The sequence below is a fragment of the Pelodiscus sinensis genome, chromosome 30, assembly GCF_052426305.1.
Source record: "Pelodiscus sinensis isolate ZL-2025 chromosome 30, ASM5242630v1, whole genome shotgun sequence".
NCBI classification, from domain to species: Eukaryota; Metazoa; Chordata; order Testudines; family Trionychidae; genus Pelodiscus; species Pelodiscus sinensis.
This window is the reverse complement of record NC_143081.1, coordinates 4,022,887-4,164,186: the sequence shown is the minus strand read 5'-3', so window position 1 is coordinate 4,164,186 and position 141,300 is coordinate 4,022,887. Positions and strand designations below refer to the sequence as shown.

Genomic DNA, 141,300 nt, shown 5'->3' with positions numbered 1-141,300 from the left:
CCGCGATTTAAATAATTGTGACTTGATTTAAATTTAAATGGCTGCCCCACTCTGCCGATCAGCTGTTTGTCGGCAGAGCGGGTCAGTCTAGACGTTCCCCTGTCGACAGAAAACCCTTTTGTCGACCGTCCCGTTATGCCTCGTGGGATGAGATTTATCGGGGTGGTCGACAAACAGCTGATCGGCAGAGCGGGGCAGCCATTTAAATTTAAATGAAGCCACGATTATTTAAATCGCGGCTTCATTTCCCTCTGCCGATCTGTCTACTCTACATGCCTCCGTTGACGGAGGCATGTAGTTTAGACACACCCTATCTGTCTGTCTATCCCCATACACCCTATGGCTGCTCCTAAGGTCAAGAGGAACAACTTACCACTGTATCTATACTTATATTTACTTATACACCAGACGGCTTGTTACCCTGTACATTGCTACTGAGTCCCCCAGGCTGCAAGTATGACCAAAAGAAAACACACACACATGCACACACACACACACATACACACTCACACATGCACATACACACTCACATATTCACACACACACACTTAAGGTGATAGTTTTCTACTCCAGCACAGTCCTCAATCCCACCACGTCGATATCAAGCTAAACCGCATACTGCCCCCCTGAGCTCCCATTATCTAGCCTGTGAAATTGGGCTGTTACCGCAAAGCAGAAATGGGACGTCGTAATCTATAAGAGACGGGTGCTGTGGGAACCTTTGAGGGGTGGTTGCAGTGGGGGAGGTCTAGGTTGGATATTAAGGCAAAGGATTTCCCTAGGCGGGTGGGGAAGCACTGGGACGGGTTCTCTGAGGAGGTGGTGGAATGCCCATTGCAGAGATGTTGAAGTCCCATCTTGACAAAGCTTTTCCTGGGCTGCTTGAGTTGGGAATGGTCTTGGTTTGGGTACGGGGCTGGACTGGATGCCTCCGAAGATTTCGGCCAGCCCTGGGGTTTGATGGTTCTCTAAGGTGTGCAAAGAAACACAGACCGCCGCGATCGCTGCACTGCTTTCCATTCCGCTGACTCTTCCTCCCCCTGCAGGGATGGAGAACCAGACAGAGGTGAGCGAGTTCATCCTACTGGGTCTGACCACACTCCAGGAGCTGCGGGGTTTCTTCTTCGCCCTCTTCCTGGTGCTCTACCTGGCCAGCCTGCTGGGCAATGGTGCCATCCTGGTCGTGGTGATGGCCGAGCCCCAGCTCCACTCCCCCATGTACTTCTTCCTGGGCAACCTCTCCTGCTTGGACATCTTCTACTCAACGGTCACCATGCCCAAGTTGCTGGCTGGATTCCTCTCTGGGCACCAGACCATCTCCTTCACCAGCTGCCTGGCTCAGCTCCACTTCTTCCACTTCCTGGGCAGCAGCGAGGCCATCCTGCTGGCCGTCATGGCCTACGACCGCTACGTGGCCATCTGCAACCCGCTGCGCTACAGGCTGGTCATGAACCCGCAGGCCTGCCTGCTCCTGGCCACAGCTACCTGGGTCACTGGTTTCCTGCACGCCCTGATGCACACGGTCATGACCTCCCGGCTACACTTCTGCGGCCCCAACCATGTCCCTCACTTCTTCTGCGACATCAAACCTCTCCTCAGCTTGGCCTGCGGCAACACCCGCCTCAACCTAAGCCTCCTCAAGATCGTCACTGGAGGCATCGTGATAGGCCCCTTTCTCCTCACGGTCCTCTCCTATATCTGCATCATCTCCTTCCTTTTCCTGAAGGTGCAGTCGCGGGAGAGCAGGGTGAAGGCCTTCTCCACCCTCTCCTCCCACTTCATGGTGGTGACTTTCCAGTACGTTCCTGTCACCTTCAACTATGTGGTGCCCATTCCAGGGGACTCCCCAGAGAGGGACATGATAGCCACCCTCATGTACACCATTGTGATCTCCGTCCTGAACCCCCTGATCTACACCCTGAGGAACCAGGAGGTCAAAACTGCCCTGAGGAAAGTGCTAGGAAGAAAATTGTTCGTTGGAAGGACATGAATAAACTGAAGGTTGATCCTCTGTCTTTGGGGATGGAGGGAGGCTGTTCTCAGTGGGGGCAGGTGGCAGAACAAGGAGCAATGGTCTCACATTGCAGCAGGGGAGGTCTAGGTTGGATATTAGGAGAAACTATTTCCCTAGGCGGGTGGGGAAGCACAGGGATGGGTTCCCTAGGGAGGGGGTGGAATCTCCATCCCTAGAGGTGTTGAAGTCCTGGCTTGACAAAGCCCTGGCTGGGATGATTGAGTTGGGTTGGTCCCACTTTGGACAGGGGGTTGTCCTCAATGACTCCTGAGGTCTCTGCCAGCCTTAGGATTCTAAGATTCTACATGGTTGACAACAATATCGGGAAATGGAAAATGCATTGTCCTGTCTTACATTGAGTTGGTTGCATACTGGAAGGTGGCATTAGGCACTGGGAAATAGGTTGCAGAGAACATTCCTGAACTGAAGATCGGAGGTTAATCACAGGGAAGACTAAAGTAGGGGAATTCTGATGAGGTTCAACACAGACAAGTGTAGCGTCCTACACTTCGAATGGAAGAATCCCAAACCCTTCTCCAGGCTGGGGTCTAAATGGCTACGTAGTAGTTTGGCAGAAAAGGACTTAGGGATGACAGTGGATGAGAAGCTGGATATCAGCCAACAGGGCGCCCTTGTAGCCAAGAAGGCTGATGGTATATTGGAGTTCATTAGGAGGAGCATTGCCAGTAGAACTAGAGGAATGATTTTTCCCTGTTTATTCGGCACTAGTGGTTCCACATCTGGAGTATTTTGTCCAGTCCTGCGCCCCCCACTATAGATAGGATGTGGACACATTGGAGAGGGTCTAGCAGCGGGTAACCAAAATTATACCGGGGGTTGGAGCAAATGATGTATGAGGAGAAGCTGAGGGATTTGGGCTGATTTAGTCTGCTAAAGAGAAGGGGGGGGGGGGGAGGGTTTAGAGCAGCCTTCAACTTCCTGAAGGGAGGTTCCAAAGAGGATGGAGAGAGGCTGTTCTCAGTGGTGACAGATGGCAGAATGAGGAGCAATGGTCCCAAGTTTTGGGGTGGGGGGTGGTCTAGATTGGACATTAGGAAAAAACATTTCCCTAGGAAGGTGGGTTTCGGAAACCCACCAACCCCATTTTTCAAACTTCAAGTTACAGAAATATCACCCTTGATGTTCATTGTGCACTGGGCAGCAGAGATTTGACGGTGTAAAACGTGGGAATAAACAATACTTTGGAATTGGATGGGGAATCTTTTTAGTTTGCCACAAGAAATCGAAAATCCATTTGTCAACATTTACATGAGAACGGCCAGACGGGGTCAGACCAAAGGTCCATCCAGCCCAGCATCTTGTCTGCCAACAGTGGCCAATGCCAGGTGCCCCAGAGGGTGTGAACAGAACTGGAAATCATCACATATTCCCTCCCCTGCCATCCATCTCCACACTCGGACAAACAGAGGCTAGGGACACCATTCATGACCCATCCTGGCGAATCTCCATTGATGGACCCAACCTCCATTTTTCAACAGAAAAATGTTACGAAAATAAAGCACAAGTGTTGAGTTCCGGTACTTATCTCTGTTCACAACGGTTGTAGTAGACCATCAACCCCCGTGGGTGGCCCCAATAACCACCAAAGGGTGGCAGACTGCTACACTGTGTCATATTAATAGCTGCTAAAGTGTCTAAATCACTTGGGTGCTTTAAATCCCGTTACGGTGCCTATCTGCCTCTCAAGGCACCTAAATAACTTTGTAAATCTGGGCCGTGCGCTCTGTCCTACCTCAATTATTATCATTCCTGTTGGCCTTAGAGTATTTGGGGTTTTCAAAGAGGCCTAGGAGATTTACACCCCCATCCCAACTCCTCCTGAGAGTCATACATTTTAAAGAGATCTGAGCGTGCTTGTTTAAGGAAAATATTTGCAAGTCATTTGCTCCAGTATTTTCGCCCTCTATCTCTCCCGGGAAACCTTAGCTTGTTTGTTTTCGAGCCTGCAACACGCAAGGATGTTTTCCCAGGAGCACCGTCGGACACAAGCAAATTTTCCTGGCTGGTTGTCCACAAGGGTGTTTCATTGTGTGGGACTCATAAAAAGGAGTCGCAGATGCACAGCCCTTAAGCTTTTCCGAGGAATCAGATACTCGGAAATTTTCCTCACGGTGGCCTTTGTCCACAGTCTGGGTCGTGAGCTTCAAGAAGAATCCAAATGACTCTTGTGTGATTTGGAACCCAGGAGTTGATAACGGTCAACTCTTTTTTATCTTCAGGTAAAGACTTAGTGGGTTCCCATATTTTGAAATCACTATTATTTCTTCTGATCTTTCCTCGTTAGTTATTGTTTTCCTCTCCACTTTCAACCTCTGCATTTGGGTGTATGGAGGATTGGAAGCGACTATTTCATCTTGCAAGAGCAACTAGGCCGTGAGGCAGAGGGGCAAAGAGAGAAGACAGGCCCCCGGAAGGTGCATAGCTTGAGGTGGACTTTTGCCCCCCAACCCTTCGGCAGTCCCGCATGACTTACAAACAGACTCAAATCAGCCTCTATCAGTGAGCCATGATCTTCATTATTTAAAATTTTCCTTTCTATGCACTGAACTCTCAAATTCATTAGCCTGCTCACCAGTGGCCTCGTTTCTTTGGTGAGTTTATTGTGCTATGTGGACTTAAATTAAAAAGTGCTTTGTCCTTCAACTGAACCAGATGGCTGAAGGGAAACCTGTCTCTTTCTCAACCTGTGGAACTCCTTGCCAGAGGAGGCTGTGAAGGCTAGGACTATAATAGAGATTAAAGAGAAGCTAAATAATTTCAAGGATATTAGGTCCATAAAAGGCTATTAGCTAGGGGATAGACATGGTGTCCTGGCCTCTGTTTGTCAGAGGCTGGAGATGGATGGCAGGAGAAAAATTGCTTGAACATAGTCTTCGGTCCACCCTCTCTGGGCACTCGGTGCTGGCCACTGTCGGCAGACAGGCTACTGGGTGTTAGCCGACGGTCAGGGCAGTGTGTGTGTGTGTGTGTGTGTGTGTGTGTGTTACTGAGAAAAGGTTTAACGTTCATGTCTTTACTGCTTGGACCGAGGTCCCATCACGGAGGGCAGCCAACAGGCTAACAGATGCCCGGAGTTAATAGGAAGAGCTTATTACATCTTAGATTCCAGCTGCTAGGATACAAGATTCCTCTGCACCGGGCAGTCTAGGGAAGACTGAGAGATGCCCCAACGGATCTGTCACTTGGGAGTGACACGATCCAAACGCCCAAGCTCCTCCAATACCTGTCCCTTATGACCGGCTGAAGTTCTTTTAAATTGTGCTTGGTTCTGTTACAGCAACTGAAGGAGTCAGGTTAAAACTTAAACAGTTACAGGTTTATTAAAAAGACTTATAAAAGCATATGGTTACAATGGCTATTGCTCTCTTTCTTAACTGCTAGCAAATATAGATTTTAAAAATGGTTACTAAGAAAAGAAAGACAGAAAAGAGAAATAATGGTACCAAGTGACAGCTTAATCTTTAAAGAGCTCTAAGTCTATGTGTACACTTAAGACAAAGGACCACATTCAGATACAATTTTTACCCCTTTCTGTGCCTCTCCACTCCAGCGGATCAAGCCAGGGCCGGTCCCTCAATTCCTAGGAAAGACGAATACGAGGTGGGCGTCCCCGTGGAACCTCGGGAGATCAAACACCTAACCCGACCAGCAGATAGATGGTAGATTGACACTCAGAGAAATGCGCTGCTGGACCCATCTTTATACCCCTGGGGGCCCGTATCCTCTTTCTTATCTAAGATGCCAAATTGTACTGGTCTGTTTTTGTGGTGCCAGTTCTTACAAGGGAGTTTCAAGTTAATTTACACTTGCAAGAGAGAGAACTAAATTGTGAGTACTAGACATTTTTTTTACTGGGCGAGAGATTGCTCCCCCCGCGGACGGCTGTGTGTTCGTATCAATATGGGTTTTAATTAAGGGCACTCCTCGGCAGCCTCATGGTCAGCAATTGGCGTAGCTCTGTTTACAGCCATTCACGGTCACTGCAGCCTGCATATCCTGAGCCTCCACCTCCAAGGCTTTTACTGCTATGTGTGCCCTGTATGCTCCAGGCAAGAAAAGACGGATGTTACAGGGGAGTTCCTGTCTGGCCTACATGGGCTAGATGGACCTTTGGTCTGACCCAGTACGGTCGTTCTTATGTTCTTATGTCTCTCTCGTGGAATGCACGTTTTTGCCTCTGTTTACCTTGTCATAACAAGTATAGTCCAGGTATCCAGGGAAAAGATCCTCCCAATTAATGAATGTGTTTCCAAATGGATGTCTTAGATAAAACCAGATGGCTGTGAAGAGATATTTGCAATTGCGTGGGGAAGGAAAGAACGACCCATGGAAATGTATTTTCCACTCGTTGACAATGGTGGGTTGGAATCATTGAGAACAGACGTCGTTAGAGATGCATTTTCCTCAACAGTCACGTCAACTGAGAACCATAATGGAGAGTCTATCGGCCATTGGGAAAGCAGAACACCAGGGGAAATGCAGCTTGGCAAAGGATTCCCCCCTTCCACATTTGCCCTCAGCAAGCAAAGAGGGTTGGAAACAGAGCTCGGGTTAGAACACAGCCAGTATTCCCACGGGGATGGAGATAGGGACCAAAACACCTGCTGTTCACTGACTATATGGGATAGCAACATGTCCGTGCTTTCTGAATTCTGCAAGAGCAGTATTAATCTTTGTTAAACAGTCATATTGTGACTAATGTCATTTAGGCCTGTTATTTGACAACCTTGATTCATTATGGAAGGATCTATCTATCTATCCATCTATCTATCCCCACACACCCCCTCTATCCATCCATCTATCCATCTATCCATCCATCTATCCCCACACACCCCCTCTATCCATCCATCCATCCATCCATCTATCCATCCATCTATCCCCACACACCCCCTCTATCTATCTATCCATCCATCCATCTATCCATCCATCTATCCCCACACACCCCCTCTATCCATCCATCCATCCATCCATCCATCTATCCCCACACACCCCCTCTATCCATCCATCCATCCATCCATCCATCCATCCCCACACCCCCCCTCTATCTATCCATCCATCTATCTATCTATCTATCCCCACACACCCCCTCCATCCATCCATCCCCATACACCCTATGGCTGCTCCTCAGGCCAAGAGGAGCAACTTAGCACTGTATCTATACTTATATTTACTTATACACCAGACGGCTTATTCTCCTATACATTGCTACTGAGTCCCCCAGGCTGTAACTATGACCAAAAGAAAACACACACACATGCACATACACACTCACATGTTCACACATAGTCACTTAGGGTGATAGTTTTCTACTCTAGCACAGTCCTCAATCCCACCACGTCGATATCAAGCTAAACCGCATACTGCCCCCCTGAGCTCCCATTATCTAGCCTGTGAAATTGGGCTGTTACCGCAAAGCAGAAATGGGACGTCATAATCTATAAGAGACGGGTGCTGCGGGAACGTTTGAGGGATGGTTGCAGTGGGGGAGGTCTAGGTTGGATATTAAGACAAAGGATTTCCCTAGGCGGGTGGGGAAGCACTGGGATGGGTTCCCTAAAGAGGTGGTGGAATCCCCATCGCAGAGGTGTTGAAGTCCCATCTTGACAAAGCTTTTCCTGGGATGGTTGAGTTGGGTCTTGGTTTGGGTAGGGGGCTGGACTCGATGCCTCCCAAGATCTCGGCCAGCCCTGGGGTTCAATGGTTCACTGAGGTGTGCTGAGAAACACAGGCCTCCGCGATCGCTGCATTGCTTTACATTCCGCCGTCTCTTCCTCCCTCTGCAGGGATGGAGAACCAGACGGAGGTGAGCGAGTTCATCCTACTGGGTCTGACCACAGTCCAGGAGCTGCGGGGTTTCCTCTTCGCCCTCTTCCTGGTGCTTTACCTGACCAGCCTGCTGGGCAATGGTGCCATCCTGGTCGTGGTGATGGCCGAGCCCCAGCTCCACTCCCCCATGTACTTCTTCCTGGGTAACCTCTCCTGCTTGGACATCTTCTACTCAACGGTCACCTTGCCCAAGTTGCTGGCTGGATTCCTCTCTGGGCACCAGACCATCTCCTACACCAGCTGCCTGGCCCAGCTCCACTTCTTCCACTTCCTGGGCAGCAGCGTGGGCATCCTGCTGTCCGTCATGGCCTATGACCGCTACGTGGCCATCTGCAACCCTCTGCGCTACAGGCTGGTCATGAACCCACAGGCCTGTCTGCTCCTGGCTACAGCCACCTGGGTCACTGGCTTCCTGCACGCCCTGATGCACACGGTCATGACCTCCCGGCTACACTTCTGTGGCTCCAACCGCATCCCCCACTTCTTCTGTGACATCAAACCTCTCCTCAACTTGGCCTGTGGCAACACCCACCTCAACCTGAGCCTCCTCAATATCGTCACCGGAGGCATCGTGATAGGCCCCTTCATCCTCACGCTCCTCTCCTACCTCTACATCATCTCCTTCCTTTTCCTGAAGGTGCAGTCACGGGAGAGCAGGGTGAAGGCCTTCTCCACCCTCTCCTCCCACTTCATGGTGGTGACTTTCCAGTACGTTCCTACCACCTTCAACTATGTGATTCCTATTCTAGGGGACTCCCCAGAGAGGGACATGGTACCCACCCTCATGTACAACACCGTCACCTCCGTCCTGAACCCCCTGATCTACACCCTGAGGAACCAGGAGGTCAAAACTGCCCTGAGGAAAGTGCTAGGAAGGAAATTGCTCTTTGGAAGGACATGAAAAAACTGAAGGTTGATCGTTTTTGTCTAGAGAGAGGCTGTTCTCAGTGGGGGCAGGTGGCAGAACGAGGAGCAACGGGCTCACATTGCAGTGGGGGAAGTCTAGGTTGGATATTAATAAAAACGATTTCCCTAGGCGGGCAGTGAAGCACTGGGATGGGTTCCCTAGGGAGGGGGTGGAATCTCCATCTCTAGAGGTGTTTTAATCCCAGCTTGACAAAGCCCTGGCTGGGAAGATTGAGTTGGGGTTGGTCCTGCTTTGGGAAGGTGGCTGGAGTCAATGGCTCCTGAGGTCTCTTTCAGCTCTAGGATACTGTGATTCTATGATTTATGGACTTCAAGGTCAGAACTGACCATTGGGGTCAACTGGTCTGACCTCCTGCATGTTGAAGGGTCACAAACCCTCATTCCTGTAATCGATTTCCAACCTCTGGTGGAGTTTCAGAAACCCACCAGCCACGTTTTAAAAACATTAAGTTACAGAGAATTCACCCTGGATGTGTGTTGTGCACTGGGCAGCAGAGATTTGACGGTAGAGTGTAAAACGTGGGAATAAACAGTACTTTGAAATTGGATGGGGAATCTGTTTAGTTTGCCAAAAGAATTTGAAAATCCATTTGGCAACATTTACATGAGAATGGCCAGACCACAGGCCCATCCAGCCCAGCATCTTGTCTGCCAACAGTGACCAATGCCAGGTGCCCTAGAGGGAGTGAACAAAATTGGGAATTCATTACATAATCCTTCCCCTAAATTAGTGGAGATTGCCTATCTCCTAGAACTGGAAGGGACCTTGAAAGGCTATTGAGTTCAGTCCCCTGCCTTCACAGCAGGACCAAGTACCATCCCTGACAATTTTTGCCCCAAATGGGACCCTCAAGGATTGAGCTCACAACTCTGGCTTTAGCAGGCCAATGCTCAAACCACTGAGCTATCCCTCCCCTGCCAACCATCACCACACTTTGACCAACAGACGCTAGGTACACCATTCCTACCTATCCTGGTGAATAGCCGTTGATGGACCTAACCTCCATTTTTCAACAGAAAAATGCTGATAGTTCATGGGAGAAATGAAAACTGCCAACACTGAAAAATGAATACACTCAAGGGTTGTTTTTTTCCCCGTTTCTTGGCTGTTGGTTTCCCAATGGAAAGTTAATTTCCTATTAAGAAAAACAGACCGTTGGCATGTTCATTTTAGTTTTGTCCAAAAAAATATTCCTCAGAAAGGCTTTGACGCTCATTCCGAAGCCCCTACCCTTATCCATTCCAACCTGTTGGTGGAATCTGGGATTTTTCAAAGGTGTCTGGTGAAGCTCAAGATGGGTGTGTCTAGACTACAGGGCTTTGTCGACAAAAGTGGACTTTTGTCGACAAAACTATACCTGCGTCCACACTGCCTTTGAGTTTTGTCGACGTATGTAAACCTCATTCTACGAGGAATAACGCCTTTTGTCGACAGAGTTCTGTCGATAGAAGGCATTATTGCATCTACACTGTCCTTTGCATCCACTCTGTTATGTCAACAAAGCGGTTTGCTTTCTCAACAGAACTGGCTGTAGTCTAGACGCTCTTTGTCAACAGAAGCTTTGTCGACAGTATCTGTGGACAAAACTTCTGTCGACAAAACCCTGTGGTCTAGACATACCCTATGGGTCAAAATGTGATACTGTTGCCAAAAAAAATATCAAAGATGATGCATTAACAGAAGTGTTGTAAGTAAGATAGGAGAAGTCATTCTCTATGCTGATTAGATATCTGTTGAGGCATTGTATTCAGTTCCGGGCACCACATTTCAAGAAAGATATGGGCATGTTGGAGAAGGTCCAGAAAAGAGCAACAAAAAGGATGAAAGGTTTAGGAAACATTACGTATGAGAGGAGAGTGACCCAGTTGGGTTTCTTTAGTTGAGTCATCAAATTTAAAGCGATCGGAGCACGTTGGCTTAATGAAAATATTTGCACCTCATTTGCTCTTCTTGCTCCAATTTTTTCGCCCTTCATCTCTCCCGGGAAAACTTAGCTCATTTGAACTTCCAATACGCAAGGGGATGAAGGAGTTTGTCCCAGAAGCACTGAAGGATGAAAGCAAATTATCCTTGACGGTTGTCAACAAGACTGTTCCACAGTGTGTGACTCTGATAAAAAGGAGTCTCCGATGTAGAGTTCTCAAGCTTTTCAGAGGAACCAGATGCTCTGAAATTTTCCTCAAATTTGTCCGCGATCTGGGTCATGAGAGTGAAGCTTTGGGAAGAATCCAAATGACTCTTCTGTGATTTGGAGCCAGGAGCTGATAAAAATCCACTCTTTTATCTTCAGGTAACCTCATGTAACCTATCAGTTTTAATGTCCCAAACTGCTGGATCTGTAGATCTTATTTTGGTGGATGGATCATTTTTGTGTGTAAAGTTGGAGATATGGGGTAGGGAATGATTTCTGGGTTTAAATGTGCACAGGAACGCCATTAACGCTGTTTCCCTCAAGGTCTAGGTGATCACCTGTAAACAGCTTCCTTTGTTTTTCAGTCTAAGCAGTAGTTGATCTTAGGAAGGCATGGGACCACCCCAACTGGTAGGGTCTGACCAGGGAATTTCCCATAGAAGGTGGGGGAGAGAACATGAAGTTCCCAGCCAAAGTGGAATCTATAAAACATTGGGAAGCCACTACCCCTTTTTCTATGTCACTCCCAAGAGAATGAACCCGACACCCCGGGAAAAAAAGGATCTACCTTGGCTTTGGTGACATAACAATTTTGGGGTGACTTTGCAAGAAGCTTCGCTGTGTTAGAACCAGCTGTGTGTTTTCTGTTATTGTAAATCTGTCATCTAGTTTGCTCTGCCTGGATCCACTTGCAACCACTTCATCCCTTCCACTGGTACTTAATCAAACCGCTTGTATTGATTCTCAAGCCCAGCGTGAATAAATGTTACCCGGGAGAGCAATCGGTGTATACATCCTCCTGTCATTGTTAAAAGGGGTTTACCTAAATAATTCATTGGGGGGTCGGATCCCACTTGGGGAGCAGGGATTCCAGGAAGCAAGCTTGCAAGTCTAGACACAACCATTGAGAAAGGTGGGTTTGACTCATTGAGAACAGACGTGGTTAGAGATGCATTTTCCCCACCGGTCAGGTCAACCGAGAACTATAAAGGAAAGTCTTGGGGGAAATAATGACCCAATGAAACGTATTTTTAACTCATTGAGAACGGTGGTTCTCGATGAGTTCTGAATGACGGCTCCTCGTAATATTGTCCTCGTGAGATGTTTGTTTTACTCGCCAGTCAGGTAAATGGAGCGCCATAAAGGAAAGGCAATTGGGGAAAGAGGACACATGGTCAAATCAAGCCTTCTCCATGGGAAAGGATTTTGTTTTTATTGGAAAGGGAGTTTTGTTGTTTCGCCTTCTCTAAAAGCAGAGGGTTGGAAATTTAGCTTGGAAAACTGCATTCCAATGGGACCGAAAAGACAGGGCTGGGAGAGACTTCAGGAGTCATCGAGTTCTGCCCCTGCCCTAAGCAGGATCAATCCCAACTCAGTCATCCCAGCCAGGGCTCCTGAGATCCCTTCCAACCCTATGACTCTATGATTCGATGATCATCACAGATGAGGAACCTGAGGAATTGAACAGTCAGTTAAATGGATCAATGCCTCAGAGGGCATAAGAACATAACATAAGGGTGGCCTTACTGGGTCAGACCAAAGGTCCATCTAGCCCAGGAGCCTGTCTTCCAGATGCCCCAGAGAGAGTAAACAGAACAAGGAATCATCAAGTGATCCCTCTTCTGTCACCCCTTTCCAGACAGAGGTTAGGAACACCATCCCTACCCATCCTGGCTAGTAAGTATTGATGGACTTCACCTCTCTGAATTTATCTAGTTCTCTTTTTTGAACCCTGTTCAAGTCCTGGTCTTCACCACATCCTCTGGCAAGGAGTTCCACAGGTTGACTATGTGTGGTGTGAAGAAAAATGTCCTTTCGTTTGTTTTAAATCTGCCACCTATTCATTTCATTTGGTAACTCCTCGTTCTTGTGTGATGGGAACAAGTAAATCACGTTTCCTTCTTCACTTTCTCCACACCGGTCATGATTTTATAGACCTTTATAAAAACTAGAAGAATTAAGAATACACCTCAGGAAAATGGATTCCTAATCTAGTGCATATTCTCTGAACCTTACTTCTTATTACCTTGCTCTTACGACATGGTAATTCCTTTTCCTCTTTCTGATGAATGTTGTTAGCACTGTTCTCGATTTGCCACATCGTAGTTGGGGGGTCTGATTTTTTTTGTCATTTCCCACAAGCAAGAAGATTCCCATGGATGTCTTGAGGCATTTCAAAATAGCTGATACTTTTTTCTGACCCCCTGCTGTGGACTGAGTATGCGTCTTCAGTGTCCAGGCCTGACTGGTAGCAGGTAGGTGAAGCAGTGGAAATATGTACAAATAGTTCCAAGGCACACAAACCGCTTCCTGTCGGAAACATGGGATCTTCTCTGCCCTTGTGAAGTCTCTGATTCCCTGCAGCGACTGTGCCCACTCATAGAATCATAGAATCATAGAATAATAGGACTGGAAGGGACCTCAAGAGGTCATCGAGTCCAGCCCCCTGCCCTCAAGGCAGGATCAAGCTTCGTCTACACCATCCCTGACAGATGTCTATCCAACCTGTTCTTAAATATCTCCAGAGAGGGAGATTCCACCACCTCCCTTGGCAATTTATTCCAATATTTGACCACCCTGACAGTTAGGAATTTTTTCCTAATGTCCAATCTAAACCTCCCCTGCTGCACTTTAAGCCCATTACTCCTTGTCCTGTCCTCAGAAACCAAGAGGAACACATTTTCTCCTTCCTCCTTGTGACACCCTCTTAGATATTTGAAAACCGCTATCATGTCCCCCCTTAATCTTCTTTTTTCCAAACTAAACAAGCCCAGTTCATGAAGCCTGGCTTCATAGGTCATGTTCTCTAGACCTTTAATCATTCTTGTCGCTCTTCTCTGTACCCTTTCCAATTTCTCCACATCTTTCTTGAAATGTGGTGCCCAGAACTGGACACAGTACTCCAGCTGAGGCCTAACTAGTGCAGAGTAGAGCGGCAGAATGACTTCACGAGTTTTGCTTACAACACACCTGTTGATACAACCTAGAATCATATTTGCTTTTTTTGCAACAGCATCACACTGTTGACTCATATTCAACTTGTGGTCCACTATGACCCCTAGATCCCTTTCCGCCATGCTCCTTCCTAGACAGTCGCTTCCCATCTTGTATGTATGGAACTGATTGTTCCTTCCTAAGTGGAGCACTTTGCATTTCTCTTTATTAAACCTCATCCTGTTTACCTCTGACCATTTCTCTAACTTGCTAAGGTCATTTTGAATTATGTCCCTATCCTCCAAAGAAGTTGCAACCCCACCCAGTTGCAACCCCACCACTCAAAACAATGTGAATTATTTTCAAATGTTCCAAAGGACGTGGGGGTATATCTACACTACCACCCTAGTTCGAACTAGGGTGGTTAATGTAGGCAACCGAAGTTGCAAATGAAGCCCGGGATTTGAATTTCCCGGGCTTCATTTGCATCTTGCCGGGCGCCGCCATTTTTAAATCCCCGCTAGTTCGGACTCCGTGCCCGCAGCTATACGTGGCACGGAGTAGGTAGTTCGGATTAGGCTTCCTATTCCAAACTACCGTTACTCCTCGTGGAACAAGGTGTACCGGTAGTTCGGAATAGGAAGCCTAATTCTACCTACCTACTCCGTGCCGCGTGTAGCCGCGTTCACGGTGTCCGAACTAGCGGGGATTTAAAAATGGCGGCACCCGGCAAGATGCAAATGAAGCCCGGGAAATTCAAATCCCGGGCTTCATTTGCAACTTCGGTTGCCTACATTAACCACCCTAGTTCGAACTAGGGTGGTAGTGTAGACATACCCTATGAGAGGAAGGATGGTTCATTTGGGCTAGGCAGGGACCTGAGAGATGCAGGATACATTTCTGCTTTTCCATTGCCTCTCTGTGCCTAAATCACTTAGGTTCCCTTATGAATTCCACTGGGAGCCTCTTTACATAGAATCCTAGAACACTAGAATGGGAATGGACCTCGGAAGGTCATTGAGTCCAGTCCCCTGCCCTCTAACATCTGTTGGCATCTCAAGTAACTTTGAACATCAGTTCATCTCTCCATTCTCCAGCTATAAAATGGACACTTTAATAGCAATGTTGTGAGGATAACTATGCAAGTGCTCTGGTACGCCAGGGAAAGTAGCCGCACAAGGACCGTCGATAGAAGTTGAAACAATTTTGATTAGGACTTGACCTCCCAAATCCCTTAGGTGTTTTTGCAAAATATCTCCCGATCTAGCTTTGAGCTAATGGTTGAGTTGGTAGAGTACTACTGAATGGGATCTTCTCTGGAAGCAAATCGGTGTAGGACCGGCAGTCATCATCTGCAAATTTGGAACCTCGTTCCCCAAATGAGGAGGGGTTACAGACCTGAGGGGCGGGGCCAAATAATAAGGAATATCTAAGGGAGGTAGTGACAAACTTCATGAAAATGGGCACAAGTGACTTCAACCATTTCTTTTTTTTCTAATTCTGCAGGTCAACAAGGCCCCATGGAGAACGGCACCAATGTTCAGGAATTCATCCTGCTGGGATTCCCGGCCATCCTGGAGCTCCAAGGGTTGCTCTTTGTGGTCTTCCTGGTGGCGTATGTGCTGACCCTACTGGAGAACATGGTTATCATTGGCTTGATCCGGACAAACTCTCACCTTCGCAAGCCCATGTATTTCTTCCTCAGCCACCTCTCCTTCCTGGAAGCCTGGTACATTTCCGTCACCATCCCCAAACTGCTGGTGAACTTCCTGGTGGAGGACAAAAGAATCTCCTTTGTGGGCTGCATGACCCAACTCTACTTCTTCAGCTCCCTGTTATGCACCGAGTGCGTCCTCCTGGCATCCATGGCCTACGACCGCTACGTGGCCATTTGTAGACCCTTGCGTTACCCAGCCATCATGACCCACCGCTTCTGCCTGCAGTTGGTGGCAGTCTCCTGGGTGAGTGGTTTCTCCATCTCCTTGGTCAAGGTGTCCTTCATCTCACGCCTGACCTTCTGCGGCCCAGGGTATGTCTACACTACCCTCCTAGTTCGAACTAGGAGGGTAATGTATGCATACCGCACTTGCTAATGAAGCCCGGGATTTGAATTTCCCGGGCTTCATTAGCATAAGCGGGGAGCCGCCATTTTTAAATCCCCGCTGCTTCGAACCCCGTGTAGCGCGGCTACACGGGGCTCGAACTAGGTAGTTCGGACTAGGGTGCCTATTCCGAACTACCGGTACACCTCGTTTCACGAGGAGTAACGGTAGTTCGGAATAGGACCCTAGTCCAAACTACCTAGTTCGAGCCCCGTGTAGCCGCGCTACACGGGGTTCGAAGCAGCGGGGATTTAAAAATGGCGGCTCCCCGCTTATGCTAATGAAGCCCGGGAAATTCAAATCCCGGGCTTCATTAGCAAGTGCGGTATGCATACATTACCCCGCTAGTTCGAACTAGCGGGGTAGTGTAGACATACCCCCCGGGATCATCAATCACTTCTTCTGCGACATCTCCCCGGTGCTGAACCTGGCTTGCACCGACATGTCAGTGGCAGAGACTGTAGACTTTGTGTTGGCCTTGATCATCCTGCTGGTCCCTCTGTTCGTGACAGTCGTCTCCTACCTCTGTATCATTGCTGCAATTATGCGCATCCCCACTGTCCAGGGGAGGAAGAAAGCCTTCTCCACCTGCGCTTCCCACCTCACTGTGGTCATCATCTTCTTCTCCACCTCCCTCTTCATGTACGCCCGGCCCAAGAAGATTTACCCTTTCGATTTGAATAAGCTGGTGTCTGTCGTGTACACGGTTCTCACACCCATGCTCAACCCCTTCATCTACTGCCTGAGGAACCAAGAGGTGAAGGGGGCACTCAAAAAAGCTTTATCTGGGCTGAGTAGTGTCCATAAGGTCCCTGTGATGGACACGGCCCACCAAAGGGACAGAAAGATCCATGCCGGTGAAACGTGAGCCGCGTCGTGCTCAGGGAATGTCACACCAGGATGTAGTTCAACCTGTTTTATAGACACAAGCTGAAATCTGAAAAGACAGAACCGTATGGTCATTCTCTCTCCAGAAGCCTGACTAACGAGTCTCCTTTCTGTCCTGTGCATCCAATCTCTGTCTGTTCTCTGCCAAGAGGGAACTCTAGAGAGACGGAGGCAAAGTCATGGCAGAAGTGGAACATTTCAATAAGGTTTGGAAGGTCCCTGAAATCCAGGAGGTGTCCGGACTTGGGAGTTGCAATTCCAGGGAGTTTCTGGCACCTCACAACAGGGGACTTTAGGAAACTGGAATACAGACTAATCCATCAGTTCCCCTAAGGAATGATGGGAGGCCCCTCTCCTGCCACAGGTCTAGTCTCAGTGTGGGAACACCCCACAGGGACAATGGTTCTTTATTCACTGCAGAAAAAGAAACTCACGGAGCTGAAAGTTCTTTTCCCTTTCCTGTGGAAGAGGGAGCCGGGGCTGGGGCCTTCTGCTTCCTGCTGCCATTGAGAAGCCGAGTACAGCAGGATGGCACAGGGGGTTGGGGTGGATTGGAACAGGCTTCAGGGCCACACCGGCTCCTGCATTCTGTGGGGTGTGTATGTGTGGGGGTGACCCCCGATGCTGCCGTCCTACACCAGGCCCATCCACAGGATGGCTGAGGCGTTCACTGCGGGGCCTCCCAAAATGCAGGGGCTGAGGTGGCCGTCCTGAACCGTTCGACGGCCGGGAAGGCTTTTGGCTCCCTGCCCCCCTGGAATGTGTGGGAACGAAGAACCTGACCCCCAGGGACTTTCCTTACAAATGGGGTCCTGTTCTCCCTCACGTTTCAGTGAAAATCCCACTCTAAGGAATCACCACGTTGCTTCCGGCCCACAAAAGATTCTGCCCAAGCACATGTGTGGGTCCCTACAGGCCACGGGTCTCCTCATTGCGTTTGCTGGAGCAGACGAACACGGCTGCTGCGCTAAGGCCTCGACTCGAGTGAATAACTCTTTCCCCAGGGGCCGGCCGCCAACAGGGGCGAGCACAGGGGCAGTTGCCCATGGAGCGTGGCAATTCAGAGGCCCAGTCACCACTTCTATGATGGTAGTCAAGGAAGCCAGTGCCCCAGGCCCTATAAATCACACCAGAGCAGTTCTGAGGGATTGGCAGGTAGTCCTGAGAGCTGCCCAAGGCCTGGCCCCTTCTGGGGGCAAGGAGCCGGCCCCACACACCTTGTCTGGGCACCCACAGAAGCTTTCAGTCCCCCAGCCCATGGGGCAAATCCTTCAACTCTTGCTCAAGAGGTCTACTTGCCTCTGTAAGCACTACTGAGCAAGAACGAGCATTTCCTTAGTACACATGGTTGGTTTCTTCAGGGCTGTGTCTACACTGGCAAGTTATTCCAGAAAATCAGCTGCTTTTCCGGAAAAACTTGCCAGCTGTCTACACTGGCCACTTGAATTTCCGGAAAAGTACTGATGATCTCATGTAAAATCATCAGTGCTTTTCAGGAAAATCTATGCTGCTCCCGTTCGGGCAAAAGTCTTTTTCCGGAAAACTGTTCCGGAAAAGGGCCAGTGTCGACATCACAGTAGTGTTTTCTGCAAAAAAGCCCCGATCGCGAAAATGACGATCGGGGCTTTTTTGCGGAAAAGCATGTCTAGATTGGCCACGGATGCTTTTCCAGAAAAAGTGCTTTTCCAGAAAAGTATCCTGCCAATCTAGACACACTTTTCCAAAAATGCTTTTAACGGAAAACTTTTCCGTTAAATGCATTTCCGGAAAATCATGCCAGTGTAGACGTAGCCCAGGTGTGTTCACTGGTGGAAGATCCTATGGAAAGATACTCAAGGCAAGAGATCCAAATATTTGTGCCTGTATTCCCACAACAAAACACCACAAAACATTTTACTAACAGGACACTTGTGGTCTTCCCGCTTGAAGTTCTGAGCCTAATGGGGCACCCAGGGATAAAGTCCCAAAGGTCTGAATGAGGCACAAATATTCATCCACAGATCCAGTGTTCATTGTTCATACGCACATCAGAACGACCAGGTTAGCTCATACCAAAGTTCCACCTAGCTCTGTAATCTGTCTGCCGACAGTGGCCAATGCCAGAGGTTGGTAGTGTCAACTGGTGTGTACGTGTCTTCTCTCTGAATGCTGTCCCAGTCTTATGCTGTTAGTTGGTTCGGCCGACTTCGATAGTGCTACCAAGAAAGACGACAGCCTTGGTTCGGTGGCGAAGGCACTCGGCCAGGTTTATTCTTGAAGAAGGACACACCAAGCACCGTGGTAACAGGTAACAGGTACATTAAGAATTCTGCTGACCGCAATGGTGACAGTCGAGTCGACATTAGGAGTCTCTGCGGCTCCCTTGGGCTAGACAAAATTCTCACCATCCCAAGATTTCCCTTTTATACGTTGATATGAAGAAGTTGCGTTAGGCACTTCTGACTACATGGATCACCAACCCGACGCATTGGGCCTGTAGGTTCAAATATAACGGGTGTTCATCATTCTGTCCTCTCAACCTCGTTTTACTTGGGACTGGTACATTCGAGGGGTTGTGTTTGTGCTGTGATGTGAGAACTTGATATGGTGGGGGGGGGGGGGAGGACTGTGTTAGACATGTACTCAGCGTGTAGAGTTATAGACTCGTAGAACACTAGAACTGGATAGGACCTCGAGAGGCCATCAAGACCAGTCTTCTGTCCTCGCTTTCCGTAGTATGACTTACACGTGGCTGGGTTCTAGTACATTAGCCTGACCTTTCCCAAGTTCATGGAGCTGCAGGACTCTCCTTAGGGTGTGTCTAGACTACCTAGTTTTGTCGACAAAAGTGGACTTTTGTTGACAAAACAATACCAGCGTCTACACTACCGCGGAGTTCTGTCGACATAACGTCGACAGAACTCCGCGGTTTTGTCGATGCTGGTATACCTCATTTTACGAGGCATAACACTTTCTGTCAACAGAACTCTGTCGACAGAAGGTGTTATTGCCTGTAACACTGCGTCCAGACTACGGAGTTCTGTCGACAAAGCGGCTTGCTTTGTCGACAGAACTCCATGTGTCTCAGTATCTGTCGACAAAACTTCCGTCGACAAAACGCGGTAGTCTAGACGTACCTTTAGAGTTTATGGGGCCCTGTGCACTACTATTAAAATGCTGCCCCTGTGCCTGATGGCAGACCAATGTGCCCGATGTGATTTGAGAGCCTTCTGCAGCACACCAATGAAATATTGTAATGCAGAATTACAGCTAAGATCCTCAAATAGTCTGGTAGCACTTTAAAGACTCACAAAACATATAGCTGGTATCATGAGCTTTTATGGGCACAGCCCACTTCTTTAGATGCCAGAGTGTTGGATATCCAGAACTAAAATAAATAGGGGAGAAGAGACAGGAGGGCATGAAAACCATGGATAACAGGAATGTAATCTATGCCACCAAATGCCAGCAATGCCCCACTGCAATATATATTGGACCAACGTCCTACGGGAAAGAATTAATGGACACAAATCAGATATCTGTAAAGGGAACATACAAAAACCTGTTGGGGAACACTTCCGTCTGCCTGGGCATTCATTAGCACGTGGCTGTTTTGTTACAGACCAATTCCACAAGCCAAATACACAGGGAAGGACTGGAACTACAATTCATTCACAAGTTTGATACTCATGCTAAAAGTTTAAATAAAACCTGTTCTTTGTGGCTGTGTCTAGACTGGCAAGTTTTTCGGCAAAAGCAGGTGCTTTTGCGGGAAAACATGCCAGCTGTCTACACTGGCCACTTGACTTTCCGCAAGAACACCGACGATCTCATGAAAGAAATCAGTGCTTCTTGAGGAAATACTATGCTGCTCAAGTTCGGGAAAAAGTCCTTTTGCGCAAAAGCGCGTCTAGATTGGCAAAGATGCTTTTCCACAAAAAGTGCTTTTGTGGAAAAGCGTCCGTGTCAATCTAGACGCTCTTTTCTTCAAATGCTTTTAACGGAAAAACTTTTCCGTTAAAAGCATTTGCGGAAAATCATGCCAGTCTAGATGTAGCCTGTCTGTATAGTATCTGGTGTTAGTTCTCTTCCTCTCTGAGGGTATGTCTACGCTACAGCACTAATTCGAACTAACTTAATTCGAATTAGTTAATTCAAACTCAGCTAATTCAAATTAGTGCATCTAGACCTAAAAACTAATTCGGATTAGCATTTTGCTCATTCAAAATGGCATGTCCACATTGAGTGGACCCTGAACCGAAGTTAAGGCTGTCTGGAACCAGTGCCGGCAGGGCATCAGGTTAGGACTTAGGCTATGTCTAGACTGCAAGCCTCTTTCGAAAGGGAGCGTCTAGACTGCACGCGGAACTTTCGAAAGAGCAAGCCGCTTTTTCGAAAGAAAGCACCCAATGAGTCTGGATGCTCTCTTTCGAAGAAGCCCTATTTACATTCAAGAACGCCTTCTTTCGAAAGAAGCACTTTCGAAAGAAGGCGTTCTTCCTCGTGAAATGAGGTTTACCGCCGTCGAAAGAAAAGCCGCGTTTTCGATTTAATTTCAAAAGAACGCGGCTGCAGTCTAGACGCAGGTGAAGTTTTTTCGGAAAAAGGCTACTTTTCCCGAAAAAACCCCTGAGTCTGGACACAGCCTTAGAGCATGGAGCTGCTGTCACAGGCTAGCCGAGGGCTGTGCTTAAAGGGACCCGACCCCCATCCCGGACAGACAGTTCTCAGGGTTTCCCGCTTGCTTGTCTAACTTGATGAGGGACAGCAAAGCAGTCCTGGCTTGGAGTGCCCTGAGTGCCCGCACTCGGTACATCACAGCACTCGGCCATCAGCCCGGCTGCACTTGCTGCAGGCTGACATCCGGGGGGGGTCAATCGGGGGGCTGTCAGGATCCAGGAGGTCCTGCAGGAGAGCTTCCACCCCGAGGAGCCCACAGAGCCACCCCAGTCCTCCCCATTGGGGGCTCGTACCCCATTCCTCCCTCACCTCCTTCCACTTACCCCTCCCTAGCCCCCCTTCCTGATGTAAAAAATAAAGGACACGTGTGTTCAAAAACAGAAACTCTCTTTATTTAACAAAACTGGGTTGGGAGGAATTAACCTCTGGGGAGAATGGGAAAAGGAGGTGGGAGGGGGGAAGAGAAAGGTTGGGAGAGGGAAGGGGGAAACCTGGGAGGAGGGAGCTGGAAGGGGGAAGCCAGGGGAAGAAGGAGGAGGGGAAGTGTCAAACTATGGTACACCATATCTTCAGTACTGTGTACAGATGTGGTCTCCTCACCTCAAAAAAGATATTTTGGCCTTGGAAAGGATTCAGAAAAGGGCAACTAAAATGATCAGGGGTTTGGAACGGGTCCCATATGAGGAGAGGTTAAAGCGACTGGGACTTTTCAGCTTAGAAAAGAAGAGACTGAGGGGGGATATGATAGAGGTCTATAAAATCATGAGTGGCGTGGAGAGGGCGAATAAAGAAAAGTTCTTCATTAGTTCCCATAATAGAAGGACTAGAGGAGACCAGATGAAATGAATGGACCAGATGAAATGAATGGTTTAAAACTAATAAGCGAAAGTTCTTCTTCACACAGCACATAGTCAACCTGTGGAACTCCTTGCCACAGGAGGCTGTGAAGGCTAGAACTATAACAGAGTTTAAAGAGAAGTTAGATAAAGTCATGGAGGTTGGGTCCATGGAGTGCTATTAGCCAGGGGGTAGGAACAGTGTCTCTGGCCTCTGTTTGTGGAAGGCTGGAGATGGATGGCAAGAGACAAATGGTTTGGTCATTGTCTTTGGTCCATCCCATCCGGGGTACCTGGTGTTGGCCACTGTCAGCAGACAGGCTATTGGGCTAGATGGACCTTTGGTCTGTCCCAGTATGGCCGTTCTTATGTTCTAAGCTCAGGGCTCAGGTTTGGGGGTCTCACTGGACCACCTTGATTTTCATGCAAACCTGCTCCTGGGTTAGCATGTGACTTTTGGTGGCCAGGCCGGCAGCTAGATGCCCTAGATGGCCGCATTCCTGTGCCTAGTGCGGAGGTCGTGGACATTGGAGGCCTCCCCCCAAACCTCAAGGAGGCCCACGCTCTCTGCACTAGACCAGGCGGGTGCCTGCCTCTTGCGGCCCCGGGCAGGCTCCTGGGAGCCGCCAGCCTGGTCCTGGGACGAGGCAGAGGGCTGGGTGGCAGCAGGTGATTAGCTCATGCAGTGCCAGGTGCAGGGTCTGCTGGCTGGGTGTTGGCAGGCTTGCACCTGGCACGAACATCGTAGCCAGACCGTGCCCCTTTAAGGGCTCCGGGGCCGGGAGGGGGGCAGAAAAAAGTCCCTGGTTTGGCCCAGAGTGGCCACCAGGGCAAGCTGGGAAGGGCAAGCCTCCAACTAGTTCGAATTAAGTGGCTACACAGCCCTTAATTCGACCTACTTAATTCGAACTAGGCATTACTCCCCATAGAATGAGGTTTATCTAGTTCAAATTAAGCGCTCCGCTAGTTCGATTTAAGTTTGAACTAGCGGTTTGCATGTATAGACGCTATGTAAGTTAATTCGAATTAACGGCTGTATGTCTAGACTACAGGGTTTTGTAGACAAAAGTGGACTTTTGTCACCAAAACTATACCTGCATCCACACTGCCACTGAGTTCTGTCGAGATAACGTCGACAGAACTCAGCAGTTTTGTCGATGGCTGTAAACCTCATTCTATGAAGAATAACGCCTTTTGTCGACAGAGTTCTGTCAATAGAAGGCGTTATTGCAGCTACACTGTCCTTTGAGTCTACACTGTCATGTCAACAAAGCGGCTTGCTTTGTCGCCAGAACTGGATGAAGTCTAGACTCTCTTTGTCGACAGAAGCTTTGTCGACAATATCTGTCAACAAAACTTCTGTCAAGAAAAGCCTGTAGTCTAAACGTACCCTAATTGCCTATTAATGGTTCTTATCTGCCTCTTTTGACTATCCAGTCTTTAGGTGCATATTTGTTTTTCCTGTTACATTCCAGCTCTGCCATCTGAAGAAGTGGGTAGTGTCCATGAAAGCTCATGATACCATCTACATGTTTTGTTAGTCTATAAAGCGCTACCAGTCCATTTGTTGTTTTTTAAGTTTAACCCGTACAGACTAACTCGGCTACCCCTCTGAAACTAAGATCCTGTTTGCTGACACAGTCAATTCGGAAAGGGGATGTATATTCCCAGGGTTGGCCATGCAATTCCCTTTTGATAGGTGAGGTTGGTCGTGCTACCTTTCTGAAGGTTGCCCAACAGTTCCCACTATAAGGGTATGTCTAGACTACAGGGTTTTGTCGACAGAAGTTTTGTCGACAAATACTGTCGACAAAGCTTCTGTCGACAAAGAGCGTCTAGATTACATGCAGTTCTGTCGACAAAGCAAGCCGCTTTGTCGACATAACAGTGTGGATGCAACGGACAGCGTAGATGCAAGAATGCCTTCTATCGACAGAACTCTGTCGATAAAAGGCGTTACTCATTGTAGAATGAAGTTTACGTACGTCGACAAAACTGCTGAGTTTTGTCGATGTTATGTCGACATAACTCAAAGGCAGTGTGGACACAGGTATAGTTTTGTTGACAAAAGTCCACTTTTGTCGACAAAACCCTGCAGTCTAGGCACACCCCTCGAAACTCATTTTGTTCCTTTATAATGGCCCAACGCCGTCCATTAATCGGCCGTCCATTAATTTGGCTGGTTTATAACTTCTGATGGCCTCTTCTTTGTGACACTCTAATATCTCCAGCTTTACGACTTAAAATTGGGCACGGAGGTCGCCTTCGAGCCCGAGAGGCACCTTTTGCCAACGCATAAAAATCAGCCTAAACATACAACGTTTAAAATGAGCTGTTCGCACATCCATAGTAGTGACTTCGTTATAGAAGCTAAATTTCCCCAGAGGTTCTGTGCACGCTGAGCAAGCCCCAGTAAGGGGTGGAAGGGGACAATCCCTAGGATGGTAGATCTGGGGTTGCTATGGGATGTGGGAGGCCTGGGGACTGGGCAGCCAAAAGTAGATGAGGGGGGTCTATCTTTCTTGAGCTCTAAAGTGTCTGACTGGCGGCATAGAGAAAGAAGGTGCTTGATGCAGATGCAGAGGAGAGAATGGCCCGACCGGGGTAGGGACAGAGGGAGTTGAGGGGACGAAGGACCCTGGAGGGAAAGACAAGGAGTGGAAGACGGAGGTGGGGATGGGGAAAGGCCACTGGGTACTAGGGAAAAGTGTAGACTAGAAGAGGATGGCCAAGAAAAATGTGACTGGGAACAGAGACGACTCGGGCAAGAGGACTCAGAGGGGCAGAGAGGCCAGTTACCGAGGGGGAGAGGGAGCTCAGGTGAGCTGCGGAGGATACCTGGATGGGTGGAGAAGGAATCAGTCAGATGGGGAGGAGGGAACGTGTGGGGATGGGAGGCCAAGTTGGTGAGGAGTGGGGGGACGGAGCAGAACGGCAGCTGAAAGTGGGCAGGAGAGGAGCTGTTCGGGGACACACGGAGCCAGGGGGAGGAGCCGGGGAAGGCCGGTGAGTTGGAACCTGGCAGGGAAGGGAAGGAAAGGGAAGGAGGAGGTAGGGGCGGGGTGGACACCATGAGAGAACTGGATGAGGTTAAAACTGAGGGGTTGTGCATGGAGAGTAGGGGAGGGAAGGTTCGGAGGAAGACGGAGACCCCGGAGGGGTGAGCCTAGGCTGGGCTGGGCATGGAGCCGGGGAGGAGAAGTCAGAAGTGAGGAAACTGGCCAGGTGAGGAGGCTGGGGCTGGGACAAGAACCCGGGGTGGAGGGCAGAGAGAAAAGAGACCTGACCCATGGACAGGTGGATGGGATGGGGCCGTAGGATTCAGGCTGTGGGGGAACGGGTAGAATACTCTGTGCCTGGTAGAGGGTCCCCCATCCAGCACCTGGAACACAAAATGGCTGGGGCCCATCGCTTCTCTGCATTCAGCCTTTCCCTTTGAAGTCCCCACAAAAGGGTCCCACCCCTCGATAGTACTGCTCCCCAGAGACACCAACAACCATGTGAGCAGCACCGTTATGACCACAACGTTTCACATGGGCCCCCGTCCCTACTGACCTCACACTGGTCACACCTCACTCTGGGAGAACAAGGTGGTCCCAGATCTTACTGTTTAAGAGAGGTTCCTGAGAAAATGGACTCACAGAGGAATGGATGGACTCACAGAGGAATGGATGGACTCACAGGCAGACAGAGGCACCAACTGTCTTAATACATATATAGTTTTCACCTTTACTCTGCCCTTCTGTGGTTCTAATGAGATCAGTCCATATATATAGACATGAAAAGGTTTTTAGCATCAAAAAGCTCATTTGGTTTCATAGGTAAAGTTCTAACAGGGCATAGATACATCACACAAATAACACTTAGCACCAACCTATGCTTTCTTATTTTTTTATCACAAATGAATGGGTTTAGGCTTGCTAGTCTAAGTCGGCTCTTTGAAATTAACGTACCTGTGAATTGTCCTGAGACAGTGGTAAAGCCCCTTGTGAAATTATTCTGGGTCTTACACAGGTGGGCTGGTCAGTCAGGAAGCCCAAATTCCACCCTCGTGCATCATTACGATTCGAGAACTGGGGTACATTTCTGCTTTACTGTAGAAAGATCAACATTCCTACAGACGTTCTCAAGGTACATGTCACTAGTTTTCCAAGGGTTCGACCGCTTTAATCAAAACCAGTAGAAGCCTTGTGCTTGACTTCAGTGGGATCAATCCAAGCACCCTTGTAGCCTGCTGTGATCTATCTAACATCTGCGGTTTGTCTTTAATTCTTATCTCCTCACCTTTCCAAAGGGGATGTCGGCAGCGGAGCCAGGGAGAGATGGGAACCACACTGTGGTGATGGAATTCCTCTTGCTGGGCTTTGGAAGAGGTACGGGGCTCCAGCTAGTCCCTTTTGTGACGTTCCTGGTGATTTACACGATAACGGTGCTGGGGAACGCCGTCCTGGTCCTCACCATTGCCACTGACGCTCGCCTCCACACCCCCATGTACTTCTTCCTCTTGAACTTGTCTTTCATAGACTTCTGCTACTCCTCCGTCATTGCCCCAAGAGCCATGGTGAGCTTCCTTTCACAGAGCAAAACGATTTCCTATAGTGGATGTGCCACCCAATTGGTCTTCTTTGCTTTCTTTATCACCACTGAGGCATTCATCCTATCAGCCATGGCGTACGACCGTTACGCCGCCATCTGCAACCCGCTCCTGTATCCCATCACCATGTCCAAGTCCGTCTGCATTCAGCTGGTGGTGGGGTCCTATATCTGCGGCAGTGTGAACTGCGTAGTGCAAACTGGCTTCACCTTTACTCTGCCCTTCTGTGGTCCGAATAAGATTGATCATTTCTTCTGTGATTTTCCACCCCTGCTAAACCTCTCGTGCACTGACACCTACATCAATCAAATGGTGCTATTTGCCTTCTCTAGCCTCATCATAGTCATCACTTCCTTGATCATTCTTGTCTCCTATGTCTATATCATCTTGTCTGTCCTGCACATACGCTCGGCCACCGGCCGGCAGAAGACCTTCTCCACCTGCTCCTCCCACCTGGTGGCTGTGAGTATATTTTATGGGACCGTTACCTTCATGTACGCCCAGCCAAGTTCCCTCTCCTCCCCGGAGCAGAGCAAAGTGGTGTCCGTGTTTTACACACTGGTCATCCCCATGTTGAATCCCTTCATCTACAGCCTGAGGAACAAAGACGTGAAAAACGGTTTGAGAAGAACAATTGGTTGGATCGTGGTCTGGAAATGAACCTTCGCTATGAATATATAGCTATATAATCCTTTGGGATATTGGAAGGACTGGTAGAGAAATTTCTCTCTCTCGCTTTCTCTTACTCTTCTCTCTTTTTCAATGTATCTCCCTCATTAGCCACCTAGCTACTTAGCCACCTGTCTAGCAATATAGCTCACAATCTATCTATCTGTTTGTCTGTCTCTTAAACACCCCTCCCCATCTATCTATGGGTGCATCTATACTGCATTGTTATTTCAAGATAACTAATGTTATTTCGAAATATCAACATGAGCGTCTACACAGCCATTGCATTATCTGAAAAAAATTGGAAACAAGGAGCCACTTATTCGGAAATCTGTAAAGCTCATTCTACGAGGAATAATGCCTCTTCCGAAAGAAGGCATGTGTAGATGCTCCACTGCTGCTATTTCAAAATAGCCCTTCCCCAGGGCTATTCTAAATTATTTGTCCCCAGTGCCTCCTGGGCCTAAAAGGCGAGATAGCACATCTACACTAGGGGAGACTGCCTCTGACTTATTTTGAGGCTTCCCTGCAGTGTAGACAAGCTATTTCGAAATCAGCTATTTGGCTGTGTCTAGACTGCATCCCTTTTCCGTAAAAGGAATGCAAATTAGATACATCGCAATTGCAAATGAAGCTGGGATTTAAATCACCCCGCTTCATTTGCATAAACATGGCTGCCGTTTTTTTCCGGCTTGGAGCTTTGCCGGAAAAAAGCGCCAGTGTAGACGCAGGTCTTTCGGAAAATAAAGCCTTTTCCGAAAGATCCCTTATTCCTCTTAAAATAAGGAATAAGGGATCTTTCGGAAAAGGCTTTATTTTCTGAAAGATCCGCGTCTAGACTGGCGCTTTTTTCCGGCAAAGCTCCGAGCCGGAAAAAAAGCAGCAGCCATGTTTATGCAAATGAAGCAGGGGGGATTTAAATCCCCGCTTCATTTGCAATTGTGATGTGTCTAATTTGCATCTGTTTTATGGAAAAGGGATGCTGTCTAGACACAGCCTTTCAGAATAACTATTCCAGAATAGCTTATTTTAAATTAGCTGTGCAGTGTAGTCTTAGTTTATCTATCCCCATACACCTACCTATCTATCTATCTATCGCACTCCCAATACTGTGATATAACACTAGGAGTATGAATTAAAAATGTAATAAATCAATCCTCTGTGTGTTTATGTTACTTTCTACATCTGGTCATGAAATCTGATAAATAATGGACCCCATCGTTAGCTTTGCAGTGTAGCGGTGTGAGTGTGTTCGTATCCATCTTCCTGGCTGGCCCCAGTTGCTAATCCCCCCCGTGATTGTCCAAAGGGGAGATGGCTGGATTTTTCCAGGCTACTCAATGCTGCAGTCAGTGGGCATTGCACATTCGACTTCTCTGGGGGCCAACTGAGGCACAAAACAAGCACCTCTAAAAGATCATCCTTGTGCTTTGGGCTCAGATTGCAGGGCTCCTTGCTGTGGGGTGGCCATATGCAAAGTGACCTTCAAAAATTAAGGGACGCAAGTTCCTTCCTTTCTTGCTTTCAGATGGGTTCCAAATTTCCTTTCTCGATGTTTGTGGTGCATCCAGTCACCCCGATCCCCTTGGGACTGTCACTGGATGTGCTGAAATACCCCTGAGCCCAGCAACCTGCCCTTTGGGAACCTCTTCCCCCCTTCCCCAGTCTCTGTGAGTCTGGCCATCTGGGCCTTCTCCAGCGTTGGCATCATAACCCACCGCAGGATAACACAGACTCTGAGAGCAGCTCACGTCGGCGAAGGCTGACTCAAAGGGACATGCCCTAACACCGAAGCACACAGCCCCAGTGGGACCAGAACCCTAGCTAAATCCGTCTTCCACGGTATAAAGTTTTATACAGAGCAAGGTCCCCAACTCAAGAGAGATGCGCAGTTGTTTTGCGTCCCAGGTAACAATTATTTACCCTGTGTTTAGTAATAAACCTACATGATTTTATGAATAGAAAAAGTAGAATTGACATGATTGTGGGTGATAGAAGACAGATCAAAGGAAGTTACTAAAGCAAAATGAAACAAACATAAAGCAAGCGAGACCTCATGTACTGAGAGAATTGGTTACAAATCATCATCTCTCATACTACTACTTATTTCAGGTAAAGTCCTTTCCAAACCAGAGATGTCCATTCCGAGCTGGGTTCAGAAGTTCTCCTCCAATACAATCCTTTTGTTTCCAGGGGTGTTCAATAATCACGGCTTCATTTAAATTTAAATGGCTGCCATGCTGAGCCAACAAACAGCTGATCAGCTGTTTGTCGGCTCAGTGCGCTAGTCTGGACGCTCCCGCACAAACCTGAAAGCCCTTTATCGACCTCCCCGTTATGCCTCAAAGGATGAGGTTTACCGGGGAGGTCAATAAAGGGCTTTCATGTCGGCAGGGGAGCATCCAGACTAGTGTGCTGAGCTGACAAACAGCTGATCAGCTGTTTGTCGGCTCAGCGCGGCACCCATTTAAATTTAAATGAAGCCGCGATTATTTAAATCGCAGCTTCATTTCCTTTTGCAGAACAAACAAATCTACATGGCTCTGTCAACGGGGACATGTAGTTTAGACATACTCCAGGTGTTCTCATGAAGGTGTTGCTCTGGGTAAAGCCAACTGAAGACCATCAATGTTGACTCCTCATTCCTCTGAGGAAAAATACAAAATTCAAGATGGATTCCAGCATGAGCTGACAAGGTCCCATGTCTCTGTAGCACCCTAGAATCCATGACTCTGTAGCAACGTAGCAAATCTGAAAGAAGACAGTTCATCCCCACTCCGTTTTTCTCTTGCTAACAAGCCATTATCTCTGTGTCCGGCTCCTTCATTGTTGTTCCTAACGAGGTGGCAATTGGCTTTTCCCCACATGAACACATTGATAACACATCTACAGTCAATGTTCCTAATTTCAGATCAGAAATGGTGCGTACAAATGAAGAGGATATACACATTCAGTATATCCCCAATGTTGCAAGACAAGAATTATTTTGCATGCATCATTGTCCAGTTATGCATATTCATGTCTGGAAGCACATTTCCATAAAGCACAGGGAAGACCCTTTCACAATAGTCATGATCTTTGTTCACGGTTTTCAGGTCCAACTAATTTCTGATTTACATATTCTCATTAGAGACACCTGTGATTATCTAGTCTGTAAAACACAAGGCATAGAATTCCCCCAAAGAAATCTTAGATCAGATCTACATGAAACCCAGCAACTTGGCTTAAGTTACACAACTCCAGCTAGGTATTCTACATAAAATACGCAGCCGGAGTTGCCTTACCTTAAGCCGAGCTTGGTAGTTTCCTGACAACAGGAGGAACACTCCAATGGACTTCCCTCACTCCTCACAAAAGGAGGAGTACTGGGCACCCTCTGAGTTTGATTTAGTAAGTCTTAATTAAAACGAAATCTGGAAGCTCAGTCAGTGTAGACACATCCTGAGAGTACGGCTACACTAGCTCGTTAGTTCGAGCTAGGTAGGGTAATGAGGGCAAGCGGAGTTGCAAATGAAGCCTGGGATTTAAATATCCTGGGCTTCATGTGCATGTTCCCGGGCGCCACCATTTTAAAATCCCCTTTAGTCCGAACTCCATGCCCGCGGCTACACGCGGCACGGACTAGGTAGTTCGAATTGAAGATCCTAATTTGAACTTCTATTACTCCTGATGGAATGAGGATATTGAAGGCCAGGACATTAACATGGTTCAAAAAAGAGCTAGATAAATTCATGAAGGTTAGGTGCATGAATGGCTATTGGCCAGGCTGGGTAGGAAAGGGGTCCCTGTTCTCTAGGGCACCTGGCATTGACCACTCTGGGCAGACAGGACACTGTCTGACTCAGTGTGCCCTTTTGAGGCTCAGGGTGTGGGGCAAAAATAAGCAAGCGTAGACATACACACTTGGGCTGGAGAAGTCTGTAGAATGGGAAGTTCCTTGGAGCCTGTTCTCCAACCCAATGGGTTACAGCTACCCTGCAACTTTTGTTTCCTGAAACTCAAGCTCCTCGAATCCTAGTTAATTGTCTGAGGCTGCGCCCCTTGGTGCTACAAGGTTTTCTTTACAATGTAGACATAACCACTGTGTGCCCACCTAATGCTGTATTGCAAATATTACACGCCACATCCCTGGACTACTTTTTTTTAATTCATTTTTTCCCGGGGAGAAGCGTTCTCCTTAGCGCTTTCCTCAGGGCAGATTTCACCTCCTCGTTCCTCAGGGTGTAGATCAGGGGGTTCAGCGTGGGGGTGACGATGGTGTACATGAGGGTGACGGCCATCTCCCTCTCGGCGGAGCCTCCCACGGAGCGTGGCACGTAATTGGAGAGGACGGGCACGTAGAATAAAGTCACCACGGTGAGGTGGGAGGAGAGGGTGGAGAAGGCCTTTCTCCTGCCGGCCCACGACTGGACCTTCAGGAAGAGGAAGGAGGTGATGTAGAGGTAGGAGAGGAGCGTGAGGAGGAAAGGACACAAAGCAACGGTTCCCGTGACGACGCTGAGGAGGCTCAGGTTGAGGCGGGTGTTGCCGCAGGCCAAGCTGAGGAGAGGTTTGATGTCACAGAAGAAGTGGGGCACATGGTTGGGGCCACAGAAGTGCAGCCGGGAGGTCATGACCGTGTGCATCAGGGCATGCAGGAAACCAGTGGACCAGGTGGCTGTGGCCAGGAGCAGACAGGCCTGTGGGTTCATGACCAGCCTGTAGCGTAGCGGGTTGCAGATGGCCACGTAACGGTCGTAGGCCATGACGGCCAGCAGGATGGCCTCGCTGCTGCCCAGGAAGTGGAAGAAGTGGAGTTGAGCCAGGCAGCTGGCGAAGGAGATGGCCTGTTGGCCGGAGAGGAATCCAGCCAGCATCTTGGGCGCGGTGACCGTTGAGTAGAAGATGTCCAAGCAGGAGAGGTTGCCCAGGAAGAAGTACATGGGGGTGTGGAGCTGGTACTCAGCCATCACCACGACCACGATGGCCCCATTTCCCAGGACGCTGGCCATGTAGAGCAGCAGGAAGAAGGCGAAGAGGAAACCTTGCAGCTCCTGGAGGTCGGTCAGGCCCAGAAGGATGAACTCGCTCACCTCCGTCTCGTTCTCCATCGCGAAGAACGACAAGGAAAGGAGAGAGAAAAGCTGTGAAGAGCAGAGCATTTTTACTTTTGTAATTTAAAAAAATTGTTGCGTGAATGATTTCAAGAAAATAAAACGAATTCTATTAACATTTCCAAAGATTTCTATTTTTTCCAGAGAGGTGTTATTCCATCCTTTCCTTTGGTTCATAGAGACATAGATTTGTAGGATTGGAAGGGACCTCTGTAGATCGCAAACCACGCATCACATTGTTGTAGAATGCCCAACACGAAAATTCACTGGCTCATTGGAAGATGTGCACAATCTAACCAGTGATGCTGTTCACTGGCTGGAGAGCTTGGATGTCCAACTTTGATGAAGAAATATAGGGTTGAACATGACATTCAAAGGAAGATCTAGTACACTTCCTTGCCTAGAGGAAGGTCCAAGTATTATGGAACCGTAGAACACTAGAACTGGAAGGGACCTCGAGAGCTCATTGAGTCCAGTCCCCTGCCCTCATGGCAGGACCAAGCACCATCTAGGTCATCCCTGACAGGTGTCTGTCTAGCTCTTATCGGACTGGGGGTTGTCTAACTTCTTAAAAATCTCCAATGATGTCTATTGGCCAGGGGACATGATAGAACTTTTCAAGTATCTAAAAGGGTGGCACAAGGAGAGGGAGAAAAATTGTTCTCCTTGGCCTCTGAGGATAGGACGAGAAGCAATGGGTTAAAATTGCAGCGAGGAAGGCTTAGGTTGGACATTAGGAAAAACTTCCTACCTGTCAGGGTGGTTAAACACTGGAATAAATTGCCCAGGGAGGTTATGGAATCTCCATCTCTGGAGATATTTAAGAGCAGGATAAACTGATACCTGTCAGGGATGGTCCAGATGGTGCTTGGTCCTGCTGTGAGGGCAGGGGACTAGACTCGATGGCCTCTCGAGGTGCCTTCCACTTCTAGTGTTCTGTGATTTTATTAATTTCTTCCAGTGCTTAACTACCCTGACCGAGCGCGTAGTCAACCCGTGGAACTCCTTGCCAGAGGATGTGGTGAAGACCAAGACTTTAACAGGGTTCAAAAAATAACTTGATCATTCCTGTAACCCTTATTTTATGACATCATCAAAACCCAAAATAAGCTTTTTCGACTAAAGCTACCCAATTGACGTCAATTGTGTAGCTTATTTCGGATTTTGCCCTGTTGTGTAGACGGGCCCTAAGTAGTCTAAATACCACAATACATGACAGGGAACCACACACAGCAGGTGCATGGGTTACATATACACAAACAAACCCCCCGTACATCTTAAAGTTGGGCTGGTTTGAAAAGGAATCGCTTAACACTTATTTCATTTTTTCTGATTTTTTTAAAATTTCTCCTTCCTTCCCTCTGTGTTCCCGTCTCTCCTCTGATAACATTTTGACTGAAAAAGAGGAGCAGGAAGTAAAAGAGGGGTAAAATGAAAGTAGACATTTTTAAAAGTTTGAAATATTTAACAAAAGTTAAAAAAAAACAGATACGTATTTTTGGCACGCAAATTTCCATTTATTGAAATTACAGGAGATCCTCCAAGAACAAACACCAGAGCTATGATGAAGAGAGATTAAAAAGACTTGGACCTTTCCGCTTAGAAAAAAAGGAGACTAAGGGGGGGATAGGATCAGTGCTGGCCCACTACATTTTGGCACCTGAAGCGGGGAGTTCAAACCGTGCCTCTATGTCCCCTCACTTGGGCCAAAACTTGGAGAGGTCTCAATTCTGCCTCCTACCTGTTCTACTCCTCTCATGGTACTGCTCTGCTACTTACATATGCACCAGCAGCTGATGCAATTTTCTACACTCTGGGTCCTAGTGGCACCCGCTCCCTCCTCACTGTCTGGCACTTGAGGCGTCTGCCTCAGTTTGCCTCATGGCCTATGAAATCGTGAGTGGTATGAAAAAAGCGAATAAGCAAAAGTTATTTACTTGTTCCTACACTATAAGAACTAGGGCCGTGTCCAGACTCAGGGGTTTTTTCAGGAAAAGTAACCTTTTCCCGAAAAAACTTCCCCTGCGTCCAGACTCAAGCCGCGTTCTTTCGAAATTATTTCGAAAGAACGCGGCTTTTCTTTCGATGGCGGTAAACCTCATTTCACGAGGAAGAACACCTTCTTTCGAAAGTTCTTCTTTCGAAAGAAGGCGTTCTTCAATGTAAAGAGGCCGTCTTCGAAAGAGAGCATCCAGACTTGCTGGGTGCTCTCTTTCGAAAAAGCGGATTTCTCTTTCGAAAGATCCGCCTGCAGTCTAGACGCGATCTTTTGAAAGAGGCTCTTTCGAAAGATGCTTTCGAAAGAGCCTCTTTCGAAAGAAGTCTGCAGTCTAGACATAGCCTTAGGGTCACCACATGCAGGTAGCAGGTTTAAAACAAACAAAAGGAAGTTTTTCTTTATGCAGTGCACAGTCAACCTGTGGAACTCCTTGCCAGAGGATTTGGTAAAGGCTAGGAATTTAACAGGGTTCAAAAAAGTGCAAGATAGATTCCTGGAGGTTAACTCCATCAATGGCTATTAGCCAGGCAGGATAGCAATGGTATCCTTAGCCTCTGTTTCTCTGGAGTTGGGTGATCAGGGAGGGATCACATGAGGATTACCTGTTTTGTCCCTACTTTTGGAATTGGCTACTGTGGGCAGACAGCACACTGGCCTAGATCAACCTTTAGTCTGACCCAGTGTGGCCATTCTTATGTTTTTTTGTAAGTGAGCGCCCAACCACACTCCTCATTTGTAACAGGAAAAACCCAATCTGGCAGCAGCAGAGACAAAAAATCGTAGGCAAAAACAGGACAGCACTGTGTTAAACAGAAACAAATAAAACTAAAGGGAAAGCAGGATTTGTCTTCTGGGTCCTGAAGTTTGCAAGCCAATGCTGAGCAGCAAACTTTTGACAGGGCAGCCATGAGGTTTTGGTCGGCGTTATGGACATTTCAGAGTTAGGAAACACCTCCATTCCCGAGATGTTCGTAATTCTGCGGTTCCACCGTAGCTCTTCTGTGTGTGAAAATGTTTCTCTCCAGAATCCTTGCTGTCCCTCTCATCTCTCACCGTTCCTCCTAGATCGATATTTTCCATCGTGCTATGGGGAAGCACGTACCAAACTCCCAGCGGCATGGCATGGGTGCCCCTTTTTATTACAAAACCCTAACGCTAGCCTCAATGTTTGGGCCATTGCTTCAACCAAAAGTCTTCAGTCCATACACTGCATCAGTCCCTTTTCAGTACAGAAGCAACCCCACAAACAAAAGACCTATCTGAGACTTATCCAGGTCCCATATGAGGAGAGGTTAAAGCGACTGGGACTTTTCAGTTTAGAAAAGAGGAGACTGAGGGGGGATATGAGAGAGGTCTATAAAATCATGAGTGGTGTGGAGAAGGCCGATAAAGAAAAGTTATTTATTAGTTCCCTAGATAGAAGAGCTAGAGGACACCAAATGAAATGAATGGGTAGCAGGTTTAAAACTAATAAAAGAAAGTTCTTCAACACACAGCGTGTAGTCAACCTGTGGAACTCCTTGCCAGAGGAGGCTGTGAAGGCTAGGACTATAATAGAGTTTAAAGAGAAGCTAGATAATTTCGTGGAGGTTAGGTCCATAAAAGGCTATTAGCCAGGGGATAAAATGGTGTCCTTGGCCTCTGTTTGTCAAAGGCTGGAGAGAGATGGCAGGAGACAAATGGCTTGATCATTGTCTTCGGTCCACCCTCTCTGGGGCACCTGGTGTTGGCCACTGTCGGCAGACAGAATACTGGGCTAGAAGGACCTTTGGTCTGACCCAGTACGGCCGTTCTTATGTTCTTATTCAAAGTTTACCATCTGCAAACATCTGGGAGATAATAAGATGATAGGTAGCAGCCAACATTTGCAAAGAACAAATCACGTCAAACCAATCTGATAACTTTCTTTGATAGGATAACAAGTTTTGTGGATAAGGGAGAAGCAGTGGAAGTGGGGTATCAAGACTTTAGTAAGGCGTTTGACATTGTCTTGCATGACTTTCTCATCAATAAACTAGGGAAATACAGCTTAGATGAGGCTATTACAAGGTGGGTGTATAACTGGCAGAATAACCATTCTCAGAGAATTGTTATTAACAGTTCACAGTCCTGCTGGAAGGGCGGAACAAGTTGAACTGCTCAGGGGTTTGTTTTGGGACCGGTTCTATTCCATATCTTCATCAACGATTTCGATATCGGCATAGAGAGGACACGTATTACGTTTGGCGATGATACCAAACTGGGAGGCATTGAAACTGCTTTAGAGGATAGGGTCATAATTCAAAATGATCTGGACAAATGGGAGAAATGGTCTGAGGTGAATAGGATGAAGTTTAATAAGGACAAATGCAAACTGCTCCACTAAGGAAGGAACAATCCGTGTTACACAGGCAGAACGGGAAGCGATGGTCTAGGAAGGAGTCCTGCAGAAAGGGATCTAGGGGTTATAGTGGATGCCAAGTTAAACATGAGTCAACAGTGTGACACTATTGCAAAAAAAAAAAAAAAAAAAGCAAACGCGATTCTGGGATGTATCAATAGGAGTGTTGAGAGCAAGACACGAGATGTCATTCTTCCGCTCTACACTGCGCTGATTAGGCCTCCGTTGGAGGATTGTGTCCAGTTCTGGGCACCGCATTTCAAGAAAGATGTGGAGAAATTGGAGAAGTTCAAGAGAAGAGCAACAAAAATGATGAAAGGTCTAGAGAACATGAGCTACAAGGGAAGACTGAAAGACTTGGGCTTGTTTAACTGAGAAAAGAGAAGACTGAGAGGGGACATGATAGCAGCTTTCAGGTATCTTATAGGGTGTCAGAAAGAGGAGAGAGAAAAATTGTTCTCCTGGGCCTCTGAGGGCAGGACAAGGAGCAATGGGCTTATACTGCAGCAAGGAAGGTTGAGGTTGGACATTAGGAAAATCTTCCTAATTGGTTAAACACTGGAATAAATTGCCTAGGGAGGTTGTGGAATCTCCATCCTTGGAGATATTTAAGAGCAGATTAGACAGACACCTGTCAGGGATGATCTAGATCAGCTGTTCCCAACCTTTTTCAGTCCCTGTACCTCCTTGGCTTTTAGTAAACCTTCCCGAACCCCCTATTCAATATGAAAGGAAATAAATTCTAGACTCTAGAATCCACAACTTTTGTCACTAACACTACTACTTTGGGAATAGTTCAATTAGGATAATCTAGTTATTTACCAAATATTCCCCATACCCTCTTGACAAGCTTCTCATACCCCCTGGGGTACACATACCCCAGGTTGGGAACCCCTGATCTAGACAGTGCTGGGTCCTGCCATGAGGGCAGGGGACTGGACTCAATGACCTCTCGAAGTCCCTTCCACTTCTATGATTCTATGATTGTAAGTAAGTCTCATAATCTTCTCCTTGGGACAGTGGCTTGGCTTTTGTCCAGAGCATAACACATGGTTCATAGCTCCCATGTATTACCTCAAGACAAAGAAAGAACGAACGAACGAATGAAAGGCCAAACAGAACGAAAGAACGAACAAATGAAAGGCCAAACAGAACAAAAGAATGAAAGAAAGAACGAACGAACGAAAGGCCAAACAGAACGAAAGAACGAAAGAACGAAAGAAAGGCCAAACAGAACAAAAGAACGAACGAACGAACAAACGAAAGGCCAAACAGAACAAAAGAAGGCATGAAAGAATGAAAGAACTAAAGAATGAAAGGCCAAACATCAGGAGCATGCTCATATTCATGGATTTAGAAGATTAAGGCGATCTCTCGTATTTCCTTCCAGCACCTACCTGGGTAAAATGGTCTCTTTACCTGAGTTGTTTGCACAGTGACTGCAGACAAAAGCCTTTTACAGGGAAATCGTAGGAATTTCCGTGGAGTTCAAACCATGAGGGAGGAGTGCACCCGGGTTGCTCTGAAAACCTTTGATGACTAAGTGGGTCAGAAGTGTTTTTATCGTGTTCACATTCCATGCAGTACTCATCATCAGGGAAAAAAATTCTGCTCAGTGGATTAATCCATTGGGATGGGGTCCATGTGACACTGGAGAGTCACTGCATGAACAAACAAGACAAAAGTTCCTTCAAGATGCTGAGGTCAGCTCCGGTGAGCTGGTTGAGCAGTACGAAGCAAACAACACCAAACAGATGGTCACCAGGTTCCCTCCTGCATTGGAGTCAGTTGGGTCTAGGTAGAACGCCAAACACACCCTCAAGTTCTGACTTATGCAGAACCACTTCAGTCTTTGTTACTCCACTCTTCGGGTGCGTCTACATTGCTCCCTCAACTCAAAATCAGATATGCAAAAGAGCTTATTTTGAAATTTGGCATGGCTACACAGTGCGAAATTTCGAAATAAGACGTTATTTTGAGACATCCCTTAACCATCATTGCACAAGGATTACCGGGATGCTGAAATAGCGCTCCCGTTATTTCGAAAAAAATCTCAAAATAACAGGCGGCTTGTTAAGATGCAGGGTAGCTATTTCAGGATACCTCCTATATCCTGCAATTGCCATGCAATGTAGACGTACCCTTGTGAGCTCAAAAGCAGATCTCAGTGTTGTAACATTAGATAATGTCGGGATCCAACAGATGGGGGTGCGCACTTCCTCTTTGAAGGTGGCTGACATAGTAATGCCTATGAGTGTCCAGTGAATGGAGTTGGATGTGGCAGTTTGAGGACTCTGAGGATGGAATGAGGCCTGCAGAGAGATGGTGAGGTCTGCAGAGACTGGGGTCAGGTCTACACTATGGCTGAAAGTCAAACTAAGATACGTAATTCTAACTACGTGAATAGCCAGAATTGACATATCTTAGTTTGATTTATCGCAGCAGCCCCACTATGTGAGGTCGATGGGAGAAACTCTCCCATCCACTTCCCTTACTCCTCATGACATGGTGGAGTATCAGAGTTGATAGGCCATGATCAGCAGTTGATTGAGTGGGGCTTTACTAGTCCTGCTAAATCAAACCCCGAGACATTGATCTCCACAGTTTCAATCTCCCAGTAAGTGGAGACCGGCCATGCAAGATAAAGGATAATTGTTTTCCTAGAGCTAACACACCAGTCATAGACCAGCTTGCTCCATGCTCATGGCAAGGCATCTCACAACTTTGAGTACACCAGGAAGTGCCACACACAAACATCATCCGGAGTCGAGGATTAGTTTGTTGAGGTGCCCCATTATCTATTGTACATTTGAGAAAGTTTGTCTGTCTATGTCTCTGTATGTGTGTCCATGGGACCTCGAGAGATGATCAAGTCCAGTCTCCTGCCCTCACGGCAGGACCAAGCACCATCTAGAGTCTCCAGATCATCCCGGACAGGTGTCTGTCCAATCTGCTCTTAAATATCTCCAGGGATTGAGATTCCGCAACATCCCTAGGAAATTTATTCCAGTGTTTCACCACCCAGACAGGCAGAAAGTTTTTCCTAATGTCCAACTTCAACCTCTCTTGTTGCAATTTCAGCCCATTGCGTCTCTCCTATCCTCAGAGGCCAAGGAAATCATTTTCCCCCTCCTCCTTGTGACACCCTTTAAGATACCTGAAAACCATTATCATGTCCCCTCTCGGTCTTCTCCTTTCCGAACTAAACAAGCCCAGTTCTTTCAGTTTTCCCTCATAGCTCATTTTTGTAGACGTTTCATCGTTTTTGTTGCTCTTCTCTGGACCTTCTCCAATTTCTCCACTTCTTTCTCGAAGTGTGGTGCCCAGAACGGATAAGGGATCTTTCGGAAAAGGCTTTATTTTCCGAAAGATCCGCATCTAGACTGGCGCTTTTTTCCGGCAAAGCTCCGAGCTGGAAAAAAGTGGCAGCCATTTTTATGCTAATGAAGCGGGGGAGATTTAAATCCCCGCTTCATTAGCAATTGCGATATGTCTAATTTGCATCCCTTTTACGAAAAAGGGATGCAGTCTAGACGTAGCCTCTGTGTGGGCAGCTACAGTGGACGTGGAGAGGTGCGGGGCTGGAGGGGACCTTTGGAGTCTGGATAGAGGTGAGGTGTGTGTGGGGTCCAGATGTTTGGTAGGAATTGACTTCTGCACAGAGAGGGAATATTTGAATGTGACTTCCAGTTTCCCAATTTTCATTAATGTCCAATGGGAGACTAAGGGGGGATAAGATAGAGGTCTAGAAAATTGGGAAAGGTATGGAGAAAGTGACTACAGAAAAGTTATTTACTTGTTCCCGTAACACAAGAACAAAAGGGCACCAAATGAAATTAATTGGAAGCAGGTTTAGAACAAACAAAAGGAAGTTTTTTTCTTTACTCAGCGCACAGTCAACCTGGGGAACTCCTTGCCAGAGGATATTATGAAGGCTAGAGCTTTAACAGGGTTTAAAAAAGAACTACATACATTCATGGAGGACAGGTCCATCAATACTTACTAGCCAGGCTGAGCAGCAATGGTGTCCCTAGCCTCTGTTTCTCAAGCACTGGAAAAGGGTGAAAGGGGAGAGGATCACTTGATGATTTCCTGTTCTATTCACTCCCTGTGAGGCACCTGACACTGGCCACTATCAGAAGACAGGACACTGGGCTAGCTGCACCTTTGGTCTGACCTAGTCTGGCCGTTCTTATGTTCATATACATTTTTTGTTTGTTGTCAATTTTCATTTCTCCCATGAACAATTAACATTTTTCTGCCAAAAATGTTGGCAAACATTTTTTTCTATTTCTTTTTGCCAAGCTGAACGATTTCCCCATCCATTTCCAGCGTAGGGTTATTCCCACTTCTTACACCCTACCCTCACATTTCTACTGACCTCCGCACAACCACATCAATTCCCTGTCACTTGAAGTCTATAAAACATGACAAATCTAGGACAGGAGTGTGTGAATGTGGGTTTGTGGCCTTCAACATTCAGGAGGTCAGGCCAGTAGACCACAATCACCCCCTTCTGCCCTTTCAGTCAATGAGTCGTTGAACTATTTCTTATGATTAAACTTCACACCAAAGGAAATAAATAGGCAACAGGTTTAAAACAAACACAAGGAAGGTTTTCATTCACTCAGCACACAGCCAACACCGGTGGAACTCCTTGCCAGAGGATGCGGTGAAGGCTAGGACTTTAACAGGGTTCAAAAAAGAACCAGATAGATTCATGGAGATTAGGTCCAGCAATGGCTATTAGCCAGGACAGGTAGCAATGGTGTCCCTCACCTATGTTTCTGTGGAGGTGGGTGAAAGCAAAGGGGTCATTTGAGGATTACCTGTTGTATTCCTCCTTCTGAGGCATTTGACATTGACCACCAATAGAAGACAGGATACTGGGCTAGATGGACCTTGGGTCTGACCCAGGCTGACCATTCTTAAATTCTTAATCTCCAGTTCAGGAACCTTATCTACAACCTATTTCTCCGTGCCTAATGCAAAGTGCTTCCTTGCACACGAATACCCGCTCCCAGTATGCACCTGACTCAATGACAAACAGCAGATTGCATTTTCCATTTTCCATTATTTTTCTCAACCCTATAGACAGAGAAACAACCTTCAGCCGATTCACGACCTTCCGGGACACAGTTTTCTCCCTAGCATTTTCCTCAGGGCAGTTTTGACCTCCCGGTTCCTCAGGGTGTAGATCAGGGGGTTCAGGACGGAGGTGACGATGCTGTACATGAGGGTGGCTACCATGTCCCGCTCCGGGTTGTCCTCTGGAGAGGGGAGCACATAGTTGAAGATGACCGGCACGTAGAGTAAACTCACCACCATGAGGTGGGAGGAGCAGGTGGAAAAGGCCTTCGCCCTGCTTTCCCGTGACTGCACCTTCAGAAGGAGGAAGGAGATGATGTAGAGGTAGGAGAGGAGCGTGAGGATGAAGGGGCCTATCACGATGCCTCCGGTGACGATATTGAGGAGGCTCAGGTTGAGGTGGGTGTTGCCGCAGGCCAAGCTGAGGAGAGGTTTGATGTCACAGAAGAAGTGGGGGACATGGTTGGGACCACAGAAGTGCAGCCGGGAGGTCATGACCGTGTGCATCAGGGCGTGCAGGAAACCACTGGACCAGGTGGCCGTGGCCAGGAGCAGACAGGCGTGCGGGTTCATGACCAGCCTGTAGCGCAGCGGGTTGCAGATGGCCACGTAGCGGTCGTAGGCCATGACGGCCAGGAGGATGGCCTCGCTGCTGCCCAGGAAGTGGAAGAAGTGGAGCTGGGCCAGGCAGCCGGTGAAGGAGATGGTCTGATGCCCGGAGAGGAAACCAGCCAGCAACTTGGGCATGGTGACCGTTGAGTAGAAGATGTCCAAGCAGGAGAGGTTGCCCAGGAAGAAGTACATGGGGGTGTGGAGATGGGGCTCAGCCATCACCATGACCAGGATGGCACCATTGCCCAGAACGCTGGCCACATAGAGCAGCAGGAAGAGGGTGAAGAGGAAACCCCAAATCTCCTGGAGACTGGTCAGACCTAGTAGGATGAACTCGCTCACCTCCGTCTGGTTCTCCATCGCTGCAGGGGGAGGAAGAGATGGCGGAATGGAAAGAAATGCAGCGATCGTGGCGGCCTGTGTTTCTCTACACATCTCAGAGAACCATTGAACCCCAGGTCGGGCAGAGACCTCAAGAATCATGAAGTCCAGCCCCTGGTCCAAAGCATGACCAACCTCAACTCAATCATCCCAGCCAGGCTTTGGTCCAGCCGGCCCTTCAACACCTCAAGGGATGGAGATTCCACCCCCTCCCTAGGGAACCCATCCGAGTGCTTCCCCACCCACCTAGGGAAATAATTTTTCCTAATATCCAACCTAGACTTCCCCACTGCCACCTCCCCTCGAAGGTTCCCACAGCGCCCATCTCTTATAGATTACCATGTCCCATTGCTGCTCTGGGGTAGCACCCCAATGTCACAGGGTAAATCATGGGGGCCCAGTAGGGCAGGATGGGGTTTACATTTACATTTCCGTGGTAGGATTGAGGACTGTGCTAGAGTTGCAAGATGTCACCTTAAGTGTGTGTGAGAGCGTGTGTGTCTGTGAGTGTGCGGGTGTGTTAGTTTGTATGTGTGTGTATGTGCATGTGCGTGTGCGTGTTTTCTCTGGGTCATGCTTACAGCCTGGGGGACTCGGGAGCAATGTATAGGAGAACAAGACCTCCTGCGTATGAAAGAGTTAGGTTAGAAAAGTGGATGGAGTCTTGCACATCTTGTCCTTAACAGCAGCCTGGTTTTTCTCTCTCTGGTTTTTGGATTCTTTCATGCCGGCAGTCTATGCTGCGAGAGGGAGCTATCTAAGGAGGTCGCTGGTCATTTAATATGGATTTTCCGTAGCCTTCCGTACACCCGGGCAGTTCCAGAGAACAGAAAGAAACCTCCCTCTTCTAGTGCAGTCTCTTTCAGTCTGACACTGTTTCCAGGCGTGGAATGGCAGATACACGGTTAGATTAATCAATATGTAAAGAAGGATAGCACAATTAATTCCAATCCACACGGGTTTATCTAAGGGTATGTCTAGACTACATGGCTCCGTTGACGGAGCCATGTAGATGAGTTTACTAGACATAGGAAAATGAAGCAGCAATTTAAATAATCACCACTTCTTTTACATCAAAATGGCCGCCGCTCTGTGCCAATCAACTGTTTGGCAGCACAGCACGGCAGTCTGGATGTTCCGCAGTCGACAACGGAAGCCTTTGTCAACCGCTCCGGTAAACCTCATTCCATGAGGCATAACAGAGCAGTCGACAAAGGTTTCTGTTGTCGACCGCGGAGCATCCAGACTGCCCCGCTGTGCCGCCAAACAGCTGATCAGCACAGCGCAGCGGCCATTTTGATGTAAACGAAGCGGCAATTATTTAAATTGCCGCTTCATTGTCCTATGTCTAGTAAACTCATCTACATGGCTCTGTCGATGGAGCCATGTACTATAGACATAATCTAAGAGGGTATGTCTACACTACCCTCCTAGTTCGAACTACCTAGTGTAGTTCCACGAGGTGTACCGGTAGTTCGGAATCCTAGTCCGAACTACCTAGTTCGAGCCCCGTGTAGCCGCGCTGCATGGGATTCGAACCAGCGGGGTTTTAAAAATGGCGGCTCCCCGCTTATGCAAATGAAGCCCGGGAAATTCAAATCCCGGGCTTCATTTGCAAGTGCAGTATGCCTACATTACCCCGCTAGTTCGAACTAGCGGGGTAGTGTAGACATACCCAGAGAGAGAGAGAGAGAGAGAGTAAAGAAGGACAGCACAATTAATTCCAGTACACATGGGTTTATGATAGATAGATAGATAGATAGATAGATAGATAGATAGATAGATAGATAGATATGGGAACTAGAGCTAGGAAGACTCAGGCCCTCCCCTCGAGTTGGGGTGACTGGGACCTTACAATCTCAGCCCCCCTTCCTAGCCCCTACTTCCCCGGATTCCCAGATAGATAGATATGGGAACTAGAGCTAGGAAGACTCAGGCCCTCCCCTTGAGTTGGGGTGACTGGGACCTTACAATCTCAGCCCCCCTCCCTAGCCCCTACTTCCCCGGATTCCCAGACAGCAGCTAACTTGAAATGAAATTAATGGGCAACAGGTTTAAAACTAATAAAAGAAAGTTCTTCTCACAGCGTGTAGTCAACCTGTGGAACTCCTTGCCAGAGGAGGCTGTGAAGGCTAGGACTATAACAGAGTTTAAAGAGAAGCTAGATAATTTCATGGAGGCTAGGTCCATAAAAGTCTATCAGCCAGGGGATAGAAATGGTGTCCCCGGCCTCTGTTTGTCAGAGGTTGGAGAAGGATGGCAGAAGACAAATCGCTTGATCATTGTCTTCGGTCCACCTTCTCTGGGGCACCTGGTGTTGGCCGCTGTTGGCAGACAGGCTACTGGGCTAGATGGACCTTTGGTCTGACCCAGTATGGCTGTTCTTATGTTCTTAACTCTCCTCCACCCCAGACCCTTTCCTATTGTTTCCCTGCCTGCCTCAACTGGTCAGGCAGGTTCAGGAACCTTTGCCTAATTGACTCCCTGGCTATCCTGCTGGGCTGTGTCACAAACAGCTGCCAGTAGGTGTCACCCTCAGCCCACCACCTAGCATAGCAACCGGCAAGGTACCAACACTACATCACACAAGGTCCTTCACCAAAGGCCCTTAAGTAAACTAAGTTGTCTTGAGATAAGAGGGAAGGTCCTTTCATGGACTGAGAACTGGTTAAAAGGCAGGAAACAAAGGGTAGGTATCAATGGTCAGTTTTCCGAAGGCATCTAGTGGGGTCCCCCAAGGGTCTGTCCTGGGACCCATCCTATTCAACCTATTTATAAATGATCTAGAGAAAGGGGTAAACAGTGAGGTGGCAACATTTGCAGATGATACCAAATTGCTCAAGATAGTTAAGACCAAAACAGACTGTGAAGAGCTTCAAACAGATCTCCTCAAACTAAGTGATTGGGCAACAAAATGGTGAATGAAATTTAATGTTGGTAAATGTAAAAGAATGCACGTTGGAAAAAATAATCCCAATTATACATACAATAGGATGGGAACTAATTTGGCTACAACGACTCAAGAGAGAGATCTTGGAGTCATTGTGGCTAGTTCTCTGAAAACATCCACTCCGTGTGTAGCGGCAGTCAGAACAGCGAACAGAATGTGAGGAATCCTTTAAAAAGGGTGTCCCCCACAGCCCACCACCCAGCATAGCAACTGGCAAGTTGTGGTGGGAGAGGTCCAGGTTGGATATTAGGAAAAACTATTTCACTAGGAGGGTGGTGAAGCCCTGGAATGGGTTACCTAGGGAAGTAGTGGAGTCTCCATCCCTAGGGGTGTTTAAGTCTTAGCTTGACAAAGCCCTGGCCGGGTTGATTTAGATGAGATTGGTCCTGCCTAGAGCAGGAGGCTGGACTTGATGACTCCTGAGGTCTCTTCCAGCTCTATGATTCTATGGTAAGGGGATGGGTTGATGAGATAATATGATCTTGGTAACTAATTGACCATTCATTTTCAGTGGGAAATAGGTCAATGGAGGGATGATAGGAGTTACTATACAGAAGTTCTGGGTGCCTGGCTGGTGAGTCTTCCCACATGCTCAGGGTTTAGCTGATCACCATATTTGGGGTTGGGAAGGAATTTTCCTCCAGGGTAGATTGGCAGAGACCATGGAGGTTTTTCACCTTCCTCTGTAGCATGAGGCGCAGATCACAGCTGGAGGATTCTCTGCATCTTGGGGCCTTCAAAGTATTTGAAGGCTTCAATATCGGCGATAAAGGTGAGAGGATTGTTCTGAGAGGGGTGGGTGGGATTCTGTGGCCTGCACTGTGCAGGGGGTCAGACTAGATGATCATAATGGTCCCTTCTGACCTTAAAGTCTATGAGTCTATAAGGGATGGAGAATAAGACAGAAAATATCTTATTGCCTCTCCGTAAAACCATGGTACGCTCACATCTTGAATACTGCATACAGATGTGGTCACCTCCTCTCAAAAAAGATCTCTTGGCATTGGGAAAGGTTCAGACAAAGGCAACAGAAATGATGAGGGGTTTGTAACAGGCCCCATTTGAAGAGAGATTAACAAGACTAGGACTTTTCAGCTTAGAAAAGAGGAGACTAAAAGGAGGATAGGATAGAGGTCTATAAAATCATGAGGGGTGTGGAAAAACTGAATATGGAAAAGTTATTTACTTATCCTCACAATTTAAAAACTAGCGGTCTCCAAATGAATAGGCAGCCGGTTTAAAACAAACAAAGGAAGTTTTTCTTCACTTTGCTCACAGTCAACCTGTGGAACTCCTTGCCAGAGGATGTGGTAAAGGTTAGGATTTTACCAGGGTTAAAAAAAGAGCTAGATAGATTCATGGAGGTTAGGTCCATCCATGGCTATTAGGAAGGCTGGGTAGGAATGGTGTCCCTAGCCACTTTTTCTCTGGAGGTGGGTGACAGGGGAGGGATCGCATGAGGATTACCTCTTGTGTCCCCTCCCAAAGGGGCATCTGGCATTGGCCACTGTCGGCAGACAGGACACTGGGCTAGATGGACCTTTGGTCTGACCCAGTATGACTGTTCTTACATTCTTATATTCTGTTCTGTGCAATACAAATGCAATAATTCACCTTCTGCATAATCGCAGGGTTTATCCCCAAAGCTACACAATGCCTTAATACTTAAACCACACAACAAACTGTATCACAACTAGAGTGCTAGTTGGAAGATGGTCCAGGGGAGACCAACGTGTCTTCTTCTCGCTTTGCCCCTCCACCTCCCAATCTGGTTGCTCCCAAAGATTCTAGCACCATGTGCATCATGGCTGTTTCCGAGATGAAAATACTGCTGCCTATCTTCTAGGCACCAGCCAATTGACCAAAAGTGAGAAAATAAAGCGATTAACAAGGGAGAGAAAAACATAAAATAGAGAGGAAAGAGTTCAGACTCTGGGCACATTCTGAGACTTTACCTGGAGATAAAACAGTGGATTGTTATCAGCCCCTGGGTTCCGAATCATGGAAGACTCATTTGGATTCTTCTGGATGCTCGACTTTTGGGACCCAGACTGTGGACAAAGGTCGCTGTGAGGAAAATTTCCAAGCATCCAGTTCCTCTGAAAAGCCTGACATCGGTGCAAGAGAAAAGTCCTTTTATCTGAGTCCCACTCTGTGAAACACCCTTGTGGACAGCCGGTATAGAAAATTTCCTTTCGTCCAACAGTGCTCGTGGGATAAAATCCTTCAACCCCTTGTGTATTGGAGGCTCGAAAACAAACAAGCTAAATTTTCCCAGAAGAGAGGGAGGGTAAAAATACTGGAGCAAGAGACTTGCAAATATTTTCGCTCATCAAACATGCTCAGGTCACTTTTAAAATTGAAGACTCGACTAAACAAACCCAGCACTTTCCCTCAGAAGGTGTGTCTTGACTACAGGTTTTTTTCAAAAAAACCTTCACCTGACTTTAGACTGCAGCTTCGTTCTTTCGAAAGTAAAGCAAACGAATGCGGCAGTTTTTTCGATCGCGGTAAACCTCATTTTATGAGGAATAATGCCTGTTTTTTAAAGTACACTTTCGAATAAAGATACTATTGAATGCAAACTGTGCTTTTTCGAAAGAGAGAGTCTAGACTCTCTATCAAAAAAGCCTCTTTCGAAAGAAGCTTGTAGTCTAGACATAGTCTCAAAGTTCATGTTTTCTAGACCTTTAATCTTTTGTGTGGCTCTTCTCTGGATCTTCTCCAATTTCTCCACAGCTTTCTTGAAACGTGGTGCCGAGAACGGGACACAATACTGCAATTGAGGCCTAATCAGCTCAGAGTAGTGCGGAAGAATGACTTTGTAGCCCAGGAATTGTAATTTTGTAACTAAGAAGTCAGTTATAATAAATGTATGTTAGAGCAAAAGTTTGGATTAAACTTAAATACAGTTCTGGGCCCCGCACTACAAAAAGGATGTGGACGCCTTGGAGAGGATCCAGCGGAGGGCAACCAAAATGATTAGGGGGCTGGAGCATATGACCTATGAGGAGCGGCTGAGGGAGTTGGGTCTGTTTAGTCTGTAGAAGTGAAGAGTGAGGGAGGGTTTGATAGCAGCCTTCAACTTCCTGAAGGGAGGTTCCAAAGAGGATGGAGAAAGGCTGTTCTCAGTAGAAACAGATGGCAGAACAAGGAGCAATGGTCTCAAGTTGTGGAGGGAGAAGTCCAGGTTGGATATTAGGAAAAACTATTTCACTAGGAGGGTGGTGAAGCACTGGGATGGGTTACCTAGGGAAGTAGTGGAGTCTCCATCCCTAGAGGTGTTTAAGTCTCACCTTGACAAAGCCCTGGCTGGGTTGATTGAGTTGGGATTGGTCCTGCCTAAAGCAAAGGGCTGGACTTGATGACCTTCTGAGGTCTCTTCCAGTTCTATGGTTCTATGATTCTATGATTCTGTGTAGGCCTCACACAAGGCCAGGTAGTTTTCTTATCTTATCTCCAGCTCTGTTTGATGATAACATGGTAAAGTGAAGGGATGGAATATTGTAATACATAGTGATGTTCGTGGTTGAAAAGGCCTTGAAGTAGATAGAAAGACGTTTAATGTTGAAAGACTGTGTAACTTTGACTAGAAGTACCCCTTTGTTCCATGCTGCAGTTCTGAATTGTTTGTGTGAATAAGAGAAAGAATGTTTGGGAAAAGATAAGTGTGAAGGTTATTACATGCCCAAACCCGGAGAGTCAGTTAGACACCAAGAAAGTCATCAATTAAGTTGAACACTTTGAAGATGGAAATTGGGCCAGGGTAGAATTGACAAACCCTGAAGTTAGTGGCAAGCACCCCTTGATAGGGAACCGATAACAACTTTCACAGGAAGGGCAACACCCCCAAGGGGCCGTCCATATATGACTGTAAGAACAACTTCTTCCCCCGAGTAGTCATCAGCATATGGATATCATATGTCATAGGAAGATTGATTGTGATGCTTAGTGACTGATTAAGGTCTGACGAGGCAAAATACATAGACTTACATGGAGGAAAAGTCCTATAAAGGGATGGGCTGTCTTGTATAATGCTTCGAGTTCTGTCCTGATAAGCAAGACCATGAGGAGAATCAGTCCGGACTGACACGGACCCGGTTCCTTCCTCGCACCTGACCTATCTGGCCAATAGGTTGGGCCAAGCAACAGACTGGTTACTATTCCATCAGCAGGGTGTGTGTGTGTGTGTGTGTGTGTGTGTGTGTGTGTGTGTGTGTGTGTGTGTGTGTGTGTGTGTGTGTGTGTGTAAATGGATATGCTACTTTGTTATATTATCAATAAATGCGGTATATTGCCTTAGCCCCCTGAAAAAGATCCCGTGTGCTTCTTATAAGATTAAGACCTTATCGTGTCTTGCTCACAACACTCCTGTTAATGGATCCCAGAATCATGTTTGGGTTTTTTTCAACAGCATCACACTGTTGACTCTTATTTAGCGTGCGGTCCACTCTGATCCCTTTCTGCAGGACTCCTTCTAGACAGTCGCTTCCCATTCCGTGTGTGAGAAACGGATTGTTCCTTCCTTAGTGGAGCACTTTGCATTTGTCCTTGGTCTTCCTCTTGCTTCTAATATATTTATAGAATGTCTTCTTGCAACCCTTGCATACTTACATTGTTTCCTTCTATTTATCCTTTGTCATTTGACCTAGTTTCCACTTTTTTATATGACTCCTTTTTGTTTTTTGGTCGCGCAAGATCTCCTGGTTAAGCCAAGGTGGTCTCCCGCTTTCTATCTTTCCTACATAGAGGAATAGTTTTCTTTTGGGCCCTTAATAATTTCCCATTGAAAAACTGTCAACACTCTTCATTTGTTTTTCCCCTTAGTCTTGCTTCCCATGGGACCTTACCTACCAGCTCTTTGAGTACACGAAAATCTGCCTTCCTGAAATCCACTGTCTCTATTTTGCTGTTCTCCCTTCTACCCTTCCTTAATATCATGAACTCTATAAATCCCTGATCACTGTCACCCAAGTTGCCTTCCACTTTCAAATTTTCAACCAGTTCCTCCCTATTTGTTAAAATCAAATCTAGAACAGCTTCCCCCAGTAACTCTCTCAACCTTCTGAAATAAAAAATCATCTCCAATGCAGTCCAGGAACTTATTGGAGAATCTGTGCCCTGCTGTGTTCGTTTCCCAATATATGTCTGGATATGGCCAGGCTCAGAGGGACCGGGGTCGGGGGGTTCCCAAAGGGCAGGTAGCTGGGCTCAGGGGTATTATAGCACATCCAGTGACAGTCCCAAGGGGATCGAGGTGACTGAAACCCCCACAAATACCCCAAAAGGAAATTGGGAACCCATCTGAAAGCAAGCAAGGCATCAAAATAAGATACGCAGAGTAATACAGTCTCTGAAAGCAGCTCACCTCGGGGAAGGCTCATAGAATCATAGAACCATAGAGCTGGAAGAGACCTCAGGAGGTCAGCAAGTCCAGCCCCTTCCTCTAGGCAGGACCAATCCCAACTCAATCAACCCAGCCAGGGCTTTGTCAAGCCGAGACTTAAACACCTCTAGGGATGGAGACTCCACTACTTCCCTAGGCAACCCATTCCAGTGCTTCACCACCCTCCTAGTGAAATAGTTTTTCCTAATATCCAACCTGGACCTCTCCCACCACAACTTGAGACCATTGCTCCTTGTTCTGCCATCTGTCACTACTGAGAACAGCCTCTCTCCATCCTCTTTGGAACCTCCTTTGAGGAAGTTGAAGGCTGCTATCAAATCCCCCCTCACTCTTCGCTTCTGCAGACTAAACAGACCCAACTCCCTCAGCCTCTCCTCATAGGTCATATGCTCCACCCCCCTAATCATTTTGGTCGCCCTCTGCTGGACCCTCTCCAATGCGCCCACATCCTTTTTGTAGTGGGGGGCCCAGAAGTGGACACAATACTCCAGATTTGGCCTCACCAAAACCGAATAAAGGGGAACAATGACATCTCTGGATCTGCTGGCAATACTCCTCTTAATGCAGCCTAATATGCCATTCGCCTTCTTGGCTTCAAGGGCACACTGTTGTCTCATATCCAGCTTCTCATCCACTGTAAACCCCAGGTCCTTTTCTGCAGAACTACTACTTAACTGGTTGTTCCCCAACTTGTAACTATGGACAAGCTCTAATTTTTAACTGCCTTAACCTGCCTTAACACCCAGGCACACAGTTCCAGTGGGACCAGAACCCTAGCTAAATCCATCTTCCATGGTATAAAGCTTCCGTGCAAGCTCATAAAATGTTCACCCCCTTCATTAACAAAAGAGAGATGCACAGTTGTTTTGCCTGCCAAGTAACCATTATTTACTCTGCCTTTATTAATAAACCAACCTATTTTTATTAAGTATAAAAAGCAGAATTTAAGGGGTTGGAAGGCATAGGAGAGAGGTCAAACGAAGAAAGCCAGAAGTGGACGGCAGAAAGCGGCTGCAGCATGCAAGCCGGCCATCCCCCTGTGTGCTTGGAGAAGAAAAAGGAGAAAACCCAAGTGGACAGAGAAGGCCTGGGATCCTGGCTCTGAGAGAAGGGTTTGCCTTGACGTTGAGAGAAGTTGAGAGAAGAAAGCCTGTTGGAATCGAAGAAGGAAGGAGCCCAAAGATTGTGCAGAGCTTCTCTGTTCCTGGAAGGATCCCTGGACTAGAACTGGGAGTAGAGGGCAGGACCAGGTTTCCCTACCATCTACGGGGCACCAAGAAGCTGGACGAATGGATGCCTAACATAATGAATGCTAGTGGAAATGGAGTAGGTTTAGAAGTTAAAATAAAAGTAGAACAAGTTAAAAATTACTTACAAACGTTAGGTGTCTGCAAGTCACCAGGGCCTGGTGAAATGCATCCTAGAATACTCAAGGAGCTGATAGAGAAGGTATCTGAGCCTCTAGCTATCATCTTTGGAAAATCATGGAAGTTGGGAGAGATTCCAGAAGACTGGAAAAGGGCAAATCTAGTGCCCATGGATAAAAAGGGAAATATGAACAACCAAGGAAACTACAGACCAGTCAATATAACCTCCGTGGAAGGGAAGATAATGGAGCAATTTATTAAATAATTCATCTGCAAACATCTGGAAGATAAGAAGGTGATAGGGAACAGCCCACATGGATTTGTAAAGGACCAATCATGTCAAATCAGTCTGATCACTTTCTTGGATAGGATAATAAGTCTTGTGGCTAAGGGAGAAGTGGTGGATGTGGTATACCTAGACTTTAGTAAGGCATTTGACATGCTCTCGCATGATCTTCTTCTCAATAAATTAGGGAAATACAAACTAGATGGACCTACTATAAGGTGGGTGCATAACTGCCTGGATAATCATTCTCAGAGAGTAGTTATTAATGCGTCACAGTCCTGCTGGAAAGGTATAATAAGTGGAGTTCCGCAGGGGTCTGTTTGGGGACCGACTCTTTTCAATATCTTAAGTTTGCAGATGATACCAAACTGGGTGGGGTTGCAACTTCTTTGGAGGATAGGGACATAATTCAAAATGACCTTAGCAAGTTAGAGAAATGGTCAGAGGTAAACAGGATGAGGTTTAATAAAGAGAAATGCAAAGTGCTCCACTTAGGAAGGAACAATCAGTTCCATACATACAAGATGGGAAGCGACTGTCTAGGAAGGAGCATGGCGGAAAGGGATCTAGGGGTCATAGTGGACCACAAGTTGAATATGAGTCAACAGTGTGATGCTGTTGCAAGAAAAGCAAATATGATTCTAGGTTGTATCAACAGGTGTGTTGTAAGCAAAACTCGTGAAGTCATTCTGCCGCTCTACTCTGCACTAGTTAGGCCTCAGCTGGAGTACTGTGTCCAGTTCTGGGCGCCACATTTCAAGAAAGATGTGGAGAAATTGGAAAGGGTACAGAGAAGAGCGACAAGAATGATTAAAGGTTTAGAGAACATGACCTATGAAGCCAGGATTCATGAACTGGGCTTGTTTAGTTTGGAAAAAAGAAGATTAAGGGGGGACATGATAGCGGTTTTCAAATATCTAAAAGGGTGTCACAAGGAGGAAGGAGAAAATTTGTTCCTCTTGGTTTCTGAGGACAGGACAAGGAGTAATGGGCTTAAAGTGCAGCAGGGGAGGTTTAGATTGGACATTAGGAAAAAATTCCTAACTGTCAGGGTGGTCAAATATTGGAATAAATTGCCAAGGGAGGTGGTGGAATCTCCCTCTCTGGAGATATTTAAGAACAGGTTAGATAGACATCTGTCAGGGATGGTGTAGACGGAGCTTGATCCTGCCTTGAGGGCGGGGGGCTGGACTCGATGACCTCTTGAGGTCCCTTCCAGTCCTATGATTCTATGATTCATCAACGATTTAGATATTGGCATAGAGAGGACGCTTCTTAAGTTTGCACATGATACCAAACTCGGCGGGGTTGCAAGTGCTTTGGAGGATCATAATTCAAAATGACCTAGACAAACTGGAGAAATGGTCTGAGGTAAACAGGATGAAGTTGAATAAGGACAAATGGAAAGTACTCGACTGAGGAAGGACTAATCCGTTTCACACACACAGAATGGGAAGTGACTGTCTAGGAAGGAGTCCTGCAGAAAGAGATCTAGGGGTCAGAGTGGACCAGAAGCTAAGTAGAAGTCAACAGTGTAACTCTGTTGCAAAGAACGCAAACATGATTCTGGGATGCATTAACAAGAATGTTATAAGCAAGACACGAGAAGTCATTCTTCTACTCTACTCTGTGCTGATTCGGCCTGACCTGAAGTATTGTGTGTAGTTCTGGGCACCACATTTCAAGAAAACTGTGGAGAAACTGGAGACTATCCAGAGAACAACAACAAAAAAGATAAGGTGTAGAAAACATGAGCTTTGTGTGATGAGTGAAAGTATTGGGTTTGTTCAGTTGAGTCATCAATTTTAAAAGTGATCTGAGTGAGTTTGCTCAGTGAAAATATTTGCAAGTCCTTTGCTTTTCTTGCTCCAATATTTTCACCCTCCCTCTCTTCCGGGAAAACTTATCTTGTTTGTTTTCGAGCCGCCAATACACAAGGGCTGAAGGATTTTGTCCCAAGAGCACTGTTGGACGAAAGCTAATTTTCCATGCTGGCTGTTGACAAGAGTGTTTCATAGGGTGGGACTCTGATAAAAGGACGTCTCTCTTGCACAGCCGTCAAGTTTTTCAGAGGAACTGGATGCTCGGAAATTTTCCTCTCAGCAACCTTTGTCCACAGTCTGGGTCACAAGAGCTGAGCACCAGGAAGAATCCAAATGAGGCTTCCGTGATTTGAAACCCACGGGCTGATAATGATCCTCTCTTTTATCGCCAGGTAAAAACTCAATGTGCCCAGAGTCTGAACTCTTTCCTCTTTACTTACATTTTTCTTTGTTTTCAATCTCTCAATTTTCTCTCTTTTGGTCAAGTAACTGGTACCTAGCACAAAGGCAGCAGTAATTTCATCTCGGAAGCAACAATGATGCATAAGATGCTAGAATCCTTTGGAGCAACCAGAATGGGAGATAGAGGGGAAAGCGAGAAGACATGTTGCTGTCCCCTGGATCATCTTCCAACTAGCAGTCTTGTGACATAATTTTCTGTGTGATTTAAGTAGTAAGACACTATGTTGTAGAGCGCAAGTTTTGGGGCTAAATCCTGTGATGACACAGAAGGCGAATTATTGCATTTCTATTGCACAGAAGAACAGAATAGAAGAATGTAAGAACAGGCAGACTGGATCAGACCAAAGATCCATCCAGCTCAATGTCCTGTCTGCTGACAGTGGCCGATGATAGATGCTCCTGAGGCAGGGGACACAACAGGACATCCTCACATGATCCCTCCCTTGTCACCCACCTCCGGGCAAACAGAGGCTAGGGACACCATTCCTATCTAACCTGGCTAATAGCTATTGATGGACCTAACTTCCATGACTGTCTAGCTCTTTTTTGAACCCTGTTAATGTCCTAGCCATCACCACCTCCTGTGGCAAGGAGTTCCACAGGTTGACTGTGCATTGAGTGAAGAAAAACATCCTTTTGTTTGTTTTAAACCTGATGCCAATTCATTTCATTTGGTGACCCCCTATTTCTTATATGGTGGGGAAAGGAAATAACTTTTCCTTATTCACTTTTTCCACACCAGTCATGATTTTATAGACCTCTCTTATATCCCCCCTTAGTTTCCTCTTTTCTAAGCTGAAAAGTCCAAATCTTTTTATTCTCTCTTCATAGGGCACCCGTTCCAAACCCCTAATCATTTTTGTTTCTCTCTTCTGAATCTTTTCCAGCGCCAATATACCTTTTCTGAGATGAGGCGACCGCTTCTGTACCCAGTATTCAAGAGGTGGGCATCCCAGGGGTTTATACAGAGGCAAAAAGATATTCTCTGTCTTATTCTCAACCTCTTTTTAATGACTCCTAATAGTCTGTTTTCAGTTTTGACTGCTGGTGCAAATTGAGTGGATGTTCTCAGAGAACTATCTACAATGACTCCGGATCTTTCTCTTGAGTAGTTGTAGCTAAATTTGTTCCCATCAAATTGTATGTACCATTGGGATTATTTTTTCCAATGTGCATTCCTCTACATTCATCAACATTACATTTCATTTGTCATTTTGTTGCCAAATCACTTAGTTTGGGGAGATTTTCTGAAGCTCTTCACAGTCTGCTTTGGTCTCATTTATCTTGAGCAGCTTGGTATCATCTTCAAATTTTGCCTCCTTTCTTTTTACCCTTTTCTCTAGATCACTTATAAATAAGTTGAATAGGATGGGTCCAAGGACAGAACCTCTATTTACCTCTCTCCACTCTGAAAACTGACCATTTATTCCTACCCTTTGTTTCCTGTCTTTAAACCAGTTCTCAGTCCATGAAAGGATCTTCCCTCTTATCCCATGACAACTGACTTTGCTTAAGAAGCTTTGGTGAGGGACTTTGTCAAAAGCTTTCTGAGAATCTAAGTCCACTAGATTGTTCACATGTTTGTTGATCCCTGCAAAGAACTCTCATAGATTAGTAAGACATGATTTCACTTTAGAGAAACCATGTTGACTTCCCCCAACCAATTATGTTCATCCATGTGTCTGACAATTGTGTTCAACATCACTGAAGTTGCGAAGTCAAACATAACACTCGGCAGGTGGGAAACGCCCGGGGGGACAGTTCCTACCCAACCTTAATTCCATCCCTGTAGACCTTGCATTAGGCCAAGTCCTGTTGATGCTCGATTCCTCGGCTGTTTCTTTCCACGACTGAGCTGTCTTCTTTGGGGCACTGGATGGAGGAGCAAGGGACGTATTGATGGCTGCCTGGGCAACAGTGTATCATCCGGCCAGACTCGGCAGCTCAAACATGCTTCCAGTTTCAGGGCTGAGGACACATTGGCTGGGGATGGGGAGATGGCTCGGGGTCCACTAGAAGGTTCCGGGTTTTAGGTGGACATTTGCCCCCACTCGAAATCCCTTTGCCAGCTCACCGGCGGCCTCATTTCTTTGGCAAGTCTATTGTCCTGTGTGGATTTAAACAAAAATGTGCTTTGTCCTGCAACTGAACCAGATAGCTGAAGGGAACACGGCCTCTCTCATGGAATGTGCATATCCCTTTTAGTCTCTGTTTACCCTGTCGTGACTAGTGTTCTCCAGGTGTCTAGGGAAAAGACTCCCCCTCAGTTAATGAAAGTGTCTTCAAATGGGTGCCTTAGAGAAACCAGACAGATGTGAAGGGATATTTGCAATTGCGTGGGGGAGGAAATAACGACCCATGGAAATGTATTTTCAACTCATTGAAAACAGTGGGCTTGACTGATTGAGAACAGACCTGCTTAGAGATGCATTTTCTCCATCAGTCAGGTCAACTGAGACCCATAACGGAAAGTCTATCAGCCACTGGGAAAGCAGAACGAGGGGAAATTGAGCTTGGGAAAGGATTCTACCCCGCTCCCTAACAAAAGGAGTTTCTTTATCACATGCCCTGTGAAAGCAAAGAGGGTTGGAAATGGAGCTTGGGTTAGAACACGGCCAGCGTTCCTATGAGATAAGGACCAAGACCCCTGCTCTTCACTGTCTACATGGGATAGCAAAACGTCCGTGCTTTCTGAATTCTGCGCAGAATGGTAGGAATCATTCATAAATAGTCTTCTTGTGAATAATGCTATGTAGGCCTGTTATTAGAAAATATTGACTCATTATGGAAGGATCTATCTATCTATCCCCACCCCCCTCTCCCTATCCGCATCCAACCCATCTATCTATCTATTCCCATACAACCCCTCTATCTAGCTAGCTAGCTATCTTCCATAAATCCATATGAATTGGAATTAATTGTGCTATCCTCCTTCACTTATTAATTAATCAAATCTTGTATCAGCTGTTCCATGCCTAGAAACAATGTCAGCCTAAAAAAAACCCAAACTACATGAGGGAGGTTCCTTTCCTTCTTCTGGGACTTCTGGAGTGTTAGAAAAGTTAAGGAAGATCCCTATTAAACTCCCAGCGAGCTCCGTAACCAACTCTTTCCAGTTGCAATGTAACAATATCGAAAGAATCGAAAAATCAGAGAGAGGAAAACCCGCCTGCTCCTAAGGCCAAGAGGTGGAAGTTGTCCTACCCTTTTCTAACCTAACTCTTTTATACACAGGACCTATCGTTCTCCTATACATTGCAACCGAGTCCCCCAGGCTATGTCTAGACTGCATCCCTCTGTTGATGGAGGGATGCAAATCAAGCACATCGAAATTGCTAATGAAGCACAGATTTAAATATCCCGCATTTCATTAGCATAAACATGACCGCTGCTCTTTTTTTTTAAACGGAGTATTTTTGAAAAAAAAAAAAAACAACAGGAGTCTAGACACGGATCTATCAACAGTAAACCCTTTTTCGACAGATCCTGTATTCCCCTGCAGCGATGGAGAACCAGACGGAGGTGAGCGAGTTCATCCTACTGAGTCTGACTAGTCTCCAGGAGCTTTGGGGTTTCCTCTTCACTCTCTTCCTGCTGCTCTACCTGGCCAGCGTACTGGGGAACGGCACCATCCTGGTCTTGGTGATGGCCGATCCTCATCTCCACACCCCCATGTACTTCTTCCTGGGCAACCTCTCCTGTCTGGACATCTTCTACTCCACCGTCACCGTGCCCAAGTTGCTGGCTGGTTTCCTCTCCAGGCACCAGGCCATCTCCTTCACCGGCTGCCTGTCCCAACTCCACTTCTTCCACTTCCTGGGCAGCAGCGAGGCCATCCTCCTGGCCGTCATGGCCTACGACCGCTACGTGGCCATCTGCAACCCGCTGCGCTACAGGCTGGTCATGAACCCGCACGCCTGTCTGCTCCTGGCCACAGCCACCTGGTCCAGTGGTTTCCTGCATGCCCTGATGCACACGGTCATGACCTCCCGGCTGCACTTCTGTGGTCCCAACCATGTCCCCCACTTCTTCTGTGACATCAAACCTCTCCTCAGCTTGGCCTGCGGCAACACCCACCTCAACCTGAGCCTCCTCAATATCGTCACCGGAGGCATCGTGATAGGCCCCTTCATCCTTACGCTCCTCTCCTACCTCTACATCATCTCCTTCCTCCTTCTGAAGGTGCAGTCGCGGGACAGCAGGGTGAAGGCCTTTTCCACCTGCTCCTCCCACCTCACGGTGGTGACTTTATTCTACGTGCCGGTGATCTGCAACTATGTGCTCCCCTCTCCGGAGGACAACCCGGAGCGGGACATGGTAGCCACCCTCATGTACAACATTGTCACCTCCGTCCTGAACCCCCTGATCTACACCCTGAGGAACCGGGAGGTCAAAACTGCCCTGAGGAAAATGCTAGGGAGAAAACTGTTTCCTGGAAGGTCGTGAATTGGCTGAAGGTTGTTTCTCTGTCTATAGGGTTGAGAAAAATAATGGGGAATGGAAAATGCAATCTGCTGTTTGTCATTGAGTCAGGTGTGTACTGGAAGCAGGGATTAGTATGTGAGGAAACACTTTTCATTGGCACAGGGAAATAGGTTGTAGATAAGGTTCCTGAACGGGAGATTAAGAATTTAAGAATGGCCAGCCTGGGTCAGACCAACGGTCCATCTAGCCCAGAATCCTGTCTGCTGACAGTGGCCAATGCCAGATACCCTAGAGGGAGGGAACATAACAGGGAATCCTCACGTGATCCCTATCCTGTCACCCATCTCCAGACACACAGAGGCTAGGGACACCAATCCTACTCATCCTGGCTAATAGCCATCGATGGACCTAACCTCCATGAATCTCTCTAGCTCTTTTTTGAACCCTGTTAAAGTTCTAGCTTTCACCACATCATCTGGCAAGGAGTTCCACAGTTTTGCTGTGCGCTGAGTGAATGAAAATCTTCCTTGTGTTTGTTTTAATCCTGCTCCCTCTTCATTTCCTTTGATGTGACGGTTAATCATAGGGGGCAGCTCAAAGACTCATTGACTTAAAGGGAAGAAGGGGGTGATTGTGGTCTACTGGCCTGACCTCCTGCATGTTGAAGGACACAAACCCATATTCACACATTTCTGTACTAGCTTTGTCATGTTTTAAAGACTTCAAGTCACAGAGAATTTATGCCATTACGCGGAGGGCAGTAGAAATCTGACAGTATGGTGTAAGAAGTGGGAATAAACCCTACTCTGGAAATGGATAGTGTCCACGAGGAGTAACGGTAGTTCGAACTAGGAAGCCTAGTTCGAACTACCTAGTTCGTGCCGCGTGTAGCCACACGGCACGGGGTTCAAACGAGCGGGGATTTGAAAATGGCGGCGCCCCGCTTATGCAAATGAAGCCCGGGAAATTCAAATCCCGGGCTTCATTTGCAAGTGCGGTATGCCTACATTACCCCGCTAGTTCGAACTAGCGGGGTAGTGTAGACATACCCAAATTGGTTAAGGGGGTGACCCCTCCTGCCACCCAGCCCCTGGTAATCCCCCAGCTTATATCACATGGGGGGAAGAGGCAAGGGGTGGCACAGGGGCAGGACAGGGTGTTGTGGGGCAAAGAAGGGGTGGGGTTGGGGAAGAGGTTGAGTCAGGACAGGGTGGGGCCTGTGGGGTGGTTGTCTGGGGCCTGTGCTTAGGGCACTGGTGGAAGTTACCCGAGGCCCTATGACTCCAACGATGGTCCTACCAAGATCCCAGATGTGGTCCCCACTGGGCACTGTATGGAGAATAGCCAGTCCTGGCTCTCAGCCCCAATTACTGCCCATTCTAGGTCAGGGAAGGGTTCCTGGCGAGCAGTCACACCAGGGCTATGTCTACACTGGCGCGATCTTGCGCCAGAAGTATGCAAATGAGGCTATGCGTGGACTATCGCCGAGCCTCGTTTTTATATCTAATGAGCTGCCATTTTTGCGGAAGAGGCTTTTGCACTAGATGGAGCATCTACACTGCCCCTTCTTGGGCAAGAAAAACCCTCTTGCGCAAGGCCATTATGCTGATGACATCTGGGATCTTGGCAGGACCATCGTTGGAGGCACAGGGCCTTGGGTAACTTCCACCAGTGCCCTAAGCACAGGCCCCAGACAAACACCCCACAGACCCCACCCTGTCCTGACTCCCCTCCTTCCCCAACTCCACCCCTGCTCTGCCCCACAACACCCTGTCCTGTGCACTTTTTGCAGAAAAGCAACCGTGCCAATCTAGATGCGGTTTTGTGCAAGAAAGCCCCAATCACCATTTTCGCCATCGGGGCTTTTTAGCACAAAAAGTTTTTAGCTGTCTACACTGGCCCTCTTGCGCAAACACATTTCTGGAAAAGGGCTTTTGCCCGAACGGGAATGTCAAAGCATTTGCGCAAGAAGCACTGATTTCGGACAGTAGAACGCCAGTGCTTTTGCACAAAACCAAGCGGCCAGTGTAGACAGCTGGCAAGATTCTGCGCAAAAGCAGCTGCTCTTGCGGAAACACTTGCCAGTCTAGACACAGCCCTAGACTTTAAGGTCAGAAGGGACCATTTTGATCACCTAGTCTGACCTTCACAATGCAGGCCACAGAATCTCACCCACCCCGTCCTAGAATAGTCCTCTCACCTATATCTCAGATATTGAAGTCCTCAAATGATGGTTTGAAGACCCCAAGATGCAGAGAATCCTGCAGCAAGCGAGGATCTATCTATCTCAGAAAATTAGAAGTGGAAAGGACCTTGAAAGGTCATTGAGTCCAGTTCTCTGCCCTCAAGGCAAGAACCATCCCTTGCTCTAGAAGTTACAATCTGCGGTTCAGCAGGCCAATGTTCAAACCACTGAGCTATCCCTTTACCCAGCTAGCTAGCCTTACACACCCCCATCTATCTATCCCCCCACACCCCCTCTATCTATCCCCACACACCCCCATCTATCTATCTTTCTATCCATCTATCCCCGCACACCCCCTCTATCTATCTATCTATCCCCGCACACCCCCTCTATCTATCTATCTATCCCCGCACACCCCCTCTATCTATCTATCTATCTATCTAATCTAATCTAATCTAATCTCCTTGGACTTTTACATAAGGTGTATCTGGTGAGGCCACATCTGGAGTATTGTGGGCAGTTCTGGGGCTCCCACTACAGGAAGGTTGTGGATGGATTGGAGAGGGTCAAGCAGGGGGGCAGCCAAAATGATTGGGGGGCTGGAGCACATGACCTATGAAGAGAAGCTGAGGGATTTGGGCTTGTTCAGTCTGCAGAAGCGAAGAGTGAGGGGGGATTTGAGAGCTGCCTTCAACTCCCTGCACGGGGGTTCCAAAGAGGATGGAGAGAAGCTGTTCTCAGTGGGGGCAGAACGAGGAGCAATGGGCTCACATTGCCGTGGGGGAGGTCTAGGTTGGAGTTTAGGACAAACGATTTCCCTAGGAGGCTGGGGAAGTTCTGGGATGGGTTCCCTAGGGAGGGGGTGGAATCTCCCACAGCATGAGTAGGAGTCGCTGGCTTTGAATGAGATCTAAGTGAGCTATGAACAATATTATCAACCAGCCCCGAGTGGCTGCTTTATGAGCCAGTTAAAAATGGTACCAGCCGTCACTCATTCTTTGGTCACAGACCTAGGCGCGGAGAGGGCAGGGAGTTCCAGGCACGCAGGTATTTCAATGCTGTGTTTTCCTCATGCAGGTCAATCGCATCCAGCAGCTCAGAGTTCCATCAGGTACGTTTCCTACCATGTCACCAAACATGATTCTGACCTGAGCACCAGCAATTGTGAACCTGGAGAGTATTTCTCCAGGGAGATCCAGATCTCTCTTTGTGCCGATTTTCTTTTTGGGGGATAAAATGGCATGATGCATGTTGATATCCTGTGCCATCAGATTCAGGAGGATGGGGTTGCCTTTGGTAAAAGTCCAAGGAGATTAGATAGAGGGGGTGTGTGGGGGGGAGGGAGGGGGGGAGAGAGAGAGGGGGGGTGGGGATAGATAGATAGAGATAGATAGAGATAGATAGATAGATAGATAGATAGAGGGGGTGTGTGGGGATAGATAGATAGAGATAGATAGATAGATAGAGGGGGTGTGTGGGGATAGATAGATAGATAGATAGATAGATAGATAGATAGATAGATAGATAGATAGATAGATAGATAGATAGATAGATAGATAGATAGATAGATAGAGGGGGTGTGTGGGGATAGACAGACAGATAGATGGGGGGTGGGGATAGATAGACAGATAGATGGGGGAGTGGGGATAGATTGATTGATAGATAGATATTTACTTTGTGTATTTCAGTGTGAGGATGTTGATTTATATTTTAATGGTTGTAAATTGAATTGCTTGATTCTCAGCATCATCACAGAAATATTTTCTGTCACCCCACTGTAGGGCACCCTACCAATAGCCTCATACCACCGCAAAAATTTAAATAATTTAAGGGCAATGAAAATGTTGCCATGGGGAATATTTACATTGATATTAAAATGTTTGAAAATGAACATTGTATACCTTCATGAGATAAAACCATGGGAATATTCGTACATCAAATTATAAGGATTCCGCTTGGTATAATGGGGGGCTATAATTTGAACCCCCCCAATCAATCACCTGTGGATGTAAATTGACCCACATTCAGAAAAAAAAATGTACAGAAGCACAGAACATAATTGAATCGGTTTCTCTAGCTCTAAATGAGGCTGAGTCCTTGGGAAGATCAAATAGTTTGGGGGAAATTGCAAGCCACGCTAAGACATAGCAGGAACATATACATCGACAAAATGCATCTGAAGAATGTTTCCTTGGGAATCATGTATCAGTCTGCCTTTCTCCTTGGTGCTGAATGGCCTTAAAGAAGAAGGAAATCCTTCCCACTAGTCCAAGAGTGACCAGAATTATTTCTGCAGAAGAACAAACAGGTATGTTATCTTCTTTCGTTCTTTTCTACCCTCACCCTGACTTTTATCTTCACATTTCCCTCAACAGAGCAGGAAATGCCCAACCAAAGCACGGTGACTGAGTTTCTTCTCCTGGGCTTCTCTGACGTGCGGGAGCTGCAGATTTTGCACTTTGTGGTGTTCTTGGTGATTTACCTGGTTGCCCTGGTGGGGAACCTTCTCATCATCTCAGCCATCGTCCTCGACCACCGTCTTCACACCCCCATGTACTTCTTACTGGGCAACTTGTCCATCCTGGACATCTGCTACATCTCCGTCGCAGTCCCCAAGTCCATGGCCAACTCCTGGAACAACACCCAGCGGATCTCTTTCCCCGGCTGCGTCGCCCAAGTCTACTTCGGCCTCCACTTTGCTTCTGCAGAGTTATGTCTCCTCATGGCCATGGCCTATGACCGCTACGTAGCCATCTGCCATCCTTTGCGGTATAGGCTTATCATGACCGGAGGGGCTTGTGCCCAGATGGCTGCCGGTTCCTGGATTGCCAGCTCCATCTATTCCTTGCTGCACACGGCCAACACTTTTCGATTACCTTTCTGCGGATCCAATGCCATCAGCCAATTCTTCTGTGACATGCCCCTGCTCCTGAAACTCGCTTGCGCTGATACGCACGCGAATGAAATTGTGGTTATTCTCTGCAGTGCTTTTGGGGGGCTAATTTTCTTCATTTCAATACTGGTGTCCTACATTCACATCTTTTTGGCTGTGCTGAGGATCCCCACTTCCCAGGGCAGGTATAAGGCCTTCTCCACCTGCCTGCCCCACCTAGTTGTGTTTTGGTTGTTTATCAGCACCGGCATCTATACGTACCTACAGACCAGATCGGCGACTTCCCAATCTGAGGGCATGCTGGCCGCTGTGTTGTATACCATCGTCTCTCCAGTACTTAATCCTCTCATTTACAGCCTGCGGAACAAGGAGATAAAAGATGCTCTGGGCAGGATTTTAATCAAGATGATTTTCACCAAGAGCACTTTTACGTAAGGGGCAAATAGTTTAATATTCCCTCCCCCGTTCTCTAGTGAAGAAATGCTCGTTAACGCATGGCAGGACAGCTGTAACGTCCTGTGGTCATGGTTGACGTATGAAAAGTCATGCACTATTCTGGGAGGTCCAGTCAGTTATAAGTTTCGAAGCAGCCATGTCTTTGGATAACCCTGTTTGGAAGATACTTATTTAAATGTCTTTGGATTCTAGGCTAATGAAGATAATCTTGTGTTTTCTTTGCACGTGTCCCAGTTAGGGAAGAGGTAGGTTGTGAACAATGGGAAAACGGGTGAGTTTCAAAGGCCTCTAGTGAATAATGAGCCCAACAAGAATGGACGTTGGGGCCAACATAAGAACACGAGACCAGCCCTACTGGGTCAGACCAAAGGTCCATCTAGCCCAGTGTCCTGTCTCCCAAGAGCGGCCAGTGCCAGGTGCCCCAGAAGGAGTGAACAGAATCATCCAGTAATCCACCCCTGTCATCCATTCCTAGCCCAAGACAAATAGAGGCTAGAGACACCATCCCCACCCATCTGGACTAATAAGTACGGATGAACCTATCCGCCATGAATTTATCTAGCTCTTTTTTGAACCCTGTTAAAGTCCTGGTCTTTGCAACATCCTGTGGCGAGCAGTTCCACTGGTTGACTGGGGGGGCTGCATGAAGAAAAACTTCCTTTTGTTTGTTTTAAACCTGCTGCCTATTCATTTCATTGGGTGACCTCTACTTCTTATGTTATGGGAACAAGTAAATTAGTTTTCCTTATTCACTTTCTCCACGCCTGTCATGATTTTATAAACCTCTATCACATTCCCCCCGTAGTCGAAGCCTCTCTTCTAAGCTGAAAAAGCCCAGTCTTTTTAATCTCTCTTGATATGGCACCCATTCCAAACCCCTAATCATTGCTGAACCTTTTCCAATGCCAAAAGTTCTTTTTTTGAAATGAGACGACCACATCTGTACGCAGTAATCAAGATGTGGGCGTCTCATAGATTTATACAGAGGCAAGACGATATTCTCTGTCTTATTCTCTATCCCCTTTTTAATGATTCCTAATGCTCTGTTTGCTTTATGGATTGTTGCAGCAAATTGAGTGGACATTTTCACAGAACTATCCACACGATTTGCACTCTTGCGTGGTTAGAGCTAAATTAGTCCCCATCATTTTGTACTTATAATTGGGATTATTTTTTCCAATGTGCGCTACTTTGCATTTATAATATTAAAATTCATTTGCCATTTTGTTGCCACATCATGTCGTTTGGTGAGATCCTTTCGAAGCTCTTCACAGCATCAAATGTCTTGCCAAGATGATATCCAGGGACACGATATTGTTAATTCCTATCAGCAGGAAGGAAGAAACCTAGCCTTTTGAAGCTACACCCGAAAAGGCAAAATAATGCACATTGGAAGTTGCGATCTCAACTGACCATGTACAAAGTTGGAGTCTGAGGGTATGTCTAGACTACAGGGTTTTGTCGACAGAAGTTTTGTTGACACATAGGGTGTGTCTAGACTACAGGGTTTTGTCAACAAAAGTGGACTTTTGTCGACAAAACTAAACCTGCGTCTACACTACCACTGAGTTATGTCGACATAACGTCAACAGAAGTCAGCAGTTTTGTTGACGCTGGTAAACCTCATTTTACGAGGAATAACGCCTTTTTTTGACAGAGTTCTGTTGATAGAAGGCATTACTGCCTCTAAACTGTCCTTTGCGTCCACACTGTTATGTCGACAAAGCAGCTTGCTTTGTCGACAGAACTGAATGTAGTCTAGACACTCTTTGTCGACAGAAGCTTTGTCGACAGTATCTGTTGACAAAACTTCTGTCGACAAAAGCCTGTAGTCTAGACGTACCCATACTGTCGATGAAGGTTCTGTCAACAAAGAGCGTCTAGACTACATCCAGTTCTGTCGACAAAACAAGCCGCTTTGTCGACATAATGTGGACGCAAAGGACAGTGTAGATGCAATAATGCCGTCTATTGACAGAATTCAATCGATAAAAGGCGTTATTCCTCGTAGAATGAGGTTTACGTACGTCGACAAAACTGCTGAGTTTTGTCAACATTATGTCGACATAACTCAAAGGCAGTGTGGACGCAGGTATAGTTTTGTCGACAAAAGTCCACTTTTGTCGACAAAACCCTGTAGTCTAGACACACCCTGAATTATTTGTTCCCACTCAAGAGAGAGATCTTGGCGTCACTGCAGATAGTTTTCGGACAACCTCCACTCAACTTCCCATGGTAGTCAAAAAAGCAAACAAAATGTGGAGAACCATTAAGGAAGAAATAGATACAATGACAGAATCATATTGCCTCTGTATACATCCACGGTGTGATACAAGGACCCATATTCTTCACAGAGATATTACAATAAGACCATGGTGTAATTCTTACGTATTTTATCAAGAAAGGTCAGGTGAGATATCGTTGGAGAGGTTGCGGTTGACTGAATTGGATCCTCCTATTTGTATGCATGAATCATTTTTCTATCGGAAGTCAGGCATGTTGACTGTATATGTGCATTACAAATGTGTTTACCCCAAGGGAATGCCCTCTAGGCAAAAGACTCAACAGAGGTCCTCACCCAAAAAAATTTGGTGGCCTCAGGAAACTCACAGGCTCCGTCTAGACTGCATGCCTTTTTCGACGGAGGCTTTGTCGACAGGCTCTGTCGACAAAGCCGCTTTCGAAAAAGAGCATCTAGATTACATTATGCGGCTCGAAAAAATCAATCTGCTTTGTCGAAAAAGAGCGTCCAGACTGCCGGACGCTCTGTCGACAAAAGAAAGCACCTGAAAGTGCTTCTGGCAGGACATGGGGGCAGCCTTTATTACCAGGAGCTGCTGCATGCCCTTTGCTGAGATGCGTGCTTATAGGGATCCTCCTGGACAGCCGCTGCCCTGCTCCTGCTTCTGGCTTGCCTACCTCCTAGAGGGAAAGCAAAGCTGCCACAGTGCTTGCTCTAGTTGCCCTGCTTCCTCGGACACCACAGCAGTTTATTTTTCGGGTTTTTTTTTCCTGCTTTTCATCTTTTATTTGACTATGGAGCCTGAACTGCCCCGGGGCAGGCGATGGTCCCACGCTGCCATACTGCAGCTTCTGCTGCATCTGCATGACTCTGTCATGAATCTCCTGCCCCATATGGACCCGGACCAAACCGAGGAGACCCTCCTCCGGGATGCAGGAGCTCTTCCCTTGCCCCCAAACTTTTTGGGGGACAGGCAGGTTGGGAGGCATGAGACGAATTTGGACTGGTGGGACCGAATCATCATGCAGCTCTAGGATGACGACCAGTGGCTCCGTAACTTCCGGATGCGGAAGGCCACGTTCCTGGAGCTGTGTGCCTGGCTCGCCTCTGCTCTGAAACACCAGGTCACCCACCTGCGGCCCGCCATCCCCCTGCAGAAGAGGGTCGCAATCGCCCTGTGGAAGCTGGCCACCGTGGGACACCAGTCTGGAGTGGGGAGATCTACCGTCAGGGCCATTTTGATGGAGGTAAGTCATTTTTAGGGGACAGGCCCTGTGAGTGGGGGGGTTGAGAAAGGGAAAGAGGGAGTGGGGGGATGGAGTGGCACTTGGAGGCACTGATAAGGAGGAAGGAGGCATCCTGACAAGGGGAGGATGGTAGGGGGGAAGGGTCCCCCCCAAGCGCTTAGGTAACCTATCCAACTTCCTGATTTCTGTCTATTTGTCTCAGCGCTGCAGGTGGTGAGGGCCATCAATGCAGAGCTGCTGAAGAGACTCGTCCGTCTCGGGGACCTGGATAACATCATTGCTGGATTTGCAGCCCTTGGCTTCCTGAACTGCGGAAGAGCCCTCGATGGGGGACACACCGCAATCCACGCACTGTCCCATCGAGCAGCCCAGTTTATAAACTATTCCATGGTGCTGCAGGCCCTGGTCGACCACCGTGGACACTTTACGGACATTTGTGTTGGGTGGTCGGGGCGGGCACATGATGCCCGCATATTCCGTAACTCCTGCCTGTACCGCAGGTGGCAGGCAGGAATGTTTTTCCGCCAGAGGCACCTCGCACTCGGGGACGTGCAGATGCCGGTGTGCATCGTGGCCGACGTAGCCTACCTGCTGATGCCGTGGCTCATGAAGACCTACAGCGGCCACCTGGATGCGAGCAAGGAGCTTTTCAACACGCATCTTAGCCAGGCTCGCATCCAGGTGGAATGCGCCTTCGGACGGCTGAAAGGGAGGTTCCGTTGCCTCCTAACACACCTAGAGATGGGCAAACGCCACATCCCGGAGGCAGTGGCCGCATGTTGCGTCCTCCTTAACCTGGTGGAGAGGAAAGGGGAGGCCTTCCTACCGGGGTGGGGGGCAGGTGCTGATGGCGAGGAGAGGCTATTTCAGCAGCCCCGGATGGCTGCCATCCGCCAGGCTCACCAGGCTGGTGTCCGAATCCAAGAGACCCTGAGGGAGAGATTCTCAGAAGGAACCCACTGACTCTCCCCAGGGCCTCCCCCATGGGGTGTTGGCCTGGTTCATCCCTACCTGTCCCTCCACAACCCTCACTCTCTTCCCATTCAGAACACAGAGAAGACCCACTTCTCTTTGTACACGGAAATGTCCTTTATTAGCAACACTAGCGGTAAAGAAAATGCCTGAACTGTTGAACAAAAGTGTCTCTTAACTGTTCACCAGTTGATCCACAAAGGATAAATCCGTCTGTCAACAATAAAGATTGTGTAACATAACTGAAATGTCCTTTAACTGGGATGGTAGGGGGATGAACACCTGGAGGAGGGATGGGGGCTGAAAACCTGGGGGAGCGAGCTCAAGAAGGCCGCTGCTTCCCTGATCACAGGGTCCTGCCTTCCTCTGCCCTGGCATCGCCACGATCTTGGGATCGGGTGGAGCGAGACCTAGTCCTGGTCTGAGCAGGAGGGGAGGGTAGCTGTTGGGCCTGTGAGGGCTCGGGAGCAGTAGAGGCTGGGGGGAAAAGAGGGAGCTGGAGGGGCTTGGGGAAAGGGGGGGCTGGAGGAGTAGGGGGAGCAGTGCCTGTGACAGGGGCAGGCAAAGCGAGGAGCTCCCGCATTGTGGCACGGATCTCCGTGCGCTGCTGGACCGGCTCTTCCAGCAGCTTGGTGCGCCACTCGGCCTCTGCCAAGGTCCTGTTCAGGTCCTGCCGGGCCACTACATGCTCCCTCAGCAGGTCCGTGTAGACCCGCCAGTGCCTGTGGGTGCCATGGGTCTGGGATGGTGGTGGGGCAGGCCGCTCTTGGATGGAGGGTCTGGCTGGACGGAAAAGAGGAGGAGACAATCAATGATTGTGGGCACCCCCCCCCCCCCGTCCCCAAGGGCACGCCGTGGCTGTCAAGGGCTCTCCTTTGGACAGGAGACTCAAGGGTGTTCCACATGACACCGCGTGTGAGTTGGGCAGTGGCCGGAAAGCCTCCCAGGGACCCACAGTGGCAATGGGGCGGGTAACCAGACTCTGGGCTTCTCCACCGCCCAGGTTCTGCTCCATCTCCTCATAGTAAGGGGCAGGTCTCGGGAGCTGCCCCGGGGTGGGAGCTCTGGTCTCAGGCCCTGGCATATCCCTGCTTTGTGCCATGGTGTGGGGGTGATGCCCTTTGGTGGCCAGTCCCTGATCCAGGCACTCGTAAGTGTACACATTCCTGTGGCATGTTTGCAAGGCCTGCAGGGTTTCTTCCTGGGACCAGAGCGCCAGGAGGTTTTGGATTTCTGGCCCTGACCAAGCTGGTGCCCGCCTTTCAGTGCCCCTGGGTGGATCCTCGTCTCTGTCCCAAGAAAGGCCGGGGGGCCTTGACACTGGGCTATGGCTGTCATGGATGTCACGGGAGCTCAAGCGAACTGCCGGACAGCAAGACTTGTCTGGGAGCCTGTGTCTTTAAGAGGCTGTGGCCAGGAACCATAGAGGTGCTGTACCTGTAAAGGCTAGACCGTCCACCACCGTTTCTTCCTGGAGGCCTTTTTTGTAGACAGAACTGGCCCCCTGCATCCACACACACCTTGGCTGCGTCTAGTCTGGCATGATTTTCCGGAAATGCTTTTAACGGAAACGTTTTCCGTTAAAAGCATTTTCAGAACAGAGCATCTAGATTGGCACGGATGCTTTTCCGCAAAAGCATTTTTTGTGGAAAAGCGTCCGTGCCAAACTAGATGCGCTTTTCCGCAAAAAAGCCCCCATCGCCATTTTCGCGATCGGGGTTTTTTGGCATGAAACAAATCTGAGCTGTCTACACTGGCCCTTTTGCGCAAAAGCTTTACACCTAGGTCTCAACAAAGATGCTAATTATCTTACCCGTTACAAAGATAGCTTCCCCGATTATCACCTCTAATATCATTAGCTCACAGACATTTAACACCCTCCCCCACCATCCCTCCTCTATTCTGAAATTTGATTTGTACTTTTCATATGTGTTCATTTTTTCGATTGTATCCTTTGGTATATATGGTCATGCCAATTTTCTTCCACTATTTGATCTGAGGAAGTGGGTCTGGCCCACAAAAGCTCATCACCTAATAAACCATCTTGTTAGTCTTTAAAGTGCTACATAGTCCTGTTCTTCATTTCAGCAAGACCAGACTAACATGGCTGCATCTCTATTACTTTTCACAGCAGTTTCCTCATCCCTGGCTGCCGAGGGCACAGATTTCAACTCCGGATGGAGAGGAAAGTGGGGAAACATTGGGGACCAGGCTGAGGGTGAGGGAACTAGAGGAGGCCATGGGGACCAGAGGAATCGAGAGGCTATAGGAGGCAGCGGGGGCCGGCTGTGGTAGGAGGGCGTGAGCCGGGTGTGGATGCTCAAAGCTGTGACCTGTGAACACCACAGGACAAAAATCTAGGACCAAAGCAAACACCAGCGTTGTTGTTCTTTTGAGGGAGGTGACCCTGGGATGAAAGCAACCACCACCCACGACAGTATCCAGGGATCCATGGATGGAGGAAACATGGGAGGCCAGGTGAGATGGGGGAGTGGTAAGGCTGGGGTCAGAACCTGCCATTGCATAGCCAGATCCCAAAGCTCCATTGTCCGCCACCCGCCACCCCAGGGCTGAAGCCAGAAACCCAAGCCCCATTGCTGGCAGAAAGGTGGGGAACTCACACCGCCTGCCTGCTCCGCCGGCATTTCTGGCTCCGGGGGAGGACTAGGTCCAATCCGTAGGAAGGGGATGCTGCTTCATTCCAATTCACCACCTAGAAGGTTGTGGCCACAAGAAAGGCCCCCTGGTGGCCCCGTTGGAGAAACACTGGTTTAGCGTCATCCATAGCGTTGTTGTGGGGACAGGTAGGGCCCGTCTACACAGCAGGGCAAATGTCCAATTAAGCGACACCACTTGAGCAAAGCCAGTTGCGTAGCTGAAGTCGAAATAACTTAATTGGGCTTTTGGCACTGTCTACGGAGCAGGAAGTCGAAGGAAGAACGCTCTTCCTTCCACGTCCCTTACGTCTCATAGAATAATAGAATCAGAGAATCCGAGGGCTGGAAGAAATCTCAGGAGGTCAAGTCCAGCCCCCTGCCCAAAGCAGGACCAATCCCAACTCAATCATCCCAGCCAGGGCTTGGTCAAGCTGAGACTTAAAAACCTCAGGGGATGGAGATTCCACTACCTCCGGAGAGAACCCATCCCAGTGCTTCTTGTCCTATCCGCAGAGGCCAAGGAGAACAATTTTTCTTCTTCCTCCTTGTAACATCCTTTTAGATACTCGGAATCTCTATATACATTCATAAATTGCATTGGAATAAATGCAATTGTCTCTTCACCGTATTCAACAACGATTATTTGGTAAATCGTCTGCTTTGCTCTGTTTGCCAGCCCTTAGAATCATTCGCACATGTATTTATTTATACCAACTTATTTATACCAATAAACTTAGTGTGCATTATCGGCTTTCTTGAATATGTTTTACACTGAATCAAAATGATAAGCTACTTACTCTACAAGTGATCACGTCAAGGCACATTGGTTGTGGTTAAACTCCAATCAAGTTTATCAGAATATAAGAATGGCGAGGAGTTCCATGAGTTTATTTCTTAGAATATAGAACAATAGCTCACGGAATCCCCAAACTTGATTGACACAAAGCAGGCTGTTCCCTCTAGCATAAGTCACCTCACCCTGCTCTTAGTTGGCTCTGTGCAGAGTAACTCCTTTTCCTAGATTGCTTGCTTCCTTACAGAGCAAAGCCCATGGGAACGATAGACCCCTTATGCACTTGGAATGATAGCTTGTGATTTTCATACAGTTTTCAATACCCCACATGGAGCATTGAGGGACCACCAGTCCATCCTCTTGATTCCAGTAGAACTAACATTACGTATGGTACGTTTCAATGGGATGATGTTCACAAAGGACCGACATGAGTGAGGGATTGCGGGGTCAACCTTCGAGTTCAGCTCCCAAGAGTTATATCGCATGTTCTCGGATTCAATTTGGTCTCACAAAGTTCTTGAATTCTCTGCACCCAAGTTTCCTGACCAGTTTGCTCAGGGCCTCCTGGACATCTTTGTTCCTCAGGCTGTAAATGAGGGGATTGACCAGGGGGGTGAAGATGGTGTAGAAGACAGAGAAGACTTTGGACATGCCTCCCAATGTGCTGGTGTCAGGGAGCAAGTAGACCATGACCAGGCTCCCATAGTAAATGGCCACCACCAGGAGGTGGGAGGAGCAGGTGGAAAAGGCCTTTTGCCTCCCCGAGGTGGAAGGGATCCTCAAGATGGTGGTGATGATAGTCACGTAGGAAGTCATGGTGAGTAGAAATGGTGGTAGCATGAATAAGGAAGACAACAGGAAGGCCATGATCACTAAGCTGTGTGTGTCACTGCAGGAGAGTTTTATCACTACGTTGAACTCACACATAAAATGATCGATTCCATTAGGGCCGCAGAACGTTGACATAGACAGCCTAGGAATGATGATGGACGCTGCCACCAATCCACTCATCCAAGACCCAGCCGCTAGCTGGAGGCAGAACCTGCCACTCGTGAGGGACACATAGTGGAAGGGTTTACATATTGCTAAATACCGATCGAAAGACATCACCATCAGGAGATTGCACTCTGCACAGGCCAGGACACCAAAACAATATAGCTGGAGGAAGCAGCCCTTCCAAGAGATGGTCCTGTCCCCCGTCAGGAGACTGGCGAGAAGCCGGGGCAGGATGGTGGAGCTGTAGCAGGTCTCCAAGCAGGACAAGTTCCCCAGGAAGAAGTACATGGGGGTGTGAAGGTGCCGATCGGCCACCACTAGCAACACAATGAGGAGATTCCCAGCCATGGTCACCAGGTAGACCACCAAAAACAGCAGGAAGAGAGGAACCTGCAATGTAGGCAGGTTCCCGAATCCCAGAAGGAAAAATTCCACGATGGACGTTTGATTCCTGCCTTCCTGGGTGCCCGGGAGACTATGCATAGGGACAGGAGAAGAGAATGCTGTCATGATGAAGAAGAGACATTTGTTTTTGTGGTACAACGCCAACAGGACCAGGTTGTTCGCAACGACTCCTTGGATGATTCTCAGCCCTCGTCTTGCTTGAAAAAAACAAGTGGAGTGAGGAGTTAGTACAAGGGGAGACATCTAAGCATTTCCCTCAACAATGTCACTTGTATGTTGCCCTTGCCACACAATTCATTCCGCAATTCAAACATTGTAGGACAGGGTGGAGGTTAGGAGAATCTGGAGTCTTGCTACCAATTTTGAGGTACAGTGTTTGGGTCAGTAGCGTCATCTCTCAACGAAAACACTGTGATAGAACCGTAGCACACTAGAACCGAAACGGACCATGAGACGTCATCGAGTCCAATCCCCTGGCAACACAGCAGGACCAAGCATCTTCTCAACCCTGACAGGCGCCTGTCCAACCTGCTCTTCAATATCTCCAGAGATGGAGATTCCACAACCTCCCTGGGTAATTTATTCCAGTGTTTCACCACCCTGACAGGTAGGAACTTTTTCCTAATGTCCAACCTCAACCTCCCTTGCTGCAGTTTAAGCCCATTGCTTCTTGTCCTATCCTCAGAAGTCAAGGAGAACAATTTTTCTCCCTTCTCCTCGTGACACCCTTTTAGGTATTTGAAAGCTTCTATCATGTCCCCTCTCACTCTATTTTCTGCCTTTAGGAATGTAATTAGAAACAACTTCCTCTCTCCATCATATCTGCTAGTTATAGTTATGCACATCAGTGTAGAATTCATACAGCCATTTAGTTCTGATCCCCCCTCATGGAAGGCAGACACATGAATGTGTTGATTTCTATACACTGGACTTTTCAGCAGCCATATCACATTGTAATCACACATTTTATTTTTAGTATTTTCCCATCTCCCCCTTGAGTCCAAATGGCATAAAGACTTGAAGTCAATGCAATGATTATAATGTGGTAATTTAAGCACGTGGGCAAAATGTTGTGGGTTCAGGGGCATAATTGAGTAAGCAAAGTGATTCCACATTGATGTATTTAGCTACCTAGTTAGACAGACAGACAGAGGGGGTGTGTGGGGATGGACAGACGGACAGACAGACAGATAGAGGGGGTGTATGGGGATAGATAGATAGATAGGGTGTAAGCTCGTCTTACTTGAAAAAAAAGTGGAGAGAGGTGTTAGTACAAGGATAGGTATCAAAGCCTTCCCCTCACCAATGTCGCTTGTATGTTGTCCTTTGCACACAATTCATTCCAGGGGTGGCACCTCCAAGCACTGTAGGACAGGGTGGAGGTTAGGAGATCTAGGGCCTTACTACCAAATTTGAGGTACAGGGTTTGGGTCAGTAGAGTCACCACTCAATGAAAATACTGTGAGAACAATTCTTTCCCTCCTCCTTGGAACCCCCTTTTAGACACTAGAGCTACTGCTGAAGGTTAGACAACAGAAGCTACAGCTTTTCGGGCATATCTGCAGAATGAACGACAAGTGAAAAGTCAAGACCTTGATATTCGGCATAATGGATGGTCTGAATAGGAGAGGCAGACCCCACAGAGAATGGGTAGATGATACAGTAGTATGGAGCTAGTCTACAGAAACTAAGCCACTCCGCTCTGGACAGGGAAAGATGGAAGGAAATAGTGAGGGAGGCATTGGACACCAACGAGTGTTGAGCCCATGGTTGATGATGATGGCGATGATGATGTTGATAGTCTACATGGCTATTTTATATGCCGTAACATGATCCCCACAAACCCAAGTTCTATGGATTAGGGCTTTGAGAGTTGCAGATATAGGGTTTTGTTGTTTAAGGATGTAGCCTTTGATATGGCCTTTCCGTCAGACTTTCACCCACCTTATGTTAATTTGATCACATTTCCCTGGTCTGCTTATGAGAAATTAATGGAGGACTGCATCAAAACCTTCCCAAAAATCAAGAGCTATCACTTCTGTTGCTTCTCCCCATCCACTAAGCCAGTTTACATCCACGTGACCATCAAAAAAGCAATGTTCACAAACATGGGATCGTAATGACAAAAACCGGAATTACACCCACCAGCATAATTCTGTTCACATTTATACACAAGGATGTGGAAACTTACAAATGGAAACACGGGTATTTATTCATATAAAAATATGCCCCATAAATATAGACAATGAGAAATCTTGTGGCACTTTATAGACTTATTGGATAAACGTAAAAAACAATAAATGGTCTGGTAGCACTTTATAGACTAACAAAACATGTAGGTGGTATCACGAGCTTTCGTGGGCACAGCCCACTTCTTCAGATGACCCATTGATAAAGTGGGTCGTTACTCACGAAACCTTATGCTTCCATTCATCTGTTAGTCTGTAAGGTGCCACAGGACTTCTGGTTGTTTATGCAGATTCAGACTAATGGGGCTACCCCTCTGATACCTGTCACAAGTATAGAAACATTTTGAACACATTAGCTACAATTTATTGAGCCATGTTTTTTTCCTGGAACGTTGAGTGGAAATTTAAGGCTTTCACATGGCACAAATTAAAAAAAAAAATTTGGGGGTCTTGGTTGAAGAGGAGTTATTGCGTTTTATCACCATTGTGGAAAATTCCAATGCTTCGTTGTAAAAAGAACAAATCACCCACTGTACTTTTTTGGGGGGGTACTTTTTCAACCCATCTCCCCTCAATCTGAAAAGGAGTCTGTTTTCGGGGAGGGGGTGTTCCTTAAAGGCAAATTAAAAAGTATCTAAAAAAGCAGATTTTCCAAGTACCCCAAAACTCTAAACCGGGATTTTTCATTTTCAGAATAGTGGCTGGGCAGTTTCCAGCCGTCTCTCTCTAACTTACCTGCAGGGCGACAAATTGCATCGGCTGTAGCATCATTCTCCAGAAGACACACTGCACCCACTTATACCCATGGTGGTGCTCACCAGGGAGGTATCCTGAAAAAATAATCTGCTCTGATGTTGCTAGGCAGCAAGATTTGCCCGTAGTTACCCGAGATGAAGGGCTGAAGTTTCCAAATTGACACAGCGGGCTCCATTGGACCCTGGGAGCCACTGAAAAAAACGAGCATCTTTGAGGCTTACGTTCTGGGCTTGGGAGTTGATGAGTTGGTTGGTTGGACCCGAGCTGTGACAGATGTCCTGCTGTGCTCCTGGACTTTACATTGCTGTGATTGTGACCACAGCACCACCATGAAACGCTGCTGCCACTTAGACTAGATGCTGTCCCTCCAGCGGCCTCTCTTCTGTGACCCTTGAGGAGCAATCGGTGCTTCTCCGTGGAAACGGATCATGAATTCATCTTTTACTCCCACTAGAGAAATCCTCAGGGGTTAGACGTCTTAGAAAGTCATGGAATCAGGGGCTGGAAGAGACCTCGGGAGTCATCAAGGTCCTGCTCAAAGAAGGACCAATCCCACCTCAATCATTCCAGCCTGGGCTTGGTGAAGCCAGGACTTAAGCACCTATAGGGATGGAGATTCCACCCCCGTCCTAGGGAACCCAGCCCAGTGCTTCCCCACCCGCCTAGAGAAATAGTTTTTCCTCATCTCCAACCTAGACCTCCCCCACGGCAATGTGAGCCCATTGCTCTTGTTCTGCCACCTGTCCCCCCGAGACCAGCCTCTCTCCATCCTCGTTGAAACCCCCTTTCAGGGAGTTGCAGGCTGCTCTCAAATCCCCCCTCACTCTTCTCTTCTGCAGAACGAACAAGCCCGAATCCCTCAGCCTCTTGTCGTAGGTCATGTGCTCCAGCCCCCGAATCTCTTTTGTTGACTTTTGCTGGACTTTCTCCAATGCCCCCACATCCTTTCTGCAGCGGGGGGGGGGGGGGGGGGCAGAACTGGACTTAACACTCCAGATGGAAGAAAGACGCGCTCTCAAAGGAAGACTCCAGCAGAAGGGAGTGGGACAAGTCTGTTCCACGAGGAGTACAGGTAGTTCAGAATAGGAAGCCTAATCCGAACTACCTAGTCCGTGCGGCGTATAGCCGCGGGCACGGAGTCCGCACTAGCTGGTATTTAAAAATGGTGGCGCTCGTCAACATGCAAATGAAGCCCAGGAAATTCAAATCCCAGGCTTCATTTGCAACTCCGGTTGCCTACATTAACCACCCTACTTTGAACTAGGGTGGTAGTGTAGACATACCCTCTGTGAGTTGTTCTGCCCCTGCTCGTAGAAGAGCCTACTACAGATGTTTCTTGCTCGTGAGACATTTTCTGTCCATTTTCTGACCACGCCTAGAATTAACCCAAACCTAAGATCACACCTTGGGGAAATTTACCCTGGCGAATTTCCTCTCAGAAGACAAGAGCATTTCCTACCTGGGCTTTGTTGCCCAGATGTTCTTCCTGCTCTTCCTTGGGATCTCCAAGTGCTTCCTTCTGGCTGCCATGGCGTACGACCGCTACTTGGCCATATGCCGCCCATTGAGGTACAGCCTCATCATGAACAGGAGGGTCTGCCTGGCCTTGACGGTTCTCTCTGCGTTCTGTGGTAATGTGGTGTCCCTAGTACAGACAGCCTGGGTTTTCACCTTACCCTTCTGTGGGTCCAACCAGATCAATTATTTCTTCTGTGACATTCCCCCGTTGATTAAGCTTTCTTACATCGACCTCCCTCTGTATGAAATGCAGTTGTTTATGGCTGCTGTGCTGATGATTTTCATTCCATTTACTCTCATCCTTGCATCGTACACCTGTATTATCTCCACCATCTTAAAGATGGCCTCTGCTGAAGGCCAAGAGAAGGCCTTCTCCACCTGCTCCTCCCACCTCATTGTGGTGATGTTGTACTATGGGAGCTGTAGCCTTATCTATTTAAGACCCAAGTCCATCCACTTACTCAATATCAACAAAGTCCTCTCTCTGATATACACGACCATTACCCCCATCTTGAACCCCCTTCATCTACAGCCTGAGGAACAAGGAGGCCATAGGGGCTCTGAGGAGGTTGTTGAAAGGCAGGATGAAGGGGAAAATATTTGCTCACTGAAAATAACGTGGGCATAGCTCTTGTTGTGCTATCACGTTTGCAACTCTACAAAAGTCGAGTTGTTCCCTTCAAGCCAATGATGTTCAACGTCACTGTTGAACTTGGGTCCAAAAATGGCAGAATGAAAGACAGGAAAATGCTGTGAACATTTTGTCAACTTTGTCTATGTTGAAATAAGAAATGCTGGCCAAGAATGTAATCACATTTCAGAAATGACTAAATAAGCCCAAATCCCCCAGCCTTTTCTCTTAAGTCGTGTGCTCCAGCCTCTTCATCATTTTGAACCTCCGCTGGATGTTCGCCAATGCGTCCACATCCTTCCTTTACCGGGGGGCCCAGAATTGGATGCAATACTCCAAATACATCCACCGCCTTCCCCATATCCACCGAGCCAGGGTGCATCGACACTGCACCGTTATTTCGAGATAACAAGCGCTATTTCATAATAACCAAGCGAGGATCAACACAGTCATTCCAGTATTGCAAAATGATTTCAAAATAACAGGCAGCTTATTCCAAAATCTGTAAACCTCATTCTACGAGGAATAATGCCTCTTCCGAAAGAGCTATTTCAAAATAAGGCGTGTATAGATGCTCCACTGCTGCTGTTTCGAACTAGCCCCTCACCAGGGCTATTCTAAGTTCTTCCTCCCCAGTGCCTCCTGGGGCTCTAAATCGAGATAGCACATCTACTTTAGGGGAGCTGGCTTTAGACTCATTTTGAGGCTTCCCTACTGTGTAGACGGGCTATTTCAAAAGAAGCTATTTCAGAATCATAAGGCCAAACCTGGACCTCTCTCTGTTTCTGTTCTGGAGGTGTTCAATCTGCTTTCATGCAGCCTTATTTTAGTTTGGCCATAGGTTTAGCTGAAGAGGCTATTCTTAACCTCAAATATCATAGAATCATAGAATAATAGGACTGGAAGGGACCTCGAGACGTCATCGAGTCCAGCCCCCCGCCCTCAAGGCAGGACCGAGCTCTGTCTACACCATCCCTGACAGATGTCTATCTAATCTGTTCTTAAATATCTCCAGAGAGGGAGATTCCACCACCTCCCTTGGCAATTTATTCCAATATTTGACTACCCTGACAGTTAGGAATTTTTTCCTAATGTCCAATCTAAACCTCCCCTGCTGCACTTTAAGCCCATTACTCCTTGTCCTGTCCTCAGAAACCAAGAGGAACAAATTTTCGCCTTCCTCCTTGTGACACCCTTTTAGATATTTGAAAACCGCTATCATGTCCCCCCTTAATCTTCTTTTTTCCAAACTAAACAAGCCCAGTTCATGAAGCCTGGCTTCATAGGTCATGTTCTCTAAACCTTTAATCATTCTTGTCGCTCTTCTCTGTACCCTTTCCAATTTCTCCACATCTTTCTTGAAATGTGGCACCCAGAACTGGACACAGTACTCCAGCTGAGGCCTAACTAGTGCAGAGTAGAGCGGCAGAATGACTTCACGAGTTTTGCTTACAACACACCTGTTGATACAACCTAGAATCATATTTGCTTTTTTTGCAACAGCATCACACTGTTGACTCATATTCAACTTGTGGTCCACTATGACCCCTAGATCCCTTTCCGCCATGCTCCTTCCTAGACAGTCACTTCCCATCTTGTATGTATGGAACTGATTGTTCCTTCCTAAGTGGAGCACTTTGCATTTCTCTTTATTAAACCTCATCCTGTTTACCTCTGACCATTTCTCTAACTTGCTAAGGTCATTTTGAATTATGTCCCTATCCTCCAAAGAAGTCGCAACCCCACCCAGTTTGGTATCATCTGCAAACTTAATAAGCGTACTCTCTATCCCAATATCTACATCATTGATGAAGATATTGAACAGTACGGGTCCCAAAACAGACCCTTGAGGAACTCCACTTGTTATCCCATTTCAGCATAATCTTTCATGGTTCCTTCCTCACTCTGGCATGATAAATTCAGAAGTGGGGGCCAGCAAGTGTACCCCAAAGCCTTATCTACCAGGCTTTGGTATAAAACTTTCCCCAAAATCTTAAAAACCTAGATTTTGGGAATAAAACTTCCGCTGCCACCACCCAAATATTAATAACGAGATTAGGGGAAAGATCATTTGGGAAATCTCACCCCAATTATAAAAAAATCAGGACACACAAGTAACCAATGCCAGGTTAATAAAAAGCCAAGAGAAAACTTTTATTACAACAATATTCCTGTTGCAAGCATAAGGATCAGATGGAAAGGTAACAAAATATACTCATGGAGGAGTTACACCATGGGCTAGAACTTAGTTAAAAGGAAAGGCCAAACATCTCTTAAGCAGGGCCAGATAGCAGATCCCATACCCAACCCTTAAAACAATAAAGCCTAACGAAACTACCTAAACTTTACCCTACTTACAGAAAGTGAAGAATTGTTTCTTGGAAAGAGAGAGACATGCTTGTCCCTCCCTGTAACTGTAGAAGACTCTCACAGGGAGACAAAAGGAGAAAGGAAAAAAACCAAATTCCTTTGTCCCAGTTTGAAAGTCCCACCTACATTTCTACTGGTCACTCCACCTGTCTAGGTGTAGTTAACTCCTTAATACCCAGGCTGCTGGCTAACCCTCATAATCATGACAAGCCTATGCCCCAATTTTAGGGAAGAAATGTCTAATGTTCAACCAATGTCATGTTCTTGTGTGGCCAAGGCCATAGCTTGGAGCAATATTCAAAGGACAAGTACAGTGCTCACGGTGGCCTCTGTCTAATCCCACTGAGGTGGGATTCCTGGTAAACAAGGGAAACCAAGCTGGAACTGAAGCTGTGTGGATATCTGTTTGCATAGCAATTGGAGATGTTCCCTTTAATCAAAGAGTTCAGGGTGGAGAAGTCAAAACCCAGAACCACCTGCCTCCCAAATATCAGCCATTGAAATCAGCCCTAGGGCTGGAGATTCCACCCTCTCCCTCAGCAACCCGTTCCAGCACTTCGCCACCCTCATAGGGAAATCGTTTTTCCTAATCTCCAACCTAGACCTCCCCCGCTGTAACTTGAGTCCATTGTTCCTTGTTCTGCCACCTGCCTCCACTGAGAACAGCCTCTCTCCATCCTCTTGGGAACCCCCCTTCAGGAAGTTGCAGGCTGCTCTGAAATCCTCCCTCTCTCTTCTCTTCTGCAGACTAAACAAACCCAAATCCCTCAGTCTCTCCTCATAGGTCACACGCTCCAGCCCCCGAATCATTTTGGTCGCCTTCCGCTGCACCCTCTCCAATGTGTCCACCTCCTTTCTGTAGTGGGGAGCCCAGAATTGGATGCAATACTCGAGATATGGCCTCCGCAGAGCTGCAAAAAGGAGAAAAAGGACATGAACATTCACTTCAAGGTGCTGGGATATAAATAAAGCCATGTGACCTGGCCTTAATGTGATTGAAAATTAGACCCCGGTACCCATAAGAGAATAAAGACAGAAGGTTTCATCCACAATCATGCTACAGACGTTTGCCACCCAATCAGGGAGAGACAATGAGGAGCCACTGGGATTCCCAGGTGTGTGGGGTGCCCAGAGCTGGTAGCTTAATCCCATCCCTAGAAACACGTGAAGGACTTAAATAGTCCCTCCTAGAAACTAGCACATTCGTCCTCCAGAACGCTGAGGAGAAGGAGCTGAAGGTAGGAGGAACTTGTTTTGGCTCCAGTAACTTTCCAGGTGGTATTCATGCTGGCCCGTGTTGAAAACATACGGGAGAGCGTGTTGGTTTTGCTCTTGTGACTTAAACGATGTGTGCAGCATCATAGACTCCTAGGGTTGGAGGAGACCTCAGGAGTCATCGCGTCCAGCCCCAAGCAGGACCAACCCCAACTCAAACATCCTGCATATAGACAGGTCAGCCCTTAGATTTTACAGAGCCCTACATGCTACTATTTAACGCGATACTCAATTTAACTGGGGTCAATGACCTCTCGAGGTCCCTTCCAGTCCGAGTATTCTATGACTGGTTAACGGGTGCCCCTGTGCCTGGTGATGATTTCATAGAGAGGTGATTTTATAATCTCAGCAACGCACCAATGAAATGGTTTTAGAATAAATTGGAAACGTAGGCCCGGTCAGATACCATGTAACTGGCACAAGAGGGATTGGAACCCAGGACTTCAGGGTAGGACCTACTACAGCTTAAGCTATAAAACCAGCTGCCTTTTAACTACAGAGCTCTCTTGTTCTTATCTCTGGTTGTAAGTGGTCTAAATGCCACTCCATGGAAGAATGACCCACACTAGGTGTGTGGGTTACAAACGCAGTACATTCAGAAATAGGCAGTCTACACCTGCGGTGGGCAAACACCTATAAAATGGTTTCGTTACCACCTGAATGGATCTTTCCCAGGTTAGATGTTCTCCTAATTGCTCTGTCCAGCTTTTCCACTTTCACGTTAACCATATCCTCGCCAGAGAAAGCCGAGCCTTAGAACATGGATCGGAAGAGGCGGGTGGGTGGACATTAAGACTCAGCGGTGCCCCAAATTTTCAGGTGCCCCCACACAGCTGTGGATTCTGCATGTGGGTAAGGATAGAAAGCCAGGACGCTTCGAAAAGATAGCAGAAAATAGAAGGACCAACACATGGACCTAAAGGACACTCGGATCCATGACACAGCACTGGGACATAGACAGAGCCGTGTGATCTGGGCTTCATGAGGTTGCCAATTAGGAGCCCATAAGAGAAAAAACCAAAAGGATCCGCTCTGAAGAAATTCTAAACTTGTATTCAATGGTTGCCCATCTTTGGAAATTCTTGCCCTTAGCCACCTCCGGTGAGCAAAGGAAAATCTTCCAAAAGACAGATTGGGAAACAATAGAATTAGATTAGAAATGCAATGTCTTTGCTACTTTGGTGGTTTTTTGTCCAGAGCATTGCAAACGGTGTTCCTGATCAAGGCAAATAAGGAAAGAAAAGGTGTTCAAGACACAATGCAACCCAGCAGGGAGCAAAATCAAACAGGCTTGCTTCATTCCATATGAGGCAGGATCGTTTTTCCTAATCACCTACCTAGTCCTTCCCCACTGCAACGTGAGACCGATGCTCCTCGTTCTACTGTCTGCCCCCCTCCGAGAACAGCCTCTCCATCCTCTGTGGAACCCCCCTTCAGGGAGTTGAAGGCTGCTCTCAAAACCCCCCTCACTCTTCTCTTCTTCAGACTGAACAAGCCCCAATCCCTCCGCCTCTCCTTATAGGTTATATGCCCTGAATAATTTTTTGTCGCCCTCCGTTGGAGTTTCTCCAATGCGCCCACATCCTTTCTGTTATGGGGGGCCCAGAACTGGATGCAATTCTCCAGATGTGGTCTCCCCAGTGCCAAATAAAGGGGAACTATGACTTTTCTAGATCTGCGCATAATGCTCTTCCTAATGCACCCCGATATGCCATTAGTCTGCTTGTCTACAAATACCTGTACAAAATTTAAATGATTTGGAGGGCTGGAGCCCATGACCTACGAGGAGAGGCTGAGGGATTCGGGCTTGTTCAGTCTGCAGAAGAGAAGAGTGGAATCAGAGGAAGGAAGTGGGGGAAGAGCTCTGGGTAGGGGGTTGAGATGTGGTAGGTACAGGAGTGCAGGAGTCAGGACAGGGGGTTGGGAGGTATAGGACAGCTTAGGAGAGGCGGTGGAGGAGCAGGCGGCAGGGCAAAGAGATGTGGGGTGGGCTAAGGTCAGGACATTCATCAGTTGGAGAGCTTCGGGCAGGAGGTTGTGGTGTATGGGGGGAGCTCAGGCCTGGGGGTGCAGCCACCGTGCTGGCCGGCTGCCCAAGTACCGAGGTTGCCTGAGATGAGGACGATGTTGCCTGGCCACCAGGACCACGTTGCTTGGCAACCAGGACCACGTTGCTTGGTCACCAGATCCCCAGGGTTGGCTGAGGAGGCAGGGACCCTGCTACATGGATGCATGAAAACCAACACTGCCCGAGCCCCCAGTCAACACATCTGAGCCGTGTGTCCCATCAGGGCATGCCGGCTTCTTTTAAGTGCCACCCTGGATGAAAATCACCCCTCATTTTCGCTCTCTCCATTTCTTCATCTGCAGAAGTAGGGTAAATACCAGCCTACCTCAGCCTGAGATGGACAGAACTGACAGGATCTTTAGAAAGATTTTTAGGTGCACGGTGCTGTATAAATGATAGGAGAGAGAGTGTGGAAACGTCCAATCTAATGAGGACATCTTACCTAAACGATCGCTTTTGTATCTGCAGAACTGCTCATGGGACAATTTGAAATTGAACCATTCCGGGCTCAAACAAGCACCGAGTTCTTGGCCATTATTACAATTGCAATTAAGAATCAAAACCATCCCTCCCAGCCTTTGCCGATGTGTTCTGAACATTTCTCATGAGCAATTCCCAGATTTCAAAATTTTGGTTTCATCCCCAATCAGGTCTGCAAGTTAAAATTTCCATTTTCCCCCTCGTGAAATAAAAGATTTTCAGATGTTGCATTTCCATAAGGAAAAGGTGTTGTTGAGTTTTTTCCTAATAAGGCTTAAACATTTCATTTTGGCTGAATTATTTTTCTTGTCGATTTCCTATTGAAAATGTCGACAAAATAGGAACATTACAGCTAAATATTTAGACTCTCTCACATCTGCATTTTTTTGTTGCAAACATTCCTCTAAAATTTTTCACCCAGGTCTGTTTTTATTAGTTTTCTTCTGCTTTTCTAAACACAAGTTGGTACTTTTCCTTCGAGTCTTATCCAGGACACTGGACATTTCTTCAGACTTTAGATCTTTAAATTCCCTTCCCCCAAAAAACCAAATCAGACTGTTTACCTCTCTTTTGTACTCTCTCAAGTTTTCTATTAGCCTGTTCTTTACAAAGGAAATAAAAAAATCACAGACTCAAAATGGGCTTTGATCCATATGTGATTATACCATAATCAATACCATTTGATTTGAATGGTCAAAAGGTATTTTGGAAGGTCTTTCATTCCACGAAAAAAATGTCATTTTGAATGGTCCATTGCAGGAACTCGATGAGTACTGTAACTATTTCTGGAATTAGCTTCACAGCTCTGCTGAGTGATCAGTAAAAATCAAGATCCCTTTTTAGAGCTGGAGAGATAGTCAAAAAATGAGAAACACCGTATTATCGTCTACAGCTGTTTTGTGCATTAAAATTCCATCTGTCATGTGGAAAGAGGAGCTTGATTTTTTTCAGGATCTCTGTCCTATCCTTCCTTATTCTCCGAGAGAGGCAGGAAATATTCCTTTTACAAATCAGTTTCGTTCAGTTTACTTCAAGGCAGCTTTGCTGATCTGCGCCCCCTGGGATGGGGGAGGGATGTCTCAGCAGGATGCCAATTAGAAGATCCTGGAGTCAATGTCTCATGAAAAACTCAACAATCAAGCTCCTGGATGTAGCAGGAGAAAAGGTGGGAGGTTGAAAGGAATGGGAAAGAGGATAAAATTGAAAACATTTTATGAAATAAAGCCACCAACGCATTGATCTGTTGGTCAATCTACCTACTGGCTTATCTGTCTTTCCACTGGTCTGCGTGCGAGTTGTCCGTGTTTCAGTTGGTCTGCCCTCGAGGCTTTCTGTCTGTTCCACACAATCCAGAAATTTACAGTGAGAAGAATCAACTTTGGAGAGTGATTTTCCCCCGTCAGACAGAGAATAGAGGCCAGTCAACACAGGTTGGGGGTTTGGAGGGAACCTAGTCAGTCTCACACATACAGAATGAGAGGTGACTGTTTAGGAAGGAGTCCTGCGGAGCGGAATCTAGGGGTCATAGTAGACCACAATCTAAACACAAGTCAACAGTGTGACACTGCCGTAAAAAAAGGAAACTTGATTCTGGAATGCATTAATGAGAGTGTTGTGAGCAAGACACGAGAAGTCATTCTTCCGCTCTACTCTATCCTGATTAGGCCTCAGTACAAGTATTGTGTCCAGTTCAGAGCACCACATTTCAAGAAAGATGTGGAGAAATTGGAGAAAGTCTAGAGAAGAGCAAGAAGAATGATGAAAGGTCTAGAACACATGAGCTATGAGGGAAGGCTGAAAGAAATGGGCTTGTTTAGTTTGGAAAAGAGGAGACAGAGGGGACAGGATAGTGGTTTTCAAGAATCTAAAAGGGTGTCACAAAGAGGAGGGAGAAAAATTGTTCATCTTGGCCTCTCATGATAGGACAAGAAGCAATGGGCTTAAACAGCAGCAAGGGAGGTTTCAGTTGGATATTAGGTGAAAATTCCTACCTGTCAGGGTGGTCAAACACTGGAATAAGTTTCCTTGGGGGGTTGTGAAATCTCCATCACTGGAAATATTTAAGAACAGATTATATAGACACCGGTCAGGGATTGTCTAGATGGTGCTGGGTCTTGCCGGGAGGGCAGGGGTCTGTACTCTATGACCTCTAGAAGTCCCTTCCAGTTCTCGTGTTCTATGAATCTGTGATTCTAAGGGTGATTCGCAAGGTAAAGGAAGAATTTGCCCCTCTTGGCTTTGGGTGAGCCTTTGGAAAGGTATTACATGGAAGGACAAAGAGAGAGCAAGGGGTTGTTTTTTAGCCAAGCTCTCAATTTCTTAGGGTATGTCTACACTACCACCCTAGTTCGAACTAGGGTGGTTAATGTAGGCAACTGGAGTTGCAAATGAAGCCCGGGATTTCAATTTCCCAGGCTTCATTTGCATGTTGCCGGGCACCACCATTTTTAAATGTCCGCTAGTGCGGACTCCGTGCCCGCAGCTACACGCGGCACGAACTAGGTAGTTCGGATTAGGCTTCCTAGTCCGAATTACCTGTACTCCTCGTTCCACAAAAAAAGGCCAAACTGGTTCAGACCAAAGGTCTATCCAGCCCAGTGTCCTGTCTGCCAACAGTGGCCAATGCCAGGTGCTCCAGAGAAAATGAAAAGAACAGGGAGTTATCAAGTACTGAGCAAGGCACGGTGGTGTCCTTATCACCCATGTACAGACAAACAGAGGTTAGGGACACCATCCCTACCAAACCTGGTGAATAAGTGTTGATGGGTCTAACCTCCATGCATTTATTCACTTATCTTTTAAACCTTGTTAAAGTCCTCGCCTTTAAACCATCCTTTGGCAAGGAGTTCCACAGGTTGGCTCTGTGCAGCATGCTTCTTTTTGTCAGTTTAAAACCTGCTGCCTATTAACTTGGTGACCCCTAGACTATATTTATTGTTTCCCACAGATGCAATATGTGCCAGAAGTAAGAAAGGGGAACGTCACCACGGTGACGGAATTCATTCTACTGGGATTGCCCAACCACCAGGAGCTGGAAGTGCCTCTCTTCTTCATTTATCTGGTTTTTTATATTGTTACCGTGATGGGGAACATCCTCATCATCCTTATCACCATGGACCCAGCTCTCCACACCCCCATGTACTTCTTTCTCCGGGTCTTATCCTTCCTGGAGATTGGATACATCTCGGTCACCGTCCCCCGGATGCTGGTGAACTTTCTCTCAAAGGACCGAACCATTTCCTACACGGGGTGCGCAGCCCAAATGTTCTTCCTGCTCTTCCTTGGGATCTCCGAGTGCTTCCTTCTGGCCTCCATGGCCTACGACCGCTATGCGGCCATATGCCACCCGCTGAGGTACCACCTCATCATGAACAAAAGGGTCTGCCTGGCCTTGACCGTTGTCTCCTGGTTCGGTGGTAACGTGCTGTCACTCATACAGACCATCTGGGTTTTCACCTTGCCCTTCTGTGGGTCCAACCAGATCAATTATTTCTTCTGTGACATCCCCCCATTGATTAAGCTGGCTTGCACCGACACCTCCTTGTACGAACTGCAATTGTTTACGATTACCATGCTGTGTAACTTCACTCCATTTTGTCTCATCCTTGTCTCCTACATTGTTATCATCTCCACCATTTTAAAGATGGCCTCGGCTGAAGGCCGACAAAAGGCCTTCTCCACCTGCTCCTCCCACCTCATTGTGGTGACGTTGTACTACGGCAGCAGTTGCCTGATCTACTTAAGACCCAAGTCCATGACCTCTCTGGAAAGCAACAAAGTACTCGCTCTAGTGTACACGACCTTCACCCCCATTCTCAACCCCGTCATCTACAGCCTGAGGAACAAGGAGGTGAAAGGGGCGCTGTGGAGACTTTTCGGGGGTGGGCTGAGAAGATAATCTACTCTCTCACAGAAAACAATCAGGGTCTGGGTCTTGTTGTCAGATGAGATGTCCAGCAGTCGAAATCCAGAGTAGGTCCTGTGACATCAACAGAATTCCGAGATGCGGGTGAAGGTGTGTCCCAAAAGGGCAAAACGAAACATACCAAACTGTATACATACAAAAGAATGGGGACTAATTTGGCTACATCTACTCAAGAGAGATCTTGGAGTCATGGTGGAGAGTTCTCTGAAAACAACCACTCGGTGTGCAGTGGCGGTCAAAAAGCAAAACAGTGAACAGAATGTTAGGAGTTAATAAAAAAGGGATAGCGAATAAGACAGAGAATATCTTATTGCCTCTGTATAAAACCCTGCTATACCCACATCTTCAATACTGCATACGGTTGTGGTCACCTCATCTCAAAAAAGATATATTGGCATTGGAAATGGTTCAGAAAACGGGAACAAAAATGATGAGGGGTTTGGAATGGTTCCCATTTGAAGAGAGATTAAAAAGATTGGGACTTTTCAGCTTAGAAAAGAGGGGTATGTCTACACTACCCCGCTAGTTCGAACTAGCAGGGTAATGTATGCATACCGAACGTGCAAATGAAGCCCGGGATTTGAATTTCCCGGGCTTCATTTGCATAAGCCGGCCGGCGCCATTTTTAAATGCCGGCTTGTTCGAACCCCGTGCCGCGCGGCTACACGCGGCATGGGCTAGATAGTTCGAACTAGCAAGCCATTCCGAACTATCTGTACGCCTCGTGGAACTAGCAGGGTAGTGTAGACATACCCGAGGAGAGGAAGGGGGATATGCGAGAGGTCTATAAACTCTTGACTGGTGTGGAAAAAGTGAATAAGAAAAAGGTATTTACTTATTCCCACAATATAAGAATGAACCAAATGAAATGAATAGGCAGCGGGTTTAAAACAAACAAAAGGAAGTTTTTCTTCACTCAGCGCACAGTCAACCTGTGGAACTCCTTGCCAGAGGAGGTGGTGAAGACTGGGCTTTTCACAGGGTTCAGAAAAGAGCTAGATAGATGCATGGAGGTTAGGTGTGTCAATGGCTATTAGCCAGGACGGGTAGGAATGGTGTCCCTAACCTCTGTTTGTCTGAAAATGGGTGACAGAGAGGGATCACATGAGGTTTACCTGTTGTGTTCCCTCCCTCTAGGGCACCTGGAATTGGCCACTGTTGGCAGACAGGATACTAGGGTAGAAGGACCTTTGGTTTGACCCAGTCTGGCTGTTCTTATGTTCTTATATTGGAAATGTTTTGTCAGTTTTTGGTTGGGTGGAAATTAGAAATGTGGCCAAAAAAAGGCCTTCAAACTTTCAGCAAAATGCAGGGCAATGTAGCACTTTAAAGACTAACAAGATGGTTTATTAGATGATGAGCTTTCGTGGGCCAGACCCACTTCCCACGAAAGCTCATCATCTAATAAACCATCTTGTTAGTCTTTAAAGTGCTACATTGTCCTGCATTTTGCTTCAGCTACCCCAGACTAACACGGCTACATTTCTATCACTATTCAAACTTTCAGAAATATTGCCCCAAAAAGGCTGCTGCTTTGAACACAGAGAAAAAAATCCCAAATCTCAGCATGGAATTTTTTTTCATTACAGCTCAAAATGGCAATGAAATTGTTTAAAAAGAAAAAGCTCCTGATGGGTGGGTGGGTGGGTGGGTGGGTGGGTGGGTGGATGGATGGATGGATGGATGACAGACAGACAGACAGACAGACAGACAGACAGACAGACAGACAGACAGACAGAGTGTGTGTGTGTGTGTGTGTGTGTGTGTGTGTGTGTGTGTGTGTAAGCCAATCATTTGGAGAATGGTTTTGAATAAAATATCACTGAAAATTAAAGAAAATGAAGACGAATACTCTATGTTTTAGAAAATGCATCTGTCCATCTGTGAGTCCCCCCATCCGTCTGTGGGTTCATTTGCTCAAGAAGTCCTCCGAAATGGTAACAGACAGGACCACCCAACTTGGTAGGCAGCTCCCTCTGATTGTAACTTCAAAGCAAGGGCAGGGTTTGGTTGTGCCAGGACAATGGGATGGGCCCGGAATGCGACTGGTTTCCATAATAAGTAAAGTGAGGGGGCTGAGAGCCGGGACAGTCGTGCTCCATAATGACCACGGGGAGGTGACTTGCGAACGGGACCATTATACTGCAGACTACAATGGGGCAGCCACACCAGTAAGAGAGTCTCCAGCAGGGGTAAAGGCTCTCCATGTTGCAAGCCACCAGCCACAGGTATGTGGCCCTGCTGCCCCAAAACCTCTGGCCAAACTCATCTTCCCCGGCCCCCTGCTAGAGCTGAACGCTGGTGCCCACTGGAGGAGCTCTTGGAAGCTCCCCACAACTACCCAGCTCCCTGCCCTGTGCCCCCCACACCCTGGACATCAGAACAGCCTAACAGGGTCAGACCAATGGTCCATCCATCCCAGTGTCCTGTCGGCCGACAGCGGCCAATACCAGGTGCCCCAGAGGGAGGGAACACAGCTGGTAATCCCCATGTGATCCCTCCCTGTCACCCTGCCCTGATTCCTGAACCCCCTGCCCAAAGCCCCCCACTTTCATTGTCTCTGACAGGGCTCCTGTACCCCACCTGCTACCATGATTCCCCCACACCCAACCCCTACCCTCACTGCTTCACCCCTGCCCTAAGTCCTGCACCCACATCCCTGCCCCTCATACCTCCCAGCCCCCTGCTCTCACTCCACCCACCGTCCTGAGCACAAACACATCTCCCAGCCCCCGCCTGACTCCTGCATCCCCGCCCCTACTCTGAGTGTGCTCACCCTTCCCCCTGGCTAGATCCAACCACTGCCTTCCCTGTCTCCTGAGACTCACCCCCTGCCCTGATCTCCCTCACCCCTTTCCTGAGTCTTCGCCCCTCCACTCCCTGCCTTTACTCCTGCACCTCCTAACTCTTGCCCTAGGTCCCCTAAACCTCCCATCCCCCTACCCTGATGCCTGCTACCCCACCCTCTACCTGGAGTTCCACCAAACCCAACCCCATCCCCCGTATGGGCAGTCCCCGACTTATGCACGGGTTACATTCCCAACACCTGGTCGTAACTCCATTTGGTCGTAAGTTGGAAATACCCTTAAACGCGCTGCCCACGCTGTTCGAAGAACTTGACGTACATGGTGCTCAGCTAGACATGGTGCTCAACTTTTTTTAAGTATGTTTTTTTCAGAAAATGGCAGAAAATATCAATAATAGATGATAAAGCACAGAACAATTTTCTCTAAAAATGAAAAGATTGGGAGCAGCTGAAGATAATAAATGACACTAACTTTCATTTTGGGGCTTTTCCCCCACCATTTTTATGAAAGAGAGAGCAGAAAACAAAAAGGAGAAAAAGAGAGTCCATTAGTAGCCAGGTGATATTCACGGAACCTTCAGAAAAGCACTGGCAATGTCATTCCAAACACAAAATCCCCCCAGATATTTTTCTCAGTGTCACATTCACAGCTTGGTTCTTCAGGGTGTACTAACAGCTGGTTTACAATGGGAGGAGGGGGAATTCCACATTGAGCTTTAAGATTGTGTAGCCTGCCTCAAGTCGATGACTCTGTAGCTGGCACTTAAAGATACTTTTTTGAGGCTGTGTTACACCTCCATTGACTTGACACCAGGTTTGTGTGTTTCCTGATGGTCCACACCTGCCCATGTCTTGCTGCTCATAAAACTTATTCTGCACCTGGATGGAAAAAATCTGAACAGGGATGGAAAAGAGAAGAGAGAGCATTGATACATGCCGCTGTCATGTCAGCTGTGTCTACACTTGGGCTGTGTCTAGACTGGCCAGGTTTTCTGGAAAAATCAGCCACTTTTCCGGAAAAAGTTGCCAACTCTCTACACTGGCTGCTTGAATTTCCGCAAGAGCACTGACTTCCTACTGTAAGAAATCAGTCCTTTTTGTGGAAATACTATGCTGCTCCCGTTTGGGCGAAGGTCCCTTTTGCGCAAAACTTTTGCGCCAAAGGGCCAGTGTAGACAGATGAGATTTGTTTTCCGCAAAAAAGAACCAGTCACGAAAATGGTGATCGGGGCTTTTTTGCACAAAAGTCTGCTACCAAATCCACCCTCACTCTTCTCTTGGGCTTTTTTAGTCTCCACAAATCCCTCAGCCTCTACTCATAGGTCATGTGTTCCAGCCAACTCATCCTTTTGGTTGCCCTCTGCTGGACCCTCTCCAATGTGTCTACATCCTTTCTGTAGTGCGGGGCCCAGAACTGGACACAGTCCTCCCGATGTGGCCTCACCAGTGCCACAAAGGAGAAAAATGACATCAACATGTACTTCAAGGTGCTGGGATATAAACAAAGCCATGTGACCTGGCCTTAATGGGATTGAAAATTAGGCCCCGATACCCATAAGAGAATAAAGACAGAAGGTTTCATCCACAATCATGCTACAGACGTTTGTGACCCAATCAGAGAGAGACAATGAGGAGCCACTGGGATTCCCAGGTGTGCGGAGTGCCCAGAGCTGGTAGCTTAATCCCATCCTTAGAAACACGTGAAGGACTTAAATAGTCCCTCTTAGAAACCAGCACATTCGTCCTCCAGAACGCTGAGACAAAGGAGCTGAAGGTAGGAGGAACTTGTTTTCGCTCCAGTACGGTAACTTTCCTGGTGCCGTTAAAAGTTTCCTGGCCCGAGGTTAAAACATACAGAAGAGCATTTTGGTTTTGCTCTTGTTACTTCAATGATCATAGACTCCTAGGGTTGGAGGAGACCTCAGGAGTCATCACATCCACCACCATACCCAAAGTAGGACCTACCCCAACACAGTCATCCTGCCTATAGATAGGGTAGCCCTTAGATTTTACAGGGCCCTAAATGCCAGATGATTTTATAATCTTCAGCACTTCACCAATGAAACATTTTTAGAACAAATTAGAAATGTAGGTCCTATCAAATACTATATAACTTACACAGGGTGGATTTGAACTAGGACGTGTGGAACTGAGAGTAGGCGCTACTACAGCATGAGCTATAAAGCCAGCCGGTTCTCAAATTCGGCTGTAGCGTTCCCTTGCTCTTATCTCTTGCTGTAAGTGGTCTAAATGCCACTCCATGGAACAGTCACCTACAGTAGGTGTGTGGGTTACAATCGCAGTACTTTCAGAAACAGGCAGTCTACACCTGGGTTGGGGAAACATCCGTAAATTGGCTTCCTTACCACCTGAATGGCTCTTTCCCAGAATAGATGATAGAATCATAGAACACGAGGACTGGAAGGGACCACGAGAGGTCATCGAGTCCAGTCCTCTGCCCCTGTGGCAGGACCCAGGACCATCTAGACCATCCCTGATAAACATTTATCTAACCTGCTCTTAAATATCTCCAGAGATGGAGATTCCACAACCTCCCTAGGCAACTTATTTCAGTGTTTAAACACCCTGTCAGGAACTTTTTCCTAATGTCCAATCTAATTGCTCTGGCCGGCTTTCCCACTTTGACGTTAACCAGATCCTCTCTAGAGAAAGCTGAGCCACAGAATGGGGATAGGAAGAGACGGGTGGGTGGACATTTAAACCCAGCGGTGCCCCAAATTTTCTGGTGCCCCTACGCAGCTGTGGATTCTGCAACTGGGTAAGGATAGAAACCCAGAACAGCTTACAAAAGATAGCAGAAAATGGAAGGATCTACACAGGGACATAGAGGACACTCAGATCCATGACACGGCAGTGGGATATAGACAGAGCCGTGTGATCCGGGCTTCATGTGATTGTAAATTTGGTCCAGGAGCCCTTAGGAGAAAAAAAACAAAAGGATCCGCCCTGAAGAAATTCTAAGCGTGTATTCAATGGTTGCCCGTCCTTGCAAATTCTTGCCCTTAGCCACCTCCGGTGAGCAAAGGAAAATCTTCCAAAAGACAGATTGCATTTCTAATCTAGTTCTACTGTTTCCCAATGTCTTTGCTACTTTGGTCTTTTTTGTCCAGAGCATTGCAAAATGTGTTCCTGATCAAGGCAAATAAGGAAAGAAAAAGTGTCCAAGCAGCAATGCAACTCAGCAGGGAGCAAAATCAAACAGGCTTCATTCCATATGAGCTCGGGTCTGGGGGTATAGCCACCATGCTGGCCGCCAGCTCAAGTATCTCGCTTGACTGAGATAACCAGGACCATGTTGCCTGGCTACCAGGACCATGTTGCTTGGTCACCAGATCCCCAGGGTTGGCTGAGCAGGCAGGGACCCTGCTACATGGATGCTTGAAAACCAACACTGCCCGAGCCCCCAGTCAACACATCTGAGCCGTGTCCCCCACCAGGGCATGCCGGCTTCCTTTAAGAGCCACCTTAGACAAGAATCACCCTTCTTTTTTCTCTCTCTTAGTTTCTTCATCTGCAGAAGTAGGGTAACCAACCTACCACAGTCTGATATGGACATAACTGACAGGATCTTTAGAAAGATCTTTAGGTGCACGGTGCTGTATAAATGATAGGGGAGAGAGTGTGGCAATGTCCACTCAAATGGGGCCAACCTCCATCACGGATCGCTTTTGTATCTGCAAAAGAGCTCATGGGAGAATTTGAATTTGAACCATTCCAGGCTCAAACAAGCACAGAGTTCTTGGCCATTATTACAATTGCAATTAAGAATCAAAACCATCCCTCGCAGTGTTTTCCAAAGTGTTCTGAACATTTCCCACAAGTAATACCCAGATTTCAAAATTTTGGTTTTATCCCCAATCGGGTCTGAATGTTAAAACTTCCATTTTTCCCCTCCTGAAATAAAAGATTCTCAGATGTTTCATTTCTATAAAGGTGTTGTTGAGTTTTTTCCTAAGAAGGCTTAAACATTTCATTTTGGCTTTCTTGTTTTCCTTATCAATTTCCTATTGAAATTTTAGACAAAATAGGAACATTCCACCTAAATATTTAGACTTTCTCACATACACATTTTTGATGCAAACATTCCTCTAAAAATTTTCACCCAAGTCTATTTTTATTAGCTTTCCTCGACTTGTCTAAACACAGTTGGTACATTTCTTTATTATCTTGTCCAGGACACTGGACATTTCTTCAGACTTTAGATCTTTAAATTCCCTTCCCCCCAAAAACCAAATCAGACTGTTTACCTCTCTTTTGTCCTCTCTCAAGTTTTCTATTAGCCTGTTCTTTACAAAGGAAATAAAAAACCACAAAGACTCAAAATGGGCTTTGAGCTGTCTGTGATTATACCATGATCAATTCCTTTTGAATTGAATGGTCAGCAGTTACTTTGGGAGGTCTTTCATTCAATGATAAAAATGTCCCTTTGAATGCTCAGTTGCAGGAACTCAACGAGTACTGTAACTATTGCTGAAATTAGCTTCACAGCTCTACTGATTGATAAGTAAAAATAAATATCCATTTTTATAGCTGGAGACACAGTCAAAAAGATGAGAAACACTGTTCCCATCCGCCTGGAATTATCACCTACAGCTGTTAGGTGCATTAAAATTCCATCTGTCATGTAAATAGGGTAACTTGATTTTTTTCAGGCTCTCCATCCTATCCTTTCTCATTCTCTGAGAGAGGCAGGAAATATTCCTTGTGCAAATCACTTTATTTCCATCTACTTCAAAGCAGCTTTGCTGATCTGCGCCCCCGGGGTTGGGGAGGGATGTCTCAGCGGGATGCCAATTTGAAGACCCTGGAGTCAATTTCTTATGAATAGTCAACAATCAAGGCTCTTCGATATAGCAGGAGAAAAGGCGGGAGTTGGAAAGGAATGAAAAAGAGGATAAAATTGAAAACATTTTATGAAATAGAGCCAGCATCGCATTGATCTGTTGGTCAATCTACCTACTGGCTTATCTGTCTTTCCATTGGTCCGTTTGTGTGTTCTCTGTGTTTCTGTTGGTCTGCCCTTGAGCCTTTCTCTCTGTTCCACACAATCTGGATTTTGGGGAGTGATTCCCTCCCACCCCATGAGACAGAGAATACAGAGAGGCCAGCCAATTCAGGTGGGGTTTTGGAAGTAACCTAATCAGTCCCACACACAGAGAATGGGTAGTATAGTAGTAGAAATGTAGCCGTGTTAGTCTGGTGTAGCTGAAACAAAAAACAGGACTATGTAGCAGACTGTCGAGTGACTGTCTAGGAAGGAGTACAGCAGAAAGAGATCTAGGGGTTATCGTGGACCACAAGCTAAATAGGAGTCAACAGTGTGACGCTGTTGCAAAAAAAGAAAATTTGATTCTGGAGTGCATTAATGGGAGTGTTGTGAGCAAGACACGAGAAGTCATTCTTCCGCTCCTCTCTGCGCTCCTTAGACCTCATACAGAGGACTGTATCCGGCTCTGGGCATCACATTTCAAGAAAGATTTGGGGAAATTGGACAAGGTCCAGAAAAAAGCAACAAGAATGATTAAAGGTCTAGAGAACATGAGCGAGGAGGGAAGACAAAGAATGGGACTTTGTAGCCAGACAGGAACCCCCTTGTAACATCCATTTTTGCTTGCCTGGAGCATGCAGGGCACACAGAGCAGAAGGCCCAGGCTGCTTTGACCGTGAATGGCTGTAAACAGAGATACGCCAATTGCTGACCAAGAGGCTGCCGAGGAGTGCCCTGGACTAAAACCCATATTGATACGAACACACAGCCGTCCGCAGGGGGAGGAATCTCTCGCCCAGTAAAAAAATGTCCAATACTCACAATTTAGTTCTCTCTCTTGCAAGTGTAAATTAAGTTGAAACTCCCTTGTAAGAACTGGCGCCACAAAACGGACCAGTACAATTTAGCATCTTAGATAAGAAAGAGGATACGGGCCCCCAGAGGTATATAGATGGGTCCAGCAGCACATTTACTCGGAGTGTCAATCTACCATCTATCTGCTGGTCGGGTTAGGTGTTTGACCTCCCAAGGTTCCATGGGGACGCCCATCTCGTATTCGTCTTTCCTAGGAGTTGAGGGACTGGCCCTGGCTTGACCCACTGGAGTCGAGAGGCACAGAAGGGGGTATAAAATGTACCTGGATATGGTCCTTTGTCTTAAGTGTACACATAGATTTAGAGCTCTTTAAAGATTAAGCTGTCACTTGGTACCATTATTTCTATTTTCTATCTTTCTTTTCTTTGTAACCATTTTTAAGATCTATATTTGCTAGCAGTTAAGAAAGAGAGCAATAGCCATTGTAACTATATGCTTTTATAAGTTTTTTTTTTTAAATAAACCTGTAACTGTTGAAGCTTTAACCTGACACCTTCAGTTGCTGTAACAGAACCAAGCACAATTTAAAAGAACTTCAGCCGGTCATAAGGGACAGGTATAGGAGGAGCTTGGGCGTTTGGATCGTGTCACTCCAAGGTGACAGATCCGTTGGGGCATCTCTCAGTCTTCCCTAGACTGCCCGCTGCGAAGGGATCCTGTATCCTAGCAGCTAAAATCTGAGATGTAATAAGCTCTTCCTATAAACAGGGGCATCTGTCAGCCTGCTGGCCACCCTCTGTGACGGGACCCCAGTCCTAGCAGTAAAGTCACAGACGTTAAACCTTTTCTCAGCACACACACACACACACACACACACACACACACACACACACACACACTGCCCTGACTGTCGGCTGACAGACTTGTTTAGTTTCCAAAGGAGAAGACTGAGAGAGGATGTGACAGCGGTTTTCAAGTATCTAAAAGGGTTTCACAAGGAGGAGGGAGAAAAATTGTTCTCCTTGGCCTCTGAGGATAGAGCAAGAAGCAATGGGCTTAAACTGCCAGAAGGGAGATTTTGGTTGGACATTAGGAAAATCTTCCTAATTGTCCGGGTCGTTAAACACTGGAATAAATTGCCTAAGGAGGTTGTGGTATCTCCATCACTTGAGATACTGAAGAGCAGGTTGGCTAGACTTCTATCAGGGATGCTCTAGATGGTGCTTGGTCCATGAGGGCAGGGGACTGGACTTGACCTCTCGTGGTCTCTTCCAGTTCTAGGATTCTATGAACCTATGATTTAGTGTATCTTATACTTCCCTCCCTAGACCTCACTCTTCCCAACTACCTGTTTGGCCTTGTCTGAGGAAAGTACTTTACTTTCCGCATATCAAGGTCTCACTCTACCCAACAATATTTTAACCCGTTCCTTGTCTTTTCTAACTGTGCAGTAGCCACACCGCGAGTAGGCCAAAGCAGCCCACGGTGTTTTCGTCCATCGTTTGCACATGGTAGGAAGACACAGCCATTTGGGTTTTATAGATGTTGAAACAAAAAAGGGAAAAAACAAAACAAAAATCTATTCCCAGGCAAATAAACGGGCTGCAAAGTTACATCATTATCAATTCCGAAGGCCACATTAGAACGTATAAGAACGTAAGGGTAGTCAGACTGGCTCAGATCAAAGGTTCATCCAGCCCAGTGTCCTGTCTGCCCACAGTGGCCTGTCTGCCCACAGTGGCCAATGCCAGATGCCCCAGAGGGAATGAATAGAGTTAAGAATCCTTATGTGATCTCTCATCTGTTGCCCATCTCCAGACAAACAAAGGCTAGAGACACCATCCCTACCCATCCTGGCTAATAAGCATTGATGGACCTAACCTCCATGCATTTATTTAGTTCTGTTTTGAACCCTATGAAAGTCTTGGACTTCCCAACATCCTGTGGCAAGGAGTTCCACAGATTGGTTCTGCACTGCGTGAAGAAATATTCTTTTTGTTTGTTTAAAACCTGCTGCCTATTAATTTTCCCTAGTCTATATTTATTGTCTCCCACAGATGAAATATGTTTCAGAAGTAAGAGAGGGGAACCTCACTACGGTGACGGAGTTCATTCTACAGGGATTACCCAACCATCCGGAGCTGGAAGTGCCTCTCTTCTTCATCTATCTGGTCATTTATATCCTTACGGTGCTGGGGAATATCCTCATCATTCTCATCACTATGGACCCAGCTCTCCACACCCCCATGTATTTCTTTCTCCGGGTCTTATCCTTCCTGGAGATCTGGTACATCTCGGTCACCATCCCCCAGATGCTGGTGAACTTCCTTTCAGAAGTCAAGAGCATTTCCTACATAGGATGCGCAGCCCAACTATTCTTCCTGTTCTTCTTTGGGATCTCCGAGTGCTTCCTTCTGGCCTGTATGGCCTGCGACCGCTACGTGGCCATATGCCACCCGCTGAGGTACCACCACATCATGAACAGGAGGGTGTGCTTGGCCTTAACTGTTCTCTCCTGGATCTATGGTACCATCGTGTCCCTCGTACAGACAATCTGGGTTTTCACCTTCCCCTTTTGTGGGTCCAACCAGATCAATTATTTCTTCTGTGACGTCACCCCGTTGATTACGCTGGCTTGCACGGATACCTCCTTATTCGAACTGCAGTTGTTTACGATTACCATGCTGTGCAACTTCATTCCATTTTGTCTCATTCTTCTTTCCTACATTGTTATTATCTCAACCATTTTCAAAATGGCCTCGGCTGAAGGCCGGCAGAAGGCCTTCTCTACCTGCTCCTCCCACCTCATTGTGGTGATGCTGTATTATGGCGCCAGTGGCCTGATCTATTTACGACCCAAGTCCACGACCTCTCTGGAGAGCAACAAAGTGATTGCTCTGCTGTACACAACTGTCACCCCCATTCTCAACCCCATCATCTACAGCCTGAGGAACAAGGAGGTGAAAGGGGCGCTGTGGAGATTTTTTGGGGGTGGGCTGAAAAGAAACACTATTCTTTCCCAAAAAACAATCGGAGTCCAGATCTTGTTGTCAGATCAGTTGTCCAGCAGTCGAAATCCAGAGTAGGTCCTGTGACATCAACAGAATGCCGAGATGCGGGTGAAGATGTGTCCCAAAAGTGCAAAATGAAATGCACCAAACTGTATACATACAATAGGATGGGGACTAATTTGGCTACAACTACTCAAGAGAGAGAGATCTTGAAGTCATGGTGGAGAGTTCTCGGAAAACATCCACTCCGTATGAAGCAGCAGTCCAAAAAGCCAACTGAATGTTTGGAATTAGTAAAAGATGGATAAAAAGTAAGACAGAAAATATTTTATTGTTTCTGTATAAAATGATGGTACATCCACATCTTGATGTGGTTGCCTCAAAAAAGATCTCTTGGCATTAGAAAAGGTTCGAAAAAAGGGAACAAAAATGATGAGGTGTTTGGAATGGGTCCCATATGAGGAGAGATTAAAAAGATTGGGACTTTTCAGCTTAGAAACGAGGAGACGAAGGGGGGTATGAGAGAGGTCTATAAAATCATAACTGGTGTGGAAAAAGTGAATAAGGAAAAGTTATTTACTTTTTCCCACAATATAAGAATGAACCAAATGAAATGAATAGGCAGCAGGTTTAAAACAAAGAAAAGGAAGGTTTTATCCATGCAGCACACAGTCAACCTGTGGAACTCCTTGCCAGAGGAGGTGGTGAAGACTGGCATTTTCACAGGGTTCAGAAAAGAGCTAGATATATTCCTGGAGGTTAGGTCCATCAATGGCTATTAGTCAGGCTGGGTAGGAATAGTGTCCCTAGCCTCTGTTTCTCAGGAAATGGATTACGGGGAGGGATTACGTGAGGATTCTTTATTGTGTTCCCTCCTTCTTGTGCACTTGGCATTGGCCACTGTCAGCAGACAGTATACTGGGCTGGATGGACCTTTGGTCTGACCGTTGTTGCATTGAAAATGTTTGGTCCATTTTCAGTGAGGTGGAAATTAGAAATGAGGGCCAAAAGGCCCCTCAAACTTTCAGAAGTATTGCTCCAAAAAGTATGCAACTTTAAGTCCTTTAAGATGAACTTGCAATTGATTTTGTTTGTTCATTGCTACCCAAAATGGCATTGAGATTGTTAAAAAAAGGACGCTCCTTTTGGGAACGATGTCTGGAGGCCGTTAGCCCATCATCTGGAGAATGGTTTTGAATAAAATGTCACTGAAAATGGTAGAAAATGAAGGTTTTTTTAAATAAATGCATCGGTTCGTCTACGAGTCCACCCTTCTGTCTGTGAGTCCATTTGTTCAAGAACTCCTTCGCAATGGTAAGACACACCCAATTCAGTAGGCAGCACAGTCTGATCATAACTGAAAACCAAAAGCAGGGTTTGGTTGTGCCAGGACAATGGGATGGGCCCAGAATGCGACTAGTTTCCATAATAAGTAAAGGGAGGGGACTGAGAGTAGGGACAGTAGTGTTCCATAATGACCAAACTTTCCTGATTTGTCGTAGCCAGATTAGCCCCCATCATACTGTACATATAGTTGGTGTTATTTTTCCCGATGTGCATTACTTTACATTTATCCACAATAAATTTCATTTGCCATTTTGTTGCCCAATCACTCAGTTTGGTGAGATCTTCGAGTCCCTCACAGTCTGCTTCTGTCTTGACTATCCTAAACAGTTTTGTATCATCCGCAAACTTTACCACCTCACTGCTTACCCCTTTATCCAGATCATTTATGAATAAGTTGAAAAGGATTGGTCCCAGGACTGACCCTTGGGGTACACCACTAGTTACCCCTCTCCAATCTGAAAATTTACCATTTATTCCTACCCTTTGTTTCCTGTCTTTTAACCAATTCTCAATCCAAGAAAGGACCTTCCCTCTGATCCCATGGCCATGTAATTTACACAAGAGCCTTTGGTGAGGGACCTTGTCAAAGGCTTTCTGAAAATCCAAGTATACTATATCTACTGGATCCCCCTTGTCTGCATGTTTGTTAACCCCTTCAAAGAACTCTAACAGATTAGTAAAACATGATTTCCCTTTACAGAAACCATGTTGACTTTTGTCCAATAAATTATGCTCTTCTACATGCTTCACAATTTTATTCTTTACTATTTTTTCGACTAATTTGCCCGGTACTGAAGTTAGACTTACTGGTCTGTAATTGCCAGGATCGCCTCTAGAGCCCTTTTTAAATATTGGTGTCACGTTGGCTACCTTCCAGTCATTAGGTATGGAAGCTGATTTAAAGGATAGGTTACAAACTACAGATAATAGCTCAGCAATTTCCCATTTTAGTTCTTTTAGAACCCTTGGATGAATGCCATCCGGTCCCGGAGATTTGTTAACATTAAGTTTTTCTATTTGTTCCAAAACCTCCTCTAATGACACTTCAATCCCGGACAGTTCCTCAGATTCATCACCCACAAAGGACGGTGCAGATTCAGGAATCTCCCCAACGTCCTCAGCCGTGAAGACTGAAGCAAAGAAATCATTTAGTTTCTCCGCAATGGCTTTATCGTCCTTGATTGCTCCTTTTATAGCTCGATCATCTAGGGGACCCACAGGCTTTTCAGCAGGCTTCCTGCTTCTAATGTACTTACAAAACATTTTGTTATTTCTTTTTGAGTTTTTGGCTAACTGTTCCTCAAAATCTTTTTTTGCTTTTCTTATTACATTTTTACACTTGATTTGACAGTGTTTATGTTCCTTTCTATTTATCTCACTAGGATTGGACTTCCACTTCTTAAAAGATACCTTTTTGTCCCTCACTGCTTCTTTTACATGGTGGTTAAGCCACCATGACTCTTTTTTAGGTCTCTTGCTATGTTTTTTAATTTGGGGTATACATTTAAGTTGGGCCTCTATTATGGTGTCTTTAACAAGTTTCCATGCAGCTTTCAGGGATTTGGCTCTAGTCACTGTGCCTTTTAATTTCTGTTTAACAAACCTCCTCATTTTTGTGTAATTCCCCTTTTTGAAATTAAATGCCAGGGTGCTGGACTGCTAAGGTGTTCTTCCCACCACAGGAATGTTGAATGTTATTATATTATGGTCACTATTGCCAAGCGGTCCGGTAACGGTTATATCCTGGACCTGATCCTGCACTCCACTCAGGACTAAATTGAGAATTGCCTCTCCCCTTGTGGGTTCCTGCACCAGCTGCTCCAAGAAGCAGTCATTTAAGCCACTGAGAAATTTTATCTCCGCTTCTCTTCCTGAGGTGACATGTATCCAGTCAATATGGGGGTAATTAAAATCCCCCATTATTATAGAGTTCTTTATTTTGGTAGCCTCTCTAATCTCCCTCAGCATTTCAATGTCAGTATCGCTGTCCTGGTCAGGTGGTCGGTAATATATCCCTACTGCTAATTTCTTATTATTGGAGCATGGAATTACTATCCATAGCGATTCTATTGAACATGTTGATTCACTTAATATTTTTATTTCCTTTGATTCTACATTATCTTTCACATACAATGCCACTCCGCCACCCACCCGGCCTGCTCTGTCCTTTCTATATATTTTATATCCCGGGATGATTGTGTCCCACAGATTTTCCTCATTCCACCAGGTTTCACTGATGCCTATTACATCAATCTCCTCATTTAATACGAGGTACTCTAGTTCACCCATCTTATTAGTCAGACTCCTAGCATTTGTGTACAAGCACTTTAGAAATTTGCCACTGCTTATTTGTCTGCCCTTCCCTGATGCATTGGATTCCTTTGTATGCGGTTGTTTGTCTGCTCTGGCCCATGGTTTGCCCTCTCCCCTCCTCTCTTTCTGACTACAGCTTAGAGATTCTCTATCAATGGATTCTCCTCTAAGAGAAGTCTCCCTCCGATTTACGTGCATCTCCGCACCAATCGGCTTTCCCCCATCTTTTAGTTTAAAAACTGCTCTACGGCCTTATTAATGTTTAGTGCCAGCTGTCTGGTTCCACCCTGGTTTAGGTGGAGCCCATCCTTCCTGTATAGGCTCCCCCTCTCCCAAAAGTGTCCCCAGTTCCTAATAAAGCCAAACCCCTCTTCCCTACACCATCGTCTCATCCACGCATTGAGACTCTGAAGCTCTGCCTGCCTACCTGGCCCTGCGCGTGGAACTGGAAGCATTTCCGAGAATGCCACCATAGGGCGTGTCTAGACTACCTAGTTTTGTCGACAAAAGTGGACTTTTGTCGACAAAACTATACCAGCGTCTACACTACCGCTGAGTTCTGTCGACATAACGTCGACAGAACTCAGCAGTTTTGTCGACGCTGGTAAACCTCATTTTACGAGGCATAACGCCTTCTGTCGACAGAGTTCTGTCGACAAAAGGGTAGTCTGGACGCAGGGGTTTCTTTTGTCGACAGAAGGAGACCTCCAGGGAAGCCCCCTGCTGGAGAGTCCTTCTTCAGGAAAAACCTCTTCTTGGTCCTGTCTGTAGCCATGTTTTAAAGGCACAGACATCCCTGGCAGGCATTGTGGCAGGAAGCTGGCCACAGAGAGATCCTGTCAGCTCAGAGCTCTCCCAGCGTCACCTGCACGTGGCCATGTGTGCAGCTCCAGCGCCACGAGGCCCCCAAGGACCTTCGAGGAAGCCAGCCCTGGTGACCACAGGCGACAAAAGGAGAGCCCCAGCCTGGTCAGGGACAGAGGTCCTGACCCTGCTTGAACTGTGGGGGGAGGAAGAAGTGGTCCAGGCTCTGCACACCCGGCGCAGGAACGCCAACATCTACAGCCGCATGGCTCAGGGGCTGGCCGATAAAGGGCACCACCCACGGACACTACAGCAAGTCCGTGCAAAAGTTAAGGAACTTCGCCAGGGATAGATGAAGGCGCAAGAGCAGAGCTCGGCGTCAGGTGCAGCCCCAGTGCACTGCACCTACTATTAAGAACTGGACCGCATCCTGGGAGGCCAGGAATAAATGTCTGCATCGGTGCAGCATAGCCAGCAGGAGGTCCCCATGGAAGATGTTGAGGAGGAGGCGGCACAGGAGCAGACGGAGGACACCCTGACCCTGAGTCTGCAGCCTGTCCCAGATTCAGGGGAAGCCTCGCAGGCACCGTCCGACGCTGAAGAAGGAACATCAGGTGAGTGCAGACACAGAACAGGGGAGGTGGGAGCAGAGAGGATGCAGAGCAGTGTTCACATCTTGGTCCTCCCTCCTGGACAGCTTGCATCTCTCTGTGCATGTACAAGCAGGCGGGCAGGTGGTAGGTATGTGGGTGGGGGGCATGGGAGACCCAAGGTGCAGCAGGCCCCTGTCCTACTTTGGCTGCACACTGATCTGGCCTGGACAGCCACAGTGGAGGGCGGGAGGATCCAGGGGGTGGAGGTGGACATTGTCCTAGCCACAATGGGTCCAGACGTGGCCTACCAGTAACAACATTCCCATCCCTTGTTGTATGGACTTGTGTGTGAATTGCTAACACTGATCGGTTCTCCCTCTTCTTCTCCACAGCCGGACCTGCTGCTGCTGTCCGCCGCTCAACCCCTGTGCCACCACCCACCCGGTCCCACAGCACCCGCAGGCATTGGAGGACCTACAATGACCTCCTAAAGCGGCATGTGGAGGCCATGGAAAAAATGGAAAGGACCGTGGCCAGCATGCACGACACCATGGCAGAAAGAGCGAGGGAGGAGGCTCGGTGGCATACTTGCCTGCTGCAGGACTTCCTCCCAGAGTGGCGGAGTATGTGTGCCACCGTCAGGGAGTCCCTGGCTGTGCCAGGTCCTCTCCCCCTGGGGACTCCTCCTGCCCATCCAGCTCCAGCCCCCTCTGACCCCCGTCCTCCTCCCAAGCCCCCTCTGATCCCCCTTCTTCTCCCTCCGCCCCTGCCACCCCTTCCTCTCCCTCAGCCCCTGCCACCCCTCCAGCCCTGCCCCTCCCCCCCACTGCTAGGGAAGAGTCATTATCAGCCCCCACTCGAGCCCGAGGATGACTGGGTCCACGGACCAGGGATGGCAAAGCCTTGTGGCCCGGGCAAGGCCGCCATTACTCTTAAGGTGTCTGCCCTCCCTCCCTCCATGTTGGAAATCCATCCTCCCTCCCTCCAGGTTGAAATCCCCCCTACTACCTCAGTAATAAACACATGTTATTAGTTAAAAAAAGAACTTTATTTTTCACTGTTGTCGAAGAATTCTATTTTGTATTACAGATATAAATTTCTACCATTACTCGTTTATAAACATATTTTTGAAGTTTAACATGGTGTGTGCGCCTTAACTTTTCAGAGGCTGATGCAGGGATGGATTGTGGGAGGGAAGGTTTTGTGATGGGGGGGGGGAAGGCCCACAGACCCCATTGGGGATACCTTGGGGAGTCATAGGGCTCCAGCTGAGAAGCGCTCATGCAGAGCCTCCCGGATGCGAACCCCCGCCGGATGGGCTTGGCCAACGGCAGCTGTCCGAGGCTGCGCAAACCACCTGCCCTCCACTTCAGCCATTGGCCCCCAACCTGGGAGGAAGGCCTCCCCTTTGCTCTCCACCAGGTTGTGGAGGATGCAACATGCTGCCACCACCTCTGGGATATTGTGTTCCCCCATGTCAAGGCGAGTTAGCAGACACCTAAACCTTCCCTTCAACCGGCCAAATGCGCATTCTACCTGTAAACGGGCGCGTGTCAGGTGCGCATTGAACACTTCCTTGCTCGGGGTCAGATGCCCTGTGTATGGCTTCATAAGCCAGGGCATGAGGGGGTACGCCGCATCACCCACAATGCAGACCGGCATCCCTACGTCCCCAATAGCAGAGGTTCGCTGGGGGAAGAAGGTTCCTGTCTGCAGCCTTTCGTACAGGTGTGAATTGCGGAAGATCCGAGCATCATGTGCCCGGCCCGACCACCCCACACACAGGTCCGTAAATAGTCCACGGTGGTCAACCAGGGCCTGCAGCACCATGGAAAAGTACCCTTTCCTGTTGATAAACCGGGCGGCTCGATGGGGTGGGGCACGGATGGGAATGTGCGTTCTATCGGGCGCTCCTCCGCAGTTTGGGAATCCCAGCCCTGCAAAACCAGCCATGATCGTGTCTAGGTCTCCGAGGCGGACAATCCGATTCAGCAGCTCTGAGTTGATGACCCTCACCACCTGCAAAAATAGACACACACAAACAAACACAGAGTATGAAGTAAGAGGGGTTGCCTAAGTCCTTTGCCGACCCCCCCCCCCCCAGTGATTGCTCCTAGTAGTATGATGGTGTAAGGCACAGGAGCCCTCCACCACCTCCCCTCCATTGCCCCCCACCCACCCTTTTTGGTTACAGTCCCCTTACGGACTGCCCTCCCCCCATCCCCAAGGGACTTACCTCCATCAACACAGCACCAACAATTGATCTCCCCACACCAAACTGGTGTCCCACTGACCGGTAGCTATCAGGAGTGGCCAGCTTCCAGAGGGCAATAGCAACCCTCTTCTCCAGCGGGATGGCAGGGCGCAGGTGGGTGTCCTCTCGTTGCAGCGTGGGGGCAAGCCAGTTGCAAAGCTCCAGGAAGGTGGACTTCCGCATCCTAAAGTTTTGGAGCCAAGCCTGATCATCCCACTGCTCCATTACGAGCCGGTCCCACCCGTCCGTACTTGTTTCCCTCCTCCAACATCGCCTGTCCGGGAAAAAGTTCGGAGGCAGGAACTTTTTCTAGCCGGGAGCGGGCCTGGACTCCTGTGCAAGGAGGTGGAGGGCGGTTCTCGGGCACCCACCCAGCCCGGGACTGGGGGAGAGGGGGAAGATCTCGAGGAAGAAGCAGACACCCCTCCCCCCCACCACCACCAGCTCAACGCGGTGGTTGACGGGAGGTTGGGGGGAGTGGTGTAGGCTGCTGCATCCTGAAGGAGCGGCTCCCGTCTGGGCTCAGGTTCCGGACCAGGCATTAACAGCATGATCATCTCATGCAGCTGCAGCAGCATTTGAAGCACCGTGGAGTGGGGCCAGCGCCTGGCCAGGGGAAGCTCTCGCTCCATGGTAAACGAAGGTTAGGAAAAACTTTCCAACAAAAAAACCCCACACAGCTGTGCTGTGCCAGGAAGCAGGGCACTCCACACAGGCACTGCAGAACCTTTGCTATCCCTCTAGGCAGCTGCAGCAGCAGAGCAAGGGCTAGTCGGGGGGGTGTTCCTTTTAGCAAAGTGCAGGCAGCAGCACCAGGAAGTACATGCTGCCCCTGTGACCTGGCAAAGGAGTTCCGGGTACTTTCTTCTGTCGACAGAGCATCCTGGACGCGCTCTGTCGACAAAGCAAAAAGTTTTGTCTATAGCTTCCGTAGTCTGGACGCGCTTTGTCGACAGAAGTTTTGGCGACAGATACTGTCGACAAAACGCGGTCGTCTAGACGTACCCATAGAGGTCCTGGATTTCAGTCTCTTTCCTAGCAGCCTAAATTTGGCCTCCAGGACATCTCTCCTACCCTTCCCTACGTCATTGCTACCTACATGTACCACGACCACCGGCTCCTCCCCAGCACTACACATAAGTCTATCTAGATGCCTGGAGAGATCCGCAACCTTCGCACCAGGCAGGCAAGTGACCATACGGTTCTCCCGGTCATCACAAACCCAGCTATCTGTGTTTCTAACGATCGAATCACCCACTACTAACACCTGCCTCTTCCTAACTGGTATTCCCTCCCCCTCAAAGGTATCCTCAGTGCGAGAGGATACCGCAACATCCTCTGGGAGGAGGGTCCCAACTACGGGATGGTTTCCCTCTGCTCCCATTAAATGCTCTGTTCCCTTGAGACTTTCATCCTCCTTAAGAGCACTGGGGCTCTCAGACTGGAGGTGGGACAGTACTACAGTGTCCCGGAAAGTCTCATCAACATAGCTCTCTACCTCCCTTAGCTCCTCCAGTTCAGCCACCCTGACCTCCAAAGCCCGAACTCGGTCTCTGAGGGTCAGGAGCTCCTTGCAACGGGTGCACACATACGCCACCCGCCCACAGGGCAGGTAATCATACATGTTACACTCGACACAATAAACAGGATAGCCCCCACTCTGCTGCTGGGCTTCTGTCTCCATTTTTTTAATGAATAAATTAAAGTGTAAACTGGGATTCTGTTTAAACCTCTGGAATATAGATTGTCAGAATTATGTTTTGAAGAAGGTCACAAGTGCCCTCTAAACTCCCTCTCCAAAATCTCCTGTTAGCTGTTCCTGGTCGCACTCTTCCTGGCCACTGAGTGACAGGCTTATATAGCTCTGGTAGCCCCTCCCCCTGACAGAGGCTCAGCCAATTAACAGAGGCTTCTAGATTTCAAAACTTTTAGAAGCTCCTTCAAACAGACAAACCAACCAACCAACCACCCACAAGCTCAGCACACTACAAATAACTCCCCCATACACAAACACACACTCCAGACAGCCACTTACCACAAGGGTCCCATTTTTACTCCTCTTTTACCTGGAGAACTCCCTCTCCAAACTCTCCTGTTAGCTGTTCCTGGTCGCGCAATCCTAGCTACCGTTATAATCAATTGTAATTTTTTTATAAGCATTTATTGTAAATCGCAATCACATGTGTATAACGGACACTTCACATAATAAAGTCACAGCTCAGGTAGGTGTGCTTAATTATTCATGCTGTTCTATTGCTTTTATAGTGATAGAGATGTAGCCGAGTTAGTTCTGACTTTTGTTTCAGTAAGACCAGACTATGTGGCACTTTAAAGACTAACAAGATGGTTTATTAGGTGATGAGTTTTCGTGGGCCGGACCCACCTTCTCAGATCAAATTATGGAAAAAAATTGGCATGACCGTATATACCAGAAGGGTACGATCAACCCTTTCAACCAGTGTAGACATTGTCTCAACAAGCTTACTACCTGCATCCTGCTTCAAAGAGGCTTTAACACACTACAAAGGGAAGCCTCTGAATTGTTATTCATGCCTAAATTTGACACTTTACGAATGGGCCTTAACAAAGATGCTAATTATCTCACCCATTACAAAGATAGCTTCCTCAGTTATCACCCCAATATTATTATCGCATAGACATTAACCTCCCCCCTCATCATCCCTCTGTTCTAAAATCTGATTTGTCTATATCATACGTGTGCACTTTTTTTTTAATGTATCCTTTTGGTATATATGGTTGTGCCAATTTTCTTCCGCAAGTGGATTTGAGGAAGGTGGGTCTGGCATCTTGCGGCTCCGGGGTTTCCTGGGGCTGCCCCGCGCACTACAGGCAGCTCCCCGATGTCTCCTCCCTCGGCCTGGACACGGATCCTTCTCGTGTCCAGAAACTGACCCGGCTCCCCCTGCTCCGCGTCTCCTCCCGCCCCGCTGCAAGAGAGAGTGGAAGTGTGTGTGTGTGTGGGAGGGAGGGGGCGTGTCCCGGGGAGATGCGATATGACTGACGGAGAAACTCGGACCCTGGTGCTGACAGGCGGGGCCTCAGCCGTCAGTCCACGTCAGGCTGACACACATCACACAAAGTTTTAGACAGACATACGACTCATTTTTTCCATGCGCAGTCTATGTGTCTGACTAAGCACTCTTTGGATCGACAAAATAGTCTACAGCTAGGACACCTCAGCGGCACGCCCACGCTGTCTGAGCACGCTCCGCTCAAGCAGAGGCGGCAACTATACCTGCAAGAGTGGTCGTGACTGTACACGGTGTGGCAAAACACACAATCATTTTTCGCTCCGAACAACTTTTTCGCATCCAGAACCCCATAGTAATGCTCATCGTGCAACAGGATAAAATAAGTCTTGGGGTACACCGGACCCCCCCGGTTTAAAAAAGCCCCAGCTGCCTTTCGCCGTATACAGCACCACCTGTATGTTAACTCCTAAATGCTGTTCAAACCTTGATACGTCGCTAAGCAGAACCTTTTTTTCCATCTGACCACCCCAGTTTCTCGTGAAGCTTTCTCGCCCCCTCTAACAATTCGGCATCTGTAGGTTTACGATCGGACAGGACGGCCAAGAGCCCGCCCGCAAAACAGACTGGTACGGGTGTAAGCCAGGTCTACTAAACATGGTCTCTTTTATGAATAATTTAAATACTAAGGATAAAGTTTTAAATTCTACGAGCACCTCCCACCCCTGTTTTTTACAACTGTCACAACGAGGCGCAATGTTCCATTGAGGTGCAACTCTCTATTTCTCTGGAACAGCTTTGAGGTCTGGCTTAAAAAACCCTCAGCAGTCAGCTCGTCCCTAGACCTTCTGACCGAAAACAAAGGGTTAGTTAAATTACGGCTCTCTAAACGTAACTGAACATAATCATCAGGGCCTACCCTACCATTAACGTCATCTAGAACTAACCGTATTCCCCTACGTGTGGCTTCAATACCCTGTTCAGCTGAATTTATTTGCTCAAGATTGACAAAACGAAATTCCTCGCAATACACTTACCCCACAAATCTAGGTACTTCACGTTGCCAACTTCTCGCTCTCTCCACATACAACTCTGGATTTTCACAGGCACTTGAGGGTTCCTCTTCGGGCCCATCAGGGGCATCTTCTACCTCAGATGCTATTTCAGAGTCAGAGCGGTCTCTGTGCAAGTCATCAGGACTAGCCAAGGACCCGTATACAGACTCACCACCCCGCAGGTCAGATAAGCCATTTTGTGAGCCTCCAGCAGGGGCATCTCTTTTTGGTATTTTTTCCTCATCACCTTTTTAGCCCTTTTTAAAAATTTTGCAGTGATCTTGGCCTGGAACTTTTTGGAGGCCACCCGTTTATCCGCCAAATCATGTCCCCCCCTCTTTCTTTTAGGCCCCCTGAGGATACAGAGTTCCTCAGTTTTCTGAATGAAGCATCAAACTCTTCCCCCATATTAGAATATGGGGGAGCTGCGATGAGCTTATGGTTTTGGGAGAATGGTTTGTCAGTCCTTGGTTTTTTATTCACAACCCCTAGAGCGCGTGCTCCGGGTTTGTGAATGTGTTTGGTTTTGCGCACGTTCAGAACCCCTAGAGCGCGTGCTCCGGGTTTGTGAATGTGGGCATTTTTGCTCACAGTTCTCAGGGCTTGGTGTGGCAGTAGCCACTGAGGAACTGGAGTTGTGTTTGTGTGGCTGCAATACCTCGGCATTGCAGGAGTTTTCAGTCCTTGGTTTTTTATTCACAACCCCTAGAGCGCGTGCTCCGGGTTTGTGAATGTGGGCGTTTTTGCTCACAGTTCTCAGGGCTTGGTGTGGCAGTAGCCACTGAGGAACTGGAGTTGTGTTTGTGTGGCTGCAATACCTCGGCATTACAGGAGTTTTCACTCCTTGGTTTTTTATTCACAACCCCTAGAGCACGTGCTCCTGGTTTGTGAATGTGTGTGGTTTTGCGCACGTTCAGAACCCCTAGAGAGCCTGCTCCAGGTTTGTGAATGTGGGCGTTTTTGCTCACAGTTCTCAGGGCATGGTGTGGCGGTGACCGCTGAGGAACTGGAGTTATGGTTGCATGGTTGTTTCTTACCTGAGTCTTTTGTTCTCTCCGTGGGTTTGACGTATCTGAGTTTCGGACCGCCCGGATGCTTCATCTGCACTCTTGTGCCGTTTTGCGTTGTTAAGTGTCTCAAAGCAGATTCCTGGTTCTTCGGCGGTTCTGGAAGAGGTGTCCTTGTAGCTCTGACTACAGCATTGCTCACAGTTCTCAGGGCTTGGTGAGGCAGTAGCCACTGAGGAACTGGAGTTGTGTTTGTGTGGCTGCAATACCTCAGCATTACAGGAGTTTTCAGTCCTTGGTGTTTTATTCACAACCCCTAGAGCGCGTGCTCCTGGTTTGTGAATGTGTGTGGTTTTGCGCACGTTCAGAACCCCTAGAGCGCGTGCTCCGGGTTTGTGAATGTGGGCGTTTTCACACAGTTTCCTCAGGGCTTGGTGTGGCAGTGGCCGCTGAGGAACTGGAGTTGTGTTTGTGTGGCTGCAATACCTCGGCATTACAGGAGTTTTCACTCCTTGGTTTTTTATTCACAACCCCTAGAGCACGTGCTCCGGGTTTGTGAATGTGTGTGGTTTTGCCCACGTTCAGAACCCCTAGAGCGCCTGCTCCGGGTTTGTGAATGTGGGCGTTTTTGCTCACAGTTTCCTCAGGGCTTGGTGTGGCAGTGGCCGCTGAGGAACTGGAGTTGTGTTTGTGTGGCTGCAATACCTCGGCATTACAGGAGTTTTCAGTCCTTGGTGTTTTATTCACAACCCCTAGAGCGCGTGCTCCTGGTTTGTGAATGTGTGTGGTTTTGCGCACGTTCAGAACCCCTAGAGCGCGTGCTCCGGGTTTGTGAATGTGTGTGGTTTTGCGCACGTTCAGAACCCCTAGAGCGCGTGCTCCGGGTTTGTGAATGTGGGCGTTTTCACTCACAGTTTCCTCAGGGCTTGGTGTGGCAGTGGCCGCTGAGGAACTGGAGTTGTGTTTGTGTGGCTGCAATACCTCGGCATTACAGGAGTTTTCACTCCTTGGTTTTTTATTCACAACCCCTAGAGCGCGTGCTCCGGGTTTGTGAATGTGTGGTTTTGCGCACGTTCAGAACCCCTAGAGCGCCTGCTCCGGGTTTGTGAATGTGGGCGTTTTTGCTCACAGTTTCCTCAGGGCTTGGTGTGGCGGAGACCGCTGAGGAACTGGAGTTGTGGTTGCATGGTTGTTTCTTACCAGAGTCTTTTGTTTTGTCCTTGGGTTTGACGTATGTGAGGTTCGGACCACCCGGATGCTTCATCTGCACTCTTGTGCCGTTTTGCGTTGTTAAGTGTGTCAAAGCAGATTCCTGGTTCTTTGGCGGTTCTGGAGGAGGTGTCCTTGTAGCTCTGACTACAGCATTGTCAGAAAAGTTGTCCATGCCTGTGAGGTGGGGGAAAAACATTTTTTTTTGTAAAAACACAACAACACATCTGAACTTTACTATCTCTCTCACCCACACCTGTGTATTTACTTAAAACCTCAGAACAACCAAACCGACAAGCAAAATATATTTACTGGGCTTCATCGATCCGTCGGTCACTGATGCTGGTGAATTTTCCTTTTCAGCTGTCTCTCTCCTTTTTCTTTTGAGCTCGTTTTCCCTCTGGTTTAAGGACCTCTCACGTTTTGACTGTACTGTGGAGCAAACAACATTATTATAAAACACATGAAACCCTCTTGTAAACTTTAAAATCATTAGCGTGTTTTTCTATTTAAAAAGTTATCGCTTTAAAAACAAAATAACCCATTTCAGGCTGTACAACAAACACCAGTTTTGAGTTTATTTCTACCACTTAAAAAAAAAACCCCACGAAATTTTTTTAAATACCTCTCATCTTGCAGAATAAAAGCCAAAACTGCTTTTAAAACTCCTTGTTAGTTTCAACAAACCAAGTACTGTAAAAAACCCTACACTTATGCCTTGCACAGTCCCTTCCCCCTCCCTCCACACACACTAAACAGCAGCTTTATAACACACACTAAATCAAGTTGGCAGCCATATACTTTTCAAAACCCACATGCATTTAACACATCACATTTTGCACAGAAAAAGCAACCCACCAAACACTCTATTCCAGCAGTTTGCCAATGTCAGGGACTTTACCCCGGACGGCCTCCGTTCGTTGCATGAGATTTCCTTCCATAGAGCCATAGAACTCTAGGGCAGGAAGAGACCTTAGAAGGTCACCGAGTCCAGCCCCATGCCCAAAGCAGGACCAAACTTAACAGAATCCTCTCCCTGTTGGGGGTGGAAGCGGGGCGCATGTGCACACACATAGCAGTGAGCATCACAGGTCCAGCCATTTCTGCATCCCATCTCCCACAGGGGCTAGTCTCGGATGCTCCTGGCCCACATTCCAAAGGGCTGTGGAGCCCTGTTCAGGTGGGTCCAGCACTGGCCAGATTGGGGAGAAGAGTCTAGAACGATGCATGAGAATCCTGAGGAAACTACAATAGATCTTTCTGGACAGGGATGGGGCTAGGATGGATGTTTGGGAAACTAGAAGAAAGTAGAAAAGATCCCGATGGAATGTGATGGATCTAGAATGGATGTGTGGTGTTCTAGAGTAAACTAGAATAGATCTCTATTGACGTGGATAGATCTACAATGGATGTGTGGGGATCTAAAGGAAATTCAATGTCCTGTGGTCTGGTCACATGCTCTCGTGTGATTTGCCGAGTGACAGCTGCCATTACTCACAGGTTGTCTGAATGGTTCCTAAGAAGGCTGAGCTCTGGCATGGTCCATTGTCTTGGTTGACGGCCCATCGGCTCTCTCTCGCTCCCCCGCTGGTCGTGGGTTAGATCCATGTCCTGTATTTGAAATACAGATTCATTGTCCGTACTCCTCTCCTCAGACAGAAAGATGACACACGCTCAGAAATAGGACATATCCTATTGGGCCCATCCTCACGCTTCCAATGACCCCTTACATGGCCAGTCTTGTATAAATCTCTCCCCCAATCATGGAGCTCTATATTGTAGAGGTTCATGCGTCTGTCTGTCTGAGTCTGTTCAAGGACTCCTCCTACACTGTAAGAGCTAAGCCAGGGGTCGGCAATTAATCTGTGGCAATGCACCAGGGGTCACCTCCATTCCCTCCCCATGGATCACTTATGTGCCTCTGAAGGAACAGGCAATCGCAGCTCTCATGGGTTAGGAAGGTTGATCCTTGGCCAATGGGAGGTGTGATATGCTGTATGTGCAGAGAAAATAAGATGGGATGGGCCCTGACAGAGGGTAACCCTGGCCGATAAGCCCCACCCCCCACATCAGTTGAGACTTCCGTATTGGCTTCATGAGAAGCAGCCCGATCTTCAGCACTCCGTCAGCCCTCCCAATTTCTCTGCATGGGGACGTCCCTGCTGCGTTGACATCTTCGGGCCTGTGACGGCGCGTTGGGTTTTTCCCGTCTCCTGCACCCCCGTAATGGCACGAACAGACTCCACCGGCCAGTAGAATAGAAGGAGTTTGCAGTGCTGTATCCTGGAGAAGCAATAGAGAGGTAATCTGGTTATAACAACTGGGGCTAGGAGGCCTCAGTACCCCCCCCTTGAGATGGGGGGTGGCTGGGCCCTACAATCCCAGCCCCCTCCCTAGCTCCTTCTCCCCTGCTTCCCAGACTGAAACTAACCTTCCAGCCCTGCCCCCTAGCCAGGGGCAGCATTTCAGCTTCCTTTCTTTCTCTCCCTGGGGGGTAGCTGGTCAGACAGGTTTGGAGCCCCCTTTGTATAATGACTCACCCCCTGCCCTGCTGGGCCATGCTACAGACAGCAGAGGTCGCCCACAGCCCACTGCCCAGCATAGCAACCAGCAAGGGCCGTATTCTGGTATTCACTACGTCACAGGGCCGTATTCTGCTGCTCCTGCCTCTCCTTAGGATCAAGGATGTGACCATTTCGGGATCTTTCACCTCCATCGCCTTTCACCTCCCAAGTTGCAACCAATCCCTCCTGGTCCGTCAGGGGGATCCTGACTGGTTTGGATGCCAAGCTATCAAGCACCGATACTTCAGTTGCCCTTCCACCCACTGTCCTGATGCTCCTGCCTTGGAGCGGCCCCCCTGGGAGACTCCTCCCTCCCACAACCTGCCCGGAAAGGAGAAGAGGGGGTGCTGATGTCAGTGTGTCCCTCCCCTTCTACGCCTGTACCCCATCTCCACACAGAGGGGGATGGAGGGATCTTGGCAATTCAAATCTCTACCATTCTCTCACATTGTGTGTGTCTCTGAAAGTCTCACAAACACACACTGCCCTCCCCTTGCATCTCCCACGCACCAACACACACATAGGGGACTGTGGTTACTCCTGGTACTGCTCACAACATGGGGTCATGACTGGTCTGGGCATTGTCTCAGTTTCATTTCCTCTCTTATGCCTGAATTGAATTTTGAGGAGTGAGTTCTAAAATGGAGAAGTAGTACAAGGGCCCTACCATCAATCAAACATTAGTCCCGCCCCCTGTCACCAGAAGTCCCGCCCTTGGGGGTAACACATCCGGGGTCAAGAGGGACAGGTGACCGGAAGTAAGGGGTGTCATGTGACCCTCTAAGGACTCGCCCCGCCTCCCTCTACCAATCAGGAAGGGTTTTTTTTCCCTGTGGGACCACCCTGCAAGCTGCTTTGACCAATCGGGGGGGGGGCAGTTCCAGGACCCATTGACCAGACCAGAAGTGGGTCGTGTGACCCCTCTAAGAGCTTCCCATGACACCCTCTGCCAATCAGAGCATAGCACTTCCCCATAAGTTCTAGCGCCACACAAAAGGAGGCCATCTGGTTCCAAGAGTGCGTTTCAGAGAGCATGCAAACCCTGAGTGGAAACATGGCTTTTCACCAACTTTGTTTTGGTGCTGAGAAGAAAGCGCTACATCAGCAACAGTTTCGAGGAGGAAGGAGAAGTTGAAGGGAGCCCTTTGGCCCAGCCACTGATGGATACACCGGAATCTGACGCCGAAACCCAACCGCTCACGAAGCAGCCCGACGAGCTAGATGGCCTGCAGGAGGAAGGTGACCACGGCTCCCAGAAGTTGGAGAAGATGCATGGAAGAGAAGCCAAACAGATCAATGAAACATCGAAGTTGGGGCATCATGGGGTTAGGAAACCACGATTTAGTAAACTTTAAAAAAAAATGACCAGAGCGTCTTACATTATTTCTTTCTGGCAATTTCTCGACAGCTCGACGATGCCTTTCTAGCTGACCCTCAGACCCAGGACAGCATTGCATCGGACAAGGAAGACGAATCAGGCCCACCTTGTTTTTGCTCAACACCGATACAAAGCATTGAAGAGAACGCCAGGGACGACAGCCATGAAGAATTCAGGGGGTGGCTTGGCATTGACCTAGTTGAGCCAGTGCCACATCATTAGCGTAAAAAAGTTATGCGCTCTATTGTACGCGTTGGTGTTTATACCTTCCTTAGCCACTGTCTTAGGGTATGTCTACACTACCACCCTACTTTGAACTAGGGTGGTAATGTAGGCAACCGGAGTTGCAAATGAAGCCCGAGATTTGAATTTCCTGGGCTTAATTTGCATAAAGCCGGGCGCCGCCATTTTTAAATGTCCATTAGTGCGGACTCCGTGCCGCGCGGCTACACGCAGCACGGACTAGGTAGTTCGGACTAGGCTTCCTATTCGGAACTACCGTTACTCCTCCTTTCACGAGGACAGAATTTAAAACTCTACAAGCACCCCCACCCCTGTTTTTTTACAACGGTCACAAGAAGGCGCAATGTTCCATTGAGGTGCAACTCTCTATTACTCTGTAACAGCTTTGAGGTCTTGTTTAAAAAATCCTCAGCAGGCAGCTCGTCCCTAGACCTTCTGACCGAAAACAAAGGGTTAGTTAAATTACGGCTCTCTAAACGTAACTGAACATAATCATCAGGGCCTACCCTACCATTAACGTCATCTAGAACTTACTGTATTCCCCTACGCATGGCTTCAATAACCTGTTTAACTGAATTTATTTGCTCAAGATTGACAAAATGAAATGCCTCACAATACACTTACCCCACAAATCTAGGTACTTCACGTTGCCAACTTCTCGCTCTCTCCATATACAACTCTGGATTTTCACAGGCACTTGAGGGTTCCTCTACGGGCCCATCAGGGGCATCTTCTGCCTCAGATGCTATTTCAGAGTCAGAGCCGTCTCCGTGAAATTCATCAGGACTAGCCAGCGACCCGTCTACAGACTCACCACCCCGCAGGTCAGATAAGCCATTTTGTGAGCCTCCAGCAGGGGGCATCTCTTTTTGGTATTTTTTCCTCATCACCTTTTTAGCCCTTTTTAAAAAATTTGCTGTGATCTTGGCCTGGCACTTATTGGAGGCCACCCGTTTATACGCCAAATGCTGTCCCCCCTCTTTCTTTTAGGCCCCCTGAGGATACAGAGTTCCTCAGTTTTCTGAATGAAGCATCAAACTCTTCCCCCATACTAGAATATGGGGGAGCTGTGATGAGCTTATGGTTTTGGGAGAATCGTTTGTCAGGCCTTGGTTTTTTATTCACAACCCCTAGATCGAGTGCTCCGGGTTTGTGAATGTGGGCGTTTTTGCTCACAGTTTCCTCAGGGCTTGGTGTGGCAGTGACCGCTGAGGAACTGGAGTTGTGTTTGTGTGGCTGCAATACCTCAGCATTACAGGAGTTTTCAGTCCTTGGTGTTTTATTCACAACCCCTAGAGCGCGTGCTCCGGGTTTGTGAATGTGTGTGGTTTTGCGCACGTTCAGAACCCCTAGAGCGCCTGCTCCGGGTTTGTGAATGTGGCCGTTTTTGCTCACAGTTTCCTCAGGGCTTGGTGTGGCAGTGGCCGCTGAGGAACTGGAGTTGTGTTTGTGTGGCTGCAATGCCTCGGTATTACAGGAGTTTTCAGTCCTGGGTGTTTTTTTCACAACCCCTAGAGCGCCTGCTCCGGGTTTGTGAATGTGGGCGTTTTTGCTCACAGTTTCCTCAGGGCATGGTGTGGCGGTGACCGCTGAGGAACTGGAGTTGTGGTTGCATGGTTGTTTCTTACCTGAGTCTTTTGTTTTGTCCTTGGGTTTGACGTATGTGAGGTTCCGACCACCCGGATGCTTCATCTGCACTCGTGCTGGTTTGCGTTGTTAAGGGTCTCAAAGCAGATTCCTGGTTCTTTGGCGGTTCTGGAGGAGGTGTCCTTGTAGCTCTGACTACAGCGTTGCTCACAGTTCTCAGGGCTTGGTGTGGCATTAGTCGCTGAGGAACTGGAGTTGTGTTTGTGTGGCAGCAACACCTCGGCATTGCAGGAGTTTTCAGTCCTTGGTGTTTTATTCACAACCCCTAGAGCGCGTGCTCCGGGTTTGTGAATGTGTGTGGTTTTGCGCACGGTCAGAACCCCTAGAGCGCCTGCTCCGGGTTTGTGAATGTGGGCATTTTCTCTCACAGTTCTCAGGGCTTGGTGTGGCAGTGGCCGCTGAGGAACTGGAGTTGTGTTTGTGTGGCTGCAATACCTCAGCATTACAGGAGTTTTCAGTCCTTGGTGTTTTATTCACAACCCCTAGAGCGCGTGCTCCGGGTTTGTGAATGTGTGTGGTTTTGCGCACGCTCAGAACCCCTAGAGCGCCTGCTCCGGGTTTGTGAATGTGGCCGTTTTTGCTCAGTTTCCTCAGGGCTTGGTGTGGCAGTGGCCGCTGAGGAACTGGAGTTGTGTTTGTGTGGCTGCAATGCCTCGGTATTACAGGAGTTTTCAGTCCTGGGTGTTTTTTTCACAACCCCTAGAGCGCCTGCTCCGGGTTTGTGAATGTGGGCGTTTTTGCTCACAGTTTCCTCAGGGCATGGTGTGGCGGTGACCGCTGAGGAACTGGAGTTGTGGTTGCATGGTTGTTTCTTACCTGAGTCTTTTGTTTTGTCCTTGGGTTCGACGTATGTGAGGTTCAGACCGCTCGGATGCTTCATCTGCACTCGTGCTGGTTTGCGTTGTTAAGGGTCTCAAAGCAGATTCCTGGTTCTTTGGCGGTTCTGGAGGAGGTGTCCTTGTAGCTCCGACTACAGCGTTGCTCACAGTTCTCAGGGCTCGGTGTGGCATTAGTCGCTGAGGAACTGGAGTTGTGTTTGTGTGGCTGCAACACCTCGGCATTGCAGGAGTTTTCAGTCCTTGGTGTTTTATTCACAACCCCTAGAGCGCGTGCTCCGGGTTTGTGAATGTGTGTGGTTTTGCGCACGTTCAGAACCCCTAGAGCGCCTGCTCCGGGTTTGTGAATGTGGGCATTTTCTCTCACAGTTCTCAGGGCTTGGTGTGGCAGTGGCCGCTGAGGAACTGGAGTTGTGTTTGTGTGGCTGCAATGCCTCGGTATTACAGGAGTTTTCAGTCCTTGGTTTTTTATTCACAACCCCTAGAGCGCCTGCTCCGGGTTTGTGAATGTGTGTGGTTTTGCGCACGTTCAGAACCCCTAGAGCGCCTGCTCCGGGTTTGTGAATGTGGGCGTTTTTGCTCACAGTTTCCTCAGGGCTTGGTGTGGCAGTGGCCGCTGAGGAACTGGAGTTGTGTTTGTGTGGCTGCAATGCCTCGGTATTACAGGAATTTTCAGTCCTTGGTTTTTTATTCACAACCCCTAGAGCGCGTGCTCCGGGTTTGTGAATGTGTGTGGTTTTGCGCACGTTCAGAACCCGTAGAGCGCGTGCTCCGGGTTTGTGAATGTGGGCGTTTTTGCTCAGTTTCCTCAGGGCATGGTGTGGCGGAGACCGCTGAGGAACTGGAGTTGTGGTTGCATGGTTGTTTCTTACCAGAGTCTTTTGCTTTGTCCTTGGGTTTGACGTATGTGAGGTGTGGACCGCCCGGATGCTTCATCTGCACTCTTGTGCTGTTTTGCGTTGTTAAGGGTCTCAAAGCAGATTCCTGGTTCTTTGGCGGTTCTGGAGAAGGTGTCCTTGTAGCTCTGACTACAGCATTGTCAGAAAAGTTGTCCATGCCTTTGAGGTGGGGGAAAAACATTTTTTTTTGTAAAAACACAACAACAACACACCAAACTTAACATCGCTCTCACCCACACCTGTGTATTTACTTAAAACCTCAGAACAACCAAACCGACAAGCAAAATATATTTACTGGTCTTCATCCATCCATCGGTCACTGATGCTGGGGAATTTTCCTTTTCAGCTGTCTCTTTCCTTTTTCTTTTGAGCTCGTTTTCCCTCTGGTCTAAGGGCCTCTCATGTTTTGACTGTACTGTGGAGCAAACAACATTATTATAAAACACATGAAACCCTCTTGTAAACTTTAAAATCATTAGCGTGTTTTTCTATTTAAAAAGTTATCGCTTTAAAAACAAAATAATCCATTTCAGGCTGTACAACAAACACCAGTTTTGAGTTTATTTCTACCACTTAAAAAAAAAAAAAAACCCACAACATTGTTTTAAATACATCTCATTTTGCAGAATAAAAGCCGAAACTGCTTTTAAAACCCCTTGTTAGTTTCAACAAACCACGTACTTAAAAAAACCCTACACCTATGCCTTGCACAGCCCCTTCCCCCTCCCTCCACACACATACACTAAACAGCAGCTTTATAACACACACCAAACCAAGTTTGCAGCCATATACTTTTCAAAACCCACATGCATTTAACACATCACATTTTGCACAGAAAAAGCAACCCACCAAACACTCTATACCAGCACAGTAGAATAGTGATAGAAATGTAGCCGTGTTAGTCTGGGGTAGCTGAAGCAAAATGCAGGACAATGTAGCACTTCAAAGACTATCAAGATGGTTTATTACATGATGAGCTTTCGTGGGCCAGACACACTTCCTTGATCTGAGGAAGTGGGTCTGGCCCACGAAAGCTCATCATCTAATAAACCATCTTGTTAGTCTTTAAAGTGCTACATTATCCTCTATACCAGCAGTTTGCCAATGTCAGGGACTTTAACCCGGACGGCCTCTGTTCGTTGTCTGACCGCAAAGAGACAGGCAACACCAGCAAGATCTAATCACAAGCTCTTTATTGAATAGTGCACACTACAATAGAGAGCGGCCCGTCTCCTAAGTGAACCAGCTCTGATTTCAGTAACAAGTAAGATTATATAGACAGTTCCGTCGTGTCATAAGACATTTGCCCAAGCATCTCAGCCTCCCCTTAATTAGTTAGAAGCTTCTAGTGTTAATGAGTATACTTCATGGCCTTAAGCAATTCATAATACGTCAACAGCTTTCTTATCAGCCCAGAAGGCAAGTACCGAACAACAAAGAGACAGGGAGTTAAAACAACAGACGGCAGAGACAGTTCGTTAAGATCAGGGTGAGAACAGAAACAGGGAGTTACCTTATCAGTTCTCAAACTAGCTGTTCCCATCACAGGCGCAGCCTTTCACTAACTTTACTTCTGCAACTCAAGCAAGTATGTAGGGAGTGCCCCCTTGCTTGAACTATGTCTCTAGTCCTGCTCAGGGACTACTTAGGAACTTTTGTTAACCTCTTTCCTTGATCTGTCTTAAGACAACTGCACTGGGCCCAATTCTCTAGGGCCTAACACCAACATCTATTTTAAAAACACACCTGTGTCTGTGTCAAACTCCATCACACACACCTTCAAAAACTCCCCACAACAGGTTTAAAACCATTTGCAACTCTATTTTTTAAAAGCAGCGGTATGCAACAAACTGTTTTTTAAAAACCACTTATCTCTTGCATAAGCCCCTGAATCACCCACAACTTAACCCCTACTGCCAGCTTTTTTAAAATAAAAACCCCAGGTAAAAACACTCCACCTTTTTGTAACCATCCCAGATACTTTTAGCCGAACCCCATCACTTCCTCCCCCAACTCAGAATTGAACATTTATTTTGAAAACACATTTGGCACAGAAAGAACAACCCACCAACCAGCAGTTTGCCAACATATAGTTTAAAAACACCAATAGCTCCCCCACAATTAAGTTTTGAAAAAAAAAAACTAAATCACAATTTAAACATTACAATTAGTTAAAAGAAAAAAAATAACCCGCACGCTTTAAAAAATGATTATGGATGGTTACCTTCTACCACAGGGTAAAGGCATGCGGGTACAGGGCTACTCTATTTTCCCCTATGTATATTTGGGACCATGGAATAAAGAACAAGCAAAAAATGTGAGTTAGGATTACCCCCAAATGCTTCAAACTGCATTTTAAAAACACACCTAGGTCTTGCACAGACCTCATCTCTCTCTCTCACAAATCACACACACTCACACACACACAAACCCCGCATAACTTTAAAAGCCAATTGCAAACAAGTTACCTTTCACTATGGGATAAAGTGTTACAGGCACATGCTTGTTCTGTCCCCTCCCCACCCCTCCAATGTGTGCTTGGGCCTTAAGGTTAAAGAATAAGCACAAATGTTAGTTAGTATTACCCAGGGTTTTTTTTCAACAGTATTAAGCACAACTACAGTTAAAAATGGTTTTTACCTTGGCCTGGTGGAGAACTGCAGCTTAAAATTACTGGTTCCATGTTAAACAGATCACACCGCAATAAAGATAGCCACCATTATTTTACTAAGAGAGCATGGCCAAAGAGTGGCATTATATAATATATATTTTCAAAGTTAAAAACAAGGAACACACCTTCTCCTGTTGCAGTCCAGCAGCCATTCAAGAAAGTTTCTGTTGAAAAGGACAGTCTCCAAACTACCTAGGTTTTTGATACCTTCCTAACCCATTGTTTCAAACAACTTCAAAGCAGTAACTAGCAGGTGAATTTGATCACTGCAACTCTGAAATAATAGATCCTTAAAGCCTTTAGGCACCCCTCCCTAGCATTGCCCTTTGTCATCTGAGGGTGGAAGAATTAAGCTGTCTCCACAACTGAGTTGCTTTCGGCTACATTTTTTTCCTTTTAGTTAAAATATATTTTTTGTAGGGCTTTCTTACAGTATTAACAGTAAAAGCACCAATCCTTAATGCAGCTGTACCCATTTCCACGTGGAGACCTTTTGCAGATATCAATACATGTCTTGGGGTTTGTTTTTTTTAAACATGCTTCTTTCATGCTGAAGGCTTGGGGTTTAAATGAAATGCTTTTAAATGTTTGACTGTCTTTAGAGCAAATGCTTGTTCTAAAGTATGGGTAAAAGTTGGAAACATTTTAGTTTGGGGTTAGACCCTTAATTTTTTTTAACTTTTAATGGCTAGAAAAAGTGGCCCCTATCATTTAGCCAGCTCCTGGGTCATATTTAAACTGTCCAATAGCATTTCTACCAATTCCTGTGTCCTTTAAACTGTCCAGTCGTGCTCTACCAACCCCAGGGGTTATATTTAAACTGTCCGGTAGCATCTGCAAACTCCTGAGGTGTTATTTAATTAGATATTCATTAGAGCCCACCCATCCAACCCATCAAATTTAATTACTGAACATTACCCTCACTTAAGGGTAAGTGGTCACACCTAATCCAAACCATCGACTAGAGCCCCTGGCTATTCAGTGCGGTGCGGTTAAACCATTGAGTTTTTGTCTAATCAATCCTAACTGGAGGGAGAGGGGTTTTTTTTCTTTTATTTAAAAAAACAAAACATTTTGAGGGGTTTTTCCTTCCCCTGAGTTTCTACCATACATCTTTCATAGTCTTTTTCTTAAGCAGGGTTCTGTAACTTTTTGTACGCACCAGACATTCAATATAACCCTCTAAGCAGGGGTCTTTTGGCTTGGTCATGGTCTTTAAAACACTGTGAGGATCTTGACTGAATTGCCCTGCATTTATGAAAGTCACCCCTTGTGCTAAGTGTTCTTGAGTTAAGCACAGACATTGCATAGCATAACCTACGGCGATAACAGTATTTAATAACGGACTATGGAGCACTTTAAAGACTAACAAGATGGTTTATTAGGGGATGAGCTTTCGTGGGCCAGACCCACTTCCTCAGATCAAATAGTGGAAGAAAATAGTTTCAAGGGAATCCTCTGAACTGTCATTCATGTTAAAATTCGACACTCTCCGGGAAGGAATGAACAAAGGCTCAAACTATCTTACCCATTACCAAGATAGCTTCCCCAATTATCACCTCTAATACCATTAGCTCACAGACATCTCACTCACCCCACATCTAATATAATTAATTCACAGACACTTACCTTCCTCCCCCCCCCCTCCCCCCGGCATCCCCCTCCTGTTCTGAAATGTGATTTGTCCTTTTCATATGTGTTCATTTTTTTTAATTGTATCCTTTGGTATATATGGTTGTGACTATTTTCTTCCACTATTTGATCTGAGGAAGTGGGTCTGGCCCATGAAAGCTCATCCCCTAATAAACCATCTTGTTAGTCTTTAAAGTGCTACATAGTCCATTATTAAATACTGTTATTGCCATAGGTTATGCTATGCAATGTCTGTGCTTTTAAATAAAAGAAAAAATCCCCGCCTCCTCCCAGTTAGGATTGATTAGACAAAAACTCAATGGTTTAACCGCACCTCACTGAATAGCCAGGGGCTCTAGTCAATGGTTTGGATTAGGTGTGACCACTTACCCTTAAGTGAGGGTAATGTTCAGTAATTAAATTTGATGGGTTGGATGGATGGGCTCTAATGAATATCTAATTAAATAACACCTCAGGAGTTTGCAGATGCTATTGGACAGTTTAAAGGACACAGGAGTTGGTAGAAATGCTATTGGACAGTTTAAATATGACCCAGGAGCTGGCTAAATGATAGGGGCTACTTTTTCTAGCCATTAAAAGTTAAAAAAAATTAAGGATCTAACCCCAAACTAAAATGTTTCCAACTTTTACCCATACTTTAGAACAAGCATTTGCTCTAAAGACAGTCAAACATTTAAAAGCATTTCATTTAAACCCCAAGCCTTCAGCATGAAAGAAGCATGTTTAAAAAAAACAAACCCCAAGACATGTATTGATATCTGCAAAAGGTCTCCACGTGGAAATGGGTACAGCTGCATTAAGGATTGGTGCTTTTACTGTGAATACTGTAAGAAAGCCCTACAAAAATATATTTTAACTAAAAGGAAAAAATGTAGCCGAAAGCAACTCAGTTATGGAGACAGCTTAATTCTTCCACCCTCAGATGACAAAGGGCAATGCTAGGGAGGGGTGCCTAAAGTCTTTAAGGATCTATTATTTCAGAGTTGCAGTGATCAAATTCACCTGCTAGTTACTGCTTTGAAGTTGTTTGAAACAATGTGTTAGGAAGGTATCAAAAACCTAGGTAGGTTGGAGACTGTCCTTTTCAACAGAAACTTTCTTGAATGGCTGCTGGACTGCAACAGGAGAAGGTATGTTCCTTGTTTTTAACTTTGAAAATATATATTATATAATGCCACTCTTTGGCCATGCTCTCTTAGTAAAATAATGGTGGCTATCTTTATTGCGGTGTGATCTGTTTAACATGGAACCAGTAATTTTAAACTGCAGTTCTCCACCAGGAAAAGGTAAAAATCATTTTTAACTGTAGTTGTGCTTAATACTGTTTAAAAAAAAACCCTGGGTAATACTAACTAATATTTGTGCTTATTCTTTACCCTTAAGGCCCAAGCACACATTGGGGGAGGGATTGACAAAACAAGCATGTGCCCATAGTGAAAGGTAACTTTTTTGCAGTTGGCTTTTAAATTTATGCAGGGTTTGTGTGTGTGTGATTTGTGAGAGAGAGAGATGAGGTCTGTGCAAGACCTAGGTGTGTTTTTAAAATGGGGTTTGAAGCATTTGGGGGTAATCCTAACTCACATTTTTTGCTTGTTCTTTATTCCATAGTCCCAAATATACATAGGGGAAAATAGAATAGCCCTGTGCCAGCATGCTTTTACCCTGTGGTAGAAGGTAACTATCCATAATCATTTTTAAAGCGTGTGGGTTATTTTTTTTTCTTTTAACTAATTGTAACGTTTAAATTGTGAGTTGGTTTTTTTTCAAAACTTAATTGTGGGGAAGTTATTGGTGTTTTTAAACTATATGTTGGCAAACTGCTGGGTGGTGGGTTGTTCTTTCTGTGCCAAATGTGTTTTCAAAATAAATGTTCAATTCTGAGTTGGGGGAGGAAGTGATGGGGTTAGGCTAAAAGTATCTGGGATGGTTACAAAAAGGTGGAGTGTTTTTACCTGGGGTTTTTATTTTAAAAAAGCTGGCAGTAGGGGTTAAGTTGTGGGTGATTCAGGGGCTTATGCAAGAGATAAGTGGTTTTTAAAAAACAGTTTGTTGCATACCGCTGCTTTTAAAAAATATAGTTGCAAATGGTTTTAAAACCGTTGTGGGGAGTTTTTGAAGGTATGTGTGTGTGATGGAGTTTGTGATAGACACAGGTATGTTTTTAAAATTGATGTTGTCAAACTGCGGGTATAGAGTGTTCGGTGGGTTGCTTTTTCTGTGCAAAATGTGATGTGTTAAATGCATGTGGGTTTTGAAGAGTATATGGCGGCCAACTTGGTTTGGTGTGTGTTATAAAGCTGCTGTTTAGTGTATGTGTGTGGAGGGAGGGGGAAGGGACTGTGCAAGGCATAGGTGTAGGGTTTTTTAAAGTACTTCGTTTGTTGAAACTAACAAGGGGTTTTAAAAGGAGTTTTGGCTTTTATTCTGCAAAATGAGATGTATTTAAAAAAATTGTGGGTTTTTGTTGTTTGTTTTTGAAGTGGTAGAAATAAACTCAAAACTGGTGTGTATTTCTACAGCCTGAAGTGGATTATTTTGTTTTTGAAGCGATAACTTTTTAAATAGAACCCCCCCCCCAATTATTTTAAAGTTTACAAGAGGGTTTCATGTGTTTTATAGTAATGTTGTTTGCTCCACAGTACAGTCAAAACGTGAGAGGTCCTTAAACCAGAGGGAAAACGAGCTCAAAAGAAAAAGGAGAGAGACAGCTGAAAAGGAAAATTCACCAGCATCAGTGACCGATGGATCGATGAAGCCCAGTAAATGTATTTTGCTTGTCGGTTTGGTTGTTCTGAGGTTTTAAGTAAATACACAGGTGTGGGTGAGAGAGATAGTAAAGTTTAGATGTGTTGTTGTGTTTTTACAAAAAAAAATGTTTTTCCCCCACCTCACAGGCATGGACAACTTTTCTGACAATGCTGTAGTCAGAGATACAAGGACACCTCCTCCAGAACCGCCAAAGAACCAGGAATCTGCTTTGACACACTTAACAACGCAAAACGGCACAAGAGTGCAGATGAAGCATCCGGGTGGTCCGAACCTCACATACGTCAAACCCAAGGACAAAACAAAAGACTCTGGTAAGAAACAACCATGCAACCACAACTCCAGTTCCTCAGCGGTCTCCGCCACACCATGCCCTGAGGAAACTGTGAGCAAAAACGCCCACATTCACAAACCCGGAGCACGCGCTCTTGGGGTTCTGAACGTGCGCAAAATCACACACATTCACAAACCCGGAGCACGCGCTCTAGGGGTTCTGAACGTGCGCAAAACCACACACATTCACAAACCCGGAGCACGCGCTCCAGGGGTTGTGAATAAAAAACCAAGGACTGAAAAATCCTGCAATGCCGAGGTGTTGCAGCCACACAAACACAACTCCAGTTCCTCAGTGGCTACTGCCACACCAAGCCCTGAGAACTGTGAGCAAAAACGCCCACATTCACAAACCCGGAGCACGCGCTCTAGGGGTTGTGATTAAAACACCAAGGACTGAAAACTCCTGTAATGCCGAGGTATTGCAGCCACACAAACACAACTCCAGTTGCTCAGCGGCCACTGCCACACCAAGCCCTGAGGAAACTGTGTGAAAACGCCCACATTCACAAACCCGGAGCACGCGCTCTAGGGGTTCTGAACGTGCGCAAAACCACACACATTCACAAACCCGGAGCACGCGCTCTAGGGGTTGTGAATAAAACACCAAGGACTGAAAACTCTTGTAATGCCAAGGTATTGCAGCCACACAAACACAACTCCAGTTCTTCAGCGGCCACTGCCACACCAAGCCCTGAGAACTGTGAGCAAAAACGCCCACATTCACAAACCCGGAGCACGCGCTCTAGGGGTTGTGAATAAAAAACCAAGGACTGAAAACTCCTGCAATGCCGAGGTATTGCAGCCACACAAACACAACTCCAGTTCCTCAGCGGCCACTGCCACACCAAGCCCTGAGAACTGTGAGCAAAAACGCCCACATTCACAAACCCGGAGCACGCGCTCTAGGGGTTGTGAATAAAAAACCAAGGACTGAAAACTCCTGCAATGCCGAGGTATTGCAGCCACACAAACACAACTCCAGTTCCTCAGCGGCCACTGCCACACCAAGCCCTGAGGAAACTGTGAGCAAAAACGCCCACATTCACAAACCCGGAGCACGCGCTCTAGGGGTTCTGAACGTGCGCAAAACCACACACATTCACAAACCCGGAGCACGCGCTCTAGGGGTTGTGAATAAAACACCAAGGACTGAAAACTCTTGTAATGCCAAGGTATTGCAGCCACACAAACACAACTCCAGTTCTTCAGCGGCCACTGCCACACCAAGCCCTGAGAACTGTGAGCAAAAACGCCCACATTCACAAACCCGGAGCACGCGCTCTAGGGGTTGTGAATAAAAAACCAAGGACTGAAAACTCCTGCAATGCCGAGGTATTGCAGCCACACAAACACAACTCCAGTTCCTCAGCGGCCACTGCCACACCAAGCCCTGAGAACTGTGAGCAAAAACGCCCACATTCACAAACCCGGAGCACGCGCTCTAGGGGTTGTGAATAAAAAACCAAGGACTGAAAACTCCTGCAATGCCGAGGTATTGCAGCCACACAAACACAACTCCAGTTCCTCAGCGGCCACTGCCACACCAAGCCCTGAGGAAACTGTGAGCAAAAACGCCCACATTCACAAACCCGGAGCACGTGCTCTAGGGGTTCTGAACGTGCGCAAAACCACACACATTCACAAACCCGGAGCACGCGCTTTAGGGGTTGTGAATAAAACACCAAGGACTGAAAACTCCTGTAATGCCAAGGTATTGCAGCCACACAAACACAACTCCAGTTCCTCAGCGGCCACTGCCACACCAAGCCCTGAGAACTGTGAGCAAAAACGCCCACATTCACAAACCCGGAGCACGCGCTCTAGGGGTTCTGAACGTGCGCAAAACCACACACATTCACAAACCCGGAGCACGCGCTCTAGGGGTTGTGAATAAAACACCAAGGACTGACAAACCATTCTCCCAAAACCATAAGCTCATCACAGCTCCTCCATATTCTAGTATGGGGGAAGAGTTTGATGCTTCATTCAGAAAACTGAGGAACTCTGTATCATCAGGGGGCCTAAAAGAAAGGGGGGGGGACATGATTTGGCGGATAAACGGGTGACCTCCAAAAAGTTCCAGGCCAAGATCACTGCAAAATTTTTAAAAAGGGCTAAAAAGGTGATGAGGAAAAAATACCAAAAAGAGATGCCCCCTGCTGGAGGCTCACAAAATGGCTTATCTGACCTGCGGGGTGGTGAGTCTGTATACGGGTCCTTGGCTAGTCCTGATGACTTGCACAGAGACCGCTCTGACTCTGAAATAGCATCTGAGGTAGAAGATGCCCCTGATGGGCCCGAAGAGGAACCCTCAAGTGCCTGTGAAAATCCAGAGTTGTATGTGGAGAGAGCGAGAAATTGGCAACGTGAAGTACCTAGATTTGTGGGGTAAGTGTATTGTGAGGCATTTCATTTTGTCAATCTTGAGCAAATAAATTCAGCTGAACAGGTTATTGAAGCCACAGGTAGGGGAATACAGTTAGTTCTAGATGACGTTAATGGTAGGGTAGGCCCTGATGATTATGTTCAGTTACGTTTAGAGAGCCGTAATTTAACTAACCCTTTGTTTTCGGTCAGAAGGTCTAGGGACGAGCTGACTGCTGAGGGTTTTTTAAGCCAGACCTCAAAGCTGTTCGTGAGTAATAGAGACTTGCACCTCAATGGAACATTGCGCCTCCTTGTGACAGTTGTAAAAAACAGGGGTGGGAGGTGCTCGTAGAATTTACAACTCTATCCTTAGTATTTAAATTATTCATAAAAGAGACCATGTTTAGTAGACCTGGCTTACACCGATACCAATCTGTGTTTTGCAGGTGGGCTCTTGGCTGTCCTGTCCGATCGTAAACCTACGGATGCCGAATTGTTAGAGGGGGCGAGAAAGCTTCATGAGAAACTGGGGTGGTCAGATGAAAAAAAGGTTACGCTCAGCGACGTATCAAAGTTGGAACAGCATTTAGGAGTTAACATACAGGTGGTGCTGTATACGGCGAAAGGCAGCTGGGGCTTTTTAAACCGGGGGGCCTGGTGTACCCCAAGACTTATTTTATCCTGTTGCACGATGAGCATTACTATGGGGTTCTGGATGTGAAAAAGTTGTTCGGAGCGAAAAATTGTGAGTTTTGCCACACAGTGTACAGTCACGACCACTCTTGCAGGTATAGTTGCCGCCTCTGCTTGAGCGGAGCGTGCTCAGACAGCGTGGGCGTGCCGCTGAGGTGTCCTAGCTGTAGACTATTTTGTCGATCCAAAGAGTGCTTAGTCAGACACGTAGACTGCGCATCGAAAAAACAAGTTGAATGCCTGTCTAAAGCTTTGTGTGATGTGTGTCAGTCTTACGTGGACTGACGGCTGAGGCCCCGCCTGTCAGCACCAGGGTCCGAGTTTCTCCGTCAGTCATATCGCATCTCCCAGGGACACGCACCCCCCCCCCCCCCACACACACACACACTTCCACTCTCTCTTGCAGCAGGGTGGGAGGAGACGCGGAGCAGGGGGAGCCGGGTCAGTCTCTGGGCACGCGAAGGATCCATGTCTGGGCCGAGGGAGGAGACATCGGGGAGTTGCCTGTAGCGCACGGGGCAGCCCCAGGAGACCCCGGAGCCGGAGCTGCAAGATGCCAGACCCACCTTCCTCAAATCCACTTGTGGAAGAAAATTGGCACAACCATATATACCAAAAGGATGCATTATCATATGTGTGCACTTTTTTTATAGACAAATCAGATTTTAGAACAGAGGGATGAGGAGGAGGAAGGTTAATGTCTATGCGATAATGATATTAGGGTGATAACTGAGGAAGCTATCTTTGTAATGGATGAGATAATTAGCATCTTTGTTAAGGCCCATTCGTAAAGTGTCAAATTTAGGCATGAATAACAATTCAGAGGCTTCCCTTTGTAGTGTGTTAAAGCCTCTTTGAAGCAGGATGCAGGTAGTAAGCTTGTTGAGACAATGCCTACACTGGTTGAAAGGGTTGATTGTATCCTTTTGGTATATATGGTCATGCCAATTTTTTTCCATAATTTGATCTGAGGAGGTGGGTCTGGCCCACGAAAGCTCATCACCTAATAAACCATCTTGTTAGTCTTTAAAGTGCCACATCGTTCTGACTTTTGTTTCAGTAAGACCAGACTAACTCGGCTACATCTCTATTACGATAAAAGCAATAGAACAGCATGAATAATTAAGCACACCTACCTGAGCTGTGACTTTATTATGTGAAGTGTCTGTTATGCACATGTGATTGCGATTTGCAATAAATGCTTATAAAAAATTACAATTGATTATAACGGTAGCTAGGATTGCATCATGAGAGCCATTTTCACGTATCTAAAAGTGTTCCAAGAAGGAGGGAGAAAAATTGTTCTCCTTGGTCTCTGAGAAGCAAGAATCAATGGGGTTAAATTGCAACAAAGGAGGTTGAGGTTGGACATTAGGGAAAAGTTCCTACGTGTCAGGGTGGTGAAACACTGGAATAAATTGCCTAGGGAGGTTGTGGAATCTCCGTATCTGGAGATATTTAAGAGCAGGTTGGATAGGCATCTATCAGTGATGATCTAAAGGGTGTTTGGTCCTGCTGTAAGAGCAGGGGACTGGCCTCGATGACCTCTCAAGATCCATTCCAGTTCTAATGTTCTAAGATTCTATAGACGTCACAATCTTTTTCAGCGCTTTCTTCAGGGCCTCCTTGACCTCCGTGTATAAAGGGACCCATTTTACTGAAAACCCCCTGAAAGATGTATGGTAGAAACTCGGGGGAAGGAAAAACCCCTCAAAATGTTTTGTTTTTTACATAAAAGGAAAAAATTACCCCCCCTCCCCCGTTAGGATTTATTAGACATGAACTCAATGGTTTACCCACACCTCACTGAATAGCCAGGGGCTCTAGTCAGTGGTTTGGTTTAGGTGTGACCACTTACCCTTGTTGAGGTTAATGTTTAGTAATTAAATTTGATGGGTTGGATGGGTGGGCTCTGATGAATAGCTAATTAAATAACACCTCAGGGGTCTGCAGATGCTATTGGACAGTTTAAATATGACCCAGGAGTTGGTTAAATGCTAGGGGCTACTTTTTCTAGCCACTACAGCGCTAATTCGAACTAACTTAGTTCGAATTAGTTAGTTCGAATTAGCTTAGTTCGAATTAACGCATCTAGAACTAAAAACTAGTCCGAATTAGCGTTTTGCTAATTCGAACTAGCGCGTCCACATTAAGTGGACCCTGAAGTGGGGTTAAGGATGGCCGGAAGCAGTGCCGGCAGGGCATAAAAGGAGGACTTAGAGCATGGAGATGCTGTCTCAGGCTAGCCGAGGGCTGTGCTTAAAGGGTCCCGACTCCCACCCCAGAAAGACAGTTCTCAGGGGTGCCCCGCTTGCAAAGCAGTCCTGGCTTGGAGTGCCCACACTGGGCACATCACACCACTCGGCCATCAGACCGGCTGCACTTGCCGCAGGCTGCCATCTGGGGAGAGGGGGCAATTGGGGGGCTGCAGGAGAGCTTCCACCCCCAGAAGCCCACAGAGCCAGCCCAGTCCTCCCCATCGGGGGCTCGTACCCCATTCCTCCCTCACCTCCTTCCACTTACCCCTCCCTAGCCCCCCTTCCTGATGTACAAAATGAAGAAAACATGTGTTCAAAAATAGAATCTCTCTTTATTGAACAAAACTGGGGGAGACTGGGAAAAGGAGGTGGGAGAGGGAAGAGAGGCTGGGAGAGGGGAGGGCAACTACAATGATCAGGGGTTGGGAACAGGTCCCATATGAATCGAGGCTAAAGAGACTGGGACAAAGTCCACGATCTCCACACTAGCCCAGGCGGGTGCCCGCCTCTTGCGGTCCTGGGCATGCTCCCGGGAGCCGCCAGCCTGGTCCCGGGAAGAGGGGGAGGGCTGGGGAGCATCGGGTGGGTGGCTCGATCCATGCCAGGTGCAGGGTCTGCTTGCTGGGTGCTGGCAGGCTTGCACCTGGCACGAGCACCGTAGCCAGCCCGTGCCCCTTTAAGGGGTCTGGGGCCAGGACGGGAGCATAGAGTTTCCCTGGTGTTGGCCAGAGTGGCCACCAGGGAAACGTGGGGAGGGCTAGCCTCCCGCTAGTTCGAATTATCTAGTTCGAACTAGGCTTAATCCTCATAAAATGAGGTTTTCCTAGTTCGAACTAAGCGCTCCGCTAGTTCAAATTAAATTCGAACTAGCAGAGCGCTAGTGTAGCGCCTATGAAATTTAGTTCGAACTAACTTTGTAGTGTAGACATACCCTAAATGTGTTCCAAGAAGGAGGGGGAAAAATTTTTCTGCTTGGCCTCTGAGGCCAAAAGAAGAAGCAATGGGTTTAAATTGCAACAAAGGAGGTTGAGGTTGGACATTAGGGAAAAGTTCCTACCTGTCAGGGTGGTGAAACACTGGAATAAAATGCCTAGGGAGGTTGTGAAATCTCCATCACTGGAGATATTTAAGAGCAGGTTGGATAGACATCTATCAGGGATTATCTAGATGGTGCTTGGTCCTGCTGTGAGAGCAGGGGACTGGACTCGACCTCTCAAGATCCCTTCCAGTTCTAGTGTTCTAGGATTCTATACAAGTCACAGTCTTTTTAGCGCGTTCTTCAGGGCCTCCTTGACCTCCATGTTTCTCAGGCTGTAGATGAGGGGGTTGGCCAGGGGGGTCAGGACGGTGTAGAAGATGGAGAACAATTTGTTCAGGTCCTGCAGCTCAGCCACGTCTGGGATCATGTAGACAACGATCAGGGTCCCATAGAACATTGTGACCACGATGAGATGGGAGGAACACGTGGAAAAGGCCTTTTGCCTCCCGGTGCTGGAAGGGATTCTCAGGATGGTGCTGATGATACAGAGGTACGATGTCAGGGTTAAGAGAAATGGAGGAAGAATAAATATCATGGAGATGAGGAAGATCACCAGAGCCATCAGCCTGGTGTCACTGCAGGACAGTTTGAGCAATGGGGTGAGATCGCAAAAAAAATGGTCAATTTTGTTGGGGCCACAGAAAGTCACCTGAGACATCCAACAGGCCGTGTTGGTACTGGCTATGAAGCCACTTAGCCAAGACCCAACTGCTAGCTGGAGGGAGAACCTACCGTTCATTAGCGCCACGTAATGTAGGGGTTGGCATACTGCTAAATACCGATCGTAAGACATCACGGCGAGGAGTCCACATTCCGTCGCTAATAGACAAGCAAAGCAATACAACTGTATGATGCAGCCCTCCACCGAGATGGTCCTGTCCCCCGTCAGGAGACTGGCCAACAGCCTGGGCAGGAGGGTGGAGCTGTAGCAGGTCTCCAAGCAGGACAAGTTCCCCAGGAAGAAGTACATGGGGGTGTGGAGGTGCCGATCGGCCACCACTAGCAACACAATGAGGATGTTCCCACCCATAGTCACCAAATAGATCACTAGGAACAGCAGGAAGAGAAGAGTCTGCCCTTCCGGGAGATTCCCAAATCCTAGAAGGAGGAATTCCTTCACGGTTTGATTTCCCCACTCTCTGTTTGCCATGACGAGCCCCTGAAAGATAATTAAACAAAACCTCTGCTGGGTTACTTGACTACATACAGAGCCGAACATTTAACCCGATAGGGACAATAACGTATACCCCCGTTTTCACGCAGATTACTAACGTTATGTTTCATCATAACTGATAGCTGGGATAGTGGACATGTATCTCTCGGTATTGTGACAAGTCTGTTCCTCGGGGGATGGAATATCAGACCATTCCAGGGATCTTAGAGAGGAGAGCCAAAGGACTGAGCACACAAAAAGAGGAGGGCCCTTATACTAAGTCTACTCCATACATATCTCAACAGACAAAGATGTGAAGATCGCTTATATGGAATTGCTAGATAGCCTGTTCCCCTTTTCAAACATACGCACACAAATGTATGGATTGGGGTGGACAACCCAGATAGGAGCTGGAAGAAGCTGAATATATGGCGATACATGTGGGCTGTGTCTACACTGGCCACTTATTCCGGAAAATCAGCCGCTTTTCCGGAATAACTTGCCAGCTGTCTACACTGGCCCCTTGAATTTCCGGGAAAGAACTGACGATCTACTGTAAGAAATCAGCCGCTTTTCTGGAAATACTATGCTGCTCCTGGGCAAAAGTCCTTTTTCCGGAAAACTATTGCGGAAAAGGGCCAGTATAGACAGCACAGTAGAGTTTTCCACAAAAAACCTCCGATCGCGAAAATGATGATCGGGGCTTTTTTGCGGAAAAGCACGTCTACATTGGCAGGATGCTTTTCCGGAAATGCTTAAAACGGAAAATCATGCCAGTGCAGACGTAGCCGTGCTGTCTCGGCATCTGTTGATGCGCCAGGGCATCAGTGGAGATGAGAAGGATCCTCAAGGAACGTCTACATAGCAACACGATTTCGAAATCACTAGCACTATTCCGAAATAACTTCCCATGCATCTGCACAGCCGGCAATTATTATGAACTAGTGTCGAAAGTCTGTCAAGTTGGAGGACTTCTTCCTTCAACTCCTGAAACCTTCAGGCTATGCCTACACTACAGGCGACTTGCACAAAAAGCTTTTTGAGGAAGAGATCTTCCGCAAAAACATGTTGCACAAGATCGCGTCCACACTGCAAAAGTGCATCGAACAAGCGATGCACTTTTGCGCAAAAAAGCATCCATACTGCATGCATGATCTCTAGAAAGAAAGCATGGATAGCTATCCGCAGAATGGCCACCAGGGCACCTGTGCTTTTTCCTCTTGGTTTTGCGCAAAAAAAACCCTCTTCCGCATCCAAGCACATTTTTTTGCACAAGAACTCTTGTGCAAAAAGGAGTTCCTCCTAGAAGGAGGAATATCTACACCAGAAAAACCCTTCTGTTCTTTCATTTTACTTGTGCAAAAATGCACTTGAGGTGTGGACGCTCCACGAGTTTTTGCACAAAACCAGCTGGTTTTGCACAAAAACTCTGTAGTGTAGACCTAGCCTCATTGTACGAGGAGTGAGGGAAGTCGGGGGAGGAATGCTCTATTTCAGAGTAAGTGCTGTGTAGATGCACCCAGTTTCGAAATAAGCGATTTCGAAATAAGCGACACAATTGACATCGCTCGATTTGCATAAGCTTATTTCAAGTTAAGCCCGCAGTGTAGACACACCCTCTATACACTTTTAATCAGTAGCTCTGTCGATGATTCACTGGGAAAACTTTCATCTGGGTATCACACACACACAGTCACTCTTCTTAGTTGGACGTTTCTCATTTTTTAATCGCACATTCCTCATGTTTGCCCCAGAGTCGCTTTGCACAATTGGGCCTCCAGATGTTTTGCCTCTGCCCTCAACCTCATCTCCTCTCTCCACAATCCTGCCACACGGACACTTATTCTCATTCATTCTTACCCTGTTAATTCATAGAATCATACAATCCTACAGCTGGAAGAGACCTTAAAAGGCCATCAAGTCCAGCCCCCTGCCCAAGGCAGGACCAATTCCAACTAAATCAACCCAGCCAGGGCTTTGTCAAGCCGAGACTTAAACACCTCTAGGGATGGAGACTCCACTACTTCCTAGGTAACCCATTCCAGTGCTTCACCACCCTCCTAGTACATAAGAACATAAGAACGGCCGTACTGGGTCAGACCAAAGGTCCTTCTAGCCCAGTATCCTGTCTGCCGACAGTGGCCAACACCAGGTGCCCCAGAGAAGATGGACCAAAGACAATGATCAAGTAATTTGTCTCCTGCCATCCCTCTCCAGCCTCTGAAACAGAGACCAAGGCCACCATTTTATCCCCTGGCTAATAGCCTTTTATGGACCTAACCTCCATGAAATTATCTAGCTTCTCTTTAAAATAGTGAAATAGGTTTTTCCTAATATCCAACCTGGACCTTTCCCACCGCAACTTGGGACCATTGCTTCTTGTTCTGCCATCATTCTCATCAATAAAATCAGTGGGAATCATGTTAGTACCGCTGATGCCAGTGGCAGCTGACAATATCTTAAAAGTGACCAACCACTTCATTAGTCACCACCAATGCTCTCTCAATTTTTTTCCATCCAGGTGTGGATTTTTTTCCCCAGCCTTCTGCAGAATATATTTTGATGTGCACCGAGGTGAATGATGAAAGGTCTAGAAAACATGTTAGGAGGGAAGACTGAAAGAATTGGCCTTGTTTAGTTTGGAAAGGAGAAGACTGAGAGGGGACGTGAAAGCGGTTTTCAAGAATCTAAAAGAGTGTCACGAGGAGGGAGAAAAATTGTTCTCCTTGGCCTCTGAGGACAGGATGAGAAGCAATGGGCTTAAACGGCAGCAAGGGAGGTTTAGGTTGGACATTAGGAAAAAGTTCCTACCTGTCAGGGTGGTTAAACACTGGAATAAGTTGCCTAGAGGGGTTGTGGAATCTCCATCCCTGGAGATATTTCAGAGCATGTTGGATAGACACCTGTCAGGGATGATCTAGACGGTGCTTGGTCCTGCTGTGAGGGCAGGAGACTGGACTCGATGACCTCTCGAGGTCCCTTCCAGTCCTATGGTTTTATGATTCTCTGTCACAAGAATCCTCTTTCAAGTCTACTTAGTCTTCTATACAAATTCCTGACCTTCAAATTCCTCTTTTAACTTTCCAGTAAAACTATCGACACGTATACCTGTGAAAACACCAGATGTTAAACATCTCCATCAACGGTGAAGATCCTGAAATTGGAATCCCACACTTCTAGCTGGACACTTCTGGAACTCGAAACGGTTTCTCAGAAGAACTGTAGTTCACCAACGGGCCACAGGACTGTATCTCTTTCAGCTAAGAGAAAATGCTTTTTACTGCCCTCAGACTTTTTTTTTGAGGAGCCTATGGACCAGTGTTTCCCCATTTGTTCTCCCTGGAAAGCCTGGGGTTCTGTGACGCAAAAGTAAGGGCTTCACGACAACTCGACGCTCCTCCACCTCCTCTTAAAGAAACAGAGCCTTTTTGCATGAGGAGTCAGTGGGTCTGTCTTTTTTTTTTTTTTTTTTTTTCCCCCTCAACAAATTTTACCTTGGCTGCCTTAGGGGTTCCTTGAAATTCTTTCAAGCTGAAAAGGGTTTTGTGGCCAAATAAAATTGGGAAACACTACTATGGACCAATCACAGCGGCTCACCGAGGCTGGGACTTTCGAAGGAGAACGACGGGGATTAGGCACAAAGTAAAATTG

The 141,300-nt window shown here is 47.2% G+C and overlaps 12 protein-coding genes and 3 pseudogenes across 12 annotated transcripts; 10 read left to right on the top strand and 5 right to left on the bottom strand.

The window, feature by feature from the left end:
• Positions 1-1,042: 1,042 nt before the first annotated feature.
• LOC102443903 (olfactory receptor 12D1-like) lies at positions 1,043-1,990 on the top strand. Its single transcript, XM_006124802.3, has one exon. The coding sequence runs from the start codon at positions 1,049-1,051 to the stop codon at positions 1,988-1,990; it is 942 nt and encodes a 313-aa protein (XP_006124864.3). The 5' UTR covers positions 1,043-1,048.
• A 5,818-nt stretch (positions 1,991-7,808) lies between these two features.
• On the top strand, positions 7,809-8,762 carry LOC102453186 (olfactory receptor 12D1-like). The gene has a single exon (XM_006110491.3). The coding sequence runs from the start codon at positions 7,821-7,823 to the stop codon at positions 8,760-8,762; it is 942 nt and encodes a 313-aa protein (XP_006110553.3). The 5' UTR covers positions 7,809-7,820.
• A 6,612-nt stretch (positions 8,763-15,374) lies between these two features.
• Positions 15,375-19,101, top strand: LOC102452936 (olfactory receptor 6B1-like). Its single transcript, XM_089774190.1, has 3 exons — positions 15,375-15,883; positions 16,323-16,820; positions 19,002-19,101. The coding sequence occupies exons 1-3, from the start codon at positions 15,375-15,377 to the stop codon at positions 19,099-19,101; spliced, it is 1,107 nt and encodes a 368-aa protein (XP_089630316.1).
• A 7,535-nt stretch (positions 19,102-26,636) lies between these two features.
• LOC106731358 (olfactory receptor OR9H1-like) lies at positions 26,637-27,593 on the top strand. Its single transcript, XM_014568914.3, has one exon. It carries the CDS (start codon positions 26,637-26,639, stop codon positions 27,591-27,593), a length of 957 nt encoding a protein of 318 aa, XP_014424400.1.
• A 4,157-nt stretch (positions 27,594-31,750) lies between these two features.
• On the bottom strand, positions 31,751-32,692 carry LOC102452673 (olfactory receptor 12D1-like). Its single transcript, XM_006110489.3, has one exon. It carries the CDS (start codon positions 32,690-32,692, stop codon positions 31,751-31,753), a length of 942 nt encoding a protein of 313 aa, XP_006110551.3.
• A 9,500-nt stretch (positions 32,693-42,192) lies between these two features.
• LOC102452425 (olfactory receptor 12D1-like) lies at positions 42,193-43,140 on the bottom strand. Its single transcript, XM_006110488.3, has one exon. It carries the CDS (start codon positions 43,132-43,134, stop codon positions 42,193-42,195), a length of 942 nt encoding a protein of 313 aa, XP_006110550.3. The 5' UTR covers positions 43,135-43,140.
• Positions 43,141-58,951: 15,811 nt separating this feature from the next.
• On the top strand, positions 58,952-59,896 carry LOC102452173 (olfactory receptor 12D1-like). Its single transcript, XM_006110487.3, has one exon. It carries the CDS (start codon positions 58,955-58,957, stop codon positions 59,894-59,896), a length of 942 nt encoding a protein of 313 aa, XP_006110549.3. The 5' UTR covers positions 58,952-58,954.
• Positions 59,897-64,443: 4,547 nt separating this feature from the next.
• Positions 64,444-65,388, top strand: LOC106731354 (olfactory receptor 14I1-like). The gene has a single exon (XM_089774534.1). The coding sequence runs from the start codon at positions 64,444-64,446 to the stop codon at positions 65,386-65,388; it is 945 nt and encodes a 314-aa protein (XP_089630660.1).
• An 8,427-nt stretch (positions 65,389-73,815) lies between these two features.
• LOC142821102 (olfactory receptor 6N1-like) lies at positions 73,816-75,115 on the bottom strand. The gene is made up of 2 exons (XM_075911906.2): positions 75,034-75,115; positions 73,816-74,918 (listed from the first exon to the last, which is right to left on the bottom strand). Exons 1-2 carry the CDS (start codon positions 75,113-75,115, stop codon positions 73,816-73,818), a joined length of 1,185 nt encoding a protein of 394 aa, XP_075768021.2.
• A 1,372-nt stretch (positions 75,116-76,487) lies between these two features.
• Positions 76,488-79,795, top strand: LOC102451692 (olfactory receptor 10A7-like; annotated as a pseudogene).
• Positions 79,796-88,955: 9,160 nt separating this feature from the next.
• LOC102451459 (olfactory receptor 10A7-like) lies at positions 88,956-93,005 on the top strand. Its single transcript, XM_089774189.1, has 3 exons — positions 88,956-89,878; positions 90,011-90,060; positions 92,851-93,005. The coding sequence occupies exons 1-3, from the start codon at positions 88,956-88,958 to the stop codon at positions 93,003-93,005; spliced, it is 1,128 nt and encodes a 375-aa protein (XP_089630315.1).
• Positions 93,006-100,620: 7,615 nt separating this feature from the next.
• Positions 100,621-101,649, top strand: LOC102451217 (olfactory receptor 10A7-like). Its single transcript, XM_014568875.3, has one exon. It carries the CDS (start codon positions 100,621-100,623, stop codon positions 101,647-101,649), a length of 1,029 nt encoding a protein of 342 aa, XP_014424361.3.
• Positions 101,650-112,373: 10,724 nt separating this feature from the next.
• On the bottom strand, positions 112,374-122,870 carry LOC149521020 (uncharacterized; annotated as a pseudogene).
• Positions 122,871-129,168: 6,298 nt separating this feature from the next.
• LOC149521019 (uncharacterized) lies at positions 129,169-133,353 on the top strand (annotated as a pseudogene).
• Positions 133,354-134,773: 1,420 nt separating this feature from the next.
• LOC102455982 (olfactory receptor 6B1-like) lies at positions 134,774-137,646 on the bottom strand. Its single transcript, XM_006128281.3, has 2 exons — positions 136,753-137,646; positions 134,774-134,830 (listed from the first exon to the last, which is right to left on the bottom strand). Exons 1-2 carry the CDS (start codon positions 137,644-137,646, stop codon positions 134,774-134,776), a joined length of 951 nt encoding a protein of 316 aa, XP_006128343.3.
• Between the last annotated feature and the right edge of the window lie 3,654 nt (positions 137,647-141,300).

Bases quoted from the DNA above. Each gene is read 5' to 3' on its own strand.
- LOC102443903 (XM_006124802.3), top strand. From the start codon at position 1,049: ATGGAGAACCAGACAGAGGTGAGCGAGTTCATCCTACTGGGTCTGACC.
- LOC102453186 (XM_006110491.3), top strand. From the start codon at position 7,821: ATGGAGAACCAGACGGAGGTGAGCGAGTTCATCCTACTGGGTCTGACC.
- LOC102452936 (XM_089774190.1), top strand. From the start codon at position 15,375: ATGGAGAACGGCACCAATGTTCAGGAATTCATCCTGCTGGGATTCCCG. The intron at 15,884-16,322 runs GTATGTCTACAC...CTAGCGGGGTAG, and splicing joins CTGACCTTCTGCGGCCCAGG to TGTAGACATACCCCCCGGGA. The intron at 16,821-19,001 runs GTGAGCCGCGTC...ATGCTGTCCCAG, and splicing joins AAGATCCATGCCGGTGAAAC to TCTTATGCTGTTAGTTGGTT.
- LOC106731358 (XM_014568914.3), top strand. From the start codon at position 26,637: ATGTCGGCAGCGGAGCCAGGGAGAGATGGGAACCACACTGTGGTGATG.
- LOC102452673 (XM_006110489.3), bottom strand. From the start codon at position 32,692: ATGGAGAACGAGACGGAGGTGAGCGAGTTCATCCTTCTGGGCCTGACC.
- LOC102452425 (XM_006110488.3), bottom strand. From the start codon at position 43,134: ATGGAGAACCAGACGGAGGTGAGCGAGTTCATCCTACTAGGTCTGACC.
- LOC102452173 (XM_006110487.3), top strand. From the start codon at position 58,955: ATGGAGAACCAGACGGAGGTGAGCGAGTTCATCCTACTGAGTCTGACT.
- LOC106731354 (XM_089774534.1), top strand. From the start codon at position 64,444: ATGCCCAACCAAAGCACGGTGACTGAGTTTCTTCTCCTGGGCTTCTCT.
- LOC142821102 (XM_075911906.2), bottom strand. From the start codon at position 75,115: ATGACGCTACTGACCCAAACACTGTACCTCAAAATTGGTAGCAAGACT. The intron at 74,919-75,033 runs GTTTGAATTGCG...GTTTTTTTCAAG, and splicing joins CCTCCACCCTGTCCTACAAT to CAAGACGAGGGCTGAGAATC.
- LOC102451459 (XM_089774189.1), top strand. From the start codon at position 88,956: ATGCAATATGTGCCAGAAGTAAGAAAGGGGAACGTCACCACGGTGACG. The intron at 89,879-90,010 runs ACTTTTCGGGGG...ACAGAATTCCGA, and splicing joins GTGAAAGGGGCGCTGTGGAG to GATGCGGGTGAAGGTGTGTC. The intron at 90,061-92,850 runs GTATACATACAA...CTCTTGCCCTAG, and splicing joins AAAACGAAACATACCAAACT to GTCCCCTAAACCTCCCATCC.
- LOC102451217 (XM_014568875.3), top strand. From the start codon at position 100,621: ATGAAATATGTTTCAGAAGTAAGAGAGGGGAACCTCACTACGGTGACG.
- LOC102455982 (XM_006128281.3), bottom strand. From the start codon at position 137,646: ATGGCAAACAGAGAGTGGGGAAATCAAACCGTGAAGGAATTCCTCCTT. The intron at 134,831-136,752 runs GTCAAGGAGGCC...TTATACACGGAG, and splicing joins ACAGCCTGAGAAACATGGAG to GTCAAGGAGGCCCTGAAGAA.